We start from the raw sequence: 109,938 nt of genomic DNA on the forward strand, positions 1-109,938 counted from the left end.
GGGGAGCAGGGCTGTTAAATTTGGTGTTTTGGGTACAATTCTCTCATACTGGCCACTGGATATTCAACATGGCACCTCATGGCAAAGAACTCTCTGAGGATGTGAGAAATAGAATTGTTGCTCTCCACAAAGATGGCCTGGGCTATAAGAAGATTGCTAAAACCCTGAAACTGAGCTGCAGCATGGTGGCCAAGGTCATACAGCGGTTTTCCAGGACAGGTTCCACTCGGAACAGGCTTCGCCAGGGTCGACCAAAGAAGTTGAGTCCACGTGTTCGGCGTCATATCCAGAGGTTGGCTTTAAAAAATAGACACATGAGTGCTGCCAGCATTGCTGCAGAGGTTGAAGACGTGGGAGGTCAGCCTGTCAGTGCTCAGACCATACGCCGCACACTGCATCAACTCGGTCTGCATGGTCGTCATCCCAGAAGGAAGCTGACGCACAAGAAAGCCCGCAAACAGTTTGCTGAAGACAAGCAGTCCAAGAACATGGATTACTGGAATGCCCTGTGGTCTGACGAGACCAAGATAAACTTGTTTGGCTCAGATGGTGTCCAGCATGTGTGGCGGCGCCCTGGTGAGAAGTACCAAGACAACTGTATCTTGCCTACAGTCAAGCATGGTGGTGGTAGCATCATGGTCTTGGGCTGCATGAGTGTTGCTGGCACTGGGGAGCTGCAGTTCATTGAGGGAAACATGAATTCCAACATGTACTGTGACATTCTGAAACAGAGCATGATCCCCTCCCTTCGAAAACTGGGCCTCATGGCAGTTTTCCAACAGGATAACGACCCCAAACACAACCTCCAAGATGACAACTGCTTTGCTGAGGAAGCTGAAGGTAAAGGTGATGGACTAAACCCAATTGAGCACCTGTGGCGCATCCTCAAGTGGAAGGTGGAGGAGTTCAAGGTGTCTAACATCCACCAGCTCCGTGATGTCATCATGGAGGAGTGGAAGAGGATTCCAGTAGCAACCTGTGCAGCTCTGGTGAATTCCATGCCCAGGAGGGTTAAGGCAGTGCTGGATAATAATGGTGGTCACACAAAATATTGACACTTTGGGCACAATTTGGACATGTTCACTGTGGGGTGTACTCACTTATGTTGCCAGCCATTTAGACATTAATGGCTGTGTGTTGAGTTATTTTCAGAAGACAGTAAATCTACACTGCTATACAAGTTGTACACTGACTACTCTAAGTTATATCCAAGTTTTATTTCTATAGTGTTGTCCCATGAAAAGATATAATAAAATATTTGCAGAAATGTGAGGGGTGTACTCACTTTTGTGATACACTGTATATATATATTTTATTTTATTTTTTTCCCATATATATTTTCCACTTCCATGTTTCACCATCACTTTATCCTGGTCACAGCAGACTGGTTTCCTAAAATTACTGGCAGCAATGCAGTAACACACCCCGAAAAGGACGCCTATCCATAGCAGGGCCTCGACCAGATCCCCCTCAGACACAGCCAATCATGTCTGTTTGTAGACGACCGACTGGCCAACAACACCGCTGATGACTTCAAACTTAGATCACAGTGGTAGTGGGCTAGAGTAATTCACTAGTGGTGGGCGGATCGATCCAAATATCGATATTATCGATACCAACGTTGGTATTGAAATCGGATCGATACTAGTGTGATGGGATCGATACGTTAGTTTTACTTTTTCTCTGCTACATTCTGCACGTTTCTCCCGTTTTGTCAGAAACTAAAGACCATGTCTGTCTGTACACACATCACTCCTCTCACATCTTACATGCACAGCTCGCTCCTCCCCTCCTGCTCTGCTGTGTTTTGTTGTGGTACCGTCACGTCGTTATGTTGTTAAAATCCTAACACACATCAGTACATTGGTAGGCACTGGAAGATTGTAAGTTTTTTAATACTTTGCTTTGCAGATACAAAAATTATTAATACGTAAAGTACGGACGCACCTTACGCACTTTGCGCACCCTACGCAAATGAACAGCGCATGCGTAGTGAGGCTCTTATTCCGTGGGTTTGCGTTTTGGTGCATGGGAGCTCTTTTCTTTTGACTTAGTGTTTATAAATGTAAACAGAATCGCATCTATTTTTATTTTAAATAAATAAGGACACATAATCGGTCACTATTAAAAATGTACCAATTTATTCACCCAGCAAACACAACTATGTGGAATGAGTTAGCCGCTTGGTGGATACACCATGATGGTAACGTTGTGAGAAAGTACAACCCTTTTATTATTGTTATTAGGGACAGTGGTAGCCTAGTGGATAGAACTTTGGGCTATCAACCGGAAGATTGGCGGTTCAAATCCAGGCTCTGCTAGGTATCCACTGTTGGGTCCTTGAGCAAGACCCTTAACCCTGTCTGCTCCAGGGGCACCGTATGATCGCTGACCCTGCGCTCTGACCCCAGCTTCCAAACAAGCTGGGATATGCGAAGAAAGAATTTCATTGTACTGTACACGTGTATATGTATATATGACAAATAAAATATATCTTCTTATCATCTTTAATTTACCACTGCATCATTATCACACGTTTTCTGTTATTATATGAAAATAAAGAAGATGAACTGGCCATATAGGCTATAAATGCATTTTACTGTTTTTTTTTTTAGTTCAAATCTAACAGTGAGGTAAATCATCACGCAGAACATCCTGGTTCCATCTCTGCTGTGGGTAAATTACACATATCTGCTCTACCATCAACATGATTTTGGAGAAAACATGAATTATTGAGCTAGTCAACATTCATCCAGTTAAATACCGTTTGTCTCATCACTAGAATTAAATTGATATGCAGTTTAAGCCACAGGAACTGTAACACCATAAACTTCTTGTCCTCTGACAAGGTAAGAAAACCAGGAAATGTTAGCAATATAATGTAGGACACCTAGAAGAAGACACCTACTCAGTCAGTGGAGCCATAGCTAGAAACCAGACACATAGATTCTGCACAACCATGCCAGCCAACCTTAAATTGGTGGCACCAATAAATAATGTTATTCTGCAGGTTACAAATTAAATTGTTACAAGATGGTAAATGGGCCATTTTTTGCACTTTGGGCAGTTGTATAAGAATGTTTATGGATCAATAACCAGAACAACCAGAAGTCATTCTGCACACCCCAAATTTAACAGGATCTCCCAGCAGAGGGTAATGTGTGCATCTTTATAGCCCAACAAAGGATAAGAATACACGTGTGTACTGTACTGTCCTGTAAATGTTGTTTGCTCTTAACACCAGGTCAGCTGCTTTGGCTATCATCATGCTAGCTAATAGTCTTTGAAAGTCAGTGGTGGGTCGATTTGCTTTCTTAACAGGTCTATCTGGTCATTATTATGTAACAATGTGGGCATAACGTTTATTTTCCTTTATCTTTCATTATATGGTGTTTACGTGCGAGTGCTGCCAAAGAATTTAAGCAGTTTCTGGGAGGATACTGAGGTGAAAATTTCCCTGTGGCTGTTGGTACTGTCAAACTGGGTTCTGAGGGCATTCATTTGTTGGCATGAATAAAGAATGTGTTTAATTGAAGTTCTTAACCCACATAATGAGGAAGTGGTAGCCTCAATTCGGTGTCGCATTGTTCACGTTTTTATGGTAGGGTGGATCTTCGAAAGTATGTTGGTGGTATGAGCTTCACCAATCTTGTTGCCAGGCTGCTGTGGTGTATGTCGTAGTTTAAAATGTATTACAATCAGATCAACACACGAGTACAACAAAACCTTTAGAACAACAGTTTATTAGCATTCACATGGAGCTTACAGTTGCGTATCTTTCCACAAATAAATGCTGCAGTTGTTAGGTTGGTGCACGAACTCCCACCGCGAAAATTAACTAATCCGCCGAGCAAACGATTAGCAGGAAAAAGGACCTGGCGAGGTTATTCTACAAAAGGCTGATCTGCTGCAGTGTAAAAATCATCAAAATCAAGGTGTTACACGGGAGCAATCAGGAGAATACTGGAAACAGCCAAGCACTCTGCACTGCAACACGCCACCTTAACAGCTAACCAGCAAAACTCAACTGCTGCGCAACTGCGCCTAGTGCACAAAAGATACACAAGGGAGAGCATTAGAAATCACAGTTCTGCCAAGCTAGCACGCAACATAGAAAAGAACCAACAAAAAAAAAGTCACTAAGCGTGTGAATGAAGCGTTACTTTACACTGTTTAGTTCTAGTTAAACTGGATCCAATTATCTTTTAATATGTAGGATATTGTTTGATACCTGCCAAGAGTCTTCAAAGTCGAGTCATATTTACTACATCCGAGATGTGAATAAACAGCATTAAAGAAAAGGCTTGAGCTGATTAAAAATGAACTTACTTTATTGGCTGGGTGATTACTTACATCAAGTACTAAACAAATGCACAAATTAGCAAGAAAAAAAACCTGTTCATCTAGAAACCCCACTTAAGCAAGTCACAACTTTCAAAAAAATATGATACAGAACATTCTGGTTAACTGGAAGAAAAAAAAAAATTTAACTTGTTTAAAAGTTGTAGACCCAAGTTAACAACAACCTTTTGGTCTGATCAGTTGAATTTAGTAATCCTCAGGTGGAATTTCCATACGCTGCAATCCTCGCTGGAGATTCAATCATCCGAAATCTAGAAAAAGAAAGAATCAGTGAGTTTAAGAAGTCAAACAAAGGCAATTATTTTGGCTATAAAAGCTATGTGTGGCTTGTGTGTCAAAGGGAAGTTGCCAGCTAGGGCAACTTTTCATACAGAGCAACAGAAATCGTATCGAGTTGCTCGAGTTAGCTGCAAACCCTAACCTCAATGAAGTAAGCAAAACCGGGGGTAGAGTATGCATTTTCGAAAGCAAAGTTTAAAATGTCAGCAGGTAATCACCAGATTTTGATTTAGTATAAAGTTGAACTACAATTAAACTTACAAGCGTGGTCAGCAAATGCCTGAACTTCACCATGTTGCACTTTGCAAATGGTCCCTCACAGCAAATGACAGAGAATCGAGACTAAATATATATATTTTTTTATTACTGATGTCATCTTGAGAGCTAGACAAGCTTAAAATGAAAGACAGCAGCAGGTTAAACACCAAATTGTTAAGTGTAACACGAACAGTTTCCATTGCTGATGTTTCAGTGTTATCATGGCTTCATTATAAGTCACAGTCAACCAATCAGCCAATCTCACACTAATCTGCAACAGTTAGGGTTTAATAAAAGGTTTATTAACATAGAAGTGGTAAGCACAAACCCATAGTTGCTTGTTGAGGAGCTGAAAACACTAACATCTACCCTCCTGGTGCGTGTGGTAATGTACCGTCCTGCTGACACCTTAAACGAGCTCTGAGAAAGCATCCCATTTCGTCCCACTTGGGTCTATGCCGAGATAGACATGGGCGTGTGACAAGGAAGATGGAAAAAGGCCTCAGTCCGTTGTTCTTCAAACGTACCTCAAAACCACCTCAACACTCAATGAGACCGACCTGCTCCATAGCAACCGCCAAGCAGCAGCAGGCAGCCAATGGTCGGACCACACACTAACTGCTCTCAAACTGCCCCCAAACTCCGCTTTTGCAAACAGGAATCAGCAGCTTGGAGGAAAGAATTCCACATTAAGATGAAATGTTTACCACCATTGGTTCCAAATAAAAAAATATATATATACTTACTGCTTTACCTTCCACCACTCAAACTGGATACAGGAAGTGCAGTAAAAAACACCCAGATCAAGCTTTGATCCCGTGGATACAATATGGATGAAAAGCCTGGTGCTGTTTAAAATACCTTGTTTCCACTCATTTCACTGGTTTATTATTTGTAACGTTTAAAACTTGCATTTAATATATGTAACTATTAGAGATGTCTCAAGGACGATAAATTACTTATTGTACTCAAAGCTTAAATAAAGCTGCTAGGTAGGTTAGTAGGCTTGGCTACTAGATTTGGTTACTAAATTAAATTTGCTTGACTAAAGCACAAAAAAGGAACGTGATAAACGTTTCGTTAGTCAAAGTGCCCTTTAAATCTTAGGCGTGTTTACCTGGACTTAGCTTACGGCTCCTCGGCTGTTCCGTTAGCCTCGGGGGACTTGGGTCTGCTCCTAGATCTGGACCTTGACTTGGATTTAGACCCTCTGTTGGACTGGGGAGTGCGGCTCCTGGAGCGGGATTTGGACTTGGACTTGGAGCGGGACCTGGATGCAGATTTGGACTTGCTCCGGCGTGGTGTGCGGCTCTTGGAGCGAGAGTAGGACCTGGATTTGGATCGGCTGTAGCGACTCCTGCTGCGGGATCGGGAGCGACTCCTGCTTCGGGAACGGCTGTGCCTCCTGCGACGTGGACTGCGGCTGCAAAGACAAAATTATGAGAGTCAATTACTGATCCGCACCATTTGAAAGACTCTTATGCACCTATTATAAACTTAATGTATGAAATAGTTTATTTAACATTCAGTCTAAAGTTGCATGCTGATCATCTGCATTTACTACAGTTTCAGCTTTGTTTAAGACCTAAATTAAGGGGATTTAAATACCAACCAGGCTGTAAATAATGGTATTACATCAAATTTAGTCACCTGAGAATCATGAGCATGTGAACAACATCCAATGCCAATCTAATTAATTAAATATTTTATTTATACTTATATATAAAAATATATATATATAAATAAATAAGATAGATGCAAATATCCTCAAGACATCCTTTTAGGTTAGTGAATATTTCGTACAACTAAAACGTATAAAAAGTCACATTGTTCTAATTATGGTCGAAAATGTAGGGGATTATTATTAATAATTTTACACAATATCTATAAAAGCCCAAAACATTTATTATAATCGTGTTTATAAATGAACACAGGCCTACATTGCAACAAAAGAGCTACATGCTTTAACTGCCGCCAAAACCCAACCACCACATTTTAGCCATTTTTACATTAAATTCTGCTTAAATGTGCTCAATTAAGCAACAATAATTGATATATAACTAGTTACATAACAACTAGTTAGTATAATTTGTTATAACTGATAGGCGAACTAATTGTACTTAAGCTGACTCATTGTTTGGAAATGGCCGCTAGCTTAGCTACCGATTAGCAGAATGGTGGCTAAGCTAAATAGCCCATTAGCATTGTACTGCTCGAACAACAAGGCCTCACTGTTAAGCCCGCCGCACAGAGTAATACGAGGAACATAAAACATGCATTATTTTCGGACTCGAGACTCAGGAAACACCGAGGCTCTAGTTTTCCCAAGGCCTCTATTGCACGCTGTACACACAAAGATAGTTTTTTTTTTTATCTGAATGAACAACAAATATCGTCATCCTCATGTAATAAGAATATTAACTTAATAGCAGACACATACCTGCGGCTTCTGCGTCCTCCTCCTCCTCCTCCGTACCCGCCGTATCTGCGCGGAGGCCCACCACGCCGCCCGTAGTGCGAGTCCGGCGGCCTTCCGTACCGCGCCATCTGCACCCGCAGCTCCCTGCCGTCGAGGAGCGCTCCGTCCATGGCGTCCATCGCGTCCTCGGCGTCTCTCTTATCGTGGAAGCGGACGAAGGCGAACCCGCGGCTCTCTTTGGTGTAGCGATCTCTCGGGATGTACACATCTCCGACCCGGCCGTACTTCTCGAACACGCGGCGCAGGGTCTCCGGGGTGGTGCGGTAGGTCAGATTGTCCACTTTAAGCGAGGTCATGCCCTCTACATCGGGCGGAGGCCTGCCGTAACTCATCCTCACTCACCGAAATGACTGCTCAGTCTAAAATATATCAAAGCTGAAGTCGAGTTTAAAAGAATGAAAAGCGCGGAAGACCCACACGGTGCGCGCCTGAAGCTGAAATGGCGGATTGCAGGTTTCCGGGGTGGATTAATGCAGCCTGAAGATCAACCGCCTCAACAGAGCAACCAATCAGCAGCGCTGATCCTCCACCAACGTTTCCACATCCACCAATCACATGTTAGCGCGGAGTGAAAGGATTAGCGTTGACCAGGCCTGAATACTAGTGGTGTGCGATACTGCAAAATTTGGTATCGATTCGAAACCAAGTAAATACAGGGCCAGTATTGCACATACCAATACTTTTTAATAGTTAAGGTACATGTATCATCAAAATGCTAAATCTGAATGAATTTTCATGACCTTTAGGTGTATTATTGTAATACAGTCGAATCCGGTTAATTGGACCACCGGTTAATCGGACCAGCCGCTTATTCGGACCGAATCCTAAAGTACCGAAACAAATCCTATTATGTACGTGTAATGTTATTCGCTTATTTGGACCAAAATTCCGTTTAATCGGACCGAAGAACGTGAGAGCGAATAAGAAAAAGAAGCCACAAGTCGCCACTTAGAGCGGATGCAAAGCGGGTCAGCGAGATATGGGAGGATTCCTGGGCTCCCCGGGAGAATTTATGCTTTTATCAAAGGTCAGGAAATCCGAAAAGTTGTGTTGACAAGAGCAAAACCAGCGGGAGGTGAACACGCCCACCACTTTCTTTCCCACAACGAAGCACCCAGTAGCCAGCAGCGTGGTTATTGGATCCATCTGCATCTCCGCTTTTCGGCGAAATGAAGTCGAGCGTAAACAAGAGTGTCCGGCAACACGTGCAAGGAATTCCCTCCTGTCAATCACGATTAAAGTCTACACGAGAAAGCTATCATTCCACTATCATTCCTTGTAACATAGGGCATGTTCGTGTAATCGGACCAGCCGGTTATTAGGACTAAAACGATCGCGTCCCGATGTGGTCCGATTAACCGGATTCGACTGTACATACATTGTTGTAAATAGCTGCTCTCAGTAGGGTTGTAAATACATACAGATGTTTAAGCGGTCCGATTTCTTGTTTCTGGTGCTTAACATTCTCACAACGTTACCATCATGGCATATCACCACAAAGCGGCTAACTCATACCACATAGTTGTGTTTGCTGGGTAGGGTTGCCAACTTTCAGAACTGGAAATAAGGAACACCCTGGGCTGGCGGGTTGGCGGAGGGCATAGGGTGGTGGGGGGGGGGGGGGGGGGGTGGTGGGATGGTGTGTGTTTACCTGAGCGGGAGCGAGGGGGGGTAGGCGGTTAGGGTTGCACCTATAAAAAATATAACGGGTCTTAGGAACATGATCAAAATGTTTTACTTAGGCTGTTTAACATTTATTATTTTCATTCTTTATAATAATAAATCAGAACCATATTTTAGGCAAAACAACATGAAGAACATCATGTAAAATTTTCTCTCAATAGTGCAAACAACATTTTTACATAATCCATCTTCACACGGACATGCAGCCCCGGTTCTGGACTGCGTTGCTTAGGGGGGCAGTGAGAAAACCTGGAGGGCGGTGCCCACCCCAGCGCCCCCATAGCGCCGGCCCTGTTTATGTTACTTTAATTTCGCCCTAAGCCGGATTCGAACCTAGGGCGGAAAAATATGCGCGATGCGCTCTGCGCCACTCAAACAGCGGAGTAATATATCGGTTGTTATGCTGATATAACCTGCGCACACACGACGTTACTAAGACTAAAAGTGAATACTACTTAAAATAATAACCAAACGCTTTCTAATTCCCACGGTAGCAGCAGTTTCCTTCTGTTTCAGACATATCGGCCTGTCTCAGTCTAATCTGCAGCATTTCTCCCATTGATAAAAATACGGATCAGTTAAATCCAGAACGCGACGTTTAGTTTCCAAATAAGGAACGATTCCGTATTTTACGGGACGGTTGGCATCCCTATTGCTGGGTGAATACATTTGTACATTTTTTAATAGTGACCGAATACATGTGTCTTTGTTAATTAAAAAAAAAAAAAGATGCTATTCTGTTTACATTTATAAGCACAAAGTCAAAAGAAAAGAGCTCTCATTTACCAAAACACAAACACACGGAATAAGAGCCTCACTGCGCATGCTCCGGGTTATTTGCGTAGGGTGCGTCCGTACTTTACGTACGTATAATTTACACTATTTTCTCCATAAAATCGCCCCTATTTCTGTATGTGCAAAGCAAAGTATTCAAAAACTTACAATCTTCCAGTGCCTACCAATGTACTGATGTGTGTTAGGATTTTAACAACATAACGATGTGACGGTACCACAACAAAACACAGCAGAGCAGGAGGGGAGGAGCGAGCTGTGCATGTAAGATGTGAGAGGAGCCGCTACTGTCTGTACAGACAGACATGGTCTTTAGTTTCTGACAAAATGGGAGAAACGTGCAGAATGTAGTGGAGAAAAAGTAAAACTAAAGTATCCATCCCATCACACTAGTATCGATCCGATACCAGCATTGGTATCGATAATATATGCCATAAAAACCAACAGAATTTGTGCCACATATACACTGCCACACAGATTTTGGGTCCCAGATCTAAACCTTGTTTTTAGTTAATGTTTATAAAATGTCCAGGCTGTAGTGGGATGAGCACTCGATCCATTATGTGAATACATTGAAGGAAGGAGATTGAATCTGAGTTATTTCATACAGATATAAAAATAAAACAATAGGCTTACAACAAGTAATCAGATGAATAAGCAAACTAGGCATACTGAGTCCTGTTGAGCTCGGCGCTCATTAGCATTCAGCGAGTGCTGGCGTATGTAATTGCCCGCTGTGAGTAATTATATTCTGAATATCATTACAGTGATGCAGTGTGGCAGGCTGGATCTATTCAATTCTGCTATTGTTTTCCTTCATCTGGTGACATAAACTCTGCAGTGCAGATTTTCTCCCCCAGTAAGTCTGAACCAGCCAATATTAGATTATTGACACTAAAATAATTGATTTTCGGTAGAACTTGTCTGTTTAGTGTTGATGTATAATGTATGGATGGCAGATCTATTCATATACAATTCATATCTGGTATAAATTCATATTTAGGGCTATTTATTCTGCAACAGTGGCCCATTATTAATGGATCAATAGTAGAATTCTGACATGGGTAATTTATTTAGTCCCAAAGGGTCCAGAGCTGTAATTGAGCCTATCCTGGATACACCAGCCTAGCCTGGCTTCAATCCCTACTTCTGATTACTAATGATGTGGAGTTTGGTGTGTTCTCTGCGTCCACATGGTCTTCCTAAAATTGCCCTTCCTTGGCCTATCAAAATTGCATGGTGTTTTGGACTCACTGTGACCCTGACCAAAATACAGTGGTTACAAATGTTTTTCTCAAGCCTGACAAAGATCCTTGTGTCTAATGCTACTTTTTTATCTTTAGTAACCACTTAACCACACTAATCAGGGTTGCAGTGAGTCCAGAGTCTATCCTGGATACAACATGTGTAGCTCATCTTTGCAAGGACATCTTTCCATCACAGAGCGACACTCACTGTATGAGTATGTCACATACCTTTAATATTTTGGGGACCTAGAATTGATTTATACCTCAGCTTTTTAAGGGCCCTTAATATTTGGGACATAGGCCAAGGTCCAGACTGTAGTCACACCACTGTATCATATTTAATAATGGTGCACATGGCTCATGGACACTGGGTTAAAAACATATATTTGACCCATGTGCCTGTGAGGGTTTTCTTTAGGTGTTTGGGTTTTCAGGTCCTGCTGTGCACCCCTAACAATCAAACACATACTGACCGAATTTAGGAAATAACACCAAGAAAGGATGAAGTTTGCTTTGCCGGAAAATGAAAGAGATACCTAAACCTAACAAAGATAACCACTCTCCTTAAATGAAAACCCATATCTAGATCAGTGGGCAAACCCATCACTACTACTTTTTACCTTGGAAACGACCCAAGAATTACCATGGAGGTAAAATCTATTCATCTTTCCATCTGTTTATTCTGGTTTTCTTTTTCCACCCATACATTTCTTTTATTTTATTTTATTAGGATTTTAACGTCATGTTTTACACTTTGGTTGCATTCATGACAGGAACGGTAGTTACTCATTACAGAAGGTTCATCAGTTCACAAGGTTATATTGAACACAGTCAGGGACAATTTAGTGTCACCAATTCACGTCACTTGCATGTCTTTGGACTGTGGGAGGAAACCGGAGCACCCGGAGAAAACCACGGGGAGAACATGCAAACGCCGCCCTTCCACCCATACAAACAATGGATTGGCAGGCATTACACCTGTATGAGTGATTTCTTGTTATTCAGTAAAACACCTGGTTACTTTAAAAGTAGTGAATGTTGGTAGGGAAAATGGTCAAGAGGAACCCAAGGATACCCTGTGCATGGAGCATAAAGGGTTTAAAATAGTGTACAGGGTATGAAGGGGTTAATAAGTGTTGTAGAATGACTGATGTACAGGGTATGAAGGGGTTAATAAGTGTTGTAGAATGACTGATGTACAGGGTATGAAGGGGTTAATAAGTGTTGTAGAATGATGTACAGGGTATAAAGGGGTTAATACTGGTGGCTTGGCTGCACTGCAGTGCTTTTACACTTTTGGGAAGGTCGGCGGTCCTTCTGCTGGATGACGTCAGAGAGAGAAGCGGCCATAGTGCGGACAGCAGCAGCATCAGTGCGGATCATAATAACGGTCAGCAGCATCACCGAGCTGTCGGGTCCGAACACCATGTACAGCCCGGCTACAGCAACCAGGTGATCCAGCAGCGGCTCGAACCCGCCGCATCCACACCGAACCATGCTGCTGCACGACGCGAGGTAGCCCGGAGTCTCGGAACAGAACAGAACAGATGGTTTGGGACGCGACCGAACAAAAAGCGCTCGTACTGGAAGCCGCAGACGCGATTCTAATCCATGCAGACGCAAAAACCAGAGGATCCAGAAACAAGAACTGAACTGCGGCGTTTCTGAAGAGACACAGGAGGGAATAAATCTGAAGCACTGGGTTCAGTTCCCCTGTAAACTGAATAAATATGGGAGCTTTAACAAGCAGACAGCACGCTGGAGTAGAGGAGGTGGATATTCCATCCAATTCAGTCTACAGATACCCACCCAAAAGCGGTAAGAAATAATAATAATAATAATGATTCCATCCAATTCAGTCTACAGATACCCACCCAAAAGCGGTAAGAAATAATAATAATAATAATAATAATAATAATAATAATAATAATGATTCCATCCAATTCAGTCTACAGATACCCACCCAAAAGCGGTAAGAAATAATAATAATAATAATAATAATAATAATAATAATGATTCCATCCAATTCAGTCTACAGATACCCACCCAAAAGCGGTAAGAAATAATAATAATAATAATAATAATAATAATAATAATGATTCCATCCAATTCAGTCTACAGATACCCACCCAAAAGCGGTAAGAAATAATAATAATAATAATAATAATAATAATAATAATGATTCCATCCAATTCAGTCTACAGATACCCACCCAAAAGCGGTAAGAAATAATAATAATAATAATAATAATAATAATAATAATAATAATGATTTCATCCAATTCAGTCTACAGATACCCACCCAAAAGCGGTAAGAAATAATAATAATTATAATAATAATAATAATAATAATAATAATGATTTCATCCAATTCAGTCTACAGATACCCACCCAAAAGCGGTAAGAAATAATAATAATAATAATAATAATAACAATGATAACAACAACAACAACAATAATAATAATTATTATTATTATTATTTCATCCTATTCAGTCTACTGATACCCACCCAAAAGCGGTAAGAAATAATAATAATTATAATAATAATAATAATAATAATAATAATAATAATAATTCCATCCAATTCAGTCTACAGATACCCACCCAAAAGCGGCAAGAAATAACAAAATTAATTCTATCCTATTTAGCCTACATAGACTCACCTAAAAGAGGTAAGAAATAACAGCCAAAAAAATAAGACCAGTTATAAAAATAATAATAATTATTATTGTTATTATTATTATCAATCTATACAATTCAGTCTACAGATAACCACCCAAAAGCAGCAAGAAATAACAGCCAGAATAATAACAGTGATACAATAATAATAATCATAATAATAATAATGACAATAATAGTAACAATTATATTTTCATTAAGGATAATTAAGAGAAAAAATATTTGATGTGCATGTAATTATAATGTTATTATATTGTACCAAACGTATGATAGTATTAAGCAGTGTACTAATGTATTTTAACTATGCACAAAATTGAAGAGTAAAATTAAAAGTCAATCACAGTGACCCTTAAGAATTAAAGATGGTTGACCAAAAAGAATTGGACAAAAAAGATCCACAATGCTATTTTTAACTAGCAGACTTAAAAAATATCTTCATAAATGAAATAAATCAGACTTATTTACATCATTTGTTAAATTATACATTGTAAATCTTTTTAACTGTAATGAAGTGTTACTAAATTATCGTAACCCATTAGAAATAAAACTACATCAGTTCCAAGTGCAAACCAGTTGAATATTTTGGGATGCATAATAGATAAAATAGAACAATTTGACTTAATTGTAAAATATATTGAGAGGTTTCTTGCCTTGACGTTTGTGCCTGTACGTGTTTTCATGTTTGCTGTTTCTTTTTTTGTGTAGGGAGTTACTTTGCCAGCCATTTCATCATGGGAGGAGAGAAATTTGATTCGGCCCAACCTGAGGGCTACCTGTTCGGAGAAAACACTGATCTTAACTTTCTGGGAAACAGACCAGTAACAGTAAGATAACTTTCACTCAGCTCAGTACAAACGGGGTTTTTTTTTGGGCGATCAGGTGGCGCAGCTATAAATTCCGCCAGTGGTTCTCTCAGCCGGTCGGGTGTCTACATACAGACATGATTGGCTTTGTCTATGGTGGGGGGATTTGGTCGATTCATTTGTGCTACTTTTGGGCTCTTAAGCAACAATCTTAAGCTTTAATTGCTTGGATTGTATTCAGTTACAATAATAAAATTATATAAATGTAGCGAAACTGCAGCCTGCTTGGTGTCAGCGATCCCCCGCAGAAACAGATCCATGCTTATAAACTCAGCTGAACCTTTTGGAGAAGAGCAGCTCAGTTTACATTCAACCTGTCAGCTGCTGTAGCAAATGTTAATAGTCGGAGAGTCGTGGTGCGGATTACTGCGGATCAACCCCAAACACCAATCAGTATTCAGTTCTGCTCATGTATATTCCCACTACCCAGCCATATTGCCTCAGACAGACATCCACATTGTTCTGTTCATTTTATGTGTTATATGGAGCTTCGTGGAACAGCCACCCATGCCGCTAAGCATCTCTGGGATGGATTTAAAGGTCAGTTGTGAGATAGCCCTACCCGACCAGTGTTAGATTGAAAGGGCTTAAATGTACACAGACACGCTTCAAAATCATGTGGGGGAACCTTCCCAAATAAGAGAAGACAAGAATGGTTTTTAAAACGAAATGTCCAACAATCTCACATACTTTTGGCCATATAGTATATCAACATACAGGTTGAATTATGGGTATTAGAAGATGTGTAAAGCATGCTCTCTGTTCATGCTTTCTATACATTTTTGTGAGAGTGTATTTCTGAGCTTTAACAGATTGTCCCCTCTCTAAAAGACAGTGGTGATGTGGATTTAATCTGAAGCTTAGTGGGTAATACACAGAATTCCGTTTGGTCTGTGATTCAGGGAAGGGGGAAGGGATGGGAACAGACCTGTCCTGCCCTAAAATAAAAGCACTCATGAGCTCAAGGCCTCTCATCATGCGGATGAGTCTGTCAAGTGTGATTTTCACACAATAAATACAGACCTATAGTGCCTCAAAAACCTGTTGTTGATCATTACAGTCAAAATACATCTCAATTTAGTCATCACTCCTATGCAGACAGTGCCTGCAAGGTTTCTTATAACATGGTGCTACCACCACCATATTTCACACTGTGAGTGGTAATACCTGGTTGATGTGCCTTGAAAGACATGAAAACATCCATAACCCACAATGACTGAGAATTGAATGTCACGATATGACAGGCTGCTCCAGCCGTCTGCAACAAACCAGCCCTTGGAAATAGCATGAGATCTGCGTGATCGGATCCCCTACCATACCAACTGGCGCCACACATTTATCCGCTGTCCCAGTGAGGCTCGATCACCAGGACCAAAACACTGCAGGATGTTCCATGTCAGTGGAAAACTGGACCGGACCGAATCATGGCTTCAGAGAAAGTTACATTTACATATACAATAGCTGGAGAAACTGAGACAGAAACCTTGATATATAGAAGAACTTCCACCTGCAGCGAATTAACACTTAAGAGGTGCATTAGGAATTATAGAAGGAATTTGAATAAGACTGACATTTCACAGACACTTTTATCCAAAATAACATATAAGTGCAAAGATCAGGGCCCTCCTTAGGGGCCAAACAGTGCCACAACTACCACTGGCTATAATATTGACTGGATAATATTCCAATAGAATATTAAATAGATTGTGAAATTAGTTGTGACTGCCTTATTGGAAATTGTTGGCTTTGGATTCTGTTTTTTGCATTATTTTTTTTACTTTGTTTATGTTTCAGTTCCCCTATAGTGCTCCACTACCTCACGAGCCGGTGAAGACCCTCCGCAGTCTCATCAACATCCGTAAAGACACGCTCCGACTGGTCAGGTGCGACTACCAACACCAAACATGTTTTGACTTTAGCTGCTATAATTGCTAAGTGTTCTGTTTTTGTTTACAGATGTAGTGAAGATATGAAGCTGCCTGGTAATGAGGCCGGAAAGAGCCACAGTTGCTACAATATCGAGTTTACATTCGATGCCGATATGCAAGTCGCCATCACGATTTACTACCAAGCGATCGAGGAAATCCACAACGGTGTGCCAGTGTGAGTGTGATGATTAATAGGCTGAGATGAAACTTGCTGTTGATTAAACCAATGGAACGTTTTCACATTTTACTCGAGACGATGGGCACTAACTCACAATTAACTGTCTGTAATGAGAGGCTTTGGGTAGATATATGAGTATATTTTTAGTTAGCGGCAATAATATTAAAAAGCTGTAATGTTAGATTTAAACCCTTTCCCCACCCCATGTTGGTGATCATTTGTGTTCCTCTGTTGTGGTGTATTGACAGGTACCTGCCACAGGACACGGCTCTGAAATCCGAGACGGTGCATTTTAAGAGAGGCGTCTGCCAGCAGTTTTTCTTACCCTCTCATTCCGTCAACTTATCCGAGTGGTCGGACGAGGAGGTAAAATTCTACTTCCGTTTTATTTCTTCCTTTAAGCATAAACGTCGCACTGCTACGAGCATGTGAACTCCTGACCAGAAGCTTGTTGGACATCCCATTCCAGTAGTCTGTCAAGATTCTGTAGCTCTCAAACTCTGCACTCTCAAAACGCATCAAAACTGATTTTAAAAACTTTTTTCCCTAATCTCGTCATATCCAGTTACCCAGGCGTGTCTCCTCTACTGCTGTAGACCCCTACACTGACCGAGGAGGGCTGTATCTAACATAACCCTTTAGCACACGTGTCCAGTTGCCAACTGCTTGCTTTCACCTGTTTAAATAGAGAGCAGTATCACGTACGGAGTCACACCCTGCTCTCCATTTACATTTCTACATTTATATTGACGAGTAATAAGGAATCTCTTTGACCATTCTTTCTGACAGACTTTTGACCTGGCTGGTCGATAGAACAGTTGCCCGGTTGACCGCTGCACCACCCAAATTCCTTCTATTCTACTATTGTGTCCTGATATAACAAAATGATTGCCTATGTGCCATATTACTCAGAAACTGGTATTCTCTGTGTCCATGGTGTAAAAGTGGTTATGTTTATGTATCTTCAGCTTTTATTCGATATGGATAAAGAAGTCTTCCCCATGGTGATTCAGGCAGTGGTGGATGAAGATGGTGAGTTACAGTAAAACGTTCATTTGCTTAACATAATAAGTAATAGTTGCTTATATTGACAAACCAGTATGAATGATTTGGGGTTTTTTTTTACAGAGCATTTCAGACATTCTCATATTCTACTTGCAACTTTTGAGAAGGTATGCTGTGGATTCTTTGTGTTGGGGTGAAGAATTACTTCTGCGGTTACAATATTTGCTACACTGAATAATTTCAGTAATAAAAACCAACACAATTATTATGAGACATTTTCTTTCATTTCTTTAAAGAACAGCAACTGTGTCCTTCATATAAAAAGTAAATTAATATCCAGTTGTGCCACTTTTGGCTGCAATTTCTGTCCAAATACTTTGCCGTCAAAGCAGACGAGCCAAATAATCCTCTACCAAATCAAACCTAACCTCTCATATTTAATGAGGAGAACCAGATGGAAGAGATGGATAGGTACAATTATAGGAAAAATTTATGACCTATTATTAAGCCATCCATATGATCACCAGGAGTCAGAATCCACCTGACGGCACTCCAAAACGTACTTTTGTTTAATGTTAACCATTAAATTTCAGCCTGGTTTTATATTTTGGATCACTGTAATGTCGCATAACCCACTTACACTTCAGATTATGGCTCTTACTTTGGTTTGGTGGAGTCCTAAGACATGTCTCATAGACATGGCTTTGTAAGATTTTCCAGACTGACATGTTTCGAAAATCTTTATATTCTTGTTGGTGGACTTAAATCAAGTGTTCAGTAAAACTAGTTTGCTCATTAATTCAATCTGGTTATCTGGTTGATTGAGTAACCAAGTGGGAACTCAGTATGTCAGGATAATATGTTGGATAAGTCTGGATGTATTTGTGTAAAATTTGCTGTTGTTCAGGCAGCATTCAGTGTGGCAAATGTGCAGTATCAGGCAACCAGAAAGGGGGTTCATTTATTTATTCACACTACTGTATATTCAAGAATGAAAACCACGTCTAACTAAAACATACGATGGCTTGATCTTTTACAGCACATGGACGGCAGCTACTGTGTGAAACCCTTGAAGCAGAAACAAGTAGTGAGTTATGACTATGTGATTAAACGTTGTCTGTATTTTCTGGGCTATACGTTATGGCCAAAAGTTTGGTGACATCTGACCATAAGCTTGTTGGACGTCTTATTTTAAAACCATGGACACCTTTTGTGGCACCATCCACTTATTTACATTAATGACGATTAGCACACACGTTTGTCCGACTTACAATTTAATTACAATTGTGGCTGAATACAGTTCAAGCAATTGAGGGTCAAGGGCGGTTTGAACAGTCCAGCACATTAACCACTAGGCTACCACTGACCTGAAAGCTCTGGGAAAACTGTCCACACAATTTTGGAGTGTATTTACGGTCATTTGTTTCAATTTAATCAAAGTCATTTGTGAGGTCAGATGCTGATATTGGACCAGAAGGCCTGGCTCACAATCATTGGGGTTGTGGTCAGAGCTCGTGCAGGCCACTGAAGTTCCTTATGGACCTTGCTAAGCACAGAGGAGACAGAAAGGTCCTTACTTAAGCATATAATTCATTTTAAATAAAATATTTATACACCTTTTACCAACAAGTGTGGCTAAAACACTGCACCGTTTGAATCAGTAGGGGTGTCACATACTTTTGGCCATGTAGTATTCATTATTATGCTATTGTTTTTCAGTTCTGATGAAATTTTACTTTTGTTTTTTAGGTGGATGGTGTTAGTTATTTACTTCAGGAAATCTATGGTATAGAAAACAAATACAACTGCCAGGAATCAAAAGTAAGTCTTATTGTATTTAGATAAACGTATTGATTAAATGGATTCATGTTTTTATTTACCTCTTATTTGTCTATATAGTATTTTTTTTTCTGTACAGTGAGGTTTTGAAAAATGTAATATACTTCTAGTGCGTACATCAACTAAACATTGCTGACACACAGCCACTGAGATCCGGGTTTAAATCTTAAACTGTGCATCATTATGTTTAATTTTCAGCAAAGTTAATCGTGTTGGGGGTTAGAACAGAGATTTGATTTGACTTTACTATAGCACTATATAAACTATAGTAAAAACAAAAGGGCTAGAATAGTTGTTTACCCCGTTATAAATATTGACGTGTAGACAATTGAATGGAGCTGTGACTGTCGTTTACAGGCGGCTGACGACGAGATCAGCGATAACAGCGCGGAGTGTGTGGTCTGTCTGTCCGACGTGCGCGATACGCTCATACTTCCCTGCAGACACCTTTGTTTATGTAACGCCTGTGCAGACACACTGCGCTATCAAGCTAACTGCTGTCCCATCTGCCGTTTACGTAAGTGCTTCTTTATCCTAAATCTTAATTTACTCCTGAATGCTGGGGTCGCATCAGACGCTCCCTCATTATTCAGTCAAAATATCGTTCAGAAATAAGACACCTTAGTAGGCAGCATTTTAAGGTATCTAAGAATTTAGACACGTCTTCTTCTCGGGAGTGTGTAGGATGACGTAAAGTATAGAGGGATCACTAGGTTTTCAGACAGATCCAACTTGCCCAATATGCTATCATTTGTCCTCCTTTCTCCCATTCATTCCTGATGAACTTTGAACAACCAGCACAAGTGTCAACAATTCTGTCTATAAGATGAGCAACATTCTGTATCTTGCATCTTGGCTCACAATTTAAACTCTCAACGTTTTAATGTACTATTTTAAAGCCTTTGCCATTGTCTTCCTCTGATAAACTCTATTTAATTTGATATTTTTGCAGCATTTCGAGCTTTGCTGCAAATTCGAGCCCTGAGGAGGAGTCCTGTCTCCACTACGGGTTTTAATCCAACCATCAGCTCGCGGTCCTCTGACTCCGAAGAGCATTCGGTAATGATTCGCTAAATCAGTTATTGAACTCTTTTTTTAAAGTAGTGCTGTTCCAAGTGCTTAGACAACTAACATGCAGTGGTCGAGAGGGCTTGATGTACAGAGTGGATGATGCACAATATGAAGTGTGCTTGTATGCTACAGCAATCTTTGAACACTATTTATTGCCCTGTAAAATGTTGGGAATGCAGCCTGTGGTGTAAAGCACCGTCCCTGAACGAGCCCAGATGTAGAACCAATGACGTAAGTGTACTGAACATGTTTACCGCGCACTAACACAACCTCCAGATTAATCATCCTACTGCTGTTTACCCGTTTCAGGCTTCAGAACACTTCCCTCCAGGCTTTGAGGCCGTGTCTCTTTTGGAGGCTCTGAACGGCCCCCTGAACCCCTCACCGACCGGTCCGGCACGGCAAGGCGTGACGAAGGCTCACATCTCTGGAACTCTGCCTGCGTACGCCAACGCCAGCCATCACGCGGCTGTACAATCACTTTCTCAACTGGAGCACTGCATCACCTCCGGCCAGGCGCTCAAACTGAAGAAGAGCAGCTCCAAGTGAGTCACGCACCCCACCAAACCCCTTACAGCTTGGACTGAGGGGTGCGCACTCCTAATTATTATCCATTTAGTGTATTTAATACTGTACAGGTCTGTTCACAGTGTCAGGTGGTGCAGCGGTCTGTTAGTCTACCACTATGACCAAGGTTCGAATCTCAACATTTTTTCTCCCACATCTGTGATTAGAAACTGAGCTAATTTACACTACAAGCATTAATACATGATCAATTACTACTTAGAATGTGTTGATATGCTTAGGGCATGATTGCCAGTAGTCATATTTCAGTATTTCAAGAATACTGCTACAATAGAATGTTACTGCAAAGTGGCGTACATGACAAGAAGTATGTCAATTACATTGTATGACGTCCAAAACCCAGTTTACATTTACATTTTCGGCATTTAGCCAAAGCGACTTACAGTCTAAGCAATTGAGGGTTTTTAGGGCCTTGCTTATGGGCCCTAACAGTGGTGGGGTTTAAACCAGCGACATTCTGCTTACTAGTCCAGTAACTTAACCACTAGGCTACAACAACCCAGTTCTTGTTGGTTTAGACCAGTATGTTCTAGCTAAGAAATCTCTGTTAACGGTGGAATCTTCCGCTGTCCTTCAAGGTCACTGATGGGAGTATAAAGGGTGGTTATTTTCTTTCCTTCTTATCACACTCTCCGAGCTTCCATACCATAGCTTTCACAAGAATAAAACTCCACTGTGGACGGGGTCAACCCGTTTTCCAGCAGCTTTTAATTAATTGCAGACCTGTTTTATGTTTTATGTTTTAATTGTCTGTACAAATGTTTTTTTTTTTTTTTTTTTTTTTTTTTTTACCCGTTTTTCTCCCCTTTTTAGCGCATCCAATTGTTCAATTAGCATCGTGCTTCCTCTCTGTCTATGCCGAACCCTGCCCTGACGGAGGTGATTGAAGCTAACCCGTATCCCCTCCGAAACACGAGCAGCAGCCAGATGCATCTTTGCCACCCACACATTGACGAGTTTGGCGCCACCTAGCGTTGCATGCGGAGAGACACACCCTAAGGGCACCCCCTCCCATCTCTGTGTAAGCGCCTCCAATCAGCCGGCAGAGAACGCAATCGCATTCTGACAGAGAGAGACCCACATCCGGTTCTTTGTCCCACCCCCCGCATGAGCAACCGGCCAATCGTTGCTCATATAGCCACTCAGCTTCGAACCGGTAAAGCAAGGCTGGATTCGATACGACGCTTCTCAGAATCCAGCCCTGGTTGCAGCGCGTTTCTTTTTACCGCTGCGCCACCTGAGCGGCTTGTACAAATGTTTTTAGCATAGGATAGGAGTTTAGGTTTTCCTCCCAACCTTGACAGAGACCACTGTTCCTTGTAATAGGTGCAGTTAAACCAGTCACTTATATGAAAGAGCCAAAAATAATGTAAATCCTCAGACTGTCATGACCTACAGGAACATAAACTTGTGACTTATACAGTATACATCTGATTCACTTTATAATTCATTTTATAATTTACTTTACTTTATAATTTATATTTTACAGCTGTTGTAACTTATAATATATACCAGCCTTGTAGTGTTAACCGAAATAACATTTCCATCTGCATCCTCAGGTCCTGTTTGGTGTTGTGTGTTGTCTGAGTGTTGTGGTTTTACAGATACTTGTTTGTACAATGTGAATCTCTGTAGTGTGTACTATTACTTTTGACTTTTTGATTTATGTAACTTGCTACTGAGGCCTTAATTTCCTTCGGGATTAATAAAGTATCTATCTATCTATCTATCTATCTATCTATCTATCTATCTATCTATCATCTATCTATCTATCTATCTATCTATCTATCTATCTATCTATCTATCTATCCATCCATCCATCCATCCATCCATCCATCCATCCATCCATCCATCCATCCATCCATCTATCTATCTGATACCTCTTTAGGTCGCTCTCCCAGAATTCTTCAGTGCTGCCTGAGGAGGAGGATGAAAAGTCCTACAGTGAATGTGAGGTTCAGGCCTGCAGAAGGAAACTGCCTGTCGACCAGCAAGAGGTAAAAAACCTTCACACAAACCACATAGAGCTTAGGATAGGATTAGAGCTAAGATCTAGCTACAATCCACCCTGGTGGTACCTGAAGCTTCTTTATGTGGTACTTCAGATTACCTCTATGAGGTTACGAGTTCAAGTCTCTGCTGTGCCAGTAAACGGTCTGGCGGTGTCTGAGGGAGGGAGGGCCAAAAGAGGAGTCAATGTTTTGCAGCTGCAACCACTACTTCTGTCTGATTAAAGCGTCGGCACAGGCGGTTATGGATTTCTGCAAGGATAAGCAACCAGCAAGGGGTCACCAGAATGCACAGGGAACTGAATATGTCCAAATTAAGACAATGCAGCCAGCTGAACTGTATTAGCCGGGTTTATTAGGCGACCTGTTGTGAACCTGTGGGGTTTTTTTTGTTCACAGAGTGGTGTTACTCCAGAGAGCGATAATCTCACCCTGTCCTCATGTGGCGCTATTGAGCGTTCCTCGTGCAGCGGCACCCCCCTGTCCTCCACCATCACCTCCCCTGACGGTAGGATACTCTGTGTTTTTTGATGCACTACAGTAAATAACGATACCCTCACGTGCTAAACCCCCCTCACCCTGCGTCTCTCCGTCAGACCCCGTGAGCAGCAGCTTGGCTCAGTCGGTCATGTCCATGGCGTCTTCACAGAGCCAGACGTCCCACATCAGCACCGGCACGCTCTCCTCCATGTCCGGCTCCTACCTGGCCGGGGCTGAGGGGGAGGAGAGGCACGAGAACACTCCCGAGAGTCGAACACCTTCCCAACGTGAGAGCGAGGTGAGTGCCGTCTATATGAACGTAAAATATACAGTTTAAAAGCCGACACAAATGATGAATGACAAACACGTTGCACAATTAATGGTCAAAAGTGTGTGGACACCTAATTATAAGCCTGTTGTATATCCAATAAAATGAGGCACCCCATCTTTGTGGCTATAACAGACTCCAGTTTTCAGGGTATAGTTTCTACAAGATTTAGTAATGTGTCTGTGGGTATTTGTGGGAGTTCATTTCATCTCAGGGCTCTGTACAGGCCACTGGACGTCCTCCACACCAAACTTGCCCCAACAATCGGAAGCCTATAAATTTGTTATACGTAACTGATTTTAGAAACCTGTTAACATTAGGTTCACCAAAAACACCTGATATTTATAATTAGGATTGAGTCTCCACATACTTTTGATAATTCGGTGCATTATTAATGATAATTTTTTGTTTTATTGACAGAAGACCCCCAGTGAGACTTACGAGCTCAGCTACATGGTAGCGGTGATTGAAGAACAGGATTCAGAGGTGAGGTCAACATTATGCTACCTAACTGAAAATGTGATCCCAATTAAAAAAGCCTGGTTCAGAAACAGCACCAAGCAGGATAGGCAGGCTCTCCAGAGGGTGGTGCATTCAGACGAACGCATCATTCGGCGAAAACTGTGCTGTTCAAGGGCCAGGAAGATAGTAAAGGACCCCAGTCATCCAAATAATGGACTGTTTTCTCGGTCTGGAAGGCTCTTTGGCGCCTTAAAAGCCAAAACAGAGAGGATGAGACGGAGCTTTTTTGGGCCCTCAACCAAAATAGCAATCAGGACTAAATTTAGACTAAATTAATATATTTATATATATATATTTTTATATTATCTATCTATCTATCTATCTATCTATCTATCTATCTATCTATCTATCTATCTATCTATCTATCTATCTATCTATATAGATTTGTATTTGTATTTGTATTTAATGTCAGAACTCATGTTGCACAATGTACAGTATTATGTTCAGTTCTTGCTCAACTTTGTCACTTTTGCACACTTGGTTCACTTTAAATTGCTTCTATTTTTTAAATAATATTTCAATTTTAAATTTTCTACACTTTTTTTCATTGTGGTCGAGCAGTCACAAAAGCATTTTACTGCCAGTTGTACCGTGTATGACTGTGTATGTGACAAACATTTTAATAAAGGTTTTTATGTATAAATGCTATTACTTGACAATACAAAACTGAGTGATTATTTTCTACTACTATATACCAGACACATTTGATGGATGTTAGCCTAATTTAAATAAAGATTAATGCCTTTTTTGCTTTGTTTAGGGAAATGATGTGACCGAGGAGGACTGTGCATCTCCTACCAAAGACCAGGGTAAATATAACTGACTGTCTGAAATTCTTGAATGACTATTTAGTTTTTGTATAAGTAAAGAAGAGAAGCATTTATCAGTGCTGTAATAGATCATACTGGTCTGTTACTAAATAGTTTAACACATAAGTATTGATCAATTTTATGAGGTTACTGTGTAGAATTATTTAGTTATGTTACATTTCTGTGTGTATGAAGGGCATTGAGCAGTAGTCACAGATTTATCAAATAAATAGTCATTTACCAACACCCATAATATCTAAAGATAATAATTCAAGCCTGGGAAAAATCGCGGCAAAGTTAGGCTTATTACACTGGGGTATTGCTGCAGGGATCCAAGATTCAAGTCCCCACTGGTGCTATCAGCCAGTTGGGCATCTAGATACAGAGAGTTGGCTATGTCTGAGGGAGGGGTGGTAACAACCTGAAAATAAATCAATGAATTAATAAGGTCTAGTAAAGTTTTGAATTGTGTGTATGACCATGGGCTGTATTAATTTCATTAATAAATGGACATTATGACTAATACATTATCTGCATGGTTTCATTACTCTCATGTCGTCTGTGCTAATCTGCATGTGCGAACTTCCTGCGGCTTATTGCTTTGTCCCGACCTCACTTGCAGGTGGGCGCCGGGGGAGCGAGGTGCCTTGTCCAGAGTTTGACAATAACAATCAGGGGCGATCTGACACCCACTGTGTACCAGGCCTGGACAATGAACAGGCTCCTGATGGCCAATTTGCTGGTGAGTGGCATTGTTTAAAATTGAAAGGGGGGGTCAGTACTGAATAGTGCTATTTAAAAAGTGCTTACTCCACCCGTCACCCTGCTAAAAGGGGGCTAACGGCTGCACGGGTTCCTCTAATCTTTCCCAGGTTGTTTCTTGTTAGTATGTACGGGTGTGTGTGGGTGTTTTGGGGGGTTGATGTGTATGACTGAGCTTTTATGTATCCATCACAAAACTAACGCAGAGTGTTTTTCATGCTGTGCTTTGCTGTGCATTTCTTTCTGTCTCTCTTCACTCTTAACTGCACCATCATTACGTTTCATTCCCTAACGCTGCTTTTTTAGTATTTGATTCATGCATTTTTCCCTTTTTCCCCCAAACTAGTCGAATCCAGTTACCCAGTTACCTGTCATGTATGATTGTGTGTTAAGTACGGCCCTCTTAAGCCATTCGCTTCACATACAGCGATCAGTAACACGTACTGAGTCAAGCACTGATCTCCATTATTCCCCATCTCTGTGCAGCGCCATCGACCAGCCAACAGAAGGGGTACTGTAGCAGCAGTGTGCAGACAGATGATAGAGCTGAAAGTCCAGTTCAAAATTAAACTGTGCAATTGCAAATCCTTACTTAATTGCATGTGCATGATAACTGCATGTTTGAGTTCATAAACCAGCGTAATAACTGCGGCCCTACTAAATTCACAGGAAAATGTGCTTAATTTATTAAATATAGTAGAATGATAGAATAAATGGAAGCTACAAAACACAGCACAGCTACCTTAAGGCTTCATGTTCTGTCTCAAATACAAAAATTCTCTGTGTCCAAAGAATTGGTTGGGAATTTTCCAGACTCAGTTACCCGAGTCGTGTTTTAGCTGCTTTACAGTTTACACACTTTACATTTTGACTAACCGATTGCTAACTGAATTGCCGTAGGATGGCTAGGACGCCTCATGGTGCAAATTAACTAGTAAATGTGAGGCACTTGAACGCTGCACGAATGAAAAATATTAAATTGCTAAACACAAACCTTAATTTTAAATTTCACAGCAAATTACATATTACATGCCGTGAATGAGGTAGGGCCTTAGTATGTAGTTAAACTGTACCTGACAGCAATCACACATCGGTGCATCTATCCCTCAGCATTTAGCGATTATGATAATGTACGCCAGTCCATAATCATCTCTGTACATTTCAGCCTCTTTGTCTCAGTCCAGCTTTTTTCTTTTGTGATGGTCTGATTGTATTTTCTGTTGTTGTGCTGTAAAAGTGTTGCCTCTCTCTCTCTCTCTCTCTCTCTCTTTGTGTGTTTCTGTATTTTCCTTCCATCACCTTCATCTTTGTCTGGACAGATGAGGACTCGTGTCCTGTTCACGTTGAAGAATAGGTATGAATTCACAGCAAGGAATTATTCATATACAAATAATTCATCTATCAGATTATTTGTTTTTCGGTACATGAGAGAAGCTTTCTGTTTTGGTTGGGGTGCTGTTCTCCCCCCAGCATTCGATGATGGGTGATTTAGGGGAGGGTGTCGTTGCATAAATGTATAGGGTGTATAAAGCAACAGACGGGCAACAGCCAGTAATGCATACCCCACAAAGTACATCTATATGACAGGATCTTAGAAATGGCCAGTAAATGTTTATACAAGCTGAGTGACCCTAATAATGTGGTCACTGAGTGTTTATTAAAATCGTGTTGACTGAGATCTGAAATAGAAAACCTTCTCATTTTTCATTAATAATTCTTAAATGCTCTATTTGGGCGGCACTGTGGCTCAGTGGGTAGCACTGTCACCTCACAGCAAGAAGGTCCTGGGTTCGATCCCCAGGTGAAATGGTCCGGGTCCTTTCTGTGTGGAGTTTGCATGTTCTCCCTGTGTCTGTGTGGGTTTCCTCCGGGAGCTCCAGTTTCCTCCCACAGTCTGAAAAACATGCAGTCAAGTTAATTGGAGACACTGAATTGCCCTATAGGTGAATGGGTGTGTGTATGTCTGCCCTGCGATGGACTGGCGTCCCGTCCAGGCTGTGTGCCTTGCGCCCATTGAAAAGCTGGGATTCGATAATAACGATAATAATGATTATAAAAGTGAGTGAGTGAGTTTATTGATTATAATTAGTTAGACCCAGAGTGTAAACTATACAATGACAATTGAGGGTCAACTTTATATATAAGCTAAGCAATGACCCCCCGAACTGTTGTTTTTACCTCTGTTTAGGGGGTCTAAGTATTACTAGGAGGGTTATACCCCCCCATCCCAATCCCCAATGTAATTTGAACCATGGGTAGACCCATCCCTAGGTTAGAATTAAATGAAATATGTAAAGACTACACCTAATGTTTTACTGTCACCTTTTTTGCACCATCCTTCCTCATTAATATATCTATAGGGTGAGATATGCAGTTTGTTGGTTGCCAAAACTGGTGTGTAAACCACACATTTCGGCTCCAGTTTAATACACAACAAGCAAAGTTTGTCAATTAAATTGTGACTAAGTATTCCCTGAAATTGGGTGCAGACAGCTTAGTACAACAAGCACTAAGTACTGATCAGTGCATCATCAGTCTAGATAAACTAATGTGTTGTTTATAGCCTTTTTATTTTACGCACCTAGTCATTTTACTTCATTACACCCCTCACATCCCGTAGTCATTCACCTCAGTGAATTCTCCACCCTGACTGACCTACGTATTCCGTATTCTGTATGACCGACAGGACTGCTCTACCTCGAGTCCTACCAGCGCTCCCAGGAATCTCTGCATCAACGCGCCTCCCCCAGAAACATCAATCTGGAAGACGCGGGGGTCACGAACGTGGGGACCAGTCCGAAAAACTCACCAAAAAAGCGTCACACACCACTGGCTGTGTGAAACCAACAGTTCCATACTGAGGATCAGTCTCTGCTGCCCTGACCAATACCAGCATGAGGGTTATTAAACTCACATGCCGGATGATTTCACCCAATAATTACTACTGATTTTTTTTTGGCTAAAGATTAGCACCGGTACCAGTGAATGTAAGGAACATACTGGTAGGTTTGATGGGAATGAAGTATTAAGTATTAGGTTTGTTCTCACCACAGAAACCTCTTGAAGAACTTTAGATCTATTATAAGAGAGCAATATTAAAGAAATGGAATGTAGATGTAGAAATGAGTTATTAATTCTATGGAACAGCTCTGCAGGTCTCTGTGGAAACAAACCTAATAACACTGGATTATATACAGTGCTGTAAAAAAGTATTTGCCCCCTTTCGGATTGCCTGTGTATATCTGTTACATGGAATTATATCGGATCATTAATAAAAACCTTAATATAACTATATTACAGAAAATTACACATTGGAAACTTAAGTGGAAACACAGTTTGTATTATTTATTAAAACGTTTCCAACACTCTCATTAAAAGGTGATTTTCCCCTTAATTTAAGACGCATGGTCGCACACACACACACAAATAAAGAAACACGCCATTATGTGGTGAATTTAGAGACAGCGCACTTTCATTAAGAACACTACAGCGTGTGGCTGATTACATTTCCCAGACTCCTGTGCGCTGCTGTGTTTATTCCTCACAATATAGTGGCATCTATGCTTTACAAAGCAGTGGACTTCTTGAGGGATCTTCAAAAAGTTTCCGCACTTTTATATTTCCGTTGGAAGCGGTGGGGGTGGGAGGAGGAGTAATCGGTCGTGTCTGAGAGACTGAGAGACGCTTATAGTCTGGATTTAGCTCCATCTGATTTCCACCTTTTTGGAAGCTTTTTCATGTGATGATGATGTGTAAGCAGATTTTTGTTTTGTCACTGTTTTGTTTCCTGTTACTAAAATGATGTGAATTCCTCCAAACAAACATATTCCACTTACTAGCTTTGCATACTGTTATGATCTGTCCCAACAGTTGTTGAAATATTTTGGAATGGCAGGACACCCCCTCACTCTTTCCGACAAACACACACTGTACAGTAGATTTGGTTCCACTAATGGTTAATGTACTGGGCTAGTAATCAGAACTGTGCTGGTTTAAGCCCCACTGCTGCCAAGTTGCCACTGTTAAACCACAGTTGGACCCCTGAGCAACCCCCTTAACCCTCAATTGCTTAAACTGTAAGTCACTTTGGATAAAAGAGTCTGTTAAATGGTAGAAATGTAAATATAATGTTCAGTTCATGGTAAAGTCAGGCTGTTTAGGGCAGTGGTAGCTCAGCGGTTAAGGTACTGAAACTAGTGATCAGAAGGGTGCTGGTTCAAGCCCCACAGCTGCCAAGCAAGGCCGTTAACCCTCACTTGCTTAAATTGCATACAGTCATAATGGAAATCGTTTTGGATAAAAGCGTCTGCTAAATGCTGCTCATGTAAATGTGAATGGTCCCTGGTTCAAGCCCCACCACTGCCAGGTTGCCAGTGTTGGGCCCCTGAGCAAAGCCCATAAGAGCTTTAAATAAAAGCATCTGCTAAATGCCATGAATGTAAATGTCTGTGTGAGGTACCTGGGCAGGCAAGGACACAGGCTAGTGGGTATTGGATTGGTTCATGGGTCAAATTAGTTTGTTTAGGCTGGCACAGTGCCATCAACTCAGGTTTGTCAATTTTCTATTGAAAATGACAGGGGCAAATATGCAATAACAGAAGGTATCCGAGAAGGGGCATTTACACGTTTATAGCACTGTAGTTATAAATGATGCATTTTAAAAACATGAAAACAACTAAAAACTAACAGCTCCCGTCTGGAAATCAACTCCTCGTCTGCATGTACACAATCTATTACCTAAAAAAAATATTTCCTGTTTTTTATCCACACGCACCACACACATGCTGCAAATACTTAGTAACACGCTAAAAAAACTGCTAAGCAGTCTGTGAAATGATTAAAATAAACAGTTTATATCATGATAAGAACCCAAAACAGGGTTTCTGGGCTGGACTTTAGAGCAATAACACAATTCTGTACTGTTACTCACTGAGCTGCTCTTACTGCTGTGCATGTTACAATCCACATAAAAACCTAAAGCTATAAAGCTGCCTCGCCCGAACTCCATATCAGAAAAATACACACACAGCAGAGGTTTAATCTGCAAACAGTGTTCATATCATATTTAATATCAGAAAGTACAATCACGTTCTGTTTACTGATGGAAGCGTCTGTGTTTCTGATAGACTGCTAGTGAAACGGTCACTGTTGCCACATTTCCATGTAATACTGGTAGCCTGGCAATCTTAAAATAAGTATACCACACAGCGATGTCACTCTGCCAAGCAAAGTGCCAGGTCATGTACAGTCTTATGCCAAACTTTGGACTCCACTGATTAATATGTTACCAAACTACAGGGAACAAACATTAGTAAATTTTTATGCATGGTTACTGTTTATTTGCTGAATTTGAAAATCTGCAATGCATGTGCAAACGTTTTGGCACAATTTACAAACCCCATTTCTGAAAATGCAGCAAGAACAAGAATCTGCTTTGTTATCTCTCTTGAATCTTTATATACCTGATAAAAGTTAAATTTTTTTTAATGTTTTTACCGATCAACTTCATTGTATTTTATACAGGGTGAGTCAAAATTATGTTAACACTAATGGATCTATTCCCCACAAAATGTGTGTCCCAGCTTTAAATGGTACTGTTGCTTGCTGGATTTTGTGTGTTGAACATGATGGCAAACAGGTCGAGACTGTCCTGTGTCCTGTAAATCATCTTACACATATGAAGTACGTTTTGTGAATAAATAGTTTTAGCCAATTTAAATTTAATGCCTACGTGTTAACATAATTTTGACTCACCCTGTATATTTGATGACACATTTAAAAAAAAAAAAAGTTGGGACGGGGGAATGTTCACCACTGTTCCCTCCATCTTTCATATTAATGGCACTTGAGAACTTAATGATTCTCATTTTCATGCTGCACCATACATTTTCAATAGGACACCCAGACCTAGATCTGGACGCAGGCAGGCCAGTCAAGCACACGCACTCTGTGTCTATGAAGCCACACTGTTGTAGAGCATACAGAATGCGTCCTGGCATCGTCTTGCTAAAATAATCATAGGCTTCCTGGGGAAAGACGGCCATTAGAAAAGAAGGCAGCACGTCTGTCTAAAATCACAAAATAACGTTCGCCTCCTCGTCGATGGTTCATTCACACAATGCCAGTCACATGACGTGGCACTGGTGTTGGCTTTTACATCTGTTGCTTATAACAGTCTGGATGTCCTTATTGTCTTTGTCACTGTGTTGTAGGCATTAAATTTAAATTGTTTATATTTACAACATACGATCGAGTTGCTGCTGAGCCGAAACATTCATTTGTCCTCTTGTCAGTTAAAGATTCTTGTTTTTATTGTATTTTACAAAATTTCTTTTTCTGGAAACAGAGTTTTTTAATATTTTATCTTCTCTTTTGTTTCTGATTGTTCCCTGTAATAGTGACACTTGTAATATTTGGGTGTCCAGCTTTTTGCATCAGACTTTTTGCATTTTATATGGATCTGCACTCATTTTAAAAATGGTTGATGTGTCCGTTGATGACACTCCATTTGCATTTGATTCAATTATTGTATCAGAACTGTCAAAATCATTGACTAATTATTTCAGTATTATTATTTAATTTAGTATTTTGTAAGGATACATTAGAGGTGTTTGAGCAAGACTCTAATGAATGATTAAATGTTAAATTAAATTGACATCATTTCCCCCTCACCCCATTATAGAGCCCTATATATAGATTTGTTTTTGTTTGGTGCCTGTCGTTTTCTTCTTTAGCTTTGTTCTCATTAACAACAGCTTCATGAAAATTGCAGCTAGTATTTAAAGTCATTCAGTAATTTATTCATTCTTTGTTTGTTTTACTACCGCTTTATTTTGATCAAGGTCCCGGTGGGTTTGATTAACTGGACGGGCGAACAACAGGAAACAGGATATTATAGTATAAATAATAATGTGAATTTAACATTGTTTCTGCATTCATAGTTAGGTCTGTGTTTGTTTTAGCAGACCACAGGCGTGGCGCGTGTAACACTAGCAGATGAATTCTGAAGGTCAGTAGATGTTTCATCACAAGGATGTACATTTGCAGTAGATGTGATGTTTACAGTAGCCTCGGCCACCTTTCTAGGTCCCGTTTACACAGAAAGCAATCGAGATGTGTAGTCGTGTGGTAAAATAATCACCATTGAATGTAAGTTCAGTATTCATGAATTATTCTGATGTAGATGAACAACTTCCATCATTAACACAAACTCACAGCAGTGTTATTCTTTCTGCCATCATGTGTATTTATATTTATAGTTTTTTTGTCTATTGTCTTATTTTTATCTGCATCAGTGGAAGAATCATTCTGTGGTTAGAGAAGGACTAAGTCTATTCATTGACCATTTTATAGACCAGAACGTACAGATGTAAAAAACAAAACAATAAACATTTCTTACTGATACTAATAAGTGTTTTGGTCTTATTTTTGGTGTTGATGTTAGAAAATGAAGAGATTTACGTGTTTACTAGTGACAGGTAAGATTGCTCGAGTGGCACAGCAGTCTGTTACTCTCGCCCACCACTGCTGTTTGTTTGTTTATTAGGATTTTAACGTCATGTTTTACACTTTGGTTACATCCATGACAGGAACGGTAGTTACTCATTACACAAGATTCATCAGTTTACAAGTTTAATGTCAAACAGTCATGGACAATTTTTTATCTCCAATTCGTCTCACGTGCATGTTTTTGGACAGTGGGAGGAAACTGGAGCAGACACGGGGAGAACATGCAAACTCCACATAGAAAGGACCCGGACCGCCCCACCTGGGGATCGAACCCAGGACCTTCTTGCTGTAAGGCGACAGTGCTACCCACTGAGCCACCACTGCAGGTTCGAATCTTAGCAGTGCTATCAGTCAGCTGGTTGACTGACCATGATTGGCCAAAGTGTCTGGTGGATTGCTGCCTTTCCTTGGGTATTCCTGCCTTGCGGTGGAACTGGACCCACCACAACCCTGACTAGAATAAAGCGGTTGATAAAAGTGAAATGAAATAAACTAATGGCGGGTTTGATTTGTATTTTTAAAAATGTATAAATGTTTGAGTTGAATTTGTTTTTCCCAACAATAGGGGCAGTCGTAGCCTAGCGGTTAAGGTACTGGACTAATAATCAAAAGGTTGCTGATTCAAGCCTCACCACTGCCAGGTTGCCATTGTTGTGCTTTAATTACTTTAATTTTCACAACGGTACAATCATGACGTATCACCACCAAGCGGCTAACTCATACCACGTATGAATAAATATGTACTTTTTTAATAGTGACCGAATATATCAGAATCAAAAATACTTTATTGATCCCAGAGGGAAATTGCAGTTCTTATTTATGTAGAAGAATAGACACTCTAATAATTTAAAACAAAGAAAAAATAAAGAAAAATTTGCAAATAGAAAGTTAAAAAGTTATTTCACACATAATTAAAATACTTACATTATTAATATTATTATTATTGCACATATGAATAACGAATATTGTACAGATGAACCATAGTGTCACACGTGTCCTTGTTTATTTAAAATAAAACATACATACAAATTTTCACATTTATAAGCACAGTCAAAAGAAAAGAGCACTTATTCATCAAAACACAAACGGAACGGGCGCCTTACTGCGCATGCGCCGATTTACGAACCTGACTTACGCATATAGCGTATGTTGCGCAAACTGCAAAAAGTGCGCAAAGTGCGGTCTTTCCGTAAGTCTAATTTTAAACGATTATTTCCATAAAAATTGCCCCCATTTATGTATATGCAATGCAAAAGTATTCAGAAACTTACTACTAATACTAACACAATGTTAGAGATTGATATACGCTTCTGTTAGCTTTAAGAGGCATTAAGGACACAAAACAAAACCATGGACTAACATCTAATGTGGTTTGCATTTTCTTTTTCCGACGATAATTAGGACTACATTTCAACATGCAAATAAGCCTTTAAGCATGCAAATAAACCATTATATCGACTATAAACCATCATATCGACCATTGTTTTTAAGTGTGTGCAAATCAAGACAGTAATCAAGTAGTTAGATACAATTTCAATATATGTACTTTATTTGTACTTGTTAAAAGACACAGACAAAAACTAAACACTTTGTGCAAAATAAGCAGCATGAACATAAACAACACAAACATTTACCACTACAACAGCAGCATGGTCGCCAACTTAGCTTATCAATGCTGTTAACAGATAATCATTTATCCTAATAACACTCCCTGGCACCCTTGCAGAGTTCGTCTTGGTTTGGTTTCCTCTCATTTCGCGTCTGCTTCTCCAGCTTTTACTGCTTTAAAAGAATATAAAATAAATAAATAATACACGTGTCTGTGCTGCTACTTTCACGGTACTTCCTCACACAGTGTGGTTCAGTTCAGCCACAAAACAGGACAGATGCAGATTGCAAAGAGTGGTGGATAGAGCGGCAAAAATCATCGGTGCTCCTTTGCCCACCCTCCAGGACTTATACACAACAAGGACCAGAAACCGGGCAGAGAAAATTATCACAGACTTCTCACACCCTGGACACGAACTCTTTAACCTCCTACCCTCTGGCAGGCGCTACAGAGCCCTGAACACAAAATCAAACAGACACTGTAACAGTTTCTTTCCAAATGCCATCAAACTCATCAATAACAAAAATTGAACTGCTGTTTACTGTTGTTTACATGCCACACTGCACTTTATACATGCTGTATAATACCGTAACTGCATCTTACCTTACTCAACTATTTATTTTACACTATTTTTATATTTTCTGTACATATGCAAATTCTGCTGAACATGTAAATTTGTACATTGTCTACATAGTCTTGTCTGTATATTGTGTTGTTTGTAAATTGTAGAGAGCTAACAACAGCCGGAAACCAATTCCTTGTGTGTGTAAACATACTTGGCGAATAAAGCTGATTCTGATTCTGATTCTGATAAAAAATACACCGTTAAAAACAGTAACTACAAAAACATATTCTGCTAAACAGTTAGCAGCGAAGGGTTTTTTATAGCAGCAGAGATATCAAAGAGTAAGGTGCAAAAGAATGCAATATTGTGCAAATTGCAATTGTGCAAAGATGCAAGTAATACAGTCACTAAAATGTTGTATGTGTTAAAGTTGGAACAAGACTGTGTTGGTTGTGCATGTGTGAGTGTGTGTATGTTCGTATGAGTGTGTATTTAAATGTGAGTAATGTGTCACAGTGTAGGTATGGGTGTTTGTGTGTGTGTGTGTATGATTAAGCATAATTGTGTGTCAGAATCTAAGTGTGTTAGTGTATGTATGTATATGTGCAAGTGTGTACGTATGTTAGTTTGTGTGTGAGTATGTATATGTGAGTAATTATGTTTCACAAAGTTTGTTTGTTTGTTTATTAGGAGTTTAACGTCATGTTTTACACTTTTGGTTACATTCATGACAGGAACGGTAGTTACTCATTACACAAGATTCCTCAGCTCACAAGGTTATATCGAACACAGTCATGGATAATTCAGTTTCTCTGATTCACCTCACTCGCACGTCTTTGGACTGTGGGAGGAAACCGGAGCACCCAGAGGAAACCCATGCAGACACTGGGAGAACATGCAAAATCCACACAGAAAGGACCTGGACCGACCCACCTGGTGATCAAACCCAGGACCTTCTTGCTGTGAGGCGACAGTGCTACCCACCGAGCCACCGTACCGCCCTAAAAAGTGTAGAAAAATTAGAAAATGTAAAGAAGTAAATGTACAGTAGCTGAAAAAAGGCCAGCGCCAACCAAAGGTTATTATTTAGTAGCAGTACGCTTAGTTAGCTTAGTCGCTAGTGTTAGCTGCTAAGCTAATTGCAGTGATTTCTGCTTCTATAAGCGCTCTGTATGTATAATCCATTATATTAATATTGTAATTCATATATTTATACAAGTAGCTGCTCTCAGTAGGGTTGTAGGTAAATTCAGATGTTTAAAGCGGTCAGATTTCTAGTTTCTGGAGGCTAACTCATACCACGTGTGCTTGCTGGGTGAATAAATGTGTATTTTTTGAATAGTGACCGAATATATGTGTCCTTGTTTATTTAAAATACATAAATACATACAAATCTGTTAACATTTATAAGCACAAAGTCAAAATAAAAGCGCATTTATTCATCAAAACACACATAGGGAACGAGAGCCTCAGTACGCATGCTCCGATTCACGAAGCTACTTACGTACCGGGCAAGTGTCGTGAATTTGCGTCGGCTGCGCAAAGTGCGTAAGGTGCTTTTGTACTTCTCGTACGTATTATTTACACTATAATTTCCATAAATTTGCCCCATATTTATGTGTACGTTTAAAGCAAAGTATTGAAACAGTTACAATCTGATGTCTATTTACTTCTGGCTTTATTTTGAGCTCCTCCTAAACAACAGATGGCTCTGTAGCGCAACAAGGTCGTAGCAGTGCGCATGCGCATGTACGTGTACGGTGTTTCAAATTGCGTCTACAAGATACCGTAGTGCACTTGGTAGAGTGAACGAGCGGCTATTCCTCCCACCAAGTAGTACACACTCGTGTGGAATTAGATGTAATTTGGGATCGAGCCATAGTATACGGCGCCAGCTCAACCTGTGCAAAAGTGAATGAATGACGTGGATTTGCAATCAGCGAATTTGAATCTGTTGAGAAGAGTTACAGTTAGAAGTGAACAGCGCTTTAATTCGCTTATAGTTTGTGTGTTTGCAGCAGCCGAACGTAAGTCTGAGTTCTTATTTCTTTATATATTCATGTTAGAATGCTAACTGAGCTAACTGGCTAGTTGTATCTCATCTAAAGTAGCTTCAGGGGTCCTACATGTCACTACATGAAGTACAAGAAAATGTAGTTCACATCTAAAATAGCTGGTAGGTACATTTAGTAGTTGTTTTATAAGCTACACCTACCATACAGATGAAGTTTGTGTGTATACATTTACTGACTGTAGTCCATCTGTTGCCCTGTACACTTTGCCACCCTTGTACCCTATTTATCATTTGATAGGGACGGTGGTGAGTCGTTTATGGCACTACAATTACACTAACATAGTAATAAAAAGGTTGTGTATGGTGTATTATAAGTGTAGCAGGTACAGCAGTGTTGTTGGGAATTTTAAACACCTCACTTTCAATGCTGTGAAGAGACTATCACTATAAATACAAAGCCAACAGCATCCTGTCATCAGAAAGTGCTCTGGTCAGAAGAGTAGTAGTAGTAGTATTTAAAAATCCCAACAACACTGCTGCACCTGATACACTCTCAAACTACCACGTCATTACCAAGTTAGTGTCACTGCAGTGCTGAATGGTCAGTAGGGTTTCCTTTCGATTGAACAGCGTACAGAGCAACAGATGGACCACAATCAGTAATTGTATACCCACAAAGCTTATCTGTATGGTAGGTGTAGCTTATTAAATAATTAATGTGCGTACATACCAGATAGACGCTTTTTTGCTGCATCCTTTCTAAGCACTGATGTGTGTCCCCCCCCCTCGATGGCTGTGTTCACATAATGCCATGCGTTCTGTATTCGTAAGCCCAGACCGGGATTCGAAACCCTTGTTACCACAGTATGACTCCTACCTTTACACCACATGAGCTCTATAAGACTGGCAACCTTCTGATTACTTGTCCAGCACATGAACCACAAGGCCCAAAGCCAGTCAGTCTGTCCGTCTATAAATGTTGATCCATTATGGTATTCTCTCGGTCTAATTAACAGTCTTTAAATCCAAAGATGTAGAGAAATGTAGGAATACAGGTTTATAATCTAAGGAATAAATCTTTATGGGTCGCCACAGTGGATTGTTTATCTCTATCAGAATAGCTCAGTAGTGTGCAGAGTATGTCATGCATTATTCTGCTGTCCGCCTCTCAAGTCGTTCTAATTTCTCTTCAACAGGATGAGTAAAGCCAAAGCTGAGAGTTTGAGAGACAAGGTGGACGGGAACGAACTGGATCTTAGTCTGTCCAACCTCACAGAGGTCCCAGTTAAAGAGCTGGTAAGTGCGAATCCATACAGCAGAGCTTATTATAGGCTTACAGGCTTCTTATAGAAGTGCAGATGATCAGATCTAGTCATTTTATTAACGTACGCTTGTGTTTTTACTAAATAAGACTTATAGTGTTGATTCTTTTTCTTTCAGGCTGCAGTTTCCAAAGCTACAGTGCTGGACCTTTCCTGTAACAACCTTATAACTCTTACTGTAAGCTGTAGTAGCGAATAGCGAAGTAATATTCAATCATACTGGAATATACAATAATAAATTGTATTATTAGTAAGACATTTAGTTAATTCCTATATATAACTTTTTTTTTTTTATATACATTTTATGATTTCCAGCCTGAATTCTGCACTCTGACTTACCTGATTAAAGTGGACCTGAGCAAGAATCAGCTTCTCAGCCTGCCGGAGGAAATCGGGAATCTGAGCAACCTGCAGCATCTGGATCTGTACAACAACAAGCTGACCATGCTGCCCCTCAGTTTCTGTCAGCTCAGGGTCAGTTCCAGTACTGCTGTATACATCAATCAACCATAACATTAAAACCACCTCCTTGTTTCTACACTCACTGTCCATTTTATCAGCCCCACTTACCATATAGAAGCATTTTGTGTTAGTGTGTGTTGTGCTGGTATATGGTAAGTGGTGCTGATAAAATGGACAGTGAGTGTAGACACAAGGAGGTGGTTTTAATGTTATGGTTAATCGGTGTAAGCTTACAAAGCTTATTGTATTGAAAAACAACCCATTCATCCACAAACCAGTTGTTCCTCAAAGCGGAAACCTTTATCCATTTTAAAACTAACCAGTTTCAGTGAGCCTGTGCCCACTGTAGTGACAGATGCAGATTTTGTAGCTCATTAACATAAAAGTTTGAGGTGTTGTCAATTCTAAGATGCTTTTCTGCTGCTAATGTGAATAAAGAAAATCCGCACGCTGATGGACATTAGCACTGCAACAGACAAAGAAATGATACCTGAGACGTTCTGTTTCTCCTTCACCTGAGTGTCTGAATGTCTGTGTTGGTAGAATCTGAAGTGGCTGGACCTTAAAGACAATCCTTTGGAGCTGACGTTGGCGAAGGCGGCGGGAGACTGTCTGGATGAGAAGCAGTGCAAACAGTGTGCAGGAAAGGTGAGAACATGCTCATGCAGCTCTGCATTAAACATCTCTGGCATGATACGATGAGATTTACATTTTCAGCATTTAGCAGACACGTTTATCCAGAGCAACTTTCACTGTGTACTGTAACAGTATATTTTCTAAGCAATTGAGGCTTAGGGGCCTTGCTCAAGGGCCCAACAGTGGCAACCTGGCAGTGGTGGGGCTTTAACCGGCGAACTTTTGATTACTAGTCCAGTACCTTAACCGCTATATGCACTGGGTTTAAATAGTGCAAAACAGAACACTCACTCATTGTCTTAACCGCTTATCCAGTTAGGGTCGCAGGGGGGTGCTGGAGCCTATCCCAGCTTTCCAATGGGCGCAAGGCACACAGTAACACCCTGGACGGGGCGCCAGTCCATCGCAGGGCAGACACACACACACACACCCACACCCATTCACCTACAGGGCAATTCAATTAACCTGACTGCATGTTTTTGGACTGTGGGAGGAAACCCACGCAGACACGGGGAGAACATGCAAACTCAGCACGGAAAGGACCCGGACCGCCTCGCCTGGGGATCGAACCCAGGACCTTCTTGCTGTAAGACGACAGTGCTACCCACCGAGCCGCCCCAAATCAAAACAGCGAAATCAGTTGTAACTAACTCACTCACTCACTCACTGTCTTAACCGCTTATCCAGTTAGGGTCGCAGGGGGGTGCTGGAGCCTATCCCAGCTTTCCAATGGGCGCAAGGCACACAGTAACACCCTGGACGGGGCGCCAGTCCATCGCAGGGCAGACACACACACACACACACACACCTATAGGGCAATTCAGTGTCTCCGATTAACCCGACTGCATGTTTTTGGACTGTGAGAGAAAACCTCGGCCTAAACGTTAACTTCAGGTGTTAAAAAAAACTTTCTTATTTTTGGTTTTGCTCCATCCAGGTTCTCCAGCACATGAAGTCTCTGCAGGAAGACGCGGATAAGGAACGAGAACGCCGGCTGCTAAAGGAGAAAGGTGAGCGATCCGCTTTATTATCGATGATTAAACTCCGCTGAAGAATGTGGACGTTCGATCTGACGTACGACTTTCTCTCGAGCACAGAACAGGAGAAGAAGAGAGAGGCTAAGCAGAGGGAGCGGGAGGCTCGGGAAAGGGAGGCGCAGAAGAAGAAAAAAGCCGAGGCGAAGGAGAGGAAGAGGAAGGAATACCAAGCACAGCTGGCCGCACAGGCCGCGCAAGAACAGCAGAAGAAGAAGAAAGAGGAGAAGAAAAAGAACGCCAGACTAAATCAAGGCGAGTCGCACGTTCCTCACATGGACGAACCAGATCATGCTGTTATCAACCGTTCTACAGTAGTACTGTAGGTATTGGAACCCTGTTGTTCGTGTCAGGCTGATCATCACTGCTGGTGGCTAAAGTTTCATTTCCATCAACCGCTGTATCCTGGTCAGGGTCACAGCGGGTCCAGTTCCTCCGGGAAACACTGGGCGCAGGGCAGGAATACCTCGATCAGGCAGCCAATCACGTCTGCATAGACGCCTGGCTGGCCGACAGCACCGCTGAATACGCTGGGTCAAAAATATAAGGACGGCAAGAAAGCAGCTCCGTAAAGCTTGAGCTTATCACAGACAAAGGAAATATCAGAACTTACACTTACTAGGCATAACATTATGACCACCTTCCTAATAAACAGCCCAGACCCGTCGAGACGTGTAGTCTGACACCTTTCTATCAGAACCAGCATCCACGTCTTCAGCGGTTTGAGCTACAGGAGCTCGTCTGTTGGATCGGTCTCTCCACACGTGCGTCAATGAGCCTTGGCCGCCCATGACCCTGTCGCCGGTTTTGGAGCAAAGGCTTCTTTCTTTCACGGCAGCCGTTAAGCCCTCGATTGACTGTGAACAGCATCACATATGTAGAACCGTTATAATTCTATTCTGAAATAAAGCCGACTTCTCTCCCTCTGCAGATACGAAAGCGTCGAGGAGCGCTCCTCAGGCCCGGCGCTCGGCGTGCTCACGGTTCTGCTCCCTGCTCCTCGGACTGCTCCTCCTGCTCGTCGTCTCCGCTGCAGCCGTGGTAGCCGCGTGCCAGGCGACCGAGCTGAGGAAGGAGGAGTTCTGCGCCCCTGTTAACCTGTACGCAGATCGGGCACTGAGCTGGGCGTGGGGTCTGGACGTGGTGCAGCAGGTCCTTCAGAAGATCTCACAGCTCCGAGCGTAAGATCTGAACAATCAGATGAAGGATCCAGCTCGCTTCTGACCCGGGGTTCAGCCTGGAGAGGGAACCTGCGTGTGAACCGGAGCAGGAAATGTGCAACCGAGAGGGTTCGAGCCCCGATTTGATGTTTTGTGGGTCGGGTTGCCAAAACGTTTCGGACTTCGGACCCGAGTGGCTGCCGAGCTACAGAACACAGATCTGCGTTGTCATGTGACCTACGACACGTTTTATATAATCAATCCGTAAATGTCTTACATAATGAGTCGCTTAATTGATCATTAAAATCAAAAGTTTACAGACATTTGAAAGGGACGCAGATGTATCGAGATTTTATTGATTTCTGCAGCTGTTCTTCTTCTGTGACTGAATATTTAAAGCTCCAAAAAACTCAATACAGAAACTTACATGATGATTCATTAGCTGGTTAAGAATGTTCTAGAATTTGGGCGCTCGGTGGTGCAGCGGTCTAATGCGCTTCAAAGGTGAGTTTCAAAGAGCTTGGCACCCCCCTAGAGGGCATAATTGGCCATTAGAGTCTCCCAGGTGGGAAAGACCTGACTGAAAAGTGAGTGGGGTCTTCAATGCTGTGCAGGGACCCTGGTTAGTAGCCCAAAAGCGAAGAAGCACAGAGATCAGGGCGTGGCCCACTGCAAGTGTGGGCGAATTAGACGGGGACGATGGACTGCGCACTATCAGAGGGGGCATGAGGCAGCCAATAATACCCTGATACACTGATCAGCCATAACATTTCTACACTCACTGTCCATATTATCAGCTCCACTTACCATATAGAAGCACTTTGTAGTTCTACAATTACTGAATGTAGTCCATATGTTTCTCTGCATGCTTTGTTAGCCCCCTTTCATGCTGTTCTTCAATGGTCAGGACCCCCACAGGACCACCACAGAGCAGGTATTATTTAGGTGGTGGATCATTCTCAGCACTGCAGTGACACTGACATGGTGGTGGTGTGTCAGTGTGTGTCGGGCTGGTATGAGTGGATCAGACACAGCAGCGCTGCTGGAGTTTTTACCATGTCAGTGTCACTGCAGTTCTGAGAATGATCCAGCACCTAAATAATACCTGCTCTGTGGTGGTCCTGTGGGGGTCCTGACCATTGAAGAACAGCATGAAAGGGGGCTAACAAAGCATGCAGAGAAACATATGGACTACATTCAGTAATTGTAGAACTACAAAGTGCTTCTATATGGTGAGTGGAGCTGATAAAATGGACAGTGAGTGTAGAAACAAGGAGGTGGTTTTAATGTTATGGCTGATCTGTGTATATATATATATACACACACCGGTGGGGATTCAAACCTTGGACCACCACTGCATCACCCGAGCGCCTGCTTTAAAATTTTAAATATAAGAATTTGATAGTTCTGATGTCTTTGATTAAAAGGAAATAATAATAATAAGCTAAAAAACATTACGACTAGTTGAATCCTTCACTTGGAATCACGCCGTCATTCATGCGAGTGGGGAACTTAAAATCACAGTCAATCTGACAGCACATGAATGCAGCACATACCATTAAGATTCCTGTATGGACCAGTTCTTGATTTACTCTATTAGTTCTCGGGTTGACACACAGAAGGTTCCTCAGGTTCCTTGGGCTCCTGTGGGGAAGCTCGCGGCAGGATTCGCTCCGTGTCTGCAGTCCCGCTCTTGTCTGAATTCTCGCTCCTGCATGTCGGTGTCGTGCAGCAGATCTTCCAGCGAATCCTGGTTTACGGTCAGGCCGAGAGTGACCTCCCCGAACACCTCACTCACCGAGAGCTGACCAGGACGAGAGAAGTACGAATCTCAATTCAAACAACGTTGGGACTGAATGAGAACTGCTAATAAAAAATAAAATAACAGAAAGCAGTATACAGTCTGAGCAATTGAGGGTTAAGGGTCTTACTCAAGGGCCCAACAGTGGCAACCTGGCAGTGGTGGGGCTTGAACCAGCGACCTTCTGATTACTAGTCCAGTACCTTAACCACTAGGCTACAACTGCCTACCATAGCACACAGTGCATCGAACCCTTCTGTGTACACCCATGCTGACTAATGTCCACTGTCTGAAGCAGTACTATGGGCACACAGGCATACAATTACTGACTGTAGTCCATTTATTTCTCTACATGCTTTGTTAGCCCCCTTTCACCCTGTTCTTCAATGGTCAGGACCCCCACAGGACCCCCACAGAGCAGGTATTATTTAGGTGGTGGATCATTCTCAGCACTGCAGTGACACTGACATGGTGGTGGTGTGTTAGTGTGTGTTGTGCTGGTATGAGTGGAGTTTTAAACACCTCACCGTCACTGCTGGACTGAGAATCGTCCACCAACCAAAAACATCCAGCCAACAGCGCCCCGTGGGCAGTGTCCTGTGACCACTGATGAAGGTCTAGAAGATGACCGACTCAAACAGCAGCGATAGATGAGCGATCGTCTCTGACTTTACATCTACAAGGTGGACCGACTAGGTAGGAGCGTCTAATAGAGTGGACAGTGAGTGGACACGGTGTTTAAAAACTCCAGCAGCGCTGCTGTGTCCGATCCACTCATACCAGCACGACACACACTAACACACCACCACCATGTCAGTGTCACTGCAGTGCTGAGAATCACCCACCACCTAAATAATACCTGCTCTATGGTGGTCCTGACCATTGAAGAACAGGGTGAAAGGGGGTAACAAAGCATGCAGAGAAACAGATGGACTACAGTCAGTAATTGTAGAACTACAATGTGCTTCTATATGGTAAGTGGAGCTGATAAAATGGACAGTGAGTGTTATGAAAGATTGTGCATACCTCTGTGAAGTGGAACTTTTTGAACATGGCTATGCTGATCCGGTTTTCCAGACTGATCTTCACTTCAAACTTCTTGATTTTGAGTTTGTTGATTCCTATAAATGACCAACATTATTATTCAGATTATTTAGAATTATTTGTATTATATAAAATCTGTACGTCTGAGTGTGGCTTCTCCAGCTCACCGTAACACATCATCATGCGTATCGCCTCCTTCCCGAGACCTTTCCCCCGGTAGCCTGGCTCTGAGGAACATCAGGGCGTTTGATTTATCCTTTACATGATCTGGCTACAGCTGAATACAGTGTGCGCTCGGTGTGTATTATGTGAACACAAACCTGCAATCATGATCTCCAGTTCAGCCAGGGACAGGTCGCTGGGGTCTGTCAGGAACAGGTTGACGTCTCCCACCATGCACTCTTCCTCTGAAAAACTGGGATCTGCCCATCGCTGCTTATCCAGGATGATAAACGTGCACTCTGTGTTCAAAAAGAAGAGCCTGTGCAAATACTGGGTTTGGGTAGCATAAAAAAGGGGTTTAAAAATGACCAAATAAGCAGCTTGAGTTTAATGTGATGAAATTATGATTGGAAACAATACACATGTGATTTTTGTCAGCATTGCTGGTAATAAACGACACTAATGAGCCAAAATATTAGTACCACATGTTTAATGTGCAGTCAGAAGCACAACCACTGGGATCCAGTGCTCCAATCCCCAGCAGGTTATCAACCAGTCAGGCATCTACATACAGACACGACTGGCTTTGCCTGAGAGAGTTTCGGGGTGTCTGAGGCCCTGCGATGATTGGCGCCCTGTCCGGTATACTGTCCACATACTTATGGTCATATTGTACACATCTCCACCTCCAAAAAACCATCGACCATCCTAACACAAACCATTAAACCATTCAGGGTTTGTTTACAATCTGGCTTGAGTCGAGCACTGATCTCTATTATTCTCCGTCTCTGTGCAGGCGCCTCCAGCCAGCCAGCAGAGGTCGCAATTGCAGCAGCAATGAGGAATCATTTTGCCGTAATCATGTCTGTGTGGGCACCCAGCCGGTCAACAGCAGAGATTTGAACTACAAAGCTTGAGATCTAAGCAGTAGCGGGTTGCTAAACTGCTGAAACTGGCACATTCGGTTACTAAGTTAAGGGGGCAGTTGCTTTTTTGCATGGACGGTCAAGTTGCTGCATAACCCTTTTAATAAAATACAGAGTCCTGTGTTTCCTCATGTTCTCTTTGTCTCACATTTTAAATAAAGATCTGAGAACATTTAATGACACAAACAAGGTGGGGGGGGGGGGGGCAAATACTTTTTCACAGCACTATATGTCTGAAATGAAAAATTTCGGAAGAATTAAGCTCACTGTCTTCATCTTCTCTCCAGCTTCTCTGCATGTCATACTCCTGCTCCAGAGTTAAAGGTTCGGACGCTGTGAGCTTCTGCAGCTCCTCCGAACTCATCCACTGATGATACCTGCGATTATTACAGTGTTAGTCAACGGTTCGCTTACATAAGATGATAGTGTGAACTTTCTTGGCAAGAGTCCACTGTTCCAGGTACATTGTTATGCATGCTTTTAAACTAGCCCTATTTATATGGGCACAGGAAGGTTGTGTTACCCCAAATGTGGTTGAAATGTGTATATTTGTGAGTGTTTTCTGGACAAATTAGTATGGGTTCCAATTATTCCAACACATAAACAGTAGCAAAAATAATTTATTTATTTATTTATTAGGATTTTAACGTCAGGTTTTTACACACTTTGGCCACCGGGCCGCCCGTTCGCATACATAAGATGACAGTTTGGACTTTCCTCTCAACCTTGGCGAGAGTCTACTGTTCCACATGCATTGTGATGCGTGCATCTAAACCAGCCCTAATAATATGGGCACAGGAAGGTTGTATAAAGTTTTTACACCCCCCAAATATGGTTAAAATTTGTACATTTGTGAGTGTTTTCTGGACAAAATAGTATGGGTTCCAATTAATCCGACACATAAAATAAACAGTAGCAGAAATAATTTAAAGACTGTAAAGTCAAACATGTTGCCTACTAGTGTAAAGTTTTACACTGACTGTAAACATCCATATCATCACAAATATGTCTGTATGATGTTACCTGGGTACATGATCATGGTTGTAGGGCACCAGTACGACCTGCTTCCCTTCCAGTAACGTGTTCTCATTGATCCTCATTCTTCTCAACCTCAGAAATCGCTCAGAAACCGGCCTGCACTAACAAAACGAGATTTATTTACACCAAACACCTCCTACTGAAGGTTCAACAGATCACACAGTTCTCCTATACCTGCTGAGTACTAGCAATGCACTTCGAATGAGTCCAGTTTGAGTCCACTATGAGTCCAGTTTGAGTCCAGTTCTACCACATGCAGGTCAGTCAGGGTTTTATTATAAAGTTCATCACAGTATAATTATTTTCAGTCTGCACTAAAACATCTCCATGTTGGCACACATGCGCAGTGTGTCTGTGTCATCAAAATGCGCCTCCATCAGCCGTCACCTGCACTTACACATAATAACCACAGGATGGCAGTAAAGTCCAATCTAATACATTTCTATTTATTTACGCTCACCGACCGCTTTATGCTGATCCTGGTCACAGTGGGTCCGGATAAAAACTCAAAATAAGGTGCGACCAGACCCTCAAGAGCATCAGTGCATTTTCAGGGTGTCACTTATTGTACCACACGCTCACATGGACGTGGGAGAACATGTTTAACTGCACACAGGCAGTGAAAGGAGCTCAGGAATGAACTCCTTTCCTGAAGTTGTTTAATTACATAATAAATATTATATAAAGTGAATTATTATTGGTATCATTATTATTATTACTATCATTATTATTATTATTATTATTATTATTATTGTTACTATCATTATTATTATTATTATTATTGTTATTATTATTATTATTATTACTATCATTATTATTATTATTATTGTTACTATCATTATTATTATTATTATTATTACTATTATTGTTACTATCATTATTATTATTATTATTACTATCATTATTATTATTATTATTATTATTATTGTTACTATCATTATTATTATTATTATTATTATTATTACTATTACTATTATTGTTACTATCATCATCATTATTATTATTGTTATTATTATTACTATCATCATTATTATTATTATTATTATTATTACTATCATCATTATTATTATTATTATTATTATTATTATTATTATTATTATTACTACTACTATTATTATTATTATTGCTATCATTATTATTATTATGGGGCCCAGCGCTAGAGGAGGTGGGTTCAAAACTTGCCTGGTCACAGTCTGCAGTGTGATTGTTTGTTATGCTGCCTGCAACATCATCCAGCATGACCAGTTTGGCACCGGGTCAGTGATGGTCTGGAGGGGCACATCCTTAAAGAGTAGCCCAAACCTTCATGTGATTGGCAAAAAAAGCTGGAACCTTCTAGGTACTGTCAGATCTTACACACTGGTGCAGTTGGCCCTGAGAACTCTGGCCACATGAAGCCTGGTGCTGTCCTGCCTGGTGCAGGACAGTGCCAGGCTTCATGTGGCCAGAGTTCTTGAATTACGAAGGCACTGACACCATTGATGCCTTTGACTGGTCCTCATGTTCACATTCACCCCAGACCTGAATCAAACTGAGAACCTCTCAGACAGTAAGTATCAGTACATCTGATGCTGCAAAGTAGCGCCACAGACAGTCCAGGAGCTTAGCGATGCCCTGGTCCAGGTCTGGGAAGAGATTCCACTTGATAAGAGTGCATACAGTCATGTGATTTACACAGATTGGATCAGCCTGTGATTTCAATCTTTTACTTTGATTTTTGGGGTGATTTTAAATCCAGGCCTTGGTGGGTTGATGATTTTGGTCTCCAGTAACTGATGTTACATAATTGTGTTCCCATCAAATTACAGAATTTATATCAGTAAAGATTTTTTACATCTGTCATTGATCGAGATCTAAAATGTGATGTAAGATTTGAGCAGTAAATTTACTGGTATAAAATAACAGAATCCTGTTAGAATTACCGTAAGAAAACTTAATACATGATATACCTATAATTATATAAACGGTAATTCTAATCATGGAAGGAGTGTTGTATTTGCCATGCAATGTATCCCCGCAGTACACAACAATTCAAGAATTTCAAACATAGACCATTTAATTGCTATTACTTTATTTAAGAAGCAAATTAAATAAAGTTTTACACAAACAACAAACTTTATCCTTCATTTAAAAGGATTTAAAGTGGCGAGTTGGGACTGAACACGTAAGCATAGAGTATATTACAGTACAGCGGTATTCAGACAGATTTTATATGTCAGCATACATCAGTAAATGCACTTTAAAACAGAGTACATGTGCATGAGATGTGTTCATCTTTATCTGGAGCTGAAATTTCTGACCTTTATCAGTAACAGCTGATGTGTTACTGGCTGACACTGAGATCCTGAAAGTAACGGAGTTCACCATTTGCAAAAATGGATGGAAAACTTAGTTCTTAGTGGACGCTTTGTGGACGCTTTTATCCAAAGCGACTTGCAGTCTAGGCAAGTGAGGGTTAAGGGCCTTGCTCAAGGGTCCAACAGTGGAAGCCTTGCAGTGGTGGGGCTTGATCCAGTGACCTTCTAAATACTAGAACCGCTAGGCTACAGAGATGAATGATGCTGCCCTGGTCGGTGCGACAGGGAAGGATGTTCAGGACAGAGAAGAGACGGAGACGAATGACCGCTGTTGCCACCCTAACAGGAGCAGCCCCAGAAGACTCTGTTCAGTTTAGATTACGTTGTTCACAATCCTTTGTGAGTATCACAAATAAATAACTTCAACCACAGGTTTAACCATAAATACACATACCGTTATGATATAGTTCTTATCTTCTAACAAAAAAGGAAGTAGTGTCAGCTATTCCACATCGCGCTGTGGCAATGCAAAACGTTATACATTAAAGAAACGACGCAATATGAGGCTATAAGCTGGAGTAAATCTATCAGGAGTGCTGACTGTAAGCCTGTCGTATACCTGCTGTTAACTCTTTGAATAATCGAGGATGGCTGACATGCATATGATTTGTTGGTAAACATATAGTTTAGGTTTATTGCATTACGAGGGTTAAGGGCCTTACTCAGGGGCCCAACCAGCACCTGGTGGAGCTAAAATCAGCAACCTTGGCCAGTGTGTTAACCGCTGAATGAGCACTTCCACATACAATGTATTTATACAAAGCACCCTTATCAATCAGTGTGTATAGGTGCCGGACAGGCTGTGCTATGTAATAAGTTCTTTCATTCCATTTTATCCCCGGCTTCATCCTGGTCAGGGTCTTGGCAGGTCCGGTTCCACCGGAAAACACTAGACGCAGGGGTAGAACACCCCGGAGGGTGCGCCAATCCATCGCAGGGCCTCAGCTGTTCTCCAACACCCCCAACACAAACATGTCAGACATAGCCAGTGGATGTCCAACTGGCCGACAGAACCACTGGGGATTCGAACCCTGTGTCCCAGCGGTCCCAGCTGATTACCACCAATTCTCAGCAGGTGCTATCAGCCAGCCGGGAGCCTACACAGACTGGCACAGATTGGCTAAGTCTGAGTAAGGGGGATGGCTAAAGCCCAGCGATGGATTGGCACCCGGTCTGGGGTGTGTTCCTGCCTTGCGCCCAGTGTTTCCAAAGGAGGAGGATCTACTGCGACCCTGACCAGGATAACAAAGCTCTAATAACATGTATTACATGCATTTTCTGCATGTTAATGGACAATCTAGATTATTACATTGCGTTGATTAGCAAGTATGAAGGGAAACCCCACTGTAGGTCATTTACGGAGCAGCTTATTTAAACCTTCCCAACGACAGAACTAACAGCAAAGCCGCACACCAGGACTGACCACGTTGACCGTTCACAATTATTAAAAAGGATGCATATTACGTGTACGACTAGTTAACAGCGAGGATAATCGAGGCTAAACGGAACGACACAGAATTTGAGATAGGCAGAGCACGGTGCTACAGGTAGACTGCCTCTGGTTGCATAGCTAACTAACCCTGTTTCAGCCCGACTACGAGCATGTAGTGCTTTGGAAGATTCCCGGTGTGTGCGTGACTGTGGATCACACACTCAGAGGTACCATGCCGGGTGTAGATGGGTTGTTGTCAGTCACCACGTCCGGGTTCAGCCGAGTTACTGTTCCGCTGTGTGCACACAATGATAATCACGGTTAGACGCTTACAATCAGTTAAAGGAACAGTTTAGCCAAGAATTAAAATGTTGTATTATTTACCATGCTTAGAGTTTGACTAAATCTTAAATCTATGCCAGCTGGAGAGACGGCTGTAATGCTATTAATACTCTAGCGAGGAGAGGATACAGAAAAAGCTGAATTAGAAACTAATTAGAACGGCTGACACTGCCAGTCATATATTTGCATAATTATATACCTAGTAATGATGCACCTGAAGGACCCATACTGTCTGTATGGGTCCCTCAGAGAACATGCCAACCTCCAGAAAGCTCCACACTTTAGGACTGAACCTGGATTCATGGAGTGAAGGCATGGAAAGCCAACACTATCAGCGGCACCAATGAGCTGCCCATAATTAGGCACTTGAGGCTATTAAATGACACTATCCAGGGTTTGAATCTCCAGCGTCCTGTCTGTGGTGTATCACTGCATTGTGGCCAGTGATTCCGGGGGAAACTAGACCCACCACGACCCAGACGAGGACTATGAGGAGGTAAAACATGAAAATGAACGAAACAAAGCGAGCTCTTCATGTGGTGTCCATTAATACCACCCTGGCTTTTATTCATCTCCAATCCAAACACACAAATATGTAGTTCTTAAATCTGCTGGGACAGAATTAAGATGTTAAAATCAAATCTGACTGGCAGTGTACTTGTAAGTCTTCCCATAACCAGCAGAACATAAAGCATAACAATCTTACACCAGCAAAGCACTACAGAGGTCAGAACACGTCAACAGGCAGGAGTTTTACGCCTGTCGTGTGAAGAATTTATCACAGGGCATTCAGTACCATCGCAGACAGACTGGTTCCCAGCTCGCTCGCTCACCAACACTGGCAACCTTCTGATTACTAGTCCAGTACCATAACTGCTGAGCTACTACTGCCCAGTATAATATAGTTATGTGTGTAGCTACGACATCCGACATCTGAAATTGATAAATAGGAGGCATGTCCACATACTTTTAGCCCCCTAGTGTGGCGGTTATTTCAGCAATATTAAGGTTAGGGGTTTTCCGCCCATGCTTTGTTAAAGACGCTTTGTTAAAGGCAAAACTAGGAGGGGTAAGTGGGTTACAGCAGTGACGGCACTGACCTATTTGGCACACAAGTTGATTTTCCCCCCACGGCACCAGCCAAACCCAATTATAGATATGAAGCACACACACACTGATTCTGCTGCCTGTGTTCTAATCACCACATGCTTTTTATATATCAGAACAAACTGCTGAAGCGAGGACTTGTTTACTCTTTATCTGCTCAACATGCGTCTAATCTGCACCCGCTTCTTATCACCTGTCAGTTTTGGGTTCCCACACAGAGCCGTATCACATAGTGAGCCACGCTATGCTCTATGTGACCCCCCCCCAAATCCTTGCACAGGTACCTGGACCAGTCCCAGAGATCACGTATCAAGTCAAGTCATTTTTACAATAGACGTGGTCTCAAAGCAACTGTACAGAATCCAGGACCGACAGACCAAAAACCCCTGTCGAGGGTAACAACGGCAAGGAGAAACTCCCTTTAAATTACAGGAGGAAACCTCGAGAGGAACCAGACCCTGCAGGGACCCATCCTCCTTGGGTGAAATCACAGTGGCAGCGGGAAGAAACCCTGTCTGACCTCCCCTCTTCGGAAAACACGCCCGACTTTGTTTGTGTGGGCGCCTGGCCCGGTCGGTGAACTTGTTAATTAAATTTTATCACCTATTTTATTCTAGTCAGGGTTGCGGTGGGTCTGCAGGGCAGGAATACCCGGGACAGGTTGCCAATCCATCGCAGGGCTTCGCTATCCCATCCCAGCCCGATCTGTGTCTGTGTAGACGCACAGGCCAGCCAATGGCACCTCTGAGATTCGAACCCGGGTCTCACTAGTGTTGAAGTTGAGTTGAAATACTGGGAAACTACTTGCTATGATTAACACTAAGAGCAAAATGCTCGTTTTTAATGTAAGTTAATAAGCTCCTGTGTTTGAACTCGAGCCACATACACAAGGCCATGCAGTGATTTCAAGCTGTTGGCTAAAAAAACCTGACCCCAAGTCTATCATTTCAGAAAGCTATGCAGATACAAATCAGAGCACGTTAGTGCATTAGATCTGAACCACCACCATGATCCAACAAATGCACCTATTCTACATGGGTTAAAGGGGGTTTGTTAACCGGCATGCAAGGTCCCCACACGCAGCTTGGACTGAGTCCATTTACCCAGGAGAAATGCAGGGAAAATCACCCTCTCTCTTCTGCTGAGGAGAAAACACACACAGGTGGGGGGTGATCAAAAAAGCTCTGGACCTGGACTGCTTAATCCTAACCTCAAGGCCCGACAGTGGGAACTTGGAGATCGTTAGGATTAACCAGTGCCCTTATAATCAGACCTGTACCGAACTACACTAAAAATCTACTTAACGTCCTGACTCGTCCGGGCAGGGTCGTTTAAAAATGCTAAAATAAAAAAAGAGGAAGCATACTCACGGCCTGTCGAAGTACGACACGTGCAGCGAGTTCGAATATTGTCCGATCTCCCGGTTTATTAGATTCCCGTTGGCGTTGATGACGTAGTTCTTTCGATCAGCCTGGTCCTTTGCAAAATTTCTACAGGCTGCTAGCTTAGACTCCAAAGCCTACAAAATGAATCCATTTATTAATTAGTGAGCAAGGGGTAAATATTCACAGCCAAACCAGGCTTGTTTATCATTATTATTATCACTGAGCATACTCACCCCGATTTTGCGTAGTAAATCACCTACGATGTTTAGAGCAGACATTCTGGCAGCCGGAGTGAGAGCTGAATTATTACAGCCGTCTACTAGCACTGCAGAAAAGAACAACCCACATTACAGTTACACTTTTACCTCTAATATTTTAATTAGAACTTATTAGTGTCCTACAATGTGAGAAATGTGAGCTCGTGTGGCGTTATGGTCAGCCAGTAAACCCCAGGAGGTCCAGAGGTTTGAATCCCGGGCAGGGTGTAACGTAAACCTAGGAGACATATCAGTGCACGCTTAATGCCGACCCCAAGCCGGCATAAATAGAAGGGTCGTGTCAGGAAGGAATATTTTGACAAATGATCTGTGGTAGTGCTGGGCGGTTTGATGGTTCATTCATGGGTTTTTCATATACAGCCATGAAGAACCTGCCAAATTTTCCAGACTAAAGCACTATATACTATATATATATATATATATATATATACTGTACAAGCCACGGCAATACTAAGGAGCAACAATACTAAGGCAGTAATAATCCACCTATGCAAAGACATAAGTGGGTAGCACTCACAGCAGGTGGGGCGGTGTGGGTCCTTTCTGTGTGGAGTTTGCATGTTCTCCCTACAGTCCAAAGACATGCAAGTGAGGTGAATTGGAGACACTAAATTGTCCATGACTGTGATCGATATAACCTTATGTGAACTGATGAACCTTGTGTAATGAGTAACTACCGTTCCTGTCATGAATGTAACCGAAAGTGTAAAACATGACGTTAAAATCCTAATAAACCAACAAACAAAGACATAATTCCTCTTTCAGAGCAATGAGTAAAATACCCTGATGATTAAACATGATTAAATACCCTGGGCCAGTGACCAGTCCATCACAGGGGTTAAGCAAAGATGCACCACCTGAGCTCCTGCAGCCAATATTTCAAATACGCTGCATGTACTGAACACAGAGACGTGCCTAGTGTGTCACTAAGGTGTCACTAAGGTGACAAGATATATACTTTGAGTTGGATTTGTGTTATGATGTCACACATACTGGCATTTTCACATTTCCTTTTGCTGCCTTGGAGCTTTGGAGGGAAACCCAGCTCATGTCGAACCCGGTCTCAGTACCTACAGCGAGACGAGAGATGGAGAACCGTGGTACCTTTCTGGTTGCTGAAGGCGTTGTCCAGGCTCTGGCTGAGTGGCGTTGCAGGCAGAGAGATGGAAGCCTGCACTGCAGGATCGGTTTTCTCACTGTCGGGAGTCGGGGAGCTGGGAGCGGACATCCTGGTCACTTCAGGCTGCCTCTCACGCACTGCCAGTTCCTGCCGCAGGTCTTAGAAACACAGACAGACACCTCTTGAGGACAATGTACATGCAGTATTACTCACTTACTTTCTTAACCGCTTATCCAATCAGGGTCGTAAGGAGGGTGCTAGAGCCTATCCCAGCTTTTGAATGGGCGCAAGGCACACAAAAATACACTGGACGGGACGCCAGTCTATCGCACACACACACACACACACACACACACACACTCTCATTCATCTATAGGGCAATTCAGTGTCTCCAATGAACCTGACTGCATGTTTTTGGACTGTGGGAGGAAACCGGAGCACCCGGAGGAAACCCACGCAGACACGGGGAGAACATGCAAACTCCACACAGAAAGGACCCGGTCCGCCCCACCTGGGGATCGAACCCAGGACCTTCTTGCTGACTTCATGAGTAAACACATCATCATGTTCTTGACTGGCTGGCAGATGCGTATTGATTTTTCATGACAGAGCTCTATAGGGTAGTGGTAGCTCAATGGTTAGAGTACTGGACTAGTAATCAGAAGGCTGCTGGGTCAAGCCCCACTGCAGACGGATTGCCATTTTGCAAGGCCCTTAACCCTCGATTGCTTGGACTGTAGTCAACAACAGTTCCAGGACTGACACTGTCTGACCCTGCACTAGAAATCAGTAAGCACCTCTCGCTTCATCCTTCAGTCTCTGTACTGACACCAGGAGAGACTCTTTTTCATCCAGCTCGCTCTCCAGAAAGGCGTTCCTCTCGATGGCCTGGTTCAGTCTCTGCTCAAAGTCCTCCAGTGATGTAATTGTAGCTCTGCGGGTAAACAAATATCACTGTGATATTAATATCCGAGTTATTATGATACATATCCTAAAAAAGCCAATCATGTCTGTATTTAGACTTCATGATTAGGGATTCGAAGCCTAGATCCCAGTAGCAGTGAGCTTGCACATGCATTATTATTCGATCTTTCATTATTTCATTATAGGCCATCACTGCATGTAAACTAAGAAGCTGATGCAGAAAACTACACAGCATGTGTCAAAGTTTCAAAGGTCATGGCCATGTGACACGATCTGACCTCTTTGCCCTCTCCAGGTCGTCGTTGGCTTGCTCCAGCTCTCTGACGTATTTGTGCAGTTGCTCCTTAATGCTCCGGGTCTGGACCAGGTCGTCCTCCAGCATGGAGATCTGTTTATAACTCTGAGCATACTGATGCTCCAATTTCTCCTAAACATAGACAGACAGACAGAAACATTTGTAGCTGCAATTCTCAGTCTACAGGACTTTATTATGCCTTTATTATCATGGAATAACCTACTAGAGTCATTTACCACTGTGCCACTCGAGCTCCCATGACTTATTATTGCACACGAATACTTTTCAACTAGCAAATTTTGTAATAAAAACAGTGACTAAATTGCAGGGCTTGGTGTAGACACCCGGCCGGCCAATAGCACTGCTGAGATTCAAACCCAGGTCTCAGAAGTGGTGGGCTTGTGTACTAAACCGCTGTGACTATCTCCGGGCTGAGGCTTTTAGTTTGACGTGGGGCCTGTCTCCGGGCTGAGGCTATTTCTGTCACCTTTAAAGTGTCGAGTTCATGGTGGAGTCTCTGGTTATCCGCCTGCAGATCTCTGAGCCGGTGTTCAGCCTGACCCAGCTGAGTCTCCAGCTCAGCCTCCAGCTCACGACTGCCCTCCTGAAACTCCAACAGCTCCTCCTGCGCCTCCTTATAGCTGAAAATACACACACACACACAAGTTTAAATAGTTGATGTTTGGGATGGTCAGTGTTTTTAGGCTACTAAACAAATCCCAATAAACAAAACTGCCAGTAGATAGGCTGGATAGCTACTTTTCCTCTAGATGTGAGTGAGTAAATAAATGTGTGAGCGCACTGTTCAGAATATATTCCCACCTTTCACCCAATATTCAAGGATAGGCTTCAGACCCACTGTGACCCTTGATCAGGACAAAGCAGATGTGATGTGGACGTAACAAAGGTTATCTTAGACGTCTGAAATAGCAGTAAACAACTAACATCTTCTGGATGGTAAAATATTTATACTGATTTAAAGATGGAATAATAAAAAAAGAAACATAAAACGTATTTTCCCCTTTTATTTTTTATGTAAATTCAGACCTTTGCAAGAATTAGAATATCATATCAGTCTACATTCTTGGATAGCTGAAGGGTTTTCTATAGGAACAAACAGATTTATAACTGATATAATGCATTAAATTAGTGTCGGTTTGGAACTGTAGGCTGAAACACTGGGTGGCTCAGAGGTTTCCACAAGAAATCAGTCCTACACAAGACATAATATCAGTAGGAATTAGAGATGGGACGATCGATCGGCTATGAATCGGTATCGGACGATTTTTAATCAAAATATGCTATCGGCGATCGGCGATATTTCCTAAAAGTAGCCGATCCGATCGTGTGATATATAAAGATCACGTTAAGTTAACAGCTCAGTGGATCGATCCAGACTTTGAGCTACGACGCGCCAACCATCACATCACCATTCATCAACCATCGTACAGAAACCATCGTGAAAGCTCTTCATGACCTAAAATAACATCATTAACGTTGTACATCATACATACGATGTAATTTTGCTGATTGTAATATTTACTTTAAAAAGATAATTCAACCCGGTCACATCTGAGTCGATTCTATCAGCACGTTATATAAACTCCTGGTTCACTTTGGTAAATCGTGAGCGGTTCTTACTTGTGATGTAGATGAGAACAGAAAACGTTACAGAGCCAATCAGAGGCAAAAGTTTATTCATTAGCAAATTCGTTAGTTCAGGATCATCTGCTGAACTTTTAGCTCCTTAGACGGAACGAGTCTGACGGTCGGTTACAGATCTGTGGTAATAGCAGTTTAATTAAGCTTTTTAATGAAGCTTTTTAATGTAAGAGAGTCACACAAAATGTTCTGTAGTAGCTGGTGTTTATTTAAAACCACGACATTTAATTAATAACAGTAAACACGGAGAGATAACTGAGAAGAGAAACTTACGCTTCGCGAAAAATGACTCGTGAATCAATGAATCACTTATAGCGATACTGTGAACAAAGCGTCTCTTCTAAAGGTGCACACACACACACACACGCTGCTCCGGTTTATCTTCACTGTGAGGCTCTTTTTAAGTTTATTTATTTTATTTACTGCTAAACCCCCCCCCCCCCCCCACCCCCCCACTCGCAATCGGCTATCGGCCATCGGCCGATGTCCCTGAAGGAAGATCGGAGATCGGAATCGGTGCCAAAAACCCCGATCGTCCCATCTCTAGTAGGAATAATGAAATTGTACTTCAATTGTCCTCCAAAGGTCAATCATTTAACAAGTGCCTCATTAAATAAAGTCTCTTGAGTTTCAAACGAGTGCGATCACTGCATTTTTCTCTTCACTCTTTAACTCACCTTTTCTTGTACTTGAGAGAAAGAGTTTTCCAGAAGTCAATTTCTTCATCTTTAGAAGAGAATTTGGGGATCACATTTGCATCCATGGCAGCTACACCTAAAAATCAAAGCTATGTTAATAACAGTTATAACTGTAACAGTTCAGAGCTACAGGCGTCAGCTGCTTTTTCTAAATCAGATCACATCTGATTAATTATACAAATATAATATGTATGTCACCATTAACATTTTAATTTCATTTCCATCCTTTGATCTATCCGGGTCAGGACCACAGAAGGTCAACTCTGGGTGCAAGGTCACCTAGGACATAGCCAATCATCTCTGTGTAGATGCCCAGCTGCTCAATAACACCAGTTTTGTTTGCTTGTTCAGACATTAATGTCAACATTTTGCATTTTCTAGCTAATGGCATCCACATGTAAACAAAGATGCTTCTAAATGTGACGTGAAAGTTAAATTTCTTTGACACGTTGTTCCCTTTAGTAGTCGTCATTATCCTGGTATGAGTTCTGATTCATCATTATGGCCTCACCAATATGCAGTCACTGAGCTTTTACTCTTTACACGTTTGTTGGTTGGAAACCCATCGTAACCAATCCTCATTTTTAGAAGAATGTGAATCTGAGAATGGTATCTAAATATTAAATCACAAGCTTAAAAACAAAAGGCACCATAATGCTTACCAGTTCGCTGTATTGATTTACCAGTATGATGAACCACTGAGAGATCTGATGCTAAACTCAACCTACATTTACACTGCACGGTCACACTTCATAATCAATAATCAATCGATCTGAGCGGTTATTAAAGCTGAATACAGCAGAATCATTCTGGGCGGCACGGTGGCTCGGTGGGTAGCACTGTCGCTTCACAGCAAGAGGGTCCTGGGTTCGATCCCCAGGTGGAGCAGTCCGGGTCCTTTCTATGTGGAGTTTGCATGTTCTCCCCGTGTCTGCGTGGGTTTCCTCCGGGTGCTCCGGTTTCCTCCCACAGTCCAAAGACGTGCAGATGAGGTGAATTGGAAATACTGAATTGTTCACATTCCTACAGTAACATTTTTTTTTAATATATATTTATTAATTCATTTTTAATTAGGAATGAACTGAAACTACTATTCGGTTGAAATATCGCGATACTTGCAGCATGTGCGATGTAAAATTGCAAGTATCGCGATATGACACATTACGCTAACTAGCTTAGCCTAAAAGCCCTTCAGGAACATAAACAGCAAAGCTTTTTAAAAAAAATGTTTTGTATAATTAATTCCTCAGCCAACTTAGTAAATTTAAAAGTTGTTAATATTATAAAAGTATTTATAAACAGTTTGCCGTCGTCGCTGTTACACATTCCTCACTTGCCCTACATACAAGGCAAGTGTATCTAGGTTAGCTTGGTTAGCTTTACCGTCAGTGACAGGAATAAAAAACAAGTTACATGAAGTAAAATGTAAAACACTTGTTTTAAAAGTAAAACGCTGTTAAATTAAAACTCACCTGCTCAGCATTTGAGGTTGTTATTGTGAGAAACTGGAGCCGTGTGTTGATAAACGGGACAGAACTTCATTCCTCCCTCTCTGTTTTCCTCATGACGTCACCGGCCACGCCCCTAACGGTCACAGTAGCATCCACACCACTGTGGATCATTCATTCATGATCATGGTCAGGGTCGCAGTGGGTGCAATTCACTGGGCGAAGGGTAGGAAACACGCTGGACAGGTCGCCAGTCCATCACAGGGCAAACACACAAACACACACACACACACACACACACACACACACACACACACATAGGGCAGATTGTTCCAACTGGGAATCGAACCCAGGACCTTCTTGCTGTGAGGCGACAGTGCTACCCACCGAGCCTCCCCAAACAGCCGAATGCACTGCTCAGATTCGAACCCCGGATCCCTGGAATCTCAGTAGCGGGCTGATTTGTAAAATGTAAATGATAGTGTTCCTGACACTGACCCCTGAGGAACACCATACTTTAATTTTGTAGTTTCGGTTTCTTAAACATTTAATATTTCTACCTGCGTGTTTGTGTTTACACTGAATATAAGTGATACTATTACCCAACAATATCTAGAAGTACCCCAAATGTATTATTTTTACACTTTACACTAATCAGATCACATTTTATTAATAAAACAAATAAAATATGTAAATCTATCAAATTTCGTTTCATTTTCATTCGTCTGGTCAGAATAACAGCAGGTCCGGTTCCTCCGGGAAACATTGGGCGCGAGGCCACCTTAGACACCTTAATCGTGTCTGTGTAGATGCCCAGCTGATCGACACACACATTCACACACACCTAGGGCAGAAAGGACCCAGATCGTTCCACCTGGGAATCGAACCCAGGACCTTCTTGCTGTGAGGCGACAGTGCTACCCACCGAGCCACCACAACCAGCCGAATGCACTGCTCATATTCGAACGCCGGATCCCCGGAATCTCAGTAGCGGGCTGATTTGTAAAATGTAAATAACAGTGTTCCCGACACTGACCCCTGTGGAACACCATACTTTAATTTTGTAGTTCCGGTTTCTTAATCAGGGGTTTAATGACTGCACATTTTAAAAAATTGTGCACCCAAGGTTAAGGGATGTGTTTACTATAGTAAGTAAGGGCTATAAGATGGCAATTAGTAAATGTTTATGTAAGCATGCTGGAATTGGGTGATCAGTGATGTGATCAGTGAAGTTAGATGTATTTGTGAGACTGAATTAAAGGAATTTGCTGGATAAGCCACCATCAGCACTTATCTAACAATGTTAACAAATGTTCTACAGAAATAAAAAACAATTTGGCATTGATCTGCTCATTATTCTCAAAATTTCACTGGGTGCAGTAGCATCTGGAGTGGCATAGTTATGTGGTTCCTGACTTACTGCAACACTAACCAGGATGAAGTAGTAATTAATTACTACTTTTTGAAACCCGTTTTCTACTCTGCTGCATAGTTTGCATGACCTGCTACAGTTTTTGTACAAAAAAATCTAAAAATATTAAACTGTTTATATATGGTTAATATTTATTCATTGTTTATTCATGTGAACTGTAATAAAAAAAACCATTCCTGAACTGACTTTATTCTAAATAAAACATCACAATTATAAACAAAACCATAATGATACTGTACAGAAAAAAAACAGCTTTGATAGTAACTGTAAAAATATGTATTTGATAGTATAAAAATGAGTCTGGTTGTGGGGTTAAACATTTAAAAAAATGACCACTGGGTGGCAGACATTGCTAATGCATAAAATGAAGAAATTAGACTTTTCGTCTTTCGGGCCATAAAAAATAATAAATGATTTGTCTTTATGTTCTGCAAATGCTAATATAAAAAAGAACATCCAATAGTTCTACCTGTGGTGAATGTAAACTGTGGATGCTTTGTGTTTACATTGAATATAAGTGATGCTATTACCCAACAATATCTAGAAATACCCCAAATGTATTATTTTTAGTTCCAGGCTTTATTTGAAATGTAATTTTTTTTACATCTACCTTTTAGCTCATAGAATTCACTCTTGTTTTTGCTGTACTTTACACCAATCAGATCACATTTTAATAATAAAACAAATAAAATATCAAAATCTATCAAATTTCATTTCGTCGCTTCATGCTGGTCAGAATAACAGCAGGTTTGGTTCCTCCAGGAAACACTGGGCGCAAAGCCACCTTAGACTTAGCCAAATGTGTCTGTATAGATGCCCAGTTGGCCGATAATCCTGGTCAGAATAACAGCAGGTCCGGTTCCTCTGGAAAACACTGGGCGTGAGGCCATCTTAGACATAGCCAATCGTGTCTGTAATCCTGGTCATGATCACAGCAGGTCCGGTTCCTCCGGGAAACACTGGGCGCAAGGCCACCTTAGACATAGCCGATCGTGCCTGTGTAGATGCCCAGTTGGTCGATAACACCGGTAACACTGCTAGAATATCTAGAAATACCCCCCAAAATGTATTTATTTTTAATTCCAGGCTTTATTTACTTTATCTACCTTTTAGCTCATAGAATTCACACTTGTTTTTCGCTGTACTTTATATTTCTTCATTATATTTTGAATTAATTTGTTTTCTTCATTTCAATACAAAAACTGTTGACCTGGGATTTTCTTTCATTCTCTCTCTGCTCTGGCAAATGAAACAATGACAAGTTTTCTTTAAAATGAGTGTTTGTGTAGCCTACAATATAAATGACGGGTCACGGAACATGGAACCGGTCATTACATTTAAACCTATCTCTGGAATACAAACTGGTAATTAGCGTGTCGCGCCATAGTAAACACTGCAATGATGTAAACCAGTAAGTGTTAATAGAGGAATGTATGTAATAATTGCTTAATAGCAGACAGCTGGCTGCCTGGTTGCTGTTGTTATTTTCTTACAAATAGGTACAGACTCGGTGAGCCTATCCAACACTGAAAGCTGCAAATGAAGACATTTAATGGTGAGCAAAATGTAATGATGACTTATGCATAAATACTGTAGATGAGAAACAGACATATCCTTCATTTTATAGTCTTCAGGCTCACGCTGATAAAATGTCATTCATTCATCATTCATTTTCATGTTTGACCACCTTTTATCCTGGTCAGGGTCACAATGGGTTCAGTTCCCCTTGAATCTCTGGCTGCAATGCAGTAACACACCCTGGACAGGACTCCATCCTGTCCACCAATAATAGCACCACTGGGGATTCAAACCCTGGATCCCAATGATAAAGGGCTAGCATGATTTACTGCGCCGCTCGAGCGGCCAATACAAAATGTCATCATCGTACCCAACATATTTGAGTATAACCAGCCAGAATTTTTAAAAGTGAGCTGTACCTTGCACAAATCTGTCAACTTTGTGGCCACATTTCACTCTTAAAGGCTCAAAAAAACTAAATGAAAGCTTCGGAGTGGCCGGGTCATGTTCGGTTGACTCGGCAGGTTCGAATCCCCAGCGGTGCAGTTGGCCGTTCAGGCATCTACATACATATAGGCATAAGTGACTACTTTTGACTGAGGGATGGCTACAGTGGTGTCCCATCTGTGGTGTGTAACTGCATTGTGCCTAAGGATTCTGGGGAAGCTGGACTGTGACCCTGACCAGGATAAAGTGGTGATAAAACAATGTGAGCAAAAAAGTAAGCAAAATAAAATTGGAAAAAGCTTTAATAGACAAACATTACAAATAATGAACACATATACATTTATATTTACAAACCAAATTAATTGTTGTTTCTAATTCCCCGCAATCCCCTTGCCGCTTGCACCACCCCCCTGCTGGCTGCAGACGTGAGCTGTCATCGGCTGCTTCTTTTCACCTGTCAGCACCGGATTCTCGAAGAGAGCCGTATCGTGAGGTCGCATTTCCTCCCTGCGACACAGCCAATTGTGTCTGTTGGATACCTGGCCAGGTCGATAGTACCGCTGAGTTTTGAGCTAGAGCAGTGTTCGGCTCGGGAAATGTGACACATTTTTTTCATCACAGCCTGGACAACTGCGACAGACTGATGGTACAAGCATCGGAAATGCTTCTTCGATGTAAGCGTGTTAACATTCAACAGAAATAGTTTTGAAACATCCGTCGGTCTTTTATCTCAAACTTAAGGCCCGTATTCAGGAAACGGAACGAGGAAGATGCTAGCACGAGTCACAATGATTAGTTATCTCTACATACAGCCGTTATATTTACAGACTAAAATGTACATCCTTCAAACTCTATTAATACAACAACTGGAATAGATCGAACAGACATGAAGAAGAATATGTTCATCTCCAATGGCTCCAGCAGTGCTCAGTCCTTTCCTCGATAGGTAATGTTCGTGAACGTGGAGGTAGCACCTTTATAAAGAGGGTTGTGTCCCTGGAATAAAGACGAAGGAAAAGAAAAGACGTTAATGTGGACCAAAGTTATGTTAATTGCCCAATAAATATAAATATATACAGTATATACACCGATCAACCGTAACATTGTTTCTACACTCACTGTCCATTTTATCAGTTCCACTTACCATATAGAAGCACTTTGTAGTCGTACAATTACTGATTGAGTCCATCTGTTTCTCTACATATGTTTCATGTCTTCTTTCACCCTGTTCTTTAATGGTCAGGACTCTCACAGGACCACTACAGAGCAGGTATTATTTAGGTGGTGGATCATTCCCAGCACTGCAGTGACACTAACATGGTGGTGGTGTGTTAGTGTGTGTTGTGCTGGTATGAGTGGATCAGACACAGCAGCGCTGCTGGAGTTTTTAAACACCTCACTGTCACTGCTGGACTGAGAATAGTCCACCAACCAAAAACATCCAGCCAACGGCGCCCCGTGGGCAGCGTCCTGTGACCACTGATGAAGGTCAAGAAGATGACCGACTCAAACAGCAGCAATAGATGAGCGATCGTCTCTGACTTTACATCTACAAGGTGGACCGACTAGGTAGGAGTGTCTAATAGAGTGGACAGTGAGTGGACACGGTATTTAAAAACTCCAGCAGCACTGCTGTGTCTGATCCACTCATACCAGCACAACACACATTAACACACCACCACCATGTCAGTGTCACTGCAGTGCTGAGAATGATCCACCACCTAAATAATACCTGCTCTGTGGTGGTCCTGTGGGGGTCCTGACCATTGAAAAAAAAAGGGTGAAAGTGGGTTAAAAAGCATGGAGAGAAACAGATGGACTACAGTCAGTAATTGTAGAACTACAAAGTGCTTCTATAAGCTTCTATAAGTGGTAAGTGGAGCTGATAAAATGGACAGTGAGTGTAGAAACAAGGAGGTGGTTTTAAAATGTAATGTCAAGTACAGAGAAATATTAGAGAAGAGGAATATTTTCGGATAAGAAACAAAATCCAGATGTTTCGTTACAACAACATTAAGTTTGTGGTCAGTATAAAGTGAATATAAATGTTTAAATTGTAAGCAAAATGAAGCTAATGTCTATCAGAGCCGTTAGACTGAAGCACATGTGGCTGAAACTCTGGTGTGTTAGTGTAAGCCTAATTATCCAGCCCTAATTCAAAGCCAAACCTGCCCAGGGGTACGGAGGCGTTCTTTGTTCCGTGGGGAAAACAGCATGCCACAGAGACAATAAAATCATTCCGCCCACATCCATGATTTAGCAGCTGGACTCGCTGGCATGTCTGAAATACTAACAGCAACAAGCTTTCTCCTCTCCTCCTGACTGGCTGTATAACGAGTGAACGTGTCGACGATCGTGTAAGCTTTTTGCTAATAATGCATGAGGTGCCAGCAGGCGTACCATGTCCCACTTGGCCCGTGCGCGTTCTTCCTCGAACTTGGCGAATTCTCGCCGGTCGTGGATAGTGACCAGCAGCTTCCAGATGAGTAAGAAGACGAGACCCAGGATGAGTACAGCTCCGGCAACGGAGAGCAGCACCACCAGGATGTCGGGGCCTTTAGGGCAGTCTAGAACAGCAGGACGTACATTACAGTCAGGAAACAGCATATGTACCGTGGTTTCATGGTAAAGCACACTTAGAAATGAGCTCAAACTTACCCTTACTCCTATATAAATAACAATATTTAGGCATTATTTTGCTATGCTTAAAGAAACCAAGTGTAGCACAGGAACACAGCTGGTACAGTGGGCGGCGCACTAATAGCCTGGGTTTAATTCGCACCCTTGAGTACTGTCTGTGAGAGTTGCCCAAAACATTGCCCAAAACATGCAGAAGTTGGACTGGCTGGTCTAACTATGTGTTCACATGATATGCTATGCGCTTCTGTGCCATCATTCCTTTTTTTCTATTTTTGTTTATGCATTTCTCCCATTTTCTCCCAATTTAGTGTAGTCAATTTGTCGTCCACTGCTGGGGATTTTGCAGTCGAGGTGGGTATATTGCTGCTCACGCCTCCTCCGACCCTTGTGCAGCCGTTAACGGAACCCTTTTCCACCCATGCACTCTGCACAGGCGCCTCTATCCGCCAATCAGGGTCCTTACACAGCGTTTGAAGACCCCGCCCACATAGTCCGGTCATCCCTCCCTGCAGGCACTGCCAATTTTGCCCGCTAGATGGTGCCCAGTCGAACGGTGGCAACGCCGAATTTCGAGCTGAGAAGTTCAGAATCTCGGTGCTGGTGTGCTAGCGGAATATCCTGCTGCCCCACCTGGGCGGCGTGCCATAATTTCTGTTGGAGTAAGTCGATGGCGCTTACCTTGCTGCTGCGCTATGTTAAGCGTCATGTATGACAAAGATTGGCTGCTTTTGAGCTCGGTTTTACCGCTTGCCACTGTGCTCAGGTTAATTGTTAATATGAACGTATTCAGAAGCGAAGCACAGACACACTTAAATATGTCATATGTACATACTGTAAATGCTGCAGTTTAAACTATACAGCCAAATGTATGTAGACACCTATCCGAATAATACAGTTCAGGTGTTTTAGGTGCACACAATGCTGTCAGTTATATAGTATACACTGAATTATACAGTACAAATGATATGATTCCACTTTTTGTGGCAATTTATATACAAACCTGATACTTTATGGCAACTTCCCCACCTGTCTGCAAATGTCATCTTGGAACAGTGCAGCATTTTAAAAATTAGACCCCCAAAAAACCCCAAAATGACAAATGAGAACGTTAATAAGCTCTATTCCAAGACTTAAAGGTTGAATATGTGAGCGAAACGCAACCCACAAACCCAACTTCTTCACGTCATTTCACACTTTCTTTGTCATGCAGCACTAATATCTGACCCGTCAGCCTCTTCATGCTTCCTGTCTGATTACATGTCGAGCGCTGTGCCGTGTCAGCACGTTTCCCAGTAGCTGGGTTGCTCTTTATTGCCCTGCTTTACTAGACTCGGTGCTTTCTGTCTTCCTTGATTCTTGTGTTTCTGGGTGTTTAATGCAGCCCACGTTTCACATGTGGGTTTGTTAAAGAGAGGGAGGTCGGCTTTCGCTGCAGGATCCGGCCATTTACTGATTTAATGACCCACACCCTCATCATGATTGCTTAAAAAGCTAAAAAATGCAAAAACACACACGCATACACTCAGACGTGCATCTGGAAATCGCAGTGTACCTGGATTTTAACTCACCTGCTACTGACACACTCTGGATTATTTAAATACATCAAAAAAAAAAAAAAGTAAAAGCATATAGACACTTGACCATGTGCTTATTTCACTTCATTCCAAAACCATTGGCATTTATATGGAGGTACATTCCCCCCACTGAGGTAATAAAAGGTTTTCCACAAGATTCAGAAAAAAATTGGTGAGCTTCCCCAAACAGTTGCCCTCAAAATTTTAAGCATCATTTATATCATATATTTTACAGAATTAATTTTATATATTGATTAGCAGAAGATCTGATCGGACATAAAGATCTGAGTGACTTTAATAAGGTTGAAATCATTACAGAGAGACGTTTGGGTTAGATGTATCTCTGAAACAGCAAGGGGTGTCACAGGCAGCCGTGGTAGGAACCAACAGACAGTGGTCCGAAGAGGGACAGGCCACAAACCACTTCAGTTTATGAAGTTGCCTGATTGGCCAGGGATTCAGGCTCTGGATCCCAGCAGTAATGGACCAGGTAATTTACAGGTGTGCCAACTGAGCACGGTTTTAGTCAATACTTTCCAAATATTAACAACTTATTACTTATCATTATTTAGACATTTGATTTACTGATATCATTTGGTTTACTGATATCAAAGCCCCAGGATTTAGTTCTCAATAATCCTCGGAGGGCCCATTCCTAGGCCCATTGTTTGAAAAATGTGAGAAACAATGTGCTTTATTTGCTTTGTAGTGCCAGTAAAAAAGGGTAAACTTTACCTTGCAAGCAAACATGACTTTGCTGACTGTTTATATTAAAGTTAAATGGAAAATTTAGTGAATTAATTTAATTTACACAAAAATAGACGTAATTTGTATTCGTAAGGTCAAACCACAACTCCCGCTGTGCTGTGTGTTAATATTGTACACGCCGGGTATCTGTGTGTATGTGCACAATTACCTGGCTCCTTCACCACAGACAGAATAGATTTCCCACTGTTGTCCTCGTAGTACTGGAACCTCTGGACACAATCGTCCTCGTCCTTATAGGTGCAATTTACTGCGTTCTTATCATGAAAAACTGTGAAGCAGGAAGGGAAATTAACATTTATTTAGTTATTTTTTTTGCATTGAGAGTGAACTGACATAGGCATCTTGCAATGGGTAGGCTGTTCGGCCACCCAAGACAGGACGCCAATCCATTGCAGGGCCTCGGCCACCCCCGTTCCTCTCAGAATAGCCAATCATAACTGTATGTTGATTCCTGACTGGCTGATAGCACAACTGGGAATTTGAACTACTGGATCCTAGCCCGATTGACACATTTCCAAAAACATTCATTCAAGTTCCAGATAAAAACAAGGTTTCTTACCCAGATCATCGACCAGTACGATTTCATCTCTGCAAATCCGAGCACAGCTCTCCTCTTCGAAGAGCCTGCCTCTCTGAAAATGCTTACACTCCACACAATCCCTACAGAAATCACACCGCAGATTAGATTTCACGTTATCAGTGCATTCTGATTAATAGTGGTTAGATGTCAAATGCACACGATTCTCCATGAATCCTAATCCTCTAGATAACGCCCCATATTTCATAGGTCTGTAATGATAGATTGTAAAAACATGCATCACTACACAAAAATGTAAACGTGGACTGTACAACTATCTGGAGCTTTGGATACAGTTTGGGTCCAGAGTTTACATATGCTTTGAACAGACAAACTTTATACGGACAAAAGTATTGGGACACCCGTTCTAATTATGTAATTATTATCAAGGTGTAATAAATCACTCACTCACTCACTTTCTTAACCGCCTATCCCAGCTTCTCAATGGGCGCAAGGCACACAGTAACACCCTGGACGAGGCGCCAGTCCATCGCAGGGCAGACACACATACACACACACACACACACCCATTCACCTATAGGGCAATTCAGTGTCTCCAATTAACCTAACTGCATGTTTTTGGACTGTGGGAGGAAACCGGAGCTCCCGGAGGAAACCCACGCAGACACGGGGAGAACATGCAAACTCCGCACAGAAAGGACCCGGACCGCCCTGCCTGGGGATCGAACCCAGGACCTTCTTGCTGTGAGGCGACAGTGCTACCCACCGAGCCACCCGGGAGCTTCGGAATTGCCCTATAGGTGTGTGTGTGTGTGTGTGTCTGCCCTGCGATGGACTGGCGCTGGCACTGTTACTGTGTGCCTTGCACCCATTGAAAAGCTGGGACAGGCTTCAACACCCCCCCGCGACCCTGATTGGATAAGCGGTTAATAAAGTGAGTGAGTCAGTGAGGTTGCCAGACCATCATAGGACCTCAATCTCCTGAACACAGCCTATTGTGTCTGTATGACTTCTTTATTTGTTGCCTTCAGTGCCTGCTTCTTTAAACAGTGCCTGCCATTAGCCTACAGTAGTTGTGCCATTTCATTTCCATCAACAGCTTTATCCTGGTCAGGACAGGGGGGGTCTAGTTCCACCAGAAAACAATGGGCACAAGGCACCAATCCATCGCAGGGCTTCAGCCATTCCGCTCAGACAAAGCCTATAATGTCTGTGTAGATTCCAGGCTGGCCAATAGCACTGCTAAGATTTAAACCTAGATATTAGTGGTGGTAGGCTAGCTTAACAGACTGCACCACCTGAGCACCAATTAGAATTTTAGAATGTGACTGTAAAGAAACAGCAGGGATTCAAACAAGCAAACATCAGAAAACAAACTGGCAAATCAAGACTGTGCTTTACTCACTTCTTCATAGTGCAGGCGTCAGGACAGGTGGGACACTTATCACAGGTGGACCCATAAGCCCCGGGCTGTGTGCATTCACAGCTACCACACACACACTGACCACGCCCGCTACACAACAACCCCAGGCTGGACATGCAGGTGTCCGTACGGGTGGAGCAGTTACAGTTCTCACCAGACCAATCCGGGTTACACTGGCAGAAGCCGCACGAGCACGTGCCATGACCTGAAAGGTAATGCGAAAGAACACACAATCAGCACGGCGGTACGTGCCAGGAAATGAATAACAAGGCTCTGAGTAGTTGAGGTAATAGAAGTCAATCTTTTGAAGTCAATGAAAGAACAAGTATGCCCTGCCAAATGTAAACGCTCAAAAGCATCTAAAGCCCATCTGGTGAAGATTTACTCCTACCCCATGGTCCTGTCTAATATCCAGAGTGATTACACGTCGTGCAATGTTTTCTGGAAAAGCACACCATGTTTTGTCCGGCGGAGCTACGAGTTTGCCCATAAAAATACATCTCGTGACGAGCTGCGCATTCCTCGCATGCACAGAAACGAAGCTCATGCCCAAGTGGGCCATTCAGGCTGGATGCACTTCTTGAAGTGTAATACTAGAGGTACTTCTCTTAGCCCCTGTCGGAGTGACGTAAACTTCCCTGTAGTTTGCTATAAAAGGAAATGTTGTTCTTGAGTCTGCGAGAGATGTAAAGATGTTAAGAATGATCTAACGTTTGGCTTAAATTGATGGCGGTGCTGTGACCACAATGAGCACCAGCTTAGCAGAAATGTCCATTAGTGTGTGTTCATTTTTATTATTATATATTGTTGATGATCTACTTTGCATTTTACCCCCTTTTTCTCTCAATTTAGAGTACTCAATCCGCCACTGGGGACCTCAACAGTGTTCAAGGAGGAGGTGTGCGCAGTCTACTGATCCCTTCTTATTCACCCACACTTCGGTGGATCTGCCCATGAGGTTGGCTTCGCGCACGGAGAGCCACGCCCAAACCTGTGGCCGCTGCGCCACCTGAGCGCCTAGTGTTCATTATTGAAACTGTCTAACATATCAACTTGTATGGTGTTATGGTAAATCCCGGGCTGGGCTCCGAAATACATAAGGCGCATTGGAGGGGTGGTGGTGGGCATTTCAGAGCACCTTAGTAAAGAATGGGTTGCATTAGGAAGGGCATTCTTTTTTAAAATGGTCCCAATTAAAATATGTGATCCACTGTGATCCACTGGACAAATGATCCACTGTGGCGACCCCTAGCTGAAGCATCCGAACAGAATAATTGAATAAAACAGCCTAACCTGATTAAAGGTGGTCATGTACCCCCCCATGATGTGGCCTCATGCCAATATTAATAGAAATCTACATAATTACAAACTAAATTTAACATTTTAAGTATTAAGCATGAGAAACATACTTGTGCTTTATAAATGTAATTAGCTCTTTCTGCAATAGTGTCCATACTTTTGTTCCGTGCCAACGAGTTAAATTGAAACACAGCCTTTACGGCCGCTCAGGTGGCGCAGCGGTAAAAACACACGCTGGAACCAGAGCTGGATCTCGAATACAATGTATCGGATCTCAGCTCTGCCTACCGGCTAAGGCTGAGCGGCCACATGAACAACGATTGGCCTGTTGTTCAGATGGGCGGGCCTATGCCGGATGGGGTCTCTCTCTCATGACTGGTGCAATTACGACCTCTTCTGGCTGATTGATGGCGTCTGCACAGAGATGAGAAAAGAGTGCTCTCAGGGTGTGTCTCTCCGTACACAACGCTGAGCTGCACTGCACTCGTCAAAGTGTAGGTGATAAGATGCATACAGCATGCTGCCCACGTGTCGGAGGGGGTATGGGTTAGCTTCGTTCTCCTCAATCAGAGCGGGGATCGGCATTGTTGGAGAGGAAACATGATGCAATCGGGCAATTGGACACGCAAAAAAAAAGGAAGATAAAGGGGAGAAAATGCATAAAGAATATATATATATATATATATATATATATATATAAAGAAACACAGCCTTTACTTCTTTACATGATCTGACAGCTACCTGAAAAGCCGTTTTGGTTGACTAACTGCAAGGAGCTACCGGAAATGACATCAAGCTGATGAACACCAGATCATTTCTTTATCTCGATTTGCTTGATTTGTACTTTGGACTTATATAAAATTTCCTGTCTGTGCTGATTTCTTAACATAGACTCAGTTGCCAGACTGACTCTGACACAGTCTTTTCATTCTGTATCGAAAATATAGGGCATAGGGCGAACCTGACTGTACCAATACAATTCTGTCATTTGTGTATTGTTACACACTTAATCATTAACATGTGTGAATGTATAACAGTAACGCAAGCCTTACAGACGTTAAATAAACTATCCACTGGGCTTCGATTCACAGCTTAGGAAATGTAGACTATTCTGTGTTGGTAGCTCCTCATCTGGTATCATTTATGTAATCTGGTCACCACTCAGAAATATCTGAACAGCTTGAAAACTGGCAACTTCACTGTTGCTGCTACAGTTGTCTATTATATGTAAAGTACACAAACCATTCAGGTTTAGTTGTTGTGTATGTTTTGTTGGGATCAATAGAGTATCTATCTATCTATCTATCTATCTATCTATCTATCTATCTATCTATCTATCTATCTATCGATTTTACTAACTAAGCATGTATCAAATGACTTTTCATTTTAGTTATTTAATAGGGTCCGGATTCCCCGGAATAACCGGGTACAATGCAGTAACACACCCCAGACAGGATGCCAATTCGTCCCAAGGCCTCTCTGACACCCCAGCCTCCTTGGCCATCACCCACCCTCTCCAGAAACAGCGAATCATTCCTGTATGTAGACGCCCGACCAGCCGACAGTACCGCTGGGTATTCAAACCCTGGATCTGCTGTATGTTTTTGTTTTGTATTCATACTTTACACTGTACTTTTATTGTTGTATCATGCTACTGGGGCTTTAATTACCTTCTGGATCAATAATCTATCTATCCATCTTTGTTTTGGTTATTTAATATGCTTCATTCATTAATAATCATGTTTTATGACTGCTAGGGTCGAGGTGGGTACGGTTTCCCCAGAATCACCGGGTGCAATGCAGTAACACACCCCAGACAGGATGCCAATCCATCCCAAGGCCTATCTGATCCCCCAGCCTCTTTGGCCATTACCCTACCTCCCAAGACACAGCCAATCATGCCTGTATGTAAATGCCCGACCAGCTGACAACAATGCTGGGTATTCAAACCCTGGTTGTTGCGTCACTTAAAAAAGTGATGAACAACACAAATATGAAGTGAAAAAGCACAGATTCTTGTTTTTAATTTTCCAAAAAATTGGATTTGTACATTTATGACATTAAGCGGATGCTTTTATCTCAAGGGACTTTCAATTCAAGTAAATGGGAGTTAAGGGCCTTGCTTGTCCAGTATATTAACCACGGAGCTACCACTGCCCTTACTGTATAAACATAAAGAATATGTAAAATAATACATTTAATAGTAGGAAAGTAATATGATATGCACAAAAATTTATATGCACAAAGATTATGTAAAGATGTGACATTAAACAAATAATACAATTAAAAAGTGTTAGTATCACCAAAGCAAGCATCGCAAAGGGTAAAAGTGAGTTTGTACTCCGAGACATATAATGTATTACCTATGAGTCCACATTTAGCCCAATACCAATTCCAGCTTAACCAGACAAACCTCCCCCACTGCACATTTCAGTGGTATGATAACATCAGTGGGTACTTGCTAAGTGATAAAGAGTCAGTAAGTATATGCGGAAAGAAAACAGTGTTTGATGTCGTATTACTAAAAGCAGAGACATAACAAAAACAGCTGGTTCTACATTTAGAACAGCACTTAATGGTAGTTAAAGAGACATGAGGCAGGTCAGCGTGACATTTCTTACACTGCTTGATAAAGTAAGTGGTCTCTGGTAAAACGTGGGCTGGTACTCAGTAGCCTGCATAGACAAGAAGTGGGACAGGGATATATCTAACACTGGTTGAGTGAGTAGTCTGCTGAGATGTGAGTTGGGACATGGACATATCTAACACTGCTGAGTAAGTGGTCTCTGCAGAGATGTGAGTTGGGACACGGACATATCTAACACTGGCTGAGTGAGTAGTCTGCTAAGACGAAAGTTGGGACACTGCTGAGTAAGTGGTCTCTGCAGAGACATAAGTTGGGATATGGATATATCTAACACTGGTTGAGTGAGTGATCTCTACAGAGACGTGAGTTGGGACACGGATATATCTAACACTGGTTAAGTGGTCTATACGGTTACGTTCCACTATGTTAAATGAACTGCAGACCTGCTCCACCCTGCTGAACATCAGCAGCTCTAAAACAAACACACAAACGCTAATGGTTGAGCGCTGAGCCCACACACACACACACACACACACACACACACATGTTTATGTCAGCAGGCAGTTTGTACGCTACATGAAGAGGAGCGCCGTGCCAAAAGGGGCCTGGTGTTATTCTAACTGATTCCAGCCTTATGAGATCGTCACAAAGGCGTCCACAAGAACTCAAGAAAGGTCATTTTCTGTATAAAAGCATTTAAAAATAAGTAGAAACTAAAGTTGACCTCATGCTGCTGTATAATCACATAGATGCCCTGAAAAAGCTGTTTTATTTTATTAGGATTTTAACGTCATCTTTTACATACACACTTTGATTACATTCATGACAAGTTTCATCAGTTTAAGTTTAATGTCAAACACAGTCATGAACAATATTGTATCTCCAATTCACCTGACTGAATGTTGTTGGACTGTATGAGAAACCCAAGCAGACACAGGGAGAACATGCAAAATCCACACAGAAAGGACCCAGACCACTCTACCTAAGAATCGAACCCAGGACCTTCTTGCTGTGAGGCGACAGTGCTACCCATTAAGCTACTGTGCTGCCCGGTTGTGTTAAGAGTCCTGTCCTTCTGCATTGCCATATTGTCAAAGAGAGGGGGCACGGAGGCGCAAATAATTGATGAGTCTGCCTGAAAACCTAGTGATCTCTCTACATAGACGCGCTCCTGAGAAGAAGGCGTGTTTAAATTCTTAGAAACCTTAAAATGCTGCCTACTGAGGTGCCTTAATTCTGAGTGATAATCTGACTGAATAACAAGGGAGCGTCCGATGCTTCCCTAGCGCTGAAGGCAACCCGCAGCACCCCAGTGCGGCACTACTGACAAATATGGCAGACAAATGCGAAGCAACCAATGGAGTTCTTTTCAAATGTCAATAAATTCTCATTAATTTTAATTTGTAAAAAGGTGTAACTATACAAGTGTCATTTATTTGTAAATTCAGGCTCGTTAGCCGGCATGCTAGTGGGTTGTGCCACCTCAGCCCATTGGTTTGAATGGCCTGAGGCTAACTGTGTTAGCTTGGTAAACAAAAACTGCAGTGACATAATCGCTGTCTAAGTAGTGCGTCTAAATAATCTGCCTTATGATCCGATGTCTTATTAGAATTGTCTCTACTGAGGCAGCTGATCAGGTAGGCAGTAGGCAGCAAGGCAGCTCACTAGGTTTTGGAACAGACCCAATGTGTCATTTTCTCTTTATGGTCACAAAATAAGATTCATATACATATTCATATTAATGCTTCTGGTTTTGGAATGAGATCAAATCAGCTCAAGGTCAGGTGTCCACAAACTTATGGCCATTGGGTGCCACCATGAAAACGAGCCTCCTTCATTCTGCAGCGTACTGAAACTGAGAGTCTCTTACCTGAGCACAGCTCTCCTTTATAGCGCAGGCAGCTGAAGTCGTCGCACTCGCACCTCTTTCCCCAAACCTTGCCGAAGTCGTTATTGTGGCACACACACTGCCCGCACACGCAGTCCCCCCGCCCGCTGCACACCGCCTGGTTGGGCCCGCTGCACATGTCCTGCTCGGTGAGGCTGTAGTCACCCTCGGCGCACTCACACCTGGGGCCCAGTCGTCCCGGGTGGCACAGGCAGATCCCGCACTCGTAGGTCCCGTTCCCTTGGTGGCACACGGGGCTGTCGGGCTGGCCGTTCGCTTGGCATTTGCACTCGCACTCGAATTCCACAGTGATCTCGAGAGTGTCTTTGAAGCCCACGGGCTTGATGGTGAAAGTCTTGGTCTTTTCTTGTGGGCAGCCTCGGGCACGGACCTCAACGCTGAAGGAAACCTAAAACAAATACATGATACATAAAAATACAGGCGCTCGGGTGGCGCAGTGGGTAATTACTCTAGCCCCCTACTGCTGGGATGCAGGGTTTGAATCCCCAGTGGTGTTCTCAGCCGGTTGGACGTCTACATACAGACATAAAGGCCCCATGATGGATTAATGTCCTGTCCAGGGTGTCTTACTGCACCACGACTTTGACCAGCTTATTTCTACCACTGCTGCATTCTGGTCAGGTTCACTGTGAGTCCAGCTTTCTCGTAATCAGGACGCCAATCCATCAGGGCCCTTGGCCACGGCCATTTCCCTTTTGGATTTCCACCACTGGAATACAGACCCTGGATCCCAGCAGTAGTGGGCAATGCAGTAACACCCTCAGACAGGTCGCCAGTCCATTGAGGGGCCTCAGCACCACTGCAATTCAGACCCTGGATCCCAGCAGTAGTGGGCTCTTGGTATTTTACCACTATGCCACCTGAGTGCCCCGTAACCAGTTGTTAAACAGAAATGAACGATGAGACTGCAAATAGTCTGGAAAATATCATGACTGGATACTGTGAGCCAACACAAGGGATGTAGTGACTCAGTTAACTAGGGCAGAAAGCAGGAAACAGACCCATCTGATTTCAGGTTCGTTCAGCAAAATAAGTAACTACACCCTCACACATTCATCCTGTAAGTGTCTGTGAGTGTGTGTGTGTGTGTTTAATCATTAAATGAGCTCACTAAAACCCACAACATTTAATACAAGTCATTTATCAGTGTACGTGCACGTGGGAGTCTTTTCCTGATCCTGATTCTGATCCTTTGTGAGGGATTTTTTTATCCGGAATGCACAAGAACGAATTCCACCAAGTGTAATGACTGAATAAGGAAGAGTAAATACGGGGTGAGAGGTGAAGATTGTGGAGGACCGCTGGAATGAAAACTGGAGTGAGCTGAAATATTACAGCCATGCCGTGGCACAGAAGCATGTGTAGGAGCTTAGTGGAAAAAAAAGTTTTATTATGTGGATGGCACAGGCTGTCCCGGGGGTTACTGGGGTTATGGTTTGTGTTTCACCGCTTCATTCTGGTCAAGGTCACGGCTGGTCTAGCATCAGTCTGAAACTATACAATGCAAACTGTACCAGGCGCCAATCCATTACAGGGCATTATGGCAGAAACACACCTCAAACAGGACACTAACCCAAAATACATACATATACACTCACACCTAGGGGCAATTTAAAGCAGCCAATCCACCCACTGCCATGTCTTGGGCTGTTTAGAGAATTTAAGTGTTAAGGGTAAAACCTGATCTATAAACATTATGCCTTTATGAGTTGTATGTCTGTTTTCAGACAGTTATTAGTAATAATACTGTACATCATCACTACTTTATTGTGGTCAGGGTTGTGGAAAACACTGGCTGCAAAACAGAGGGCACCAATCCATCGCAGGGCTTCGGCCTTCCTCCCATTCAGTGTGTACCAGTCGGCTGATAGCACTGCCGAGATCCAAACCGGGGCCTCGGCATTAACACTGTGCCACCTGAGAGGAACCGACATGCCAATCATCTGCTCCTTCATGCTCCATTTGCCAGCCATGACCCTCCAGACCCCTCCGTGACCCCTCAGGTGATCTGACAAACCTCAAACTCCAACACAACTCATTTCAAGTAACACTTATGCTAAAGCTTCTGGAATGGCCGGTTCCTAAGAATGCTGTTATTAGGAACAAAGAAGTGAGAGGAGGAATGGGTAAAACGGCTTAAATCGTTATGGAAAATCTACCTCAAGTCAATTTATTAGAAAGGGATAAAGTGTGAATGCAAGCTGAAATCCCACATCTAGTGATGCAGCAAACATCTGGGGCTAGACCTGATACAGTTCCTAAAGAAATGCTAAGATGAGCTGATATGTAACCAGAAAAGGATAACACAATAATGGTTTTTAATTTCACCACATGTAGGCACTTTTTACTACATAAAACAATTCAGTATTAAAGGAGAAAACTCTGAGTTACGAGTGCAGGCCACACCCTCAACTGTAGTGAATGGAGAGTAATTATGAGACTGTAAGGGAAGGAAGGGAGTGGAGTTTCCTCTTCATGCTAGGCAACCAAACCACCTTTTTCATTAATTTATTAAAAAAAATAAAAACATATAGAGCTGTGGCAAAGGTGGTGGGTATGAGGATTCATCAAGGAGGAGTTAGGAGGAGTTTCCACCCTGTTTTTTCTTTTCTCTTAAACTTATTTTATATCTCCATTGATGTGATATGTAAAAAGAAGACAGCTCGTGTTAGAAATATCTAACTTATAAGATAAGAAGACGTTCTGATGGTTAAACTGGATACTCACTTGGTCTCCTCTCTTCAGTCCAGAGCAGGACCGGAGTCCAGGGATCACTTCGTTGTTCAAACAGGTGGCATTAAAGGACAGACTTAATTCTTCTGGAACATTCAGGAGCTCCAGCTCCACCTTGGAGCGAATTTTCTGAGGTTCAACACAACGTAAGTCAGACAAGTTAGAACATACAGTGCTGGGAAAAAGTATTACTACCATCCTGATTCTTCTGTACTTTTGCACTAATTTGTCACATCACATACTTTTAGATCATCATGATTGTTTCACTTGTTGAAGACAAAAAGATTATGCAACACCTATATCACCCCCAAAAAGTATTTGCAGCGTCCAGGTGGTGCAGTGGGATCATTTTGTTAGCACACCAGCACTCCTCGAATCTCAGCTCTGCTACCGGTCAGGTGGGTGCCCCCTAGCAGGCACAATTGGCCCATATCAGACAAGATTGGCCACTAAAGTCTGCTGGGTGGAAAAAAAACTGACTGGAAAGGAAGCAGTGTGTTCGAGGCTGTCTAAGAATTCTGGTTAGTAGCCCCGAGGCAGAAGTGGAGGAACGCGAAGATCAGCGCAAATCCATACAACCAATCCCACCCTCAGACACAACCAACTGTGTCTTGTGTGAGCACCAAGCCATTATACAGTCACAAACAAACCTGAGAGGTCAAGATCTTAGCAATGACGGGCATTAAAGTGCAATAAACTGCTGCACTGTACAATCGCCCGAACAACTGTGATTAACAAGGAAGGTGACGCAACACAGTGGTAAACTGACTCAGTCCCAACTTTTTTGAAAGTGTTGCAGGCATCAAATTCTACATTTCTTTACAAACCACAGATTCTTCTTTTAATTGCAGTGAAAACGTCTATTTTGTGTGAAATAAAATGTACATTTACTCACAGCGTAGGCGTCTTGGATCAGCTGGATTACATTGCGTGAGTCCTGTGACAGAGTACCTACTGCAGTACCAGGAATCAAATCACTGTAATTCTGTAACACACACACACACACACGCACACACACACACACAGTAATGTTTTTAGGACCAACACTATAGGTCTTTATAGTTATGACAAACTAAACGTGCTAAATGTGGTTTTGCTTTTTACCTTATACAGTGGCAGTACAGGACTGGTCACAGCAAATATAAGATTGATGTTGTTTTCTGACATTTTCTCGGTGATCAGGGCCAAAGACGGGTAGTCCTGTGAGATTATATCAAAACAATTTAAAATGCAGACTGACATTGTGATACATACAAAAGAAGCCAGGCAGAATGTGTGCACTTTTAAGATAAAGGCTGTCTCATTTGGAAGGCAGCTGCCCTCTTATGGTTCTTACAAATTTGGGTGCAGTAGGGACATGGATCCTTCTCTGTGACAACCAAGATGGACTAAATGCACTTTTCAACAGAGTTGTTGTTGGGCGGTAGATTTTTAGAAGCCTATGGTTAAGGTACTGGGCTAGTAAAGGAAAGGTTGCTGGTTCGAGCCCCACCACTGCCATGTTGCCACTGTTGGGTCCTTAAGCAAGGCCCTCAATTGCTTAGACAATATCACAGTACTTCATGTATGTTATACAGTATTTCATGTATGTTATAAACTTACATCTACATATATCCAGAGGATGCATGTATGTTATAATAATATATCATATAGGTAACATATGTGGAAAAACCATTATTGATATAGGGGCATCTATGTCATATATGATTAAAAATCCCAAACTCGTCATGTGGAATATAAATCTGCTCGTACCAACGTCGTGGACATGTTGTACAGGTTATCTTCACCGATGTGACACTCGCCATCATTCGGCTGCACGATTCCAGCCAAGCGGCCGTCCAGTGCGACGTGAGTTTTTGCATCTGTGGTGAACACAAGCAGGTGAGAAGCACCAGGCCGCCAACCGATCCTCTCCTGAAAACAAGAAAAAAAAGTGTTAGGAAAAGACTTTATAGAAATTTACAGAGTCAGTCATTTTCTGATGTGAATATGCCCACCTTGCATACAGCTGCCTGTATGATGGCATCGAAGCCGCCCTCGGGGGCATCTCTGTTCCGAGACACTTTCTGCTTCTTCACTTCCTCTGTGAAGCGACTGACCTCCTCGGTCAGAGACAGGACGTGTCTGTAGCCAAACTGTGGTTGGCATTTGTAAGGGATCCTGTTAACAAGAAATGAAAAAAAAAGGAATGGGTTTATAGGAATTTGTGTCAATTTATTTAGAGGAGCATTTAGAGGTCAGACATTGATGATACATGTTGGATGAGAGGGCCTGGCTTGCCATATTCATTCTAGTTAATCCTAAAAGTGTTCCATGGGGTTGGGGTCAAGTTCTTCCACACCAGACTCACCCAACAATGCCTTTATGGATCTTGCTTTGTGCACTGGGGCAACATGTTCTCCAAGCATACAGTTGTCTAAAATGTCTTGATTATCATTAGCAACTTATTTCCCAAATTATGTTAAACACAATGGAACACATGAATTTCTATAGCTGCACGAATATTAGGGACTGTGGCTATTTCTGCTATGTAACAACAGCCACATCAAGTGGTTTATTTTCAATACAGAGAAAATGATTATTCATTATATTTAGGTGACTAATGTTAGAGCCACTAAAATACAGCAAAGCCTGACAGTGGATTTAGGACAGGACATTATGCTTGTGCTGTCTCATGGAGTGAATTGAAATATGCTTTGTTGTGGGAGGAATGCCAGAACACCGAGCCCCTTCTGAACCCGCTGAATCATGACTTACATGCATCACAGACCAACCAAGTGCAAGTTTAATGATTGCTTGTGAAGTCTATGATGACAGATGTTGCTAAGAGGTTTTTAGTTCAGCAAATGTTTTACCCCCACGAACTGTCAACATATTAAGCTTTAAGTGATAGATAGATAGATAGATAGACAGACAGAGAGATAGATCTTTGACAGGATGGTGCAGCCGTCTAACATGCTAGCACACCACTGTGGAGCGTTTAAACTTGTGAGTTCGAATCTCAGCAGAGCTGCCGACCTGGCCGGGTGTCCACACAGAGACTGCTTGCCATGTCAAGTTAAGGAAGGTCAAACAGGGTCTCTTCACACTGCAATATGCAATCTCTGTGCCAAGGTGGAGTCACATTTAGCATAACATGGCTCTGTGTGCAAACCCAACACTGTCAGGTAAAAAGAAGTGGCAGGCGACTGGGTGCGCAATGATCTATAGAATTTCTTGGCCAGAATGGATGTAGTGCAATTGGGAATCGTGTGTTAAATTAGTGGACTAATAATAATATATCTATATAGCACAGAAAAGCACTAGCATATCACCTCTTTAATTGTGATTATTAATATTAATAATAAAAACAAAACATGGGGCTTTATGTAAGAATGTATTGCCTTTTTACCTATAAAACACTCTGCATAATCAAAATCAGCCCCCTGAAATGCTTTAACCATTCAAACATTATATTTTCATGGATGCTTTAAGAGTCAGCTTTAAAATACAGATTTTCTAAGCTTCATCGATCACTTACGAGTAGCATGGGTTTTTGACAGCCTCTGGTGGAGAGATGTACATGTAGGGAGATAAGGGTTTGTCCACAAACGCACCGAAACCCATCCGCAGATTACTGGTGGTTTTACTCATCTCCTCCGCCAGACCTTTTCCCAGGCTCCTCAGCTGTGTCAGGTCATCATTCATCGAGTAGGACAGGTCCATCAGATAGTACAGGTCTACAGGGTAGTCCACAACCTGTCGCACCTGCATCGTAAAAATCCGGGAGTCGTCTAGGGAAGAGAAAATCTTTCGATTACTGGTCCAGTACCTTGACTGCTGAGCTATCACTGTCCTATAGAAATCACTCCATCATTAGCTTCATTACAGTTCATCACAGAAGCTTTAGATAAGAAGCTAGTTCTGAAAATCAGCAAATCAGATTGGACTCACCAGGTCTGAGAGTGATGTCCAGTTTCTGTGGATAGATCTGTGTAACGTCGGTGGTGGATCCTGACGCTTTATCGCTGAGAGCTCTGTCCTCTGTAACGGTCAGCTTGCTTACAGGATACTCCAGTTCACCCTTCCTGCATCCTGATTTCAACAGGTTCTTCTTTAAGTCACAGCGGGAGGCGCCGGGAACATCTACACCAAAATCCTGATGGATTATAAGAACAAGGAGTAAGTAATGCATGACGTGACTGATCCATGTTAGTCACAATTATTTAGCTTGTCGGAAATTCTTGAGTTTGAATCTAAGCAGTGCTATAAATTCGGGCATCCGATAGACACAGCTGGCAAATGCCCTAGACAGGGCCACCCTCCTAGACATAGCCAATCATGTCTATATAGTCACCCGGCTGAATACGTTTTCTCTATGATGTAACTACACAGTAAGTGAAAGGGAAACAACACCTCTTGGAAGCACCAGGCACAGGAATGATGCACCGCTAAACACTGCTGACATGTGCTGGCTCCTCGAGAAGTGCAGATGTTAGAGCCTGAAACCAACAAAAAACACACTTAGTTTACTTGAACCACACACACACAGTAAACTACACAATACACTTGAGGTCAAAAGTTTACATACACTCATAGTTTATGTTTATTTCAGTCTTTGGATTTCAATTCATTCTGTAAGTAAATAAATGTGAGTTATTCAGAAGTCTGCAATGTCACCTGGAGCCAATTTAAGCAATTTCAGGTCTCATCTCTTGGACACTGAAAAAGAAGATTGTTGGGATGGCCAAATGTATTCCAAGAAGCACTATGAAACAAATCTGGTATTATTTAGAAGCCGCTGGAACACAGGGATTACTGTCTACAGCCAAGCAAACTTTACATCACCATGAGCTTGGAACCTGCCATGTAAGACCAAGAAAGTCTCTGCTCCAAGATCTGGCCTTTAAAGCACGTGAAGATTGTTGCTGATTATAGAAATGAGTTTTGTAGTCTGGTGAAACAAAGATGTATACAGAAATACAGAAGAGGCCCTTATACCCAACAACTCTCAAGTATTCTCTAGAAGAACCTAAAACCATCAGTCAGAAGGTTAAATCATAGCTGCAGTTGGGTGTTCCAATAGAACAGAGACTCAAAACAAAAGAAAATCTCAGTAAATGAAATGATCAAGAATTTAACCAGGACTGTGCCAGGAGCTTCATAAAGGTTTGGCTAATCGGGGTGAAAGAAGCTAAAGAAGATATGATCAAATATTAATTATGTTGTATGTATATTTTTCAGACAATCTTAATGTCCAAATCTTACATGTAAACAAGTGCACATAAACTTTTGACTTTATTTGACTCATCCATATGAGTAATGCCTACAGAGAAAAAAAACACCCTTAAACCCAGACGTATTCGAGTCTGAGAGCATTTTGCGCAAGATTTCCTGAATTAATAGGACATTTATCAGAAGTGGAATGTCGGATTGATGATAAGGTTGCAGATATACTACATGTTCCTGCCCAGATCATGGAAAACATTTACTGTAAACTTTCCACTGGTTTAAAGAAACGGTAGACAGCAAGATCACACTACAAAATAAAAGAACATGACCAAAATTGTTGATCGGTTATCTGAACTATGAGGGCAACAGGATCATGGTTTACTTAAGCATTTTATGAGTAGTTATTTTGGCTATATGATTCTTTTACTGGTCACTTATAAACATAGTATAAGGGCCACACAAGTAAACCATGAGCTGGTTGGACATCCAATTCCAAACACCTTCCACCCTCTTTGTAGCTGGGAAGGCTTTAACCAAGATTTTGAAGTAATGTGTTTTAAAATTGTGTCCGTAAGTAGGTAAAAAGAGCATCCTATGTCCAAATCAACACAAAAATGGTTTACTTAGCACTTATTTCCTATTTCTCTTTACTGAGGGTGGCAATAATTGTGATGGACCTGTATATGACTTCTGAAATACAGAGGGGCCCAAAAATGCACATTATCTATGTGGTTATCTATGCCCTTTTTAAAAGCTTTTAAGTGTGTATACATTTTGAGCCCCTCTGTAGCTGACTTCACATTCTTGCAAATATGTAATTCTACATGACAAAGCTGGTAAACTGGATTAAGAATAGTGTTCCTTAAGTAACCTAGATATACTTACATTTGTTAACCTGTTAACTAACCAAGAACAGTTTGGGGAAGATAATTTCTCAGATTAAAACCAAGCAATCAACAACAAAATCTAAAAACATGAAAATGCATAGTAACACTAATGACTAAATGAATTTAAGACATTCTTTTTTATGTGCCAAAATTGGTCAATACATTTTGGAAAAAGAAAAGCATCATTCATCAACACTGTGGGAAGTTTTCCTGGACATCAGCAATGACTTGTAAGTTGAAAAACCTATAGACAGAATAGTGATAGAAAAGTGGTCAGGAAAAGTAGAAAAACTTGAAGGTACTCACCAAGGGTGACATTTGTTAAAAATAAAAACAGACAATAAATCCGTAATTGTAACATGTTATCAGTTATGGATGAAAGTGGTGCACCTTGCCCCCCACACTGCTCCTCTACTGTAGTGTACTAGACTATACTGTAGTGTACTAGACTATACTGTACTGTACTGTACTACACTATACTGTACTATATTGTTCTATACTGGTGCCCCAGCATCCAGAGCTCCTCTGCTGATGGTTTAAGAGAAAGAAGAACACCACTAAGCTAAACTGTGGGGATTTTGAAGGAAAGATGAGGTGGAGCATGTAGGCGGTCAGCCAGTACCACAGTGAATCAGCTGTACCGCCTGTGTTAGTAAATGAAGTGTTTATTAATGCAGTGATATGTCGTGTTAAACATGCGAAATATGAAGGAAATTGTTTCCCATTAAATAATTGTTTAATCACGTTTGGTTTTAAGGGTTTTTAAACTTTTAAATCCGTGTTTTAGTGTAGCTGGGACAGTCTGGACAGGCTGAACTTGACAGAGTAATTGTTGTTACTTTCTCCCCTCTAGTGGCCTGAACTGGGTTGTAAACCATACAGCAGTGCGCATGCGCATGCGCAAGCTTTTATGGTTATGGAAAAGCTTTACACGAGTGTGTTGCATGCATTGAGGGCAGTTGTAGCCTAGCTTAGTGGTTAAGGTACTTAACTAGTAATCAGAAGGTCACTGGTTCAAGCCTCACCACTGCCAGGTTGCTGCTGTTGGACCCTTGAGCAAGGCCCTTAACCCTCAATTGCTTAGACTGTAAAACGTCACAGTACTGCAAGTCGCTTTGGATAAAGGCATCCGCTCAATGTCGAAAATGTAAATGCATTAAATTCTGTGTGTTTATTTGTACAAAATACAGTGAAGTGGATCAGTGAAAACATTAGAAAGAGAATGAACAAACTGTGGTTTCTTCGTTGTACTGTATTTTTTTTTTTTTTTTTGAAAAATGAGGGTTGTATATATGACAAGTAGGCGGCACGGTGGCTAAGTGGGTAGCACTGTCGCCTCACAGCAAGAAGGTCCTGGGTTCGATCCCCAGGTTGAGTGGTCTGGGTCCTTTCTGTGTGGAGTTTGCATGTTCTCCCCGTGTCTGCGTGGGTTTCCTCCAGATATTAAAATTGTGAACTGATGAATCTTGTGTAACGAGTAACCACCATTTCTGTCATGAACGTAACCAAAGTGTAAAACATGACGTTAAAATCCTAATAAATAAATAACTTCTTTGTATTGCATTTCACTAAATGTCCCAACTGGAATTCTGGAAATGAGGTTTGTCTGTATGCCATGCTGATTTAATGTCAAGCACCTTGTAGGCCCTGAAGATGCAGACCTGGTTATTTACTGCACTCAGATTACTTCTGTAGTGTTGTCAATACTATTAAACTAACCCTACTCACTGTGGTTGATATATTGCTTGAGGGGTCACTTGTTGTTATTTGTATTATTGTAGTAGAGCCATTTATTTAGAATGTATTAGTGTATAAATCACCAGGTCATATAACACTTTAATATGCTTACATTATGCATTAGTTACAGTCATTACTGTGAGACTAGCATGGTATAATAATACAGTATTTATTCACAGCAATCTAAAACAAGAATGATACATGATACATGGATGATGTAACTTTCAACATCCTGAACACAAAAATCTCCTGAATGTTCATCGACAGGCGTTTAGAAAGGTATGTGTAGAAAGCAGCTGCCTGCTCTTAATGGAACCACAGAGATATTTTAAGACTTGGAGAGGGTTGTGACTTTATTTTGGCTTAATTTCTACAGGGACAAGCACCGGCGCTTCACCATCTTGGTTTCCCAGTACATGCTTTCTCATAAATAACATTTTAAATTATTGATTAATAAGATAATTGAAGAAACATAACAAGCATCCACAATGCTCCATAGTGTCCACTGTGACAAATTTACATATCTACTGGTCATGAGTTATTAAAAGTTGTGCAATAACGAATTCTTGTTTAATAAATATATAAATAAAAAATACCAGAAAGTTTGAGCTCTTAACACGTGTTGGAGGGGGATGGTGCCCTCTTTGGCCTGGGTGAGGGTGGTGCAAGTGGCAAAGTAATTGTAATACAGTGGACCCTTGACTTACGAATTTAATTGGTTCCGAAGGGCTGTTCTTAAGTCAAAATGTTTGTTAGTTAAACCTGTTTTTCCCATAAGAAATAATGTAAATAGAATTAATCCGTGCCAGACCTCCCAACACCCCCCCCCCCCACCTAACCTCTCTAATGTCTTAAATGGTCTTTTTTGTTATAAAGTATACAAGTATATTTTCCCTTAAATCTTAAATTATAGAATAGACATTCCTGTAATAAACAATAATAAACAATACACAGTAGTTCTGTACATAAAAAACACATCACATTTCAGTACAGTACATGTGCTGTACCATACACCACAATAATTTTTTTTTCTTTTTTATTATAAAATGTATCTACCAGAAACAACAATAACTCTCATATTTCTCTACTATTTCCTTCTTTATTTCAATAGTGTTGTATTTCGCAGGTGTAATTGCACGAAAGAAAGAATACTTTACTCAGCGATTTCCTTCTTCTCTCTCACTCACTGTCCCCGCTGTCTGATACACAGTGACAGCTACTGGCAGGAGTAATTATACAACAACAAATAATAATAGATTTATTCGTTTTCTCACCAATGCGCTTCCTCTGCAACTTCTTTGGGGACATTTTAATATAGAATTTTACAAAATATATAGGAAACACCAAAAAAACATCGTCCGCTGTCCGAATGTGGCTCACTGTGTGTGTATATACTGTATATATATATATATATATATATATATAGAGAGAGAGAGAGAGATACGGTCGGACTTGTTCGTGACGTCACGTGTTTCGCGAATTTCGGTTCGTAATCCAAAATTTGTTCATACGTTAAGTTGAAAAAGATCGTTCATAACCCAAAATGTTCGTATGGTAAACCGTTCGTAACTCAAGGGTTGACTGTAGTGAGCTGTAAATGATCAAATTTTTGTTATATGTTCTTTGAAACATGATATTAGAACCCTGGTTTGATTGTGTAAGGTAACACTGCTTAAAAAATTATGTACCATATAACACAGACTTTACAGTCTCTGGATAGCAACCTAACTTTGATATTTTGAATTGACTTGTTAGGCAGAACACCAATTGAGGGTTTCAGAAAGCTTTTAGACCTTTATTATTGTTGTTTGTCTTTATTTTACATTCTCAAATGTTAAAGCAGTATCACTAATGCTCCTCCAATAGAGCTGTTTTAGACAAAGACCACTGCTGGCTGCTGGGCTATCTTTAGAGGGTCTATCAGCATCCTCAAGCTGTGGATTGACAGGACAAGTGTGGCATGACGGAGGGTCTGGAGGGACACCGTACAGCCCCCATCACCCACCCTTCAATATGGCATTCCATACAGAGAGAGACAGCAAGCGGTCATGGAAGTCCTTCATTAGCTGTGGTGTGTTTCTGTACCCCTCTCTGAGTAGCCAGTAGTTCAGCACTGTAGAGCACCAGGCATGGGACAAGACAGCTGAAGGTGATCACTAACATCCCGGCACACAATTGAGACACATATTAGCAAAATGGTGGCAGAAGAAGTAGTGGTCACACTTTCGGGCGGAGCGCCTTGGGGTTTTCGACTGCAGGGCGGCGCGGAGCAAAAGCAACCGCTTCAAGTATCCAAGGTAAGTGTGTCAGCAATATCGTATACAATACAATTGCTGAATTTCATGTTTCCTGTTCTGTAGTGTACAGTATTTCCAGTAGTGTTGGGTGTAGATCTTGTTTCAGGTGTTATTTTTGGTATACAGTCTGTGGGAGAGCCATAGTGGAGCATGCAGGCCCACACCATACAGTGAGATATGAATATATGATCATTAGACATGGTACATTCAGGGGTGATATGCCAAGATATACAAAGACATGTTCAGTATTTTAGGAACTATTAAAGTGGACCATTTGACAAATTGATGAAGATGCTTGAACCAACGTTTTACTATTTTTAGGACACAGTGTGACATTTTGACACACACAAAATGCTAAACAGGAGCATTTTCACTGGTGCTCTCGTAAATTATATGTAATATTATACATTATACATATTTGATATTTGATATTGTATCTTCATGCAAACTCCTTGTGCCAACATACCACCAGTGAATCTTCTTTATGAGACTTTTCCTGTCAGCTCAGTCCACAGCAAAGTATAATATCAAGGTTCCCAAACCCCTGTAAAAAATACCTCTACTTCTGACTTTACAAACTGGTTCCTATCAGAGTTCCAGTCGTATCTAGCAAACGCCACACACTTAAGTTTGGGATTAGATAAAGAAAGTGCTCTCTGATTACAGTAGCATCTTATTGTATATTTAGAGACTTGGTGAACTTAAAATGCTCCCATCTTCTACAAACGGTACTAATGATCGACAGAATCCTTGAACAGATGATCTGGGTATTTTCAGGTGTGTTGTTATTTTGGTAGATAATGCTCAATCAATAGATCTGTGTCTCATTTTATCTGTACATTCTTTACTGTTTCTCATGTTAAAAGACCAGGTGAAATACCAAATCCTTCCTTCCTTCCTTCCTTCCTTCCTTCCTGCCTGCCTGCCCGCCCTACTTCCTTCCTTCCTTCCTTCCTTCCTTCCTTCCTTCCTTCCTTCCTTCCTTCCTTCCTTCCTTCCTTCCTTCCTTCCTTCCTTCCTTCCTTCCTTCCTTCCTTCCTTCCTTCCTTCCTTCCTTCCTTCCTTCCTTCCTTCCTTCCTTCCTTCCTTCTTGCCCTACTTTCTTCCTTCCTTCTATCCCTACTTCCTTGCTTACTTCTTGCCCTCCTTCCCTCCTTCCTTCTTGCCCTCCTTCCTTTCTTCCCTACTGTCCCACATCCTTCCTTCCTTCCTTCTTGCCCCACTTCCTTCCTTCCTTCCTTCCTTCCTCCCTTTCTTCCTTCCTTCCTTCCTTCTTGCCCCACTTCCTTCCTTCCTTCCTTCCTTCCTTCCTTCCTTCCTTCCTTTCTTCTTGCCTCACATTCTTCCTTCCTTCCTCCTTGTTTTTCCACAATGTGTGTTATTTGCCAAATAAAATGAACTGTGCATTAAAATACACAGATGTTTGTTTCACTGTAGATGTTTTATCCTTTTTTTACTTAATAAATCAATGAAACATGGAATCCAAACAAGGGTCTCCAAATTCTGCATAAGACTGTAACTGATCTCTGGTTTTGCTTAATCAATAATGAAATACTAATCAGCTAAGCTCAGAAAGGTTCTGACCACCATCTATAAATGAATGAACCTAACTGAACCTGTAGAATACTTCTGTACTTGTACCACACTATCAGCTTCATTCGGCTTCTGTGATACTCGAACCCTTGCCATGATTCCTCTTTCTCTCTGCAATGTATCCAGTAATAGAACTCTTATCTTAGGACTGAGTAAAGTTACAGACGGATATTTACACACACAGCACGGCACATCTGCTACATGATGACTGTGAGCGAGACATTTTCCCTGATCTCAGTGCTATTTTGGATGATGAGCCATGCCTGGTCAGTCGTGCCTCTGGTACACTCTGATGATCCCAGTTTAATGGAAATCAAAAATAAAAATATGTTTGAGTTTTGAAGAATGAATGAATTTTAAAGCTTTGGAAACTCCCCGTGTCTCGGTTTAGACCAAATGACACCTTACTGTCTTTCCACTTGTCGTGTGACCTTTTTTCCACTGCCAGCGGGGTTCCTGGATGAGATATTCTGATCTTCCAGTCGTCCCGATTGCCGCTTTTAACACAGACATGCGAAACGAACTCTGTGACACTGAATCACAGAAGAATATTTAGCTTCTGAAATGTTCTGGCAGCTTGGTTGGGGGTAACAGAGTAAAAGTAACTTTATACTGTGGGTAGAAAAAGTGTTCTTTGTAAAACAGTTGGGGTGAAACATTAATAATCACATTAGTGACTTACAGTAGCCCTGAATAGACCTAGTTTTTTCTTTATTAATTTATGCAATTTATATTCCTAACCACTTTATAGGAGTGTCTGCCTCCTGACTTTTTGGAAGATGTAAGGAAGCCCAAGTTTCCGAGGATCCACACTACCAGCTTTGCCACAGTGCCATGGAGAGACCACTCGTTGGACTTTTCAAACATTCATTGCTCCAATTTTCCCGGTCTAGTGCCTGCATGCCTATTGTAGGTGGTTTTGACAGTGGACAGGAGTCAGCACAGTGGGCACCTTGACTAGCTTGTGACTACCAGAAGGGTTTGATGTGCTTTGTGTTGTGACATGTTTACCTCAAATCAGGATTAAAATCTGCAATTTGAGCCAACAAGAGCTTTTCTGTTGGTCTGTCCCAGACACCAAAGACGAGATGTCCTTTCGCATCAATAAGCCCAAGAACCTGTCAACTTGGATCTATTGCAGGGCTTCAGCCATCCCTCACCAGACATAGCCAATCATGTCTGTGTCGGTGCCCGTCTGGTGGGCTAGCATAATAGAGTAGACTGAAACAGACTCCAGAATCCACTGTCATCCTTTAATAAACTTCATTTGATGTTACCGCTCTGGTTTCTCACGTATAGTCTACCTTCTAACTGAACCTGTTGTAGTTGGCGATTGACAGGCGACTGCTGAGGACTTTATTTAGGCTCTATTTATGGCATGCACCCCGAAGAGCCAGGACAGCTGCTCTGGCACTAGGTGCACGTGTCGTTCATTTTGTCAACATTCATAAGCCATTGTCTGAACCAAAATATCAGGAGTGGGTCAACGGCTTCCAGACATTTTTCTGTGTTTTCAGAATGACCATATGTGTAAATAGTTTGGTGTAGCTAGCTAACCTAATCAGCCACTAGGCCACTAGTATAACATTTGTAGTTTGTAAAGTCATGTTTCCTCTATTAACCTGCATTTTTAAAAAATATAGTCACGTTTGGCTCTGTGCTTTTGTTTTATTAGGATGGTGATTCCAAGTACATGAAATATTGTGTTTAAGTGCTGCATAACCAGTCAGAAAACTTTGTGGTTTGCTGGAGATTCCTGATTGCAATCGAGGAGGGTATATTTCCTGCTCACGCCTCCTCCCAACAGTGCACAGTCCTTAGCTGACCCCTTATTTTCACCTTCTTTTCACCCTTATCTGCCACAAAGTGGCCAGTTAGTGTCTGCTGCAGGCACTGCCAATTATACTCGCTAGATGGTGTCCAGGCGACCGGTGGCAAAGCCGAGTTTCAAACCGAGGAGTCCAGAATCTCGGCGCAGGTGTGCTAGGGGAATATCCCGCTGCGCCACCTGGGCACACTTAATTTATATTTTTATTTATTATAAAGCTGTCTGTAAACACAAATAATATGCAAATTCTATGTAGTATTTTATCCTGTAAATAAAGTCACAATGCATGAAGGCTTAGATAATCCAAGTAACAGAACGTTAATCTGGTTGTAAGTTAGTGCATGCAGCAGTTGCACCCAAAACTGAAGATGGGTGGATGTTATGCCAAAAACTAAGCCCATTTAAATAAATAGGGGTTACTGGTAACATTTTATCATCAGTGTTTCATCTATTGGCAGTTCAAAAACTTAATAGTACTTCATGATCAAGACCCTGTGTCCTGTACTACAAAAAAAGATCTTTAAACCCTATTTACAAGTAAAGACATCTTTACATTAATTTACATTACATTCACTCATCACTTAATTAGGTGTAACCTCCCTTTACTTCCATTCATCAGACCCAAACTGAGCACTGGAATGACACAAACATGGTAATGGCAAGGTATATTTGGTTAAAGCTTTATTTTCCTATCAGCATTAGGATTATGGTTTTTAAAAATCTCAAGTACACTTGAACCTGATACGTGGGTGCCAGTAATGCACCCTACCGTGCCATATATCTAATCAGTAAGGCTTCTATGTTGGGTACTTTCTATTAATGGATAGTGTCGAGGTGGTTGGCAAAGCACCAATTCCTAATTGTTGCAGTCGATTCTACATTTTATTTCTTGGTAAAAGTACTTTTAGCAACCAAGTGGTTTAGTTGAGAGTCGGCAAGTGGTTGTCAGTCTTTTTTAAATGTAATTGGTCAGAATTTAAAAATAGAGGCATGGCAGCGTGTAGGCCCTGAGAAGTAATATAAATATTAGGATAGAAAATAGTAATGACTGGTAGTAGTAATAATTATTATTATTTTCAATTTCATCAACTGATTTATCCAGGTCAGGGTGTTAATACATTGCAGAGTAATCATGATAATGAAATTAATTACATATCTAATTTTAAAAATAACAGATTATCTAGAAATTAGCAGAAAGTTCCTTTACACCAACAAAAACAGAGTTTCTGTACTTTTACATAACCACTAGTTGACCTCAGTGCTGCATAATGCACAAGTGAAATTCTATTGCTGGTACTTCATGTAGAAGCCAGGAGATAAAGCCAGAACTAATGCCTGGTTTATCAGCACTGATGTGTGTTGGTGAAGTGGCTGTCGGAACAACACTCTCCTATCTGACAGGTGGCTGTAAAGTATGTTCCTGACAGATCGTGACAAATGAAAGCACAGAGCGAAGAACCTGTCCTATTTGTCCTTGTTGTAGGTCAATCATTCGGTAACAACCTGCTACAAAATGTATGCTGCATTAGGAAGTGTTGCCTGAAAACTATTATAACATCAGTTTTGTTAGAGTTAAACATAACTGCTGGTTTTTAATTAATTATCCAAGGCATGTCTGTTTTTACTGAAGTAATATCCTTACAAACACAAATGAAAATCTTACTGTTTACTCTTACTTACAGCTGATAAACTTATCACATCCTTTGCAAACCAACATGGGTCATTTTATTATGACCTTACGTTTAAGAGTGTCCACTTTCCAAAAAACAACTCATTTTATGGTAAAAGAATAAAGAAGATTGTCATATATAGTTAGAAGTTACAGTTATATAGTATATAAGGTTTTTGAGATACAATTATTAAAGCCATCAGATATAAACAGTAGTTAAGTTGCAGTGAAAAGATGTGAGATTAACACCTTTAGTAGACATTTCTGAGCGGAGTTTTGTGGTAAATAAGGGTCATTCATTTATATAAGTTTGTTAGCTTTGTTAGTTTTCACACCAAATATGTTGGGTGCTTGGTGAAGTTAAAAATGAAAGAATATATTTGATTCAAACCTGGTTTAAACTCTAGACTTGTGCTAACTGTTAGCGTAAATCCAGTGCCATGTAGCATGAAGATACCAACATATGAGTGGCTATTTGGTGGAAATTAGTTAACAAATATACAGTATGACAATAAAAGTGTTTAGTGTTTTATTTGGTTTTACACTGAAGTGGCATTAATAAAGTTAAACGGTGTAAAATGCTATACAGTATACTACTGTATGTGACGTGTTCTTGTGAGTGGTGTGTCAGTCATGTTGACTTTGTCTCCCCCTGCTGGTGTAGGTGAGGAAACGCAGCAAGGCTTGCAGAGCAGGTCTTCGGGAGACTGATGAACTGGTGGCGATTAATGATGTGCTCTGTAGTGAGCTGTCTCACGCTGATGCCATGAACCTGATCGACAATGGTAGAGGAACCCTTCATCTCAGGATTAAGAGGTCAGAGTCCAACATTAAGATACGAATTATGGAACACAAGGGTCTCCTGATTTCTTACTTAGTATTGTTTTTTTAGATTTCTTATTATTTGGGAAAACATTGGGTAAATGTAAGTCCTGTCTGGTGAAAAGTAGTGCCCTAACAGCTGCTCCTAGTCTTCTATTACAAGTAATTTGGGCAAAATGTTACACACCAGTCCTAGCCTTTATTAAAACTATAAGTTAGTCTTAACATGAAGGGACAGTGGTAGCCTAGTGGGTAGAGCTTTGGGCTATCAACCGGAAGATTGGCGGTTCAAATCCAGGCTCTGCTATGCAGCCACTGTTGGGTCCTTGAGCAAGGCCCTTAACCCTGTCTGCTCCAGGGGCGCTGTATGATGGCTGACCCCAGCTCTGACCCCAGCTTCCAAACAAGCTGGGATATGGGAAGAAAGAATTTAATTGTACTGTACATCTGTATATGTATATTTGACAAGTAAAGTATATCTTGTTCTAACCTAGTTTGTTTCCTACGGATTTTCTACCATTGTCACTAAGACACCAAGTCTAGATTCAAACCTAAGACCATTAGGATGTTAAATCTAGCACCACTCACCTGTGTACAACACCGTATATGCATTTACTTTTATAGCGTTTAGCAGAAGCTTTTATCCGAAGCAATTATTGACTTATTGTCCAATACAGCCAATGCAAGCCATTGAGGGTTAAGTGCCTTACTCAGGGGGCCCAACATTAGCAACTTGATAGTGGTGGTAGGGCTTGAACCAGTGACCCAGTATCTTCACCACTAAGCTACCACTGCAACATGAGAAAGCTAGAGGATTTGGGCTTAATCTAAATGTCAGTGCTAACCTTGAGGTTTTGTCATGGCTTTATTATTTACTGGTCATGATGTTGACCCTGGCCACTAGTTTTAAGACAGGCTTTGTTTGTAGCCATGAGACGTCTAAGTGTGCGGTCAGTGTCCCTGGTCTGTTGGCCGATACAGTGGTTACGATAAAATACCTCTACATTTACTCCTTTAACAATGTGTATTCTACATTTCCCTTATTACTTTTCAGGGCTCCTGTGGGATTCTCATCAGTGGTGCTGCTGGACCGAGCCCCGTCCCCTCGCATTGATAAAGAATACAGGGCAGCCATAAGAGCACTGTCCCCTCCAGTCAACTCCAAATTGACATCTGTCCACAAAAGGTCACTCATGTCACCCACCGGTGGCCCAGAGTGCCTGACCTCCCCTCCAGACAGTGAGGCATACTATGGCGAGACAGACAGCGACGCGGACGTCGTGGCTCAGGAAAGGCATCGTAAACAGAAGCGCCGTAGCCCTGCGGGATCCCCAGGTAAAGCCAGTAGCCTGAATTCTTACCACCAGGATGACGCCTCTGAGATGAGTGGCTACGAAAGCACGTCTGAAATATACGCGGACACCCCGACTCAGTCCTGGACCATGGCTAACGGGACAGCCAACGGGGTGGGGCTTCTTCAGCAGAATAGTCTACCCGGAGTGGCACGAAGAGAAGTGGTGTATCAGCCCAACCACACCGATTGGTCTCTTCAGGGTGAGAACTTTTCTGAGATCTCTGACCACAGTCCATCAGGTGCTGCAGAGGTAGACAGTGGATTCCAGGAATTTCCAACAGTGCCGCCTCCACTTGTATCCCCAGAGAGGGCTAAAGCGGCCCTCATGAGGGCATCCCACGTGAAGCTGGTGCCGATGGTGGGTCCTGTGGATAACCCCATCGATGAAGAGCTGACGGTCACGTACATGGATAAAGCCAAGCAAGCCAGTGAGTATTTGAAGGCGGTTCCATTACAGACATCATGATGTTCTACAGCAACCCATAATCTAACATGAGAGCTGCTTCTTACAGTTGGGTCTTTGGGTCGTACACTATTATTAGACTCTGGTTTTCCACCATCAAAATATGCACAAGGTGAATTGGCACCTCGTCCTGGGGGTGTCTTTCGTCTTTGGGCATATCGTTTCCAATCAGCACCAGACCCACAATGACCCATGATGAAGTGGTTGGTGAAAATGGATGATAAATGAATACTAATAAAGCCGTATTTGAGCTCATTTGAATACTAATGTGACGGGGGTTCTTCCAAAACTATATGGTGACAAGGTATCTGATAGGCGAAAGGGGAAAAGGAAGAACTCGAGGCTATATTTTCCCTCTGAGTCAGTTCCATAATGCAAGCACTTTGGTCACATAACTAGAAAGGCATGTCCAGTTGCTGTTCCCTGTCGCTGGCGCACGTTTTAGGAGCTTCCCCCAACCCTAGATCATTGATTTAATTTCAACCTTCAAGCCAGAGTTCTTATAAAACCTGGAGGAGACTCCAACAACTCCAACAGGTGTGTGAACTATTCATACACTAGCGCATCATGTTTATTTAATGTTTCAGGTCTGCTTACTTTTTTTTTTTTTTTTTTTTTACATAAATATAGAGCTACAGTGCATGGAACTAGTAATAGTGCGATAAATATGTGAAGCTGATATCCCGGAGTTCATCCCGTGGATCTGGTATCTCTGGTTGATGAGGTGCTAACACGTTTCTTTGAAGTGTTTTGACCGAGTTCCCTCTTAGCGCATGGCGGAGTGCCTACATGTAAGCACAGAAGGTCACCTTGCTGGAAGGGTTAGGTTATGATAAAATACTGTATCTGTGATAAATGACACCATGATAGACTTTCCAAAAAGTGGAGAATTATATCTGCAGAAGTCTTTAGGGTACTGGACAGGCCTTTTTTAGACTTCAAGGCTACATCTGTGTCTAAATGTTTTCCAGGGGTTCTTTAGAATGTTTGCTGGACTAAGAAGAATAAAAATGATCATTGGATGGAATGGGTGCTCGAATAAACCATTTTTATTAAAACAACAACAGTATACCTTTGTTGATACCTTCGACAATAGACCTACAGGGTTCTATATATTTAGGACATATTGTTTTTAGGTAAAACTAACTATAGTGTTGCATGTCTTTTTTATTCAGCTACTCTTAGCATTAATTTGATTGTGCTTAATGTGAAGCAAATCCTGAAAGCATCCTAATAAGCATCAAAAGATCACATCCCAACGATTTATATTAGTATGTTTTTGGATGGTCAATGGTCATTGGAATTGATTAACCTGAGAACAAAGATGGTCAGACTCGTGAGGGGTGTTTGTTAACTCACACAATTGACAGACAATCTTTTAGATGCCTTTATTGCTCCTTAAGTTCCTCTATTGAAGACCAAACTGAAGACATCTCAAGAGTGGTAGATGGAACCAGTGTGTTAACCACAACTGTGGTTCTTTGGATGATTAGGATGCATGTGTGTGTAGGGTTCTTCATAGAACCTTTGAGGGTTTCTACAGAGGAACAACCAAACTTCTCATCATATCTTGGTAAAGCAGGTCTTCATCGCATAGGTGGATCACTTTCTGTAGGAGTTGTAGGGAGCTTAAGGGACAAACACTTTAGGGTGCTGGAAGGATCCCTTGTTCTAAGAGTTTATCAAAATACTGCTGCTTTTGGGGGTTCCTTCTGGGTTTCATGATGGTTTCCAGTTGTAGGGTTCAACACAGAGCCTCCAAAGGTTCCCCCAAAGAGACAGTTCAACAGGCTATGGATAGATTATGGATAGGCTTCATCGAATCAACTGCTAAACTATCTGGTGTTTGTTCTATTTGACATAAACAAGATGAATAAATAGTGATGAACAGAAATAGTGTACATTTTTCCACCCTTCTCCTATTGCTTGCGTCTAAACATTTGTCCTAAGTGACTCTAGAATCATAGGCTTAAGTCTGGGCACATGGTATGAGATGTCAACACAGGCACCGATGACGCCGGTAATAAATGTTAATGGCAATGATGAGATGTTTGTTCTCCATGACCAGTGAAGCAAACAGCGGCAGTGGCAGTGTGCCCTGACAGGTGGGGTGGACCACCCGTAGCCATTTGTGTGTTGCTCATCGACCGATATAGTTTGCATGACATAATGGGGTGTCATCGGGTCGGTGTCGGGATGATGCAGTTAGATTATTTAAGGTCTTTCGGCTCAGACCATGGACGCGGAGGTTTAGGGGTAATGCAGGCGACGAGCTCCCCACGGATTTCTGGCTGCCCTCCATTAGCATGTGAGTGTCTCTTCTTTCATTTGAAGGTTGGGAAGTTGGGGAAACAAACACGACATGAAGAACCTCACATCGCTTAGCGGGCTCGGTGGTGTAGTAGTACCCGCGTCTGTACAGGTAAAACCGGCGCTCTTTTGTAACCTGTTGGAAATAATATTGAGCCTGTCAGTGGGGGAGCTGAACACGTTTGCTAGATTAGTGACTTTAAAGTGATGGTGAGTGATTGTGAACGGTTTGGGTGTGTAAAGGTTTTGTGTTGGGATTTTATTAAGCATTTATTTTTTTTATAGTCTCCTAAGCAGGACTGATCTATGCTAAACTGTATTTAGAAGTTAGAAAGCGTGATAAATGTATATCTGCTTATCAGCGACAGATCAATTGCATTTTGAAATACACAGAGCGTTTGTTCTTTTTTCTTTGTTATTTTTCTATTAGATCTGAAAAGGACTCAGTTAAAAGCATGTGTATTTTTATCTTTCATGGTAGTCTGTTTTAATAGGGGTTCTTACTCTTCAGAGGTCACTCTCTCCTACTGTAAGAATGTGCCTGGCTATTTGTAGTGAAGGATGAGCTCAACTATGTACCTGTGATCATAACTGTGCCAGACATGCTTTCACCATTAGATCATCCTAGTTTAGAACGTTTAATACCTCAGACATGCCGAATTATTATCTAATAAAAATATTTAACAGGCATATTGTTAAAGATACTGTATAAAAAGGCATTAAACTCTAGCTGTGTGATTAGTTTTGGTCATAGAAACCATACTGGGTACAATGGTTTTATGGGATGATGTAGTGGTTTTGAACCTCACATATTTGTTATATGATTAATCAGAGAGGGGGCACTGCTGAGCAACAGGAGTCACCAATGTTGTATGATTATACTATGATTATACTCTATCACAGGGTTTTCCAAACCCCTTGGGTGGGTCGCGAGCCAAAAAAAACAGGTTGCCGAGAAAAATAAGCCTATCACAGCTTTTCAATGGGCGCAAGGCACACAGTAACAGCCAGTCCATCACAGGGTAGACACACACACACACACACCTGACTGCATGTTTTTGGACTGTGGGAGGAAACCGGAGCTCCCAGAGGAAACCCACGCAGACACGGGGAGAACATGCACACAGAACTCCACACAGAAAGGACCCGGACCGCCCCGACTGGGGATCGAACCCAGGACCTTCTTGCTGTGAGGCGACAATGCTACCCACCCTAAACCAATATAGCTTTATTTTCCAGGGTAAACCAAAGGACCTCTTGTTACCCAGACTAATTACCTGAGTAAATAAATGTACCCTTATTTACCTGGATGAATCAATTTACCTTTAGTTGGTAAAATGAATGAACTTTTAATTTCCTGGGTAAATAAGTGCACATTAAGTTAAGATAGATAGATAGATAGATAGATGGATGGATGGATGGATGGATGGATGGATGGATGGATGGATAGACAGACAGACAGACAGACAGATACTTTATTTATCCCGAAGAAAATTATTGTAACGTATAAATACCCGATTCGTTTCCTTTGTAGTTTGACGTTTGATGATCAATTGTAGCCTCTGATCTTTGCCTTGTTACGTCTTCTCATCCAATAGTTTAATAATTTAGTATATACTATTTTTCTTTATTATAGTGTTGTATTTTTTGGAATGAATAATAAAATGATTGTTATGTCTACGCGCTTGCGTCCTGCCTCATCTGCTATGATGATTATACTATGATTATACTCTATCACAGGGTTTTCCAAACCCCTTGGGTGGGTCGCGAGCCAAAAAAAACAGGTTGCCGAGAAAAATAAGCCTATCACAGCTTTTCAATGGGCGCAAGGCACACAGTAACAGCCAGTCCATCACAGGGTAGACACACACACACACACCTGACTGCATGTTTTTGGACTGTGGGAGGAAACCGGAGCTCCCAGAGGAAACCCACGCAGACACGGGGAGAACATGTACACAGAACTCCACACAGAAAGGACCCGGACCGCCCCGACTGGGGATCGAACCCAGGACCTTCTTGCTGTGAGGCGACAATGCTACCCACCCTAAACCAATATAGCTTTATTTTCCAGGGTAAACCAAAGGACCTCTTGTTACCCAGACTAATTACCTGAGTAAATAAATGTACCCTTATTTACCTGGATGAATCAATTTACCTTTAGTTGGTAAAATGAATGAACTTTTAATTTCCTGGGTAAATAAGTGCACATTAAGTTAAGATAGATAGATAGATAGATAGATGGATGGATGGATGGATGGATGGATGGATGGATGGATAGACAGACAGACAGACAGACAGATACTTTATTTATCCCGAAGAAAATTATTGTAACGTATAAATACCCGATTCGTTTCCTTTGTAGTTTGACGTTTGATGATCAATTGTAGCCTCTGATCTTTGCCTTGTTACGTCTTCTCATCCAATAGTTTAATAATTTAGTATATACTATTTTTCTTTATTATAGTGTTGTATTTTTTGGAATGAATAATAAAATGATTGTTATGTCTACGCGCTTGCGTCCTGCCTCATCTGCCACATACTTAATTTTAGTGCTAAAGCTAGAAGGGTTCATCTGCACCAATCGAATGCTGCCCACCTGAATTGGGCCCTGACAACACCGTTTAACTTCTGATCGTATATTGAATTTGTGTCTTGAGGAATACCTTTATCACTTTATTACTACTAAAAATCATTTTGGCTTTGATTAGCTGTTAGTATATAAAACCATGACATGCTGTATTAATTTCTTTGACCATTTTCTTTAATCTTTACATCCTCAGAACTGCACAGAGGCGAGAGCGTGCAAGACAAGCAGGTGAAGGAGGCTCGGTCCAAGTGCCGCACCATTGCGTCACTGCTGACCGACGCCCCGAACCCTCACTCGAAAGGTGTGCTTATGTTTAAAAAGCGCCGACAGCGCGCCAAAAAATACACACTCACCTGCTTCGGAGGAGTCGACACCGACAGCTGTAGCACCACGGAGGGAGAGACCGAGGACGAGAGCCTTTTTGAGTCGGAAGTGGACGAGGACAGTTTGTCTGCGGCGCCGGACCCAACTTGGGACAGTGGATACCTGGATGTTTTGGAGAGGAGGACTTCGGCTTGTGTGCTGTCTGATGGAGAGGCAAATTATATCCCGGGTCTGAACGCCACCTCTGGGAAAGGGGCACAGCTTTTCGAGCAGCAGAGAAAGAGAACTGAGAAACACACACTGACATCTGTAATCCAAGTGCCAACCGCTATGCCCCAGCAGCCGGAGACCATCTCAGGCTACGCACCAGTTCCACCAACTACTCCGATTACCCCTTTTACTTCCCAAAGTACCAACATAGTGAACGGGGAGCCTGTTGTCGTGAGTAGAACTAGTGTAGTATTGTCTTCTCCAGGCCAGACTCCTATGCCCACAATGCCAGGAACTTTTTCGGAGCAGTCAGACCCTTCCTCTGGAAGCTCGGTTCACAACAGAACTGCCAGGCCTTTTGCCCCTGGCTGTGTAAGCCACAGAGCTGCAACAGCGCCAGTAAACTTCAAACCCAACACTTCCAAAAAGACTTCAATTCAAACCCAAGCGGTATCGACGGCGACAGTGCCAGCTTCCTTCCCTGCAAATACTTCAGACGGGAAGAGAGCTATCTCCAGCACCTCCCTGTACATCCCCCCAAGACCATCCACTGTCAGCGGCCCCATTATGGTCTTGTCTCCAACCTCTTCTGTGGCGTCTGCTCCATATTCCCCAGTTTCAAATTCTGTACCCATCTCATCACATGGTGCAGGAAAACCTGCTTATTTCTCAGCTCCACCTGCTCCTGCTCCTGCTCCACCCTTTATTCAACCACCAACTATGGATTCTCAGATGTACTCCTTTCCACCAACACAAAACGTGCCCTTTAGCCCACCTCCAGTCTTATCTAAAGCCCCATATCAACCACCACTACCACCTTCAAGGCCATCACAGTCGTATGTATCTACTTACACTCCTAACCCAGCTCCTACCCCCATAGCCCAAGCTCCTGCACCTCCCGAAGCACCTAGAACGGCCCCGCAAGTAGCACATATGCCGCCATCACCGACTCACAAAGTTTCCTTTAACCCATATATCTCAGTAGCAACTACATCATCTGACAACTTAGTGACTCCCGTGGCTCAGCAGTGCCCCCTGTCTGATTCAAGTGGAAGCATTTCTTCTCGGGAACAGCGCATCTCCGTACCCGCTTCACGCACCGGCATCCTACTGGAGGCTCGGCGCCGTGGCTCGAAGAAGCCCATGTTCAACAAGCCCGAGGAAAAGAAGCCCGTGTCGTACAACCCTGAGTTGCTGTCTCTAGTGCAGAACCTGGATGATAGGTCCCGACCTGGGGCAGAGCTTGGATTTGAGTCCGGTCCAGAGGAAGATTTCTTGAACTTGGGTGCTGAGGCTTGCAACTTTATGCAGGCTAACAGGAACAGAGCACCCCCACCAGTGGCTCCAAAGCCGCCGAATAGCGGCGTCGAGATCCCTCAGATGGGTGGAAAGGGAGCGGATCTGTTTGCTCGCCGGCAGAGTCGCATGGATCGATATGTGGTGGACAAATATTCAAGGTCTCCTGCTCAGCCACGGGAGCCTTCACCTACACCCTCTCTCCAAGGTCAGTGGAAATATTCCCCTAATGTCCGTGCCCCTCCTCCTATCAGCTACAACCCACTGCTGTCCCCATCCTGTCCACCAGTGGTTCAGAGAAGTACTAAGGCCAACGAGGCTCCAAGAAGTGGAAACAGGGCATCAACTGGACAGCAGAAACAAGGCATAAAAGCTCTGGACTACTTGAGCAGACAACCATACCAGCTTAACTCATCCTTGTTCAGTTATGGTGGAGGAGTGCCTCAGACTGCCCCCACCTACCAACAGCATCAGCAACCACAAGTGAATGGATTTGGCATGAATACCAGCACCTTGAATCCACCGAAACAGGTTCCTGTCAAATCGCCACGTGTTTATGAAATTAAGCGTTTCTCTACCCCAACTCCGATGTCAGCTCCCACAGCCCTGACCCCCACCGTGATCGCACCACGTTCGGCCACCACGCTGGCTGAGCCCATGTGGCGTTCGGATCTTGACTCTCCTCCTTTGGTGAACTCTCAACCTGCTGCTCTCTTCTCTCCACCGCCTCCAGCACCTACGGGAGCCCTGCCAGCACTCCCCAAATTCTACACTGCTCCTGTGCAAAGTGCAGCGCCCATCCCAGCACCACATCCTGTGCAAACCCACATGCCATTCCAGCCAGCCAAGCAGTTTCAGAGTGCCCCGGATCTGAGTCCCCTCTCCCCAAGCGGAATGCGTTCTGTGGTTTCTGGAAGCAGCCAAAACGTGCAAGTGCCAAGGCCGCGCTTCAGTGTATCCAGCCTAGGGCTGCAACCCAAAGTGTGGAGACCTGGGTGCATGAACTAGTGTAGAACTGGAAGCATTAAGTTACGTCGACCACGTCACTCAAACTGTAGCTGAAGGACACGTGGGTTAATGTTGCAAATCAACAAGATGGCACTGATTGCATGTACGTGATTTATTCAGAAGTTATATTTTGACTGCATATACACAACGGGTCTGTGGAAAACCTAGTGAGCTGCCTTGCTGCCTACTGCCTACCTGGGCAGCTGCCTAATTAGAGAGGATTCTAATAAGCCATCGACTTATAAGGCAGATTATTTAGACGCACTACTTAGATGGCGATTACGTCACCACAGTTTTCGCTTACTAAGCTAACACAGCTAGCCTTAGGCCATTCAAACCAACGGGCTGAGATGGCACAACCGGCTAGCACGCCAGCTTACATCTCCCTCCGTGTACCGAAATGGTTAAACTGTCACTGACCTTTATACAAGTTAAAAACCGATGAGAATTTATTTACATTTAAAGGAACTCCTTTGGTTGCTCTGCATTCGTCCAGCATGTTTGTAATTTTTTGTGAGAAAAGTTGCGCCGCACTGAATGCTGGGATTGCCTTCAGCACTAAGGCGGCATTAGATGCTCCCTCATTATTCATTCAGATTATCACTTAGAATTAAGGCACTTTAGTAGGCAGCATCTAAGAATGCGATCTATGTAGAGAGCTCACTGGGTTTTCGGACAGACCCTATATGGTCAAAAGTACAGTATGTAGACATCCTAATCATTAAACTCACCATAGTTATTGTGTTTAGTTGTCACACCCATTTCTAACAGGTGTATACAATCACTTATTTAAATTGAATTGTATGCTTTCAACTTTGTGGTAGCGGTTTAGGGAAGGACTTTTCCTGTTTCAGCTTGACTGTGTCCCTTTGCACAAAGCAAGGTCCATCAAGACATGGTTTAACGAGTTTCTGGTGGACTGCAAAGAGCCCTGAGCTCAAAACCACCTTTGAATATCGATTATAAGCCAGGTCTTCTTGTCCAGCTCCACACTGGCTGTTTCGGAATGGCATCGTCAACATGACATTTGGTCATTTCGTGTATATCAGTTCAAACAGTCGTGGCTTTATTGTTTAGCTTTGTTGTTCACTTTTTATGGGATGGATAAAACAATGTATGATGGGAACTGTAGGACATTTTCGACTGATAATCAAATGGAAGCTTATTATGTCAGCTTGGGCCCCTTTAAAGAGGACCCACCAATGAAGTTGATTAAGGTTTTTAAACGGATAAACAGATAAAAAGGGAGAAGAAGTAAGATGAAGATCATAGTGGATGGAGACGTGCAGGACATCTTACTGAGGGAAGTCATGGACTGAGATCTATAATGGGTTTGTTTACACGTTATAAAGTAACGGAAGTATCTGAAGCAGCGATGGACATTGAGGCACAGTGATGAATTTGATAAATGAATTGGAAAGATGCTTGAGGTATGAAGATAAGGTATCAGTGTGACAAGAAACAAGTCTGGTATCCTCACCAGGAGAGATGGTACAAACCATACTGTACATCTGGATGTGGATCACTTTGGCTGCTTGATGCATGTGCTCATTTCTGTTGTTTCTGCCTGGTACCTTGTGCTTCTTTGCAATGCATGTGCCAAGTACACAGCAGTGCATGCCAGACATACTGTTCCAGGGAGCCATTTAGCCTCGGAGCCTACACACCCCCTCCCTTGTTCCCAGCCCAAACAGGGAGTTGCTTTGCAGATCACTCACTTTTTGTGGTTCATATCGCAATGCATGTGACGTGTCTCCATGCAGGAAGGTACACCTCCTACTTCCGCTTTTACCTCACCCTACAGTTCTGCACCACCTTATTTCTCTCTATTCACCGCCTTCCTTGAGGCTTCTCCCGATTCAGTGGATGCAAGCCGGAGCTTGCTGGAGCTTTGCCATGCTGAGAGCCTCTGGGTAAATCTGTTAAAGCTTGTTTGAGTTGAAAGTTCACTGCCTGTGCTTTCATTGTGGCGATGCTTAAGCAAAAATAACAAGACATTTACGCTTTCCAAGCATTGCTTGTGCACATGAAATGCTTTTATGTGTTAAGGTATGAATGCATAAAATATTGGATGTATGAGAAATGAACAGTATGTGTGTGTGTGTGTGTGTGTGTGTGTGTATGTGTGTGTGTGTGTATTAAATGTAACTTAACAAACCCTTAACCAAAAACAGTAAAACAGTCTGTGGTCTGTACCACTTCTCCTCTGAGATTCGGTTGTTGTTTGGTTGTTGGAAATGACGTTAAGCACTGGAACTATTAACTATATGATGGTAAGATGGTTAAAAATCAAAGAGAAATAGATAATCCACAATAGTGTATTTTTTGTAATATTTTATCTGCTTTTTTGTTCAAATGTATACCATGTTTTTGCTTTTATTAACTAAAATGTTAAATACCACCATTTTTTAGAATGTGGTATATTTATAATAGCTTAATATTAACCTAAACATCTAAAAACCCAAAACTATTTTGCAAATATCTGGTGTCACTGTGGGAGAAGTCAAACCTCAGGGTGAAATAAGAATGAAAGGATCTTATGTGCTGATAATCCCATTGGTGGGAGACAACACAAGAGTTAAGTCAATATGATCTTTTGTACAATAGAACTGACATGATCGACTTTCTTGCTATTATTAAATTGTTATGCTGATTATACGCTCTGTAATGTACAGCACTGTATTCAATTAGAAGAAAGTAAATAAAAGCGTGTTCACTAGTGGTCTCAGACTTTTGGTCTCCACCGTACATCGTATAGCAGGATCAGTAAAAAGTCTTGGCTTGTTTGAAAGGTAACGTGCTCTTCCTAAATCCACACCAGGTTTCACTGTTTCTGAGGTCTAAATAAAAGACTACATTCATTCATTTATCTTCTAACTGTTTTATTACAGATCCATCTCAGACAGGTTGCCAGGCCATTGCAGTGCATCACACACTTAATTATTCACACTTATCTTTATCTAAGAGGGATTTGGAGCTGCTAATACACATAAAGGCATGTTTACAGGAGGAAACCAGAGTAACTGGGGGAAACATATGCATACACTGAGGAAATACTACACTACACATGAGTGTTCGTAGTACCTGTTGGTTCCCAGTTCTCAGTTCCCATACAATTTTAAAACACTGTTAAAAAGAAACTTGATGTAACAGAGTAAACATGGTAAACATGCCATTCCCAATTTTTGGTATTGTATTAAATAGTGAACACACTAGAATGTATTACTCCGATGTTGTTGCATTCACCTTATACACTGATCAGCCATATCATTAAAACCACCTCCTTGTTTCTACACTAACTGTCCATTTTATCAGCGCTGTTGGCTGGATGTTTTTGGTAGGTGGACTATTCTCAGTCCAGCAGTGACGGTGAGGTGTTTAAAAACTCCAGCAGCGCTGCTGTGTCTGATCCACTCATACCAGCACAACACTCACTAACACACCACCACCATGTCAGTGTCACTCCAGTGCTGAGAATGATCCACCACCCAAATAGTACCTGCTCTGTGGTGGTCCTGTGGGGGTCCCGACCATTAAAGAACAGCATGAAAGGGGCTAAAAAGTATGTAGAGAAATAGATGGGCTACAGTCAGTAATTGTAGAACTACAAAGTGCTTCTATATGGTAAGTGGAGCTGATGAAATGGACAGTGAGTGTAGAAACATGTTATGCCTGATCGGTGTATTGCATCTACCTTATAAATTGCCAAAAAATTCCCAGTTTGAGTACATATACACAGGACACGGCAAGAAGGTCCTGGGTTCGATTCCCAAGTGGAGTGGTCAGGGTCCTTTCCTTTTCAAAGTCCAAAGATGTGCAGCCTGGTTAACTGGAGCTACAAAAACAGCCAAAGGTATGAGTGTATGTTTGCCTTTTGATGGACTGGCAACCCATCTAGGGTGTTTCTTACCTTTCGCGACCCTAAATAGAATAAAACTGTGGTAAAACAGACATGAATAAATGATAGTGGCCATTTTATTTATAATCCTGAGACCTTTACTTCTAAAAACACTGAAATCACACATTCGATTACACATTCCAAGCCAAAACCCTAATTAATAGCACTCGAATTACTAAACCATCACTGACCCATACCAGGAACCTAAACTGACAAAGTAAGAAATTAATTTAGCCCTTTTTTTAAATCTATATAATCATCTCATATCAAATACACACACACAAATGGACTGTTTCAATGGATACACAACCTCTGCCTGCTGTAATAATTAAAACCAAATCAATGTTCATGTATTCTCATTATCGATTCGTCTGACTACAGTGCAGTCTGTCGTCTAATCTATCCGGACCTGTCAGTTTGAATTATGATCAGACCCAGCCTGATGGAATCAGAAAGGATTCGCCTCAAGTAAATGATTCACCACCGATCATTTCACCAAGATCTGAGCGGTGTGAATATGCTAGTGTCTTGCTTCTTACTCAGCACAATCGGTAGGCTGGCAGCAAATTAGAGTTATAAGCTTAATGTCTAGAAAAATTCTTCCTCGTCTTGCAGGCACTGAACAATAAATGGAGATGAAAACTCCTTCACATGGTACACTAAGAGAAATCGATAATGCACTGACTCAGACTCTGCAGCCCTTTACTTAAGCAAGTGAATGCTCGCTCAGAATAGCACACGGACGGAAATCATGTGTTGTGTCACAGTTTAACAACAGAGTCTGTTGTAGAAACTGCTGGACAGTTATAATGAACAGATAGATGTGGGCTAGCAAATACCTAAAGGTTTCAGTGGACAGTTTCTACAAAAGGATGGATGGATGGATGGATGGATGGATGGATGGATGGATGGATGGATGGATGGATGGATGGATGGATGGATGGATGGATGGATGGATGGATGGATGGATGGATGGATGGATAGATAGATAGATAGATAGATAGATAGATAGATAGATAGATAGATAGATAGATAGATAGATAGATAGATAGATAGATAGTGAGGTCCGTAAAGCCTGCACAAAG

The 109,938-nt window shown here is 41.9% G+C and overlaps 7 protein-coding genes across 16 annotated transcripts; 3 read left to right on the forward strand and 4 right to left on the reverse strand.

The window, feature by feature from the left end:
* Window positions 1-3,727: 3,727 nt before the first annotated feature.
* On the reverse strand, window positions 3,728-7,817 carry srsf2a (serine and arginine rich splicing factor 2a). Of its 2 annotated transcripts, XM_063002756.1 has the most exons (5): window positions 7,340-7,817; window positions 6,017-6,322; window positions 5,427-5,567; window positions 4,527-4,613; window positions 3,728-4,044 (listed from the first exon to the last, which is right to left on the reverse strand). In XM_063002756.1, exons 1-2 carry the CDS (start codon window positions 7,708-7,710, stop codon window positions 6,028-6,030), a joined length of 666 nt encoding a protein of 221 aa, XP_062858826.1. In that variant the 5' UTR covers window positions 7,711-7,817; the 3' UTR covers window positions 3,728-4,044; window positions 4,527-4,613; window positions 5,427-5,567; window positions 6,017-6,027. The 2 variants fall into 2 exon arrangements, with proteins under 2 accessions (XP_062858826.1, XP_062858827.1); XM_063002757.1 differs by lacking the exon at window positions 5,427-5,567.
* A 4,704-nt stretch (window positions 7,818-12,521) lies between these two features.
* On the forward strand, window positions 12,522-32,420 carry rnf157 (ring finger protein 157). 4 transcript variants are annotated; one of them, XM_063002760.1, is made up of 20 exons: window positions 12,522-12,918; window positions 14,485-14,603; window positions 16,437-16,525; window positions 16,599-16,745; window positions 16,997-17,114; window positions 17,717-17,780; window positions 17,877-17,920; window positions 18,793-18,840; window positions 19,503-19,574; window positions 19,950-20,109; window positions 20,545-20,651; window positions 20,973-21,208; window positions 23,137-23,245; window positions 23,657-23,765; window positions 23,854-24,035; window positions 24,486-24,551; window positions 25,348-25,396; window positions 26,019-26,138; window positions 27,478-27,512; window positions 28,845-28,923. In XM_063002760.1, the coding sequence occupies exons 1-19, from the start codon at window positions 12,831-12,833 to the stop codon at window positions 27,510-27,512; spliced, it is 1,962 nt and encodes a 653-aa protein (XP_062858830.1). In that variant the 5' UTR covers window positions 12,522-12,830; the 3' UTR covers window positions 28,845-28,923. The 4 variants fall into 4 exon arrangements, with proteins under 4 accessions (XP_062858830.1, XP_062858828.1, XP_062858832.1 ...); XM_063002758.1 differs by lacking the exon at window positions 27,478-27,512 and having other exon boundaries at window positions 28,845-32,420; XM_063002762.1 differs by lacking the exon at window positions 26,019-26,138.
* A 5,336-nt stretch (window positions 32,421-37,756) lies between these two features.
* On the forward strand, window positions 37,757-42,803 carry lrrc59 (leucine rich repeat containing 59). 2 transcript variants are annotated; one of them, XM_063002763.1, is made up of 8 exons: window positions 37,757-37,868; window positions 39,052-39,151; window positions 39,296-39,355; window positions 39,493-39,651; window positions 40,183-40,287; window positions 41,213-41,285; window positions 41,373-41,564; window positions 42,241-42,803. In XM_063002763.1, the coding sequence occupies exons 2-8, from the start codon at window positions 39,053-39,055 to the stop codon at window positions 42,492-42,494; spliced, it is 942 nt and encodes a 313-aa protein (XP_062858833.1). In that variant the 5' UTR covers window positions 37,757-37,868; window position 39,052; the 3' UTR covers window positions 42,495-42,803. The 2 variants fall into 2 exon arrangements, with proteins under 2 accessions (XP_062858833.1, XP_062858834.1); XM_063002764.1 differs by lacking the exon at window positions 37,757-37,868 and adding an exon at window positions 37,991-38,017.
* A 901-nt stretch (window positions 42,804-43,704) lies between these two features.
* nat9 (N-acetyltransferase 9 (GCN5-related, putative)) lies at window positions 43,705-47,764 on the reverse strand. 2 transcript variants are annotated; one of them, XM_063003541.1, is made up of 7 exons: window positions 47,615-47,764; window positions 47,426-47,536; window positions 46,670-46,779; window positions 45,635-45,775; window positions 45,482-45,541; window positions 45,297-45,391; window positions 43,705-44,273 (listed from the first exon to the last, which is right to left on the reverse strand). In XM_063003541.1, exons 2-7 carry the CDS (start codon window positions 47,500-47,502, stop codon window positions 44,097-44,099), a joined length of 660 nt encoding a protein of 219 aa, XP_062859611.1. In that variant the 5' UTR covers window positions 47,503-47,536; window positions 47,615-47,764; the 3' UTR covers window positions 43,705-44,096. The 2 variants fall into 2 exon arrangements, with proteins under 2 accessions (XP_062859611.1, XP_062859610.1); XM_063003540.1 differs by having other exon boundaries at window positions 47,426-47,541.
* Window positions 47,765-49,494: 1,730 nt separating this feature from the next.
* On the reverse strand, window positions 49,495-60,595 carry ndel1a (nudE neurodevelopment protein 1-like 1a). 4 transcript variants are annotated; one of them, XM_063002766.1, is made up of 10 exons: window positions 60,513-60,595; window positions 59,020-59,116; window positions 57,168-57,321; window positions 56,664-56,812; window positions 56,259-56,395; window positions 55,446-55,619; window positions 54,297-54,388; window positions 54,049-54,197; window positions 53,782-53,816; window positions 51,444-51,524 (listed from the first exon to the last, which is right to left on the reverse strand). In XM_063002766.1, exons 2-10 carry the CDS (start codon window positions 59,103-59,105, stop codon window positions 51,514-51,516), a joined length of 987 nt encoding a protein of 328 aa, XP_062858836.1. In that variant the 5' UTR covers window positions 59,106-59,116; window positions 60,513-60,595; the 3' UTR covers window positions 51,444-51,513. The 4 variants fall into 4 exon arrangements, with proteins under 4 accessions (XP_062858835.1, XP_062858836.1, XP_062858838.1 ...); XM_063002767.1 differs by lacking the exon at window positions 53,782-53,816 and adding an exon at window positions 51,614-51,682 and having other exon boundaries at window positions 51,464-51,524; XM_063002765.1 differs by lacking the exon at window positions 53,782-53,816 and having other exon boundaries at window positions 49,495-51,524.
* A 3,574-nt stretch (window positions 60,596-64,169) lies between these two features.
* On the reverse strand, window positions 64,170-83,124 carry itgb3b (integrin beta 3b). Its single transcript, XM_063003542.1, has 12 exons — window positions 82,877-83,124; window positions 81,354-81,516; window positions 81,109-81,270; window positions 80,461-80,556; window positions 80,252-80,341; window positions 79,351-79,485; window positions 76,585-77,011; window positions 70,811-71,033; window positions 69,427-69,527; window positions 69,016-69,135; window positions 66,286-66,452; window positions 64,170-64,881 (listed from the first exon to the last, which is right to left on the reverse strand). The coding sequence occupies exons 1-12, from the start codon at window positions 83,107-83,109 to the stop codon at window positions 64,813-64,815; spliced, it is 1,986 nt and encodes a 661-aa protein (XP_062859612.1). The 5' UTR covers window positions 83,110-83,124; the 3' UTR covers window positions 64,170-64,812.
* A 6,262-nt stretch (window positions 83,125-89,386) lies between these two features.
* synpo2lb (synaptopodin 2-like b) lies at window positions 89,387-107,677 on the forward strand. Its single transcript, XM_063002769.1, has 4 exons — window positions 89,387-89,488; window positions 95,243-95,394; window positions 96,455-97,182; window positions 102,311-107,677. Exons 1-4 carry the CDS (start codon window positions 89,387-89,389, stop codon window positions 104,953-104,955), a joined length of 3,627 nt encoding a protein of 1,208 aa, XP_062858839.1. The 3' UTR covers window positions 104,956-107,677.
* The last annotated feature ends 2,261 nt before the right edge of the window (window positions 107,678-109,938 follow it).

The sequence above is a fragment of the Trichomycterus rosablanca genome, chromosome 10, assembly GCF_030014385.1.
Source record: "Trichomycterus rosablanca isolate fTriRos1 chromosome 10, fTriRos1.hap1, whole genome shotgun sequence".
Lineage (NCBI taxonomy): Eukaryota > Metazoa > Chordata > Actinopteri > Siluriformes > Trichomycteridae > Trichomycterus > Trichomycterus rosablanca.

What these genes read in the sequence shown, in the direction of transcription:
- srsf2a (XM_063002757.1), bottom strand. Translation starts at nt 7,710, where the DNA reads ATGAGTTACGGCAGGCCTCCGCCCGATGTAGAGGGCATGACCTCGCTT. An exon ending in GGAGGACGCAGAAGCCGCAG is followed by an intron (nt 6,323 to 7,339) that starts GTATGTGTCTGC and finishes TTGTCTTTGCAG; the next exon opens with CCGCAGTCCACGTCGCAGGA.
- rnf157 (XM_063002758.1), top strand. Translation starts at nt 12,831, where the DNA reads ATGGGAGCTTTAACAAGCAGACAGCACGCTGGAGTAGAGGAGGTGGAT. An exon ending in TGGGAAACAGACCAGTAACA is followed by an intron (nt 14,604 to 16,436) that starts GTAAGATAACTT and finishes TTTATGTTTCAG; the next exon opens with TTCCCCTATAGTGCTCCACT. An exon ending in CTGAAGAAGAGCAGCTCCAA is followed by an intron (nt 21,209 to 23,136) that starts GTGAGTCACGCA and finishes ATACCTCTTTAG; the next exon opens with GTCGCTCTCCCAGAATTCTT.
- lrrc59 (XM_063002763.1), top strand. Translation starts at nt 39,053, where the DNA reads ATGAGTAAAGCCAAAGCTGAGAGTTTGAGAGACAAGGTGGACGGGAAC. An exon ending in ACAACCTTATAACTCTTACT is followed by an intron (nt 39,356 to 39,492) that starts GTAAGCTGTAGT and finishes TATGATTTCCAG; the next exon opens with CCTGAATTCTGCACTCTGAC. An exon ending in GCAAACAGTGTGCAGGAAAG is followed by an intron (nt 40,288 to 41,212) that starts GTGAGAACATGC and finishes TGCTCCATCCAG; the next exon opens with GTTCTCCAGCACATGAAGTC.
- nat9 (XM_063003541.1), bottom strand. Translation starts at nt 47,502, where the DNA reads ATGAGGATCAATGAGAACACGTTACTGGAAGGGAAGCAGGTCGTACTG. An exon ending in CTGGAGAGAAGATGAAGACA is followed by an intron (nt 45,776 to 46,669) that starts GTGAGCTTAATT and finishes TTTTGAACACAG; the next exon opens with AGTGCACGTTTATCATCCTG. An exon ending in ACTGGAGATCATGATTGCAG is followed by an intron (nt 45,542 to 45,634) that starts GTTTGTGTTCAC and finishes GATGTTCCTCAG; the next exon opens with AGCCAGGCTACCGGGGGAAA.
- ndel1a (XM_063002765.1), bottom strand. Translation starts at nt 59,105, where the DNA reads ATGGATGCAAATGTGATCCCCAAATTCTCTTCTAAAGATGAAGAAATT. An exon ending in GACCTGGAGAGGGCAAAGAG is followed by an intron (nt 56,396 to 56,663) that starts GTCAGATCGTGT and finishes GTTTACCCGCAG; the next exon opens with AGCTACAATTACATCACTGG. An exon ending in GTGTCGTACTTCGACAGGCC is followed by an intron (nt 51,525 to 54,048) that starts GTGAGTATGCTT and finishes GTGTGCACACAG; the next exon opens with CGGAACAGTAACTCGGCTGA.
- itgb3b (XM_063003542.1), bottom strand. Translation starts at nt 83,109, where the DNA reads ATGCAGGTGCGACAGGTTGTGGACTACCCTGTAGACCTGTACTATCTG. An exon ending in TAAAGGAGAGCTGTGCTCAG is followed by an intron (nt 71,034 to 76,584) that starts GTAAGAGACTCT and finishes ATTACCTTTCAG; the next exon opens with GTCATGGCACGTGCTCGTGC. An exon ending in GTCTGTGGTGAAGGAGCCAG is followed by an intron (nt 66,453 to 69,015) that starts GTAATTGTGCAC and finishes CTGCTGTTCTAG; the next exon opens with ACTGCCCTAAAGGCCCCGAC.
- synpo2lb (XM_063002769.1), top strand. Translation starts at nt 89,387, where the DNA reads ATGGTGGCAGAAGAAGTAGTGGTCACACTTTCGGGCGGAGCGCCTTGG. An exon ending in AACCGCTTCAAGTATCCAAG is followed by an intron (nt 89,489 to 95,242) that starts GTAAGTGTGTCA and finishes CTGCTGGTGTAG; the next exon opens with GTGAGGAAACGCAGCAAGGC. An exon ending in GGATAAAGCCAAGCAAGCCA is followed by an intron (nt 97,183 to 102,310) that starts GTGAGTATTTGA and finishes TTACATCCTCAG; the next exon opens with AACTGCACAGAGGCGAGAGC.